This window comes from Berghia stephanieae, chromosome 5 (genome assembly GCF_034508935.2).
Source record: "Berghia stephanieae isolate SIO BIC M18660-M18661 chromosome 5, UCSD_Bste_1.3, whole genome shotgun sequence".
NCBI classification, from domain to species: domain Eukaryota; kingdom Metazoa; phylum Mollusca; class Gastropoda; order Nudibranchia; family Aeolidiidae; genus Berghia; species Berghia stephanieae.
Window position 1 is genome coordinate 26032562 of NC_088364.1, and position 144179 is coordinate 26176740.

General features: G+C 36.6%; 4 protein-coding genes and 1 long non-coding RNA gene across 10 annotated transcripts in view; 3 read left to right on the forward strand and 2 right to left on the reverse strand.

Annotated features, from left to right (window-relative positions):
• Positions 1–9701: 9701 nt before the first annotated feature.
• Positions 9702–49006, forward strand: LOC144972668 (caspase-3-like). Of its 5 annotated transcripts, none has more exons than XM_078914152.1 (7): positions 9702–9725; positions 15408–15481; positions 21927–22013; positions 23079–23314; positions 29685–29872; positions 33697–33826; positions 46630–49006. In XM_078914152.1, exons 3-7 carry the CDS (start codon positions 21931–21933, stop codon positions 46842–46844), a joined length of 852 nt encoding a protein of 283 aa, XP_078770278.1. In that variant the 5' UTR covers positions 9702–9725; positions 15408–15481; positions 21927–21930; the 3' UTR covers positions 46845–49006. The 5 variants fall into 5 exon arrangements, with proteins under 5 accessions (XP_078770278.1, XP_078770279.1, XP_078770282.1 ...); XM_078914155.1 differs by lacking the exons at positions 9702–9725; positions 15408–15481 and adding exons at positions 15718–15773; positions 15933–16018; XM_078914153.1 differs by lacking the exon at positions 9702–9725 and having other exon boundaries at positions 15295–15481.
• A 5194-nt stretch (positions 49007–54200) lies between these two features.
• LOC144972671 (uncharacterized) lies at positions 54201–61499 on the forward strand. The gene is made up of 2 exons (XR_013645403.1): positions 54201–54336; positions 61257–61499. It is a non-coding gene; the product is annotated as an uncharacterized LOC144972671 (long non-coding RNA).
• On the reverse strand, positions 60525–114718 carry LOC144972669 (protein transport protein Sec31A-like). 2 transcript variants are annotated; one of them, XM_078914158.1, is made up of 27 exons: positions 114557–114718; positions 103112–103236; positions 101331–101420; positions 100888–101074; positions 99356–99451; positions 97460–97597; positions 94010–94152; positions 92894–93005; positions 91604–91756; positions 90964–91095; positions 90474–90698; positions 89965–90039; positions 89410–89505; positions 87509–87571; positions 84413–84521; positions 83890–84065; positions 83145–83271; positions 82282–82430; positions 76953–77123; positions 76313–76670; positions 75649–75814; positions 74168–74378; positions 72691–72813; positions 70190–70300; positions 67158–67283; positions 63582–63653; positions 60525–62711 (listed from the first exon to the last, which is right to left on the reverse strand). In XM_078914158.1, exons 2-27 carry the CDS (start codon positions 103222–103224, stop codon positions 62523–62525), a joined length of 3711 nt encoding a protein of 1236 aa, XP_078770284.1. In that variant the 5' UTR covers positions 103225–103236; positions 114557–114718; the 3' UTR covers positions 60525–62522. The 2 variants fall into 2 exon arrangements, with proteins under 2 accessions (XP_078770284.1, XP_078770285.1); XM_078914159.1 differs by lacking the exon at positions 70190–70300.
• On the forward strand, positions 78289–81628 carry LOC144972670 (uncharacterized). Its single transcript, XM_078914160.1, has 2 exons — positions 78289–78412; positions 79618–81628. The coding sequence occupies exon 2, from the start codon at positions 79624–79626 to the stop codon at positions 81508–81510; it is 1887 nt and encodes a 628-aa protein (XP_078770286.1). The 5' UTR covers positions 78289–78412; positions 79618–79623; the 3' UTR covers positions 81511–81628.
• Positions 114719–126970: 12252 nt separating the features above from the next.
• The window catches only part of LOC144972672 (uncharacterized), a 23075-nt gene continuing 5866 nt past the window's right edge, over positions 126971–144179 (reverse strand). Inside the window, exons 3-8 of the mRNA XM_078914161.1 lie at positions 143046–143069; positions 139333–139486; positions 134463–134549; positions 133323–133415; positions 131351–131518; positions 126971–127475 (exon numbers count right to left, since the gene is read on the reverse strand). Of these exons, the coding sequence (XP_078770287.1) occupies positions 127311–127475; positions 131351–131518; positions 133323–133415; positions 134463–134549; positions 139333–139486; positions 143046–143069 (691 nt within the window). The 3' untranslated portion in view covers positions 126971–127310. The remainder of the gene's footprint in view (positions 127476–131350; positions 131519–133322; positions 133416–134462; positions 134550–139332; positions 139487–143045; positions 143070–144179) is intronic.

Here is a 144179-nt window from a genome sequence, read left to right on the forward strand (position 1 = left end):
TTTTTATATTCCTTATGAGTAGTGGTGTCCTGAGGAAATTCAATTAACACCCTTGACATCACCACTGATTTAAATTTTGTTAGTCATGTTCTTTAATTTGATTAAGGGATAATGAAGGTTAATGGGATGGAGAAGGATAAGTAAACAATGAGAGCATAAGAGTCAATACATATAAATACATAATAGAACTATCGCGTATTAGCGATAGCACATTTGTAAATGTGATTCGTGTAATGTAATTCATTCATTTGGGAGGATAGATACATATACAATAATATATACAAATATAGATAAAGAGAGTGAATGAAATATGTTCTTATAATAACATGAATTATCAAATTCGGTTAATAACATGAGTTCTCGATTTGTTATCTTATAGGGTGTGTCAATAGGATTCGTCAGTGCCAGGGTGTGACTGGTGATTTTCTCGAGACCAATCATATTCTGCGTACATCATCGCGGCTGGCGTCAGGTAATCTTGTGTAATCCTAAGATACTTTTATTATGGCCTTTTGATCACGAGCGGTCGATTTATTCGCCATATGGTTCTCCCACCAATCAGCTGGATGTTAATTTATGCAGTGTCATACTTGGGCGGTCACGTACTCATAGCAGATGGCCTTTGCTGAGGTAATACAATCACAAAAGAATGGGACGACACTGTGAGAAAGTATGTATTGAGTTATTTAAAATCCTGGGAAAGTTAGTAAGGATTTGAAATAGACCACTATACACATCAATAATATCACAAACAAAAGCAATATGAGCCTTGGTTTCCTTCGAAGAAATTTAAAGATTAAACCAACAAACCTAAAACCATTAGCTTACAAGTCATTAGTTCGACCACAGATTGAATACGCATGAACTGTTTGGGATCCACACACACACAAAACAGCCTCTTGACGAGCCGCTCATTTTGTTACGGGAAATTACGAAAAATCAAGTGTGAGTAGCATAATAAATCAACTTGAATGGAAGTCACTCCAAAACTAGGAGGAAAGCAACACGATGACCATGATGTATAAGATAAAGAACAACCTGGTTATAATTTCAAACCCTGACCTCCAAACATCGACACGAACATTAAAATTGACAATTTCACTCTGACACCCACCATCAAAGACCTCATAAAATTCTCACTTTACCCCAGAACTATCACAGATTGCAACAATTTACCGCAGGGAAGTTGCATCTGCACCCGCTTTAGATTTATTTACAGAGCTTTTAGATAACTGCTTAATTTTCAACTTAATGTTATTGTTCATGTCAAAATCTCCATGAGTGAAGGATGGACATTAAAGGAAGATTTCAATTCAGATTCAGACATCGCCTGGGCCACCAGGCCCGTAGGGTGAGCGACGCGACTGCCAGCGAAGCGCATAATTATTCGTAAACCCTGGAACAGTCTCTTTCGAAAATCAGAACTGGTCGCATTGCCTTATAAGCAGCATGAACACAAAATGAAGCCAAAATAATCAACCGGTTACACGGGCTAAAAATAATATATTTTTAAAACGCCGAATACGATTCAATAGTCTGATGTCACGCCGCCTGGCAACGGCGGCCATCTTGGTTCTAAACAAAGAAACTCATTTTTTATTTTTCATGCTGGCTAGAACTTTTCATATGTCTTGTGATCAGAATGGGTAAAAGTCAAAACATGATCAAATGTATGTGGTTTTTTTTCTTCTGGATACGCTTTATACTCGCCGGAGACATATTTCATACGGGCGTCCGCCATTGTTCCGATAGTTTAGAGCCAGTGTTACTAAGTTACAATGCGTCATTAGGAAGGAAGTGACGTCACGACTGTTGAAGAGTATTGTCAACAAATATTTCATGGATAACGCCCATTTGTTTTTAATATAGCTCATATAGGCGGATTTGCGTCTCCCTATTTTACACTGTTAGAGGAATTTCTCAATGTGGTTCTATATCAACTTCGATTAATAGTGGTCTAAAGTTACTTTGTGTCAAATTTGGTGCTTTCATTTTCAATTTGCACAATTTTACCTTAATTCCCCTAAAGAGGCCCCAATCTCGACTTTTCCTGAGAAAGTCACTATTTTTAGGGTCAACAAGAGATGAAGTGAGTAGAAAAGTACCAGAAGTTGAGAATATTGGCTATTAAGCTTAACTGCTGGCCAGGTAACTTCGCGATGGTTGTGTGTTGGTCCCGCGGTCTCCAGTAGTCGGCGAGAGAGAGCTCTAGGAATTACCTGAGTTTGAAACGAATATTTTTGTGTTCGTGGATAGCTCATACGGTAGAGTCACGCTCTCATGGCCAGGCGGAGTTGTCGTTCCAATAAGGTCGCAGGTTCAAACCCCATCACCGCCGCGAAAAAAAATGTTTATTCTCTATTGTCTTCTGGCACTTTTCTACTCACTTCATCTCTTGTTGTTACCAACATAAGTTCCACAACAATAGCATGGCTACCAACCTTAAGCGGCATTGCTCCCCCTCACCTCCGTAGAGAAGAAGCAACACAAAAACAACATGAGCGCCTTGACAACATCTCATACACAACACCGCTCAAACAAGTCACGGAAATGGCACCGAAAACCTCACGCCTTAAATCAAGGAAACCTTTTTATGGTTCAAAATTAGAAAATGTCGATATCGCCGAGACCTGCAGAAAGGAATGGACTGACTGCCCGCCAAAGGGTAGCGCAATAATCAACGACCCCTCTATCCCACTGCCGGGATTCCACGAGCTGACAAGAAAGCAGTGGGTCCATGCAAACAGAATCAGATCCCGACACGGCAGGACAGCGACAAACCTGTACCGCTGGGGCTACCGAGATTCGCCCAAGTGCACAGCATGTGGTGGTGCCAAACAAGATATGGACCACTTGGTCCTGCACTGCCCGTCCACAGCCGTGCCAGGGGGCTATGATACCGTCCATCAAGGAGGACAAAAATACCTGGACTGGAGTGAAACGGTTCACTTGGAGGTGTAACCATAAGAAACCACTAACTACTATCAACATAAGTGCTTGTTCCACTCACTTTTCTCTATTTTTAGGATCACGACTTCTTGAACTCTGAACCAAGAATACCAGTTTAGACTATATCGTGCCAAATTCAGGAAATTATTACCAATGTGTCTTGCAATGTGCATATTATTCGATGAAATTAAAAAAATAGCAAAATAAATAAATAATCAGTCAATTATTTTTCTCCAAAGGTCTATTTCCAAAACGAAGTGCTTATTCGCCTACTGCGAATGAAATATCTCACCTTCAATTAACTTCTGTAAATTTTGCATTTTTGTTCCAAAGTTCATCATTATTATTTGGCATATTAATACATAACTTTATGGCATGGAAACCGGAAAGATTGTCGACCAAGTAGGTAGGCCAAGTCTGTGTGTAGGCCTACTACTTACCTCCATCAATTTTCATGAGACTTTTAGAGCTGGAACAAAAAAATTCGTACGATATCGAATTCTCCGCCGATTCCCTCGATTAAAATAGCAGACGACAGAAACATTGTTGGGGCAACGGGTGACCCGGATGTTGAGGCAGCAGCCTCTTATGTTTCTCACACTACTATGTTATGACGATCGACCCAATCAGCAAAGTCCGGTCCGCACTCGTGCACCGTCGCGAACCCGCCCGGTAGCATCGTCACAACACACCGTTCGACTAGATGCTCTGCCGTCTCAGGTTCTTGCCCACAGCGGGTACATGTTGGACAGTCAGAAAGACCCCACCGATGAAGCGCACTGGCCGTGAGGCAGCTCCTCGACCGAAGCCGATTCGCCGTCACCCAGTGTCTCCTCTTACTCGTATCAAAGCCTGGCAACTTCTCACCAAGCTTAGAGGAGGTAACGTCCCCGCCCCCACGAGGGATTGAATTCGTCCAAACCGACTTCCATCTCGTATGTGCAGCTCTAGACGTAGTCAGGGATTCTGCGTACAAGGGTTGCCGGGACTTATTTTGGCTGGAAACGGGGACGCCGTCCATTATGCGCATCAGAGGGGTATCCCCATTCCCTCTCTCTTTGATCTTACTCAGCCAGTTTCCCGTAATCGTCTCCCTCCGGACATCGGGGGGCTGGATCGCTGCCATTATCGGGCCCCATTCTCTAGGAGTTGTTGCTAGCGTTCCTGACACTATGTGCATCGACTTGCGAAGTTTTACATCCACCTTCTGAACGTTTCTGCTTCTACCCCACTCTGGAGCGCAATACTCCGCGGTGGAATAGCATAGTGCCAAGGCGGACGTTCTCAGGAGCGCTTGGCTAGCACCCCAAGTCGACACGCCAGCTTCCTCAGAAGACTGCACCGCTTCTCTATCTTCCGGGCAGCCCCTTCGAGATGCACCCGATAGGTAAGGCTGCGATCCAACGTCACCCCTAAATATTTTGGATGCGGCTCATATGGGAGTGGCTGGTCCCCGACTAGGACATTCAGTTGCGGATGTGCCAAGCACTGCATAGGTGAAATGCAGCTTGTCGAAGTAGGATTTGAGTCTGGTGACGTCCTCGCTGAGTACGCTCTCGAGACGGGTCCACACTTTACTCCGAGTAACGAGTGCCCAGTCGTCCGCGTATCCCAGCCTCAGTGAGGAAGTGTTCGGCATATCGCTAATGTAAACGTTAAACAACATTGGCGCAAGTACCGACCCCTGAGGGGCCCCATTATTCAATTTCCTTACTTTGCTCGTGGCGTCTCCCAGCGCGACGTGGAATTGCCTTTCCCATAAGATCGAAGAGAACAACTTCAAGGTCTTTTTGCACCTTATTTTTGCTAGTTTGAGCATCAACCCTTCGCACCAGACCGTATCGTACGCCGCTGATAGGTCTATAAAGACAGCACCTGTTTGCTGTTTTCTCTCGAACCCGTGCTCAATATGCTCTGTAAGGGCAATGATCTGTTCCGTGGTGCACCTCCCTTCCCTGAAGCCCGCCTGCTCGGGTGGCAGGGCAGCGTCTAGGACCAGCCCCCATAGGTTTAATAGAATACTCTCCAACAATTTGTAAAGACAGCTCAGTAGAGATATGGGTCTGTAACTGTCGGCCTCCTTCGCCGGTTTCCCGGGCTTCAGGATGGCAATGATCTTCGCATGCTTCCACACTTGTGGGAGCTTTCCTTTTGCAAGGACGTCGGACATTGCCTCTGCCAGCCAGGCCCGTGCCCTGGGGCCCAGATGCGTCACCATATCGGGATATACACCATCTATCCCTGCTGCTTTGCCGTTCATCACATCGCTAATGGCTGTACCCACTTCTCGGGAACTGAACGGGGCCGTCCAGTCCGACTCCTCCGCAGGTAACGAGTCCAAAATCGTACGGTACGCCTTGCGGACACCGCGCTCAAAAGCCTGATTAGGGACCCGTTTGTTACGGTTCTTAATGTTCTTGGCAATTGTGTCTGCCTCACACTCCGGTGCAGCCTTCGCGTAATTCCGGTCCGGGTCCAATTTCTTTATCAGACGCCAAGCGTGGCGGCTGGAGTGTGTAAAGTCGAGACTTTCCACGGTCTCCTGCCACCGTTGCTTCCTTCCCTCTGCCAGAGACTGAAGTAGTCTATCGGCTACGTCCAGGGGCGGTTGCTGGCTGTTTATTTAAGGCGGCATGAATCGAAAACATTCTCTCACCGTAGTCAGGTGTAAAATGAGTACCTGACCGGAAACAGTGTTGGAGGAAAATGTTATCTCGCCCAAAAGACATCATGTCTCGTCTTCATGTTGCTATTGGCTTAGGAACCCTTTTTAAGTGTCTTGAGCTCACTCAGTGGATATTGCGCAATATCAATGTTCTAGTGGGTTTATTTTTTAGAATGTTTGTATATTGTGTGTAAAAGGGGGGGGGGGGGGGGGCATGTATGGTTTGAATTTTAAAGAGATGTACTCACGTAATTGGCATTTACGATGGACATATAATAATGTAAAAGAGGTCTATTTGTCGACCTTCCTCTAGAGAAAAAAAATTGTAAATCACTCGATCATTGAAGTCTATGGATCCTTTCATAGTTGTATTGGTATTGCACGTCTGTGCATTGAGATTTGTGAATATCATTTTTTAAAAAAGAACAACATGACAACAGCAATTAGACTGCCATATAAAATTTCTTCCTTTGAATATCAACGGTGATAACAGTCATTAATAGACGGATAGAAAACCCAACCTCAATACACTACTTATCTACTCCAAAGACAATAACATAGGTAACTACACGTTGGACTGCTCTGTTTGTCGGTGTCGGGTTAATGGACTGGGATTCTTATTTATAGAATCATGGGGCTCTACTCGGTGAATGATTTGTGAAATATTCGTATTGATGATTAAAATCTATTTGAGAAAAACGAATAGCAATAAAGCCTATATTTATTGACATTTTCTTCATCCGTATGTTTTGATTACAACAAACCTGTTCTTCCAATGATAAAACTGATATGGTTTTGATTTCTCCCAAGTCAGACCCCAAGGTGTGCAAAACTAAATTTGCCGGCCTGACCCAGTTATTTTAGCAGTAAAGAGTATCCGTTGTTTGTGGGGGGGGAGGTGGATAACCTTAGTTTTAAAACAGAAGAAAACAGTCTTTTATATAAAATACTTGGGCGGCCTGTTGACTTTTTGGCTCATGGTAGCCCCCATACCCCACCCTCAGCTCATTGTCGCACGTCATCTCGCATCGCGTGGGGCAACAAGAAAAAGAGAGCCGTCTGTGATGATGCACAACCTTCGTATAGTATGTAACTATCACGGCTCGAGGAGAGATGCGCGAGTGTTAACGAAAAGCAGCATATGCAAAAACTGAGACGAAAAGCAGTATCTGCTAAATTTGAAAAATATAGGGCGGCACAAACAACTTCGCTCAATAGACCGACCGCCAGTGGCTACGTCCTGGGACTGGGTCTGCTGGTACTCTTTGTACAGCTTTTCCGACACTGCTGTCCAGCAAGGGGTGTATAATTTCCGTTTGCCCCGTGAAATAGAACGCTGAGCGCTCTTAACCAGTAGCCTGCTAAATCTGGTTATATTCTTGGACTTGGGAGTAATGGCAGGGCAAACCTGCTCGATATAGGAACTGAATTCCTCCCAGTCAGCCTTTCTGAAGTTCCATCTGCAAAGTGGGAGAGACTGCACCCTCGGTATTGTCACCCCGCTGTGACAAGAACCGGCCTGTGCTGGCGATGCGGAAAGTCCCCGAGGACTGTTCGCTTCACCTGCAACCAGCGATATCTATATTATTATGTAGTCCTAGCCTGCAGCGGTTCACTGTTCGCAACGAGGGTGAGGTCTGGAGTATACTCCTTCTTATGGCGGGTACCACCGAAGGTACCCTTGGCTGTAGGATCGTACACTATGTGTAGATCATTACAGTCCATCCATGAGCGGAGTTGTCTTCCTGCCTCGTTGCAGTCTCGGTAGCTCCATTCGTGATGGTGGCTATTAAAGTCTCCCAGACAGATGGAAGGATGGCTGACCACCGGTACCGGTGGCGTAGTCCAAGTCGATCTCGGTGGTTTGTAGATATTATGCAAACACAGTCCACCTACTTCCACGGAAATTCGGTTCACCCCATTGCCGTCCGTTACGCTCTCTATGACCCTTACCTTCGTTGGCTCTTTAGCGTAAACGCTAACCCCTCCTTTGAGCTTCGAAGTGTCCTCGCGTTGGACCACCGTATAGCCTGGGATCCAGAATCGGGAAGATTGTGCGCCTGAGTAAAGGTGGGTGTCCTGTAACAGGAGGATGTCTACGCTATGGGCGGCCAGTAGCTTTGATGAAAGCTCATTTTTCGCCATATTCTGGCTCTCGATATTCAGGGACAATAGAGCAGTATAATTAGGTGCCCCAAACGTAAACAATAACAAGTTGCTAGTGATTTTCGTGAGGGACCGGAAACATTTACTCCCAATTTTGTAGTTTGAGTTTTAGGCAATACACTTTCAGTATTGAAAATATGTTTACATAAAATCTAACAGTTGCAGAAGTAATAATATAAGACTAAATTATTCTGAAAATCAGGCTCCGAATAATTCTCGTTTTATTCACACCAGCGCAATAATTTGCTCTGGTCTAAAAATAGATAGACTGTAACTTTTGATAAATTGTACCTTTTGTTCCATAAAATATCCATATCTAGACATTATTTGGTGCATGATCAAGTATTTATGAATATGTGTTTCTTTTGCCACCTAACAGCCAAATTTTAAACGTTATTTTTTTTCTATGATTTATATTGGAACTTGAGCTGTCAAGACAGGAACATGTGGTTTGCCATGTGTTTCTAGACCTTTGTTTACGTTTGGGGCACCTAATTATATTGCTCTATACGTGCATCAGGTCGCTATCCCCGGCCGACATCGCATTTTCCGATCGGCAGGCCGCGAATCGATTGTGTAGAGGGACGCTTGCTTTTTTCTCGGAACGTGCCGACGACCCTGGCGACACGAACGCGGTATTATTTGGCTAGGCGGCAGACGGCTTCGCCATTGACTGAACTGATTTGGAACCTTCATGAACATAGTAGTGTGGCACCCGGGATAACGGCTGCTATTCGGGCACCGGGTTGGATCAAATTTAGTCACACACCGGGGCGAGCAGCTCATGTGGCTCGTTGGCTCGATACCCGGGATGGTCTCGTGACGGTCAACCGGGATTTACACCTTTGCCCTCCCGTGTGGCTCAAGCCCCCTCACCAGCTGCAAGGTAAAGATCCACGAGGGGAGATGTTGAGGCCATAGTGGTTTCGCGAAAGACGAAAAATGGCGAAAATCAAGAGCTCCGCGTCTGCTTTCATTTTGATTCAACGACAGCGTCCATAACGATGGTCAGCTTCCGGAATATTTCCGGGAAGGAACTGTGTTTCCAGTCCACCAGTAGACTGAATACACAGTCGTGTTTTCAGTCCACCGGAAGAGATTATAATTTTACGGGCTAAACTGTTTGACTGACCGCGAGAAGGCGAGGTGGCCGGCTGATTTAGCATAGCGTAACTAACAGGGGTGGGGTGGGTTGGGCGTTGAAGCTCCTTTCTAGGCATAATATTTTCTTTCTTTCTTTTTTTTTTCATTTATTTATTTTTATTTTTTTTGGTACTCCCTTGGCAAATAAACGTTTAATTTTCAACTTCAACACGTTGACACCATTCCTAGTGACTTGAAATGTTTGTACGACATTTAACATGCATGTTTAACATTTAACAGGCAAGCTCGAGGCCAGTGATCGATGTGAAAAGTGGCCAAATAGAACCTTCCTTGGGCAAACAATACCAAAACTATGATCTCCTTGGAAAAAATCATCGGTTTTGATAATCACAAAAAATTCTAACTGACTAGGAAAAATAGATATAAATGTTAAATTTTAATTAATTACAGAAACATTATTCTGTGTGGCCAATTTTGGCCAAATCGGTCAGGCCAATGGCTATCTAACAGCCACGGTAAGAATCTCGGGCTCCCGATTTCGAGCAACTCTCAAGACTTCCCCAGAGTAAATAAAACGCTGTAAATGATATTATTAAGCCGTCAAATTGCCATAAATTTTATGCCTGTCCATTTTTGATGATGCCTAACCTATAATAGGCTCAGTATCAATGTGGTCAATATTGAGGTAAGTATCGACGATATTTGGTCCTTTTTAAATATTTTTATTTCCGGTGGACTGAATACACAGCTGTGTATTCAGTCTACTGGTGGACTGAAAACACAATTTCTTCCGGGAAGTATCTCTTTGCACTTTGCACAACCTTTCACGTTCAGTGAATTCAGTATTCAGTCGAGTTTGAAACGATCAAATCGAGCGGGTTTTCGATCGAGTCCTCTAAAATCGAGTCGGTTTCGGGCGGGTTTCGAGTCAGTGACGTCATCGAGCAGTGATTCGTTTGAAAAAAAAAAAACACGAGTAACTCGTTTGCCACAGGAAACTTCACATACCCCTCCCTCTCTTATGTCTGTGGCTGGCTTGACTGCAGTCTGCAGCTGGTTATGATGGGGGCTGCCAGATGGCCAAGTTCAAAATTGGTTACTAAGAAACGCTTTTCTATTATTATTCATTTTTAAAAAAATCTTTTATTTAAAAAAAATGAAAAGATAAGTTTATCCAACTGTAGTCGATTGTTTTGTTAATCAAAACAAATGAGTTTTTCAAGGGAGTCAGAATGCTTGTGGTGTTTGGCTATTTGGGGTCTATTTGACTACTTGGGCAAGAAGAAATCTGGCTGTCTGGCAGCCTTGATTATGATCGTTCGTCGCATCACACACACACACACACACACACACACACACACACACACGCCATCAAACAGTTGTTGATAGTGAAGGGTTGAGACCTCCCCCCCCCCCCCCTCCCACCACCATCATCCCGCTGTCACCTTAACATTTCATATTTATGTCGCGCCAAAAGTTGTCGGCCGCCCCCACCTCCCATAATTTGTCACTGGTCGTCATCGCCTCTTGTGTGTGCGGGAAAGGTCGTGCCTTTCATTTCATTATTTGAAAAATAAATGAACAAGGATGGTGTGTTTTTTATTAGGTAGGTAGATAATAATAATATTTAGCAGGTTCCACACCCAGACACCCACGGATTGCCCGGACACGATGATAACGATGCCGACGACAATGGATGACGATGATGATGATGATGATGATGATTCTCGTGTTTCTGTTTAAAAAATGAAATACTTTAGCAGGTTCCACCCCCACCCCCCACACGGATAGACCGGACCCGAAGATGATGATTGTGGTTTTGCTGGCTGTTACGGCTGTGATGAGGATGATGATAATGATGATGATGATGATGATGATGATGACGATGGCGCAGATGGTGATTATTTGTTCGGTCGCTCAGTGGTACGGTGTCTCTTGTCACAAAATCAAGCCTTGTCAATGGCCGGATGAGTGACAGTGATTGTTAAAAATTGTGATCCAGACGTTAAGTCCGTGTGTCAGGCACTTGACTCAGGTGTGAATGTATTCTTATCTTATAAGCAATGACGGGTATTGTAAAGAGCTTTAATACAAAAAGACTCCAAACAGCGATCGGTACCTACTGTACGAAATGGATGTATGGTCGATATGGCGTGCCGGAGGAATAAATTAAATTAAATATTGTGAAGTTCATTGAGCATGGTAAATCCTTGGAAATGCGCTTTGAACTAATACACCTGCTAGACAACTCCGATTCCAATATAAACGACTGATTAATATTCCCATATATAAACTATAGTTAGCTGAAAATCTTTCTTTGTCGGGACTCCAAAAGTATGGAACGAATTAGACAAAGAAATCAAAGGGTCTTTTAGGAGCACTGATTGATTTTAGATTGATTATTACATTGAAATGTGTTGATATTTATTTTATCCATTATTATTAGGGTGGTGGTGGTGGTGGTGGTGATGATGATGATCCCGCTGATATGATGGTGATGATAAAAAAATTAAACATAATTCCCTTTATTCATCCCATAGGGGAGATTCGTCTTTCGGGTCTATTCTAAGGGAAGACTGGAATAACCCAAGCGATAGCCGCAGTGCAGCGCCGCAAATTTAGTTAGGGCAAGGTGACTTGCTCAAGACCACTCAGCGGCGGGTGATCGAACTCGGTACCTTTCGGGTGCCAACCAAAGACCGTACCGCTGCCCCTGATGATGATGATGATGATGATGATGATGATGATGATGATGATGATGGGAACTAACAAAGAATACACAGGCATCTAAAATTGAAACATTCCATATTCAAAGCTAATGTTTTACTTTAAAAAATTGAGCTTTACAATATCCACTAAATGTGATCAAAGCGCTTTGTAAAGGGGTCCCCGGTCAACAGCAACATTTAATATGAAGGACGGGACATGCCGCCTGTTAGGCGATATTACAATTTTTCAGACAAAGACAACGCTGTTAACGGCCAGGTACTCATTTTACACCTGAGTACGGTGAGAGAATGTGAGTAAAGAGCCTTGTCCAAAGACTCAACTATGCACCGAGCGCGAGGCTTGAACCCAGGACTTTCCGATCCCAAAGCGGGTGTCATACCACTAGACCATTATAATGCACGAGATCCATGGTCGACTAGAGTACTACCTATAGTTACGTCATGACTAGACCACATAGCCGCACTACTGTAGGAGTGTTCATTGATAGAGGGATGCGTGTGTGTCATAGAAATAGCCTTAGTGTGTGTGTGTGTGTGTGTGTTGTGTATGTGTGTGTGTGTGTGTGATAGTCAAACTTTAGTAGGTTTAATGAAGTCTTGTCACACACGCGTGATACACCGATTTTCCCTGCCACTGCCACCCAGACACACTAACATCTGACAAGGAGTGAGGGCTGTGGAAGAACCACAGACTACCGTGTGCAAACATTGGCGATTGGTATCGGATGGCAAACTGTGATCGTTTGAATTTGAAATGATTCGAAACACTCGTTACCCCTCCGCTCGCTCGAATCCTGATCGTCTCAAGCTCGTCTCACGTGTCAAGATCGTCTCAAGCTCACAACCCGCCTGATCGTTTTACGATCGAGTGATCGTTTTACTAACTCGCTCTTCCGGCATTGAGATCGAGCACTGACTCGTGGCTTGGCGCTCGGTCGTCGATCGAGTAAAAGCGATCAAATAACCCAACACTAGTATTCAGTAGTGCTGGGTCGAGTTTGAAACGATCAAATCGAGCGGGTTTTCGATCGAGTCATCTAAAATCGAGCGGGTTTCGGGCGGGTTTCGAGTCAGTGACGTCATCGAGCAGTGATTCGTTTGAAAAAAAAAACACGAGCAACTCGTTTTGCCACAGGAAACTTCACATACCCCTCCCTCTCTTATGTCTGTGGCTGGCTTGACTGCAGCTGGTTATGATAGGGGCTGCCAGATGGCCAAGTTCAAAATTGGTTACTAAGAAACGCTTTTCTATTATTATTCATTTTTTTAAAAAATCTTTTATTTTAAAAAAATGAAAAGATAAGTTTATCCAACTGTAGTCGATTGTTTTGTTAATCAAAACCAATGAGTTTTTCAAGGGAGTCAGAATGCTTGTGGTGTTTGGCTATTTGGGGTCTATTTGACTACTTGGGCAAGAAGAAATCTGGCTGTCTGGCAGCCTTGATTATGATCGTTCGTCGCATCACACACACATACACACACACACACACACACACACACACACACACGCCATCAAACAGTTGTCGATGGTGAAGGGTTGAGACCCCCCCCCCCCCCTCCCACCACCATCATCCCGCTGTCACCTCAACATTTCATATTTATGTCGCGCCAAAAGTTGTCGGCCGCCCATAATTTGTCACTGGTCGTCATCGCCTCTTGTGTGTGCGGGAAAGGTCGTGCCTTTCATTTCATTATTTAAAAAATAAATGAACAAGAATGGTGTGTTTTTATTAGGTAGGTAGATAATAATAATATTTAGCAGGTTCCACACCCAGACACACACGGATTGCCCGGACACGATGATAACGATGCCGACGACAATGGATGACGATGATGATGATGATTATCGTGTTTCTGTTTAAAAAATGAAATACTTAGCAGGTTCCACCCCCACCCCCAACACGGATAGACCGGACCCGAAGATGATGATTGTGGTTTTGCTGGCTGTTACGGCTGTGATGAGGATGATGATAATGATGATGATGATGACGATGGCGCAGATGGTGATTATTTGTTCGGTCGCTCAGTGGTACGGTGTCTCTTGTCAGAAAATCAAGCCTTGTCAATGGCCGGATGAGTGACAGTGATTGTTGAAAATTGTGATCCAGACGTTAAGTCCGTGTGTAAGGCACTTGACTCAGGTGTGAATGTATTCTTATCTTATAAGCAATGACGGGTATTGTAAAGAGCTTTAATACAAAAAGACTCCAAACAGCGAACGGTACCTTCTGTACGAAATGGATGTATGGTCGATATGGCGTGCCGGAGGAATAAATTAAATTAAATATTGTGAAGTTCATTGAGCATGGTAAATCCTGGAAATGCGCTTTGAACTAATACACCTGCTAGACAACTCCGATTCCAATATAAACGACTGATTAATATTTCCATATATAAACTATAGTTAGCTGAAAAGCTTTCTTTGTCGGGACTCCAAAAGTATGGAACGAATTAGACAAAGAAATCAAAGGGTCTTTTAGGAGCACTGATTGATTTTAGATTGATTATTACATTGAAATGTGTTGATTATTATTTTATCCATTATTATTAGGGTGGTGGTGGTGGTGGTGGTGATGATGATGATCCCGCTGATATGATGGTGATGATAAAAAAATTAAACATAATTCCCTTTATTCATCCATAGGGGAGATTCGTCTTTCGGGTCTATTCTAAGGGAAGACTGGAATAACCCAAGCGATAGCCGCAGTGCAGCGCCGCAAATTTAGTTAGGGCAAAGTGACTTGCTCAAGACCACTCAGCGGCGGGTGATCGAACTCGGTACCTTTCGGGTGCCAACCAAAGACCGTACCGCTGCCCCTGATGATGATGATGATGATGATGATGATGATGATGATGATGATGATGGGAACTAACAAAGAATACACAGGCATCTAAAATTGAAACATTCCATATTCAAAGCTAATGTTTTACTTTAAAAAATTGAGCTTTACAATATCCACTAAATGTGATAAAAGCGCTTTGTAAAGGGGTCCCCGGTCAACAGCAACATTTAATATGTAGGACGGGACATGCCGCCTGTTAGGCGATATTACAATTTTTCAGACAAAGACAACGCTGTTAACGGCCAGGTACTCATTTTACACCTGAGTACGGTGAGAGAATGTGAGTAAAGAGCCTTGTCCAAAGACTCAACTATGCACCGAGCGCGAGGCTCGAACCCAGGACTTTCCGATCCCAAAGCGGGTGTCATACCACTAGACCATTATAATGCAAGAGACCCATGGTCGACTAGAGTACTACCTATAGTTACGTCATGACTAGACCACATAGCCGCACTACTGTAGGAGTGTTCATTGATAGAGGGATGCGTGTGTGTCATAGAAATAGCCTTAGTGTGTGTGTGTGTGTGTGTGTGTGTGTGTGTGTGATAGTCAAACTTTAGTAGGTTTAATGAAGTCTTGTCACACACGCGTGATACACCTATACGAATTTCCCTGCCACCCAGACACACTAACATCTGATAAGGAGTGAGGGCTGTGGAAGAACCACAGACTACCGTGTGCAAACATTGGCGATTGGTATCGGATGGCAAACTGTGATCGTTTGAATTTGAAATGATTCGAAACACTCGTTACCCCTCCGCTCGCTCGAATCCTGATCGTCTCAAGCTCGTCTCACGTGTCAAGATCGTCTCAAGCTCACAACCCGCTTGATCGTTTTGCGATCGAGTGATCGTTTTACTGACTCGCTCTTCCGGCATTGAGATCGAGCACTGACTCGTGGCTTGGCGCTCGGTCGTCGATCGAGTAAAAGCGATCAAATAACCCAACACTAGTATTCAGTGAATCAGAGTTTCCTACTAGCCGATCGCACGAAGATTCAAGACTTAACTAAAGTTTAATTTACGGTAGGTATTATGATTAAGCTCTCACATCGCACGCCATACTATAAGAGGGAAAAATAATGTGAACAACAATTTTGTTTGGAGTTTTATTTATTTTTATTCAATCGAATGGACCCCCGACTCTGACTTTGGCAAATCGGCCACGGCCACGGTCACCGAGCCATGGCAATTTGCGACAAACGACAATTGCCACGGACCGGGAAGTAGATTTATATAATATATTGTACAAAATTAATATTATTGCTCTGAAGGGAGGCCTTCCGAAAGCTGCTACATCCCCAGTATTCTTGTTCTAGTAGGAGGTTTGAGACGAGGAAAACTTTTTAAAAATAATGAATAATGTTCTCGTGGGGTTTGGGAGGGGGGAGACTTTAAATTAAAAAAAAAAAAAAGTTTCCCCCCTCCCAAACCCCCTACTAGAACATTATAAAAAATAAGAATACTGGGAATGTAGGAGCTTTCGGAAGGCCTCCGGCTCTGAATAATTGCTGTTTGTTATATCAATTTTATTGTCATCTTGATTTTGGTCTCAATGATAAGGTACGAGATCGACTATCGTTGATTAGACTAGGTACTTTGTGATTGTGTCGTGTCCATTTTCAACACCAAATCTTGTTTCTCTAATTTCCCGAGTCCTGACACAGGTGTCCAGATGGCTAAGTGGTAGTTGACGGTTCATCAACTGCCAAGGTGTCAAATTGGAACTCTTCAGCTACTCGTGGTGATTTCAGTTGACCCTTGATTTGCGGGCATACGATTCTCGAATCTCGTCACTTTCCTCCAATAATACATTCCTTGTCAATTGTTGTGGAAAGGATCGAGTCGGCACTCGTTGGCATTTGTTCTTAATTTTTATAAGTCTTTTCACAGTTACCAACACTTACCTTTTTTCCCATTTTTACGTAACCATTCACTACATTATATAACATTAGTTCATGCCTCTTCTCCACAGAGTTCAGTTTATCATATTATTTTCAAGAAAATCATCCTTCCTGTTATATCGAAACTATTAACAAGGCCTTTGTGTACATTCTATCTCTATACCATAGTATCCACCATCATCCTCAAGATTATTTAGCCAGTAAATCATGACATATGAAGAGCCTCTATCACGGCAACAATCAACAGGTTATGAGCCCAGGATGCCAAGATACAGACTCATTTTTAATGGTGATGAACGAATATTCGAACTATGGCAAGTTAGATTTCTAGGACACCTCCAAATTCTAAACCTTGACACTGTTCTAGACAAAGACAATACTGAAGTACCAGACCCCCAGAAGAATTCTGAAGCCCAAGCCCAAGCTGGGCAGCCCCCAGCCAGAAAGGTGTTGACCCGCCACGATCTGCCTGCTTCAGAGGGTGCCTGGAGCTTAGAGCTTGCAAGCTTGACAAGTGGATCGTTAAACTGTGTACCAGGCAAGCAAATGAAAAAGAAAACGAAGTCCCCAGCTCTTCGATTAGCAAGCCGGAATGTAAGAACTATGCACTCAGGACTGACAGATGACCTTCAGGCCGTGGACGATGCTTGAAAAACAGCAGTAATTGATCGTGAACTTAACAGACTGAACATCGACATAGTAGCCTTGCAGGAAACGCGACTCCCAGAGAGTGGATCCCTGAAGGAGGAACACTTTACATTATTCTGGCAAGGAAAAGGCACAGAAGACATGAGGGAGCACGGTGTTGGATTTGCAGTATGCCATACATTGCTTCCTATGATCGAACCGCCAACAGACGGCACCGAGAGAATTTTAAAGCTGCGCATGTCATCCATGCAGGGCTCGGTGAACCTTGTTTGCGTCTACATCCCAACACTGCAAGCTTCAGTTGAAGTAAAGGACCAATTCTATGAGTCATTAGACGCCATTGTCAACAATATCCCAGAAGTGGAGCACATCTACCTTCTTTGCGACTTTAACGCGCAAGTTGGTGCTGACAAAGAATCATGGCCAAGCACTTTGGGGCACCACGGCATAGGAAAGATGAATGAGAATTGTCAGAGGCTTCTTGAACTCTGCTGCTATGCGTGACGAACACCTACTTTCAGAACAAGGCATGTCACAAGGTGTCATGGAGACATCCAAGGTCAAAACACTGGCATCAGCTGGACATGATCATCACTAAGTGCGATTCTTTAAACAATGTTTGCAACACCAGGTCCTATCAAAGCGCTGATTGCGACACCGATCACTCCTTTGTTGCCACAAGGGTGAAACTGACACCAAAGAAACTTCATCACTCAAAGAGAAAGGGCCAGCCCAGGATCAACATCAGCAAGACAGCTTATTGGGAAAAGAATATAGAGTTCAACGAGCAACTTGAGAAGACTCTCAACACAGCTCATAGAAAAGCAGAATGAAATGCACAGGACAGCTGGAACTCTCTTAGAAACGCCATTTACAGCACTGCAGTTCTGACATACGGCAAAAGGAGCGCAAGATAATGATTGGTTTGAAGCAGTGATGATACTTTTCCGCGGTTTTCTTTCCTTTCCTCGGTTTTCCTCCTCAGATCCTCGATCCGCGGATATTTCCTTCATTTCCTCCTTTTACTGTTTTTTTAATATAATAAATCTTTAAAAAATACCTCCTTTTTTTAAAAAAAAAAATATATATATATAAATTTCCTCCTTTTACTGGACTCCGGGCGTTTTAAAATTGTACTCAAAAGAAGTCATCCTGCCTACTTTCCTGTGGTGCAAGAATGTTCTTGGTGAGTTTTCCGTTTTTCCGAGACTTTTCCTCCTTTTTGACTTTTTGTGAGTATCATCACTGTTGAAGCCAGTATTACTGAGATGGAGCAGTCATTGATGCCAAGCGCAGCGCACTTGTCAGCTATAAACATGAACCAAGTCCGAGGAACCCACAGGCGTTGCGAGCTGCACGCAGCAAAGCACAACAAACAGCACAACATTGCGCCAACGACTACTGGCTTCAGTTGTTGGACAACATCCAGCAAGCGTCTGACAGTGGCAACATAAGGCCCATGTATGAGGGCATCAAACAGGCGACAGGCAAATCTACAAAGAAAACTGCGCCTATTAAATCAAAGACAGGGAAGCCATCACAGACAAGGACAAGCAGATGGGAAAATGGGTAGAGCACTACTTGGAACTCTACGCCAGAGAAAACTCTGTCACCCAAAAAGCGTTAGACGCAAATGAAGAACTGCCAGTACTGGAAGAACTAGACGCAGAACCAATTATGGAGGAGCTAAGCAAAGCAATTGATGCTCTGGCCTGTGGCAGAGCACCCGGTGACGACAACATTCCACCCGAAATCATCAAATGTGTAAAGTCAGCCCCCTTGGAACCACTACATAAACTCCTGTGTCTTTGCTGGAGAGAAGGCAAGGTACCCCAGGATATGCGTGACGCCAAGATTATCACCCTCTAAAAAAAAACAAGGGAGACCATAGTGACTGTAATAACTATAGGGGAATCTCTCTACTGAGCATTGTGGGTAAAGTCTTTGCGCGCGTTGTCCTCGCTCGACTGCAAGTCCTCGCTGAAAGTATCTACCTAGAGTCGCAGTGTGGCTTCAGTGGACATGATCTTCTCAGTACATCAGCTTCAGGAGAATTGCAGAGAACAGCAGAGCCCCTCTACATTGCATTTATTGACCTGACAAAGGCATTTGACCTTGTTAGCAGGAAGGGCCTTTTCCAGCTGCTAAAGAAGATTGGCTGTCCTCCTCAGCAGCTTAGCATCATTGCCTCCTTCCACAACGACATGAAGGGCACCATCAGCTACGACGGTGGAGCCTCTGAACTCTTCCCCATGCGCAGCGGCGTGAAACAAGGCTGTATCCTCGCACCGACTTTGTTTGGTATATTTTTCTCCTTACTGCTGAAGTTTGCATTCAAACAGTCCCCAGAAGGAATCCACTTACACATCAGAAGTGATGGGAAGCTGTTCAATCTGGCACGGCTGAGAGCAAAGACCAAGGTCCGCACAGTCCTCCTAAGGGAAATGCCATTTGCAGATGATGCAGCTCTATGCGCGCATACCGAGGAAGACCTTCAGCGGCTGATGGACAGGTTTTCCCACGCATGCAGGGAATTCGGGCTGACAATCAGCATCAAGAAAACAAATGTAATGTGTCAGGATGTCCACTCTATACCATCAATTTACATTGACAACGGGGAGCTAGAAGTCACTGATCACTTCACATACCTGGGCACAACCATCACCAGCAACCTCTCACTTGATGCAGAATTAGACAAGCGCATCGCCAAAGCTGCCACTGTCGTGGCACAACTGAGCAAGAGAGAATGTGGACCAACAACCAACTCACTTTGAACACCAAACTCAAGAGTATACCAGGCATGTGTACTCAGTAGCCTACTGTATGGCAGTGAATCCTGGACAACATATGCCAGACAGGAGAACTGCCTGGAAAACTTCCACATTAGCTGTCTACGACGAATTCTCAGCATCAGGTGGCAGGACAGACTCACTAACAATGCAGTGCGAGAAAGAGCGAACTCCCTCAGTATGGATCTCATGCTCTGCCAGCGACGTTTGCGATGGCTTGGTCACGTACACAGGATGGATGATGGACGCATACCCAAAGACATCATGTACGGTGAACTAGCTTCTGGACGGCGATCAACTGGCCGTCCATATCTGAACTTCTATGATGTCTGCAAACGAGACATGAAATTGACAGGCATCGACTCAAACACATGGGAGTCACTTGCTGACGACTGCAGCAGCTGGAGATATGCAGTGATGGAGGGAGTAAGAGGGGTGAGGAGAGGAGAAAGAAGTTTGAGGAGAGGAGAGCAAGGAGGAAAGAGAGGCAGCAGATCCAAATACCAAACACACAGTCAAACTACGTGCAACAACTGTGGTATAGACTGCCATGCAAGGATTGGTCTGCTGAGTCACACCCGTCGTTGCTCAACAAGACTGATGAGACTAAAGCCATACAGGGCGCAAACCATCGTCTCTTGAGACAGAAAGATGCCTTATATATATATAATATATATTATATATATATATTATATATATATATTATATATATATATATATATATATATATATATATATATATATGTGTATATATTAATATATATAATATATATATATTATATATATATATATATATATTATATATATATATTATATATATATAATCTGTAAATGTATTTTGATACATACATATTCTTTTTAAATTTGTTTGATAATAAACATGATTTGAGATTATTAATATATCCGTGGCAAAAGTTTTCCTCAACGCCCAATCACATACATTCAATTTCACCTTGTTCAGTCTTGGTTAAAATTGTTTGAGTCCCGTTATATATGCGTGGCAAAAATTTCCCAAATCCACAACACAATCACCATGCATGTTCTTTTTGACACCGTGTTCAGTCTCGTGAAAGATTGGGTGAGCATGTCCGTTTTTTGTTCGTTCGGAACGATGGCCAATTACAGTGACACAGACTACTCAGTGGTTTCTTCTTACTAGCTCGTTGATAGTTGAAGGAGAAGGGGAGAGACAAATGGTCTGGATTTTTCTCTGTGTCGGTACCTGTTGCCTTCTCCTCTCTCTTCTCTCTTCTCTCTCTCTCTCTCTCTCTCTCTCTCTCTCTCTCTCTCTCTCTCTCTCTTATTCTCGTGTATTAAGTCTCCCTCTCAACTCGTGGATGAGACAAATGGGTCGGATTTTTTTTTCTCTGTTGTCGGTACCTGTTGCCTTTTTAATCTCTCTCTCTCTCTCTCTCTCTCTCTCTCTCTCTCTCTCTCTCTCTCTCTCTCTCTCTCTCTCTCTCTCTCTCTCTCTCTCTCTCTCTCTCTCTCTTTTCCCTCTTTCCCTTTGCCTTTCTTTTTATTTCTCTTTTCTTCTATTTTAAAATATAGAATTCATAAGGTTCACCACCACCACACCATCATCCCTAGCACCACTACTACTACAAATAACACCACATCATCCCTACCTCCACTACCACTACAACCAGCACAACATCATCCCTACCACCACTACCACTACAACTACCACCACATCATCATTCCTACCACAGCTACTACAACCACCACCACACAGTCATCCATATGACCACTACTACTACTACAACTACCTTAACATCATCATCCTTACTACAACCACACCAAATGTTGTAATTACACTTTTCAACTTTTAAAATTCCACCAAGTCGTGTTAGAAATTGCTGCGAGACAAATTTTGGATCCCATCTCAGTGAATTTTAGTGAAATTCAAATTTATAGATTATGGTCGCATGGATGGGTCATTTTCTTCACGATGAAAAATGTCCTCCTTTTTTGTGACCAGTCATTCTCACCCCTGATTATATATATATTACACACACAATTAGGCAAAGTTAGGATTTGGCATTTATTTTGTATATTTATATATATATATATATATATATATATATATATATATATATATATATATATATATATATATATATATATAAGGTATATGATGGCAACCAAGAGTGGAAATGGTATTCAGCCAGATGAGGATTCAAACAACCCAAGCGTTCTGCCAAGACTAGAAGTAGGGTAGGTTATTTCTTCTTCTTCTTCTTCTTCTTCTTCTTCTTCTTCTTCTTCTTCTTCTTCTTCTTCTTCTTCTTCTTCTTCTTCTTCTTCTTCTTCTTCTTCTTTTCTTCTTCTTTTTCTTCTTTCTTTTTCTTCTTTTTTCTTCTTCTTCTTCTTCTTCTTTCTTCTTCTTTCTTCTTCTTCTTCTTCTTCTTCATTCTTCTTCTTCATCTTCTTCTTCATCTTCTTCTTCATCTCTTCTTCTTCATTCTTTCTTCTTCTTCTTCTATCTTCTTCTTCTATCTTTTCATTCTTCATCTTCATCTTTCATCTTCATCTTCATTCATCATATCATCTATCATCATCATCATCATTCATATCATATTATCATATTATTATTATTATTATTATTATTATTATTATATTATTATTATTATATTATTATTATTATTATTATTATTATTATTATTATTATTATTATTATATTATTATTATTATTATTATTATATTATTATTTATTATTATTTATTATTATTACTTCATCTTTTTCTTCTTCTTCTATTATTATTGTTATTATTATTGTTATTATTATTGTTATTATTATTATTATTAAATTATTATTATTATTATTATTAATTATTAATTATTAATTATTGTTATTATTGTTATTATTATTGTTATTGTTATTATTGTTATTATTACAGTTGACTCGCAATCATTTTTTTGAATAATAATATTTAAAATGGCAAAATCACTTTATTCTTAATAGTTTCAAAGGATTCATAAATGAATTGGTGCATCATAAAAAAAGCAAACGCTGTTGATTACAGTTACAATAAATTCAGTACTTGATAAAAGGTGAAGATTCATTAAGTGCATGTGTAGAGGAATCATTTGAAACATTAAAGCATGAACTTTTAAGAATTTTATATTATCACTCGATGCAAAAACGCCTTTCACTTTGAGTTTCTTTGATTTTTGTTAATTACATTTAGTTTTGTCCTTGCATTTATCTCCTAAAAAGTTTACAAACACATTTGACAGCAGGTACTTTAATTTTAAATTTGAGCTATTTTTCACTCACAGATCAGGTGAATCTTCTGGAGTACCATTGCCAGAGTCCAGTGTGAAAAGATACCCAAATGGTGGTGGAATAGCAATCATCATTGACAATAGAGAGTTTGATTCATCGTTCAAAAATCGAAAGGGGTCTGCCGCTGATTCTGATAAATTATACTCCATGTTTAACACTTTAGGTTTTGAGGAAATTCGTTATGAAAGAAACAAGAGTTGTGCAGAAATTGAAAGATTCTTGGAAGAAGGTAGGTTTTCGTTGAGTCTCAATCAATGGTAATTGGTCTTATTTAACAAATCTATATTATTTGGGTCCTTGAAATCAGCAACTTCTCTATTAGGGAAACCAGGCAAATTGAGACAAAATCTCAGGGAGTGGAATTTTCCCCCATTCGGGACAGGCCTTGACTAATCAAGACAAATCACCACCTTGGGACTGCAAAAGTTTGTTAACTTTAAGCTATGTTGACATATCAAAATTCAAGGAAAATGTGTGGGACATAGAAAATGGTGGGTGGTTGGATAGTCATTATCAGTCATGATTTTGAGATTTGTTTTTCCCCGCTTCAAAGCTAGACTCATTCCTTTTAACATTATACTTCCAGTTCTGCTTCATTGATGTGAAACCCATCCTCCATTCTCAACGATGCAGCATCCTCCACAATCTCCCCAGAAATCTGTACTCGCATCACATCAGACTTTGCTTTCATCTCCTTCATCTGCGATCCACCTTCTGGCAACAGGCTCATGACAAGACACCTTGTTCAGGATTTCTCTGGCAAGATTGTCATCATGCTGTGACACTACTTTGTCCCAACTCGTGTCCTTTGTCAGTCTTTTTACAAAACTGCACTCTACTCTCATCAACCTCCCACTGGGTAGTGACTGATCACCTTCCCTAACACTAAAAACCTCTCTTTTTGTGATTTTGTCATCGAATATGAACACTGAATCTCTCTTCCGTTTTTGCTTCGAGCCATGAGTAAACAATTGTAACCCTAACACACGAACATCATTTAAAGAAACTGGGTCTTTTGTCCTGAGGCCATACTTTGCCAAATGAGCCTTAACATTACCCACTTGAACGAATTTCTTGTTGACCCATATGTCATTGATGTAATGATCTGTTGCCTGTCAAATGGTACTGTTAATCCAAGCACTTTCGAAAGTATCTTTGTCATCACTTTTGGAGAAATGTTAAGACCAAATCCTCATGCCCTTATATCTCACAGCTTGAAATCGTTGTAATGAATTCACTATATGCACCTGCAAACAAACTTTTTTCAGATCTAACAAACTAGCACTGTCTTCCATTCTCCACTTACTTTTCTTGCCCTGACATATTGCAGTATCCGTCACTGGATGGCTACTCACATACTCATATTAACCTCACGATAATCCAACACTGGTCTGATTTTCTTTCGTATTAGGCTGCTTTGCTGCTATCACTGGTATAACACCATTCACCTAGCCATGAGCATCAGTTTGATGGGGCACCATCCATCCGTCCTCAGTCCACTTGTCTATTTCTTCCTCCCATTTCATACTGTGCACATGTGTTACTGAGAATTAGTTCTCCATCCTTCCTTTTCCACTTCCCAAAACCAAATCTGGCTGTGAAATCATGTTCTTCAATTTCCAATTGATTTCCATGTCGGTAATTGTTATCATTGGCCATGGCACAGTTACCAACATTAAAACTTGCAGTGTTGTTTCCATCAATGGAGAGACCTCCGAGACAATAAATACAATCCAAGCCCATTATAAGATCAAGGCCACAAACCAAATCAACAACCACCAAACATTGTAATCAAATGTGCTGACCATCTACTTCTACATTTGCATTTACGTCATCTGAACGAGTGATCTGCCCATTTAACGTACAGATCATCCTTTAAGTTTCTCGTGGCACCAATCCGGTCATTAGACTGAACTTTTCTGATATTACTGACTGCTGACAACCAGTATCCAACAATGCCCTTCCAGCCACTCCACCAACTTTAACATCAATGAACACCTCCTTATTGTTTATGATAGAGGAAAATCTAGTGTTAACAATGTCCCTCGCCACCTATTTCTCTGCTTATAATTCCTCTTCATGTGACCGATTTTGCTGCACGCATTACATTTCACAGTTGTAGCTGAATTCTCCCTCCTGTTGTTTGGGCACTGTTTTGCTGTGTAACCAACTCCCTTGCAAAAATACCATGTGAATTTTGAGACTACTGGTTGAATTACCGTACCCACATCTGTAATAGATGTCCGCATTGATAATATCATCCACGCCCAATCAACCAACCCTGGCAATCCCATGTCTTCCACCGCTGCTGCTGCCATCTTCAATTAGGCTGCAACATCAAAAGAGGCTCTGGTTCCCTTTACCTCATAATACCTACTAACCGTTTCAGATTAGCCATGTACACATTGACTGTTTCACTGACTTCTAAAACTGCTTCGGAGCTTGTCGTAGTCCGTGTATTGTTTGTCACCAAACACCTGAAAGAGTTATCCCTTTAACTGTTCATATTATGTTTGTCATCATCCGATAACTGCTTATACACACTGAGGGCTGTCCCTGTTAAGAACAATGGGACAATTGTACTTAGTTCAGTTGCCTTCTGCAATGTTGCAACCAGTTCTAATTTTTCTAGCCACTCACTATTGTCTACTAATATTGGTACTGTCATAACTTCTCATAATGTACAGTGGAACCTCCCGATAACGACATGCCATGGGACCAAGTTTTTATGTCGTTATCCGGAGGTGTCGTTATTTAGAGGTTTCCAAGATGGCGGACAAAGTGGGCGTGGTAAGGCCCACGGGACCAGTTTTTATTAACATTGACAAAACAAACAAAACATTGTAGTGTATTCCTCTTAGAGGGTTCTTGTGGGTGTGTCTGGATGAGACTTTTAGGTGATCTGAACTGAGTACACTGATAGTGTGCTCCTGGAATCTACATCTGTTCCCTATTTAAACCATTCCCCTCTGTCTTACTTTTTCTTATGTCATTTCAATTGTAATTGTAAATCTAGAATGTTTTTTACTATCCAATTTTCTTCCTTTTTACTGGCGCTGATATGACATAGATGTGTCACAAGCGCTGTAAAACCCTTTAAAACAAACAAAAACAGGTAATTCGGACGCTGCGAGTTAGATAAAATTCCTCCTCCTCCTCCTCCCACAAAAACACTACTACTACTACTACTTCTACTACTACTTACTATACTACTACTATTATTATTATTATTATTATTATTACTACTACTACTACTACTACTACTACTACTACTACTACTACTACTACTACTACTACTACTACTACTACTACTACGACTACTACTATCACCACATAATATCACATTTTCCAAGTGGGTGGTTGGATGGGAGCATCACCCTTGAATCATATACCTATGATGTTCGCATGGGTGTACGATCCGATAGTGATGTCGTTTCTTCTTCTCTTTACTAGCCTATCCTGCTTCTTTGGTTTGTGATTGTATTTTTGACAGGGGATATTTTTTTTTCTGTAAATCTTCTGCCTGTTTGTTCTTGGTTATTTATAATTTAGCTTATGATATCTTTAGGTTATGATTTTGATTTACATTTGTACTATTTTTGTTAGATTGCTTATTTTTTTGTTTCAGCGGTCTCTCATATAACCTCAATTGTGTTGGAAGAGACATAAAGCAACAAACAAACAAACATTTTCCAAGATTTTGTGTTTACTTGCTTATACTAACATTTATACCTTGGTTTTTATTAATGCATATCAGCCAAGATTCGTCAAAAAAAGCTGCGTTCTCATTGGTTTCAAAAGCTGCGTTCTCATTGGTTCAAGCAGGAATCGTTTTTATAAACTTCGAGTACTCATACTCTGTATTTTTAGTATCAGATATCTATGAAAACTGCCGAAAATCGCCAAAATTATGTCGTTATTTGGAGGTTTTATCAAAAGTGCGTCATTATTTGGAGGTTGTTTTTACTGATCTTAAATAGAAAAAAAATCGGGACCAGGGGTTAATGTCATTATCAGGAGGTTGTCGCTATTCGGAGGTGTCGTAATCGGGAGGTTCCACTGTATTTAAGACGCACAGCCATCTTGAACAAATAAACAACTATACCTGTTACTGCTGGAAAAGCTTGTAAGATTCAACAACATATAGATGTAAACAAACTAACAATTTATTTCTCCTTCACATCGCCATCAACAGACTCCTCTTTCACTCTCCCTTTGCTCCCCTTCACACTATACCTTTTCTCACCAGTCCATTCACATGAAGCAAAATGTATGTTTTGCATCTATTGCAAGACAAACTGAATTCATTCTATCAACTTAAATGAAAAATGTATGCAATTATCTGCAAAAAGAAATTCATGTTGAATGTAAATTGAATTGCAAAACTTAATATATTTGCAAAGCTTAATTTATGGTTCTGGGAAGTTTATCTCATTATAATCCAACACGGCCATTAAGGTCATCTGAAGACTCTCTTAATCGCCCCAAGAACTAGATTATCCCTGAGTAATATGTCTTTTTCTGTAAGTGGCCCCATCTTGTGGAATGCGATCTTCCCAGATGTAAAACTAATTAGGGATTGTCAGCCTTTCAAAAAACACCTTAAGACAGAACTTTTTTCCAGAGCTTACGATTAGTTTCGCTCACAGAATACGCCTTAAATCTAATTTTAATTATATTTTAATCCAGTTTTGACTTTTAAGTTCAGACTGACAATTTCCACTGTATAACTGAATTATTTTTTGTTTTGTTTTTTAATTTATCAATTCAAATATATTTTGTTGTAATATTCGTGTAAGTATGTGTGTGTATGTTCGTGTATGAATGTAAATGTATCTGTGATTGAGTTTGTGTGCATGTGTATGTGTTTGTTTTCATATGTATTCTCAAAATTGTCAAAGAATGAATGTTTGAATGACAATTAATATTGTAAAGCACCGCTGAGCACTTATGTGGAAGAAGTTCGCCGACTGGGAAATTCACCGCGACCCTCCACCCCCCGAGAAATAATGCCTGGTAAACATTTATCCTTACACCCCTCATGTTGGAATAGTCCATATTCAAAAGACAAAATGTGAATGTACGTATAGCTTCAGTTTGAAGGAAACAAATGAGAAATCTTTAAGAGCACATCAAAATGACATGTTGACTTTTTGACTATAACGGCAACCCTACACTAACGTTCCCCTAGTTTGTACAGTTGAATGTGAAGGCCCTGGTCACAAAATCAATGAGGTATTCACTTTGTGACCATCCATATCCATTTTATTTTCATTATCAGAGTATATTATCATCAGAAAAATATTTCTAAAATATTTAAGACATTTCAAAAGTATAGACTTTCGGGTAAATTCACCGGTACTATTGGGTAAATTCGCCGCACATCACTATTATCATATAATAATTATCCAAAGACGATCTTTTGTGTGCGATAGATGCCGTGCGTAAGCACTGAAATCTAAATAGGTTAAGAAAAGTAAATAATAAATATGTAAGTGGGTATAATAAGCAGAAACCAGTCAACTCGGGTATGGATGGGCAGCAGGCTATGGTCTTGTGACTGGCATTGTAATGTGTCCCCAGGAAGGTACTTTACATACATCATCACACTCGATTTAAGTGCCAATAAATATGTGTTAATATGCAGTATTGGTTAATATAGAGAGATTTGAGGGCAAAAAGAATTTAAGAAATGGAAATTGTTCCTTAAATTCTCTTGTAGGGAGAAAAACTAAGTACAAAATCTTGCAGCGAAGTTACCCGACGTGCAGCGAATGTACCCAACAACAGTGGCAGTTTAAAAAGGAGTCTTGTGAATAAAATACAATATAAATCTATGTTAACAAAAATATAATTAATTGGCCACGTATTGTCAGTGTTTGGGTTGCCCAATTGGCAAATTATCCTCTCACGGCAGGCCAGAAGTGAGACATTGAAAAAAACGGTGAAATTACCGGCTTTTACCCTAAATGACTTAGTATTATTATTATTATTTGACAGATTTTTTTATTTTTGCAAAGACGAACCATCTTGCAATGCAAATTCATGAGGCCAGCATGGCTCAGCGGTACATGGGAATTGGAATACTCCCTGCGCTATGTAGCCTATAGCAATTCACCTCGCCCTAGCTCATTTTGTAACGCTTCACTGCGGCTGATGCCTAAATTATTCCAGTCTTCCCTTGGAATAGACCCTAAAGACAAATTTCCCCTGTGGAATGAATAAAGGGAATTTTGATCATAGTAATAATTATGATTATAATAATAACAATTATATTTTTTAGAAATACTTTTTGTCCCTAAAAATACTTTTTGTCCCTTTTGTCCCAGCATGGATATATATTTTAAACAAACTTTGATTAAAGTTTAAGTAAATCAAATTTTAAGGGAATTGTTTTTCTTGCAATAACCTGCTGAATCTGTGAAATATGCTCTTATTGAAGAAAATGAATGTAATGGTAATTGCTTGAGGTGCTCAAAATTGAAGTTTCATAATTCTATCATTTCTGCTTTGTGTTTAGTTTTGGTTCAGCCCAACTTATTGAGATGGTATGTAGCAAATGTCAGTGATTTTGCAATATTTATTGATGACTGTTTCAGAGAGATGTAAAGATTACAGTGGTATTAAACGTTTTGTGTGCGTCATTCTTTCCTATGGCCAAAAGGGTTATATCTATGGAGCGACAGGGAATAAAGATGACAGAATGGAAATTGATAACATCATCAAGCCTTTCAAGGGAGACAACTGTCGCTCGCTCATATATATCCCAAAGCTATTCATTTTTCAGGTGAGGTTTAATATAATAATATTAATAAGATGAAACAGAATGATAATAATGATGTGGATGGTGGTGGAAAGGGTGATAAAATGATGATGATAATAATAATAATAATTATAATAATAATAATAATAGAATAACAATAATAATAATAGTGATAATAACAATACAGTCCAAGCCTGTTGGGACGACTGGGTTCCCGATGAATCGTCCCAATTAAGCTGGCGGCGACCATGATAGTGAGCAATTTTTCAGATTTACCATAGTCCGCTCTGCTTTTATCCAATCTTGTGGCTTGCAATACAACTTCTGATGAAAGATGTTTTGGTTGCATTTAACTTTTTGTTTTTGTTTTGTTTTGTTCTGTTTTTTGTTTCTTTCGTTTCTTTTTTGTTCTTTTTGTTTGTTTCATTTCTTCTTTGTTTTTTGTTGTGTTTAATTTCTTCTTTGTTTTTTGTTTGTTTCATTTCTTCTTTGTTTGTTTCATTTTTTCTTTGTTTTTTGTTTGTTTCGTTTCTTCTTTGTTTCTTCTTTTTTTTTTTTTCATGTTTAAAGCCATAGTACTCAGAAAGGCTTGTTTGACATCTATTTTGGACTACTTCAGCGGCCATTTGACTGCTAATCTGATTCACAAACCTTGTCAGAGGGTTCAGAGTTCTTTCTTGGACAAATTGTCACAACAGCTTTAATATTTCACGTTTTTCTGATGGAGTCATTGGTGGGGGTGTCTTCTTCTTTACTTTCATACTCTTCCATTTTCTGTGGTTTTTTGGGGTTATTTTGCTCTGAGCATGTTCAATTAATTCTTCATTGGTGAAGGCACCAGAGCACTGTAGTTTGTTGTCGTAATCCACTTGTGAAATCAACTCATCCTCCATCATCTTACTTGAAAGCAGAATGTCGTGAAAAACTTTACTTTTCTCTGCATTTCTTGCGGTGAGTTTTATACCAACTGCCTTCATCATTGTTTAAATCTTGTCATAATCACTTTGCATGTCAGTTATTGCAACAACGTTTATCAGACAGTGACATTTCACCTCTTAATGGAAAACAAATGACACCTTAATCTACCTCTTACAATGAAAGACAAATCTTTCTGCACATTACAATTAATGAATATGCTACTCATAATGGTTGCATAAGTAAGAAAGGGATTAAGAATGCTTTGTCTTCCCATTCCTCTCATTGAACAAACACTCATTACTCATTGCACCATTAGTCATTTTGCCTGCGATTCAAGTATTCTGGCCATTGACCCATGACGATGAATGTGACAATGGCTGTAAATTCGATTGTTCACATCTGTGACGACTATGATGAATGGTTCGACCACATGCAATAGACACTAGCAGGGGATACATGTAAATTCTATTGTTCACACCTCTGTGATGAATGATACGACCACACACCCGGTTGACTGTCCTGCATTTATTAACCATCACTTTAAATGATCGAAGACAACAACAAAAACTCATTCGGATGCAAGAAAAAAAAATGGTCAAGTTTCGAAGTCTGGAGCTGCCAGACTATTTGTTGCAAGTCTGAAATTATACCATAATCAAACCCATCTATTGAAATTTGTGAACACAATTTTTCATGAAAATAAGTTGAAGTATTCCAGTTTTATTATCCATTGAATTCACGTTAGGACCTCATTGGAGGCCAACAATTTTAGATATAAATTGAATGTCATTATTTCTTGAGTATGTATGTGTGGGAAGATGTCTTGTCTTGTTGAAAAACGAATAACAGTTCGAGATAAAGGGAGACAAAGTCTGGAATGAGTTTTTCTTCTTACAATGTTACACATTTAACTTTTATGAGTGAGCTGTTAATGAAATGTAATCTTGTTTTTCCCTACCAACTTATTCAACCAGACACCATCTCTTTTTTTTTTTGGATAAAATCTATTCGGTGAATTCTCTGATTTTGTTTGACAGTAGACGACATTGTTTTGTGAGTTTCTAATAAAAGCTAAGAGCAAGAAGCAAGTTTGGAAACTTTCGTTATCATGATTTTTGAACGACTTTGGCATTACTGGCATAGTTTCTTAACTAATAAAGGATTTTTAATTAAACCTTAACTTGAGGTTTTGTTATTGTTGCTTGTAAATTTTTTATTGTTTCTGATTTCTGCTTTGTATTGAATCAGCATCATACTTTTGTACTCGCACCCTATATTCCACCTTTTTTATCATTCCCTCCACTCCCACTATCCTTCACTTTCTCCCCCCTCCCCCATATCTCCCCAATATCTTCTATCTTTACTTCCATTATCACTCTCTCCTCTTCCTGATCTCACTCTCTCTCTCTCTCTCTCTCTCTCTCTCTCTCTCTCTCTCTCTCTCTCTCTCTCTCTCTCTCTCTCTCTCTTTCTCTCTCTTTCTCTCTTTTGTTATAAGATTATTTGATTCATCTGGTGATACAATAAGGATTGTTGACTTGGGAAACAAGGAATTGTTCAAAAATTATTTAGACGTTTATCATATTACTCTGCATTGGAATGACAATGTTTCATAATTTATCTAATTTTCTTGTCTAATCTATAAGCTGTGATATATGAGAAGCTCTAGCATATCTTATTCAGCAAAAGTTTATCATTTATCATCATCTCTTGGACTAGTGAGTTTACGTCATATTGTTGGCATTTAAAATTGATTTGTGGAATGGACTTATGCCAACTTGTTAGGAGTGATATATCTTTTGACCGAAGCAATAAAATTTGATAATACAATACATTATATTACTCACCAACAATGTAATATGCTATTTTTTAATTAGATTTTAAATGATGGAAGCAATAATATTTGATACTACATTACATTGATTAGATTTGAAATTTGACTATGTCAATGATTTTTATTCCTTTTTGTGCTGCTATATGGTCTTGTGGTATGACACTTTCCTTAGGATCGGAAGGTGCTCTGAGTGGTGTATAGTTGAGTTCTAGGAAAAGGCTCTTTACTCACATTCTCTCACCATAGCCTGGTGTCTGGGTGGGGATCCTGACCTCCCATAGCGGGCAGGGAGGTACATACTGTGCCTTCTATCCCCTTATATCTGTTATCCAACATGCTTTCTGTCTTTGTCTCGGAATGAGATTACTTGGTTTTGTCCTGGCACTGGCCGGAATCCTAGCTGGGAGGGAAGCAGTCAAATACATAGTTATTGTTTTGGGAGATGATATTTTTTTCCTTGTAAATCATCTCTCTGTTATGTATTATTATTTTTATTTTGAATGTATAATGTAAGCATTTGAGTGTGTTCCTCTTTGTTGGATTTTGTGCTTGTGTCTGGATGAGACTTGTAGGTGATTTCAAACTAAGTACATTGGTGGTTTGCTCTTGGAATCTACATCTGATCCCTATTTGTTCTCAATTCCCCTTTGTCTTACTTTTTCTTGGGTGCTTTAATTGTAATTCTAGAACTTTTTACTATCCCATTTTCTTCCTTTTTACTGGCGCTGATATAACCTAAATGTGTTGCAAGCGCCGTAAAACCCTTAAAAACAAAAACAATAGCCTGGTGTAAAATGAGTACCCAGCTGTTAACAGCCTTTCTCTGTCAGAAAATATTGTAATATAGTCTAATAGGCTTCATGTATCTTTCTACATGTTACGTGTTGCTGTGATCCTTTGTAAAGCACTTTGAGCATGTTTAGTGGATATTGCGCTATATAAAACGAGTTTTTTTGTTTTGTTTTTGTGACAAATTGCCATTATCATCCATATACATCGAATTTTTAAGAAATTATTTTATCAAAATTCTTTTGTTTTCTCTCTCTTCTCAGTGACAAAATATATTATTCAAATGAACTGTTTTTTTACTCCCTAGACCTGCCCTCCGATGTCTAAATTACAAAAGGATGGGGCCACTTATCAGGCTGAAGCTGAAGAAGCAGTAGATGATGGTCAGGTGATTCCTTTTGAGTCAGATGTTCTCTTGGTGCAATCCTGTATCCCTGGTACGACATGTTTAGAATAATGACTTATGGAGAAAATAATCCCTTTAAATAATAATTCAGCAATATCATGGCCTCATATCTCCCAGAAGGAATCTAGATAATCCATCAAATTAACAAAAGTTTTCAACCAGAATCAGGGGTCCCAATAGCTCAGTTGATAAAGCACTTGCTTCACATGAAAAGGGAAAGGGACCAAACTTAGGTGAAGTCAAAATTCTTTTTTTCTAACCCCCTCTCCATCCTACCCAATAGTGATTAAGTAGCTGGGTCTGTTAGATTACTTTGCAATAGACTAACTTCCTATCTAAAAGTTAGCGAGCAATTGCTAGTCCATTGAGTGCTGTTGAAATGGGATTTAAAATGGCTCCATAGGTCTTATGGCTCTGAACGACCACAGTTAGTTATTTTCAAAACAGAATCAATCATTTTGTCTTGAGTGATAGGAACCATTAATTCTGTCCAGGGGAAAAAAAATTAGTTTGCCTCAGTTACATAGAAATTACTTATCTAAGGAGGTAATCATGACTCTTTAGTTGAATAGGATGTCGTCATTAGTCGCATAATTCTTTAATAGATAAAAGTTCATAAGCCCCCTCATACTATTCAGGCTCTTTCCCCTTCATGTTTGAAATAGAGCATAAATTTCATTTTCATTAATTTTCATTCCTAGCAATCATTATAGGAATTCACTTTGAATCATTCTCTTTAATCATTTCCACTTCTTGTCGTTTAGTTTGTATATTTTTTTAAACTGTCCAATCGACCTCTTCCTTGGAAGCCCCTTTTTGACTCATGCTACTCCCACTAATATGAAATAGATAGAACATGAGCTATACTTTAAATACCGATGACATAGTATGCAAAAAGGAAAATCTAGCTCATGGGCATTGGCAGTGTCGAGAATGACGAGGAGAGTATTTCATTTTCAGTAACACTGTAATCTCAATCATTTAAGTTAGACAAAGTAGATGTGAATACAACAGGACTAAATTTAGTGTAGTTCCCAACAAAATCGCATTATTTATGCTAGAAAATAAAAGTCTCTTTGCTTAATGTGTATATATTCAATGAGATTTTGGGTATCTCATAACAAACGATATTTGCTTTCCCCGATCCTCACTCTTACCTCCACCTCCCACACCATGTACATTACATTGGTAAGAATTTTTTATGTTTTGGAATTGGAAAAGATTGGGGGAGGAATGTTCGTTATGTTGTTTTTAAAAAAATTCAGTCTTGTGTACTTTTTTTTTTGCACAAAGTAATTACCAGTTATCCTGTGTGTGTGGGCTCTTCATACACAATGTGTTCTTTACATGTTTTAAAATTTTTTACCTTGAACTATTTATTTATCAACCTGCTACATCAGTTTCATTCATGGGTGCCATTTTTCTGGGGTACAGGTTTTCCGGTACTCCGAGTCTTGTCCCACCTCTTCATAACGGGTCTGGGGTGAACGACCAATTGCACTGCAATTTTTTCACAGTAAGCTTTTTTACAAACAAGAACTCCATAATTCTCAACTGCTTGTACTGCAATGGATTAAACCTCCTCTGATTTGAGGATAAAGAGGCGGGGCACTCGTGTTATTCAAAGTTCAGACCTGCCAGACATCATGGAATTTCCGGGATTGTCCCGGATTCAACCCAAAATCCTGGCATCCCGGAATTGGTCAGATTCAGCGTGGGTGCGCAACTGGATGCGCGGGTTGACGGAGGCAGGAAAACAATAACAAACCCACATGGTTGTCATTACCTCCACCATCTTCATTACAGGCCACAGTGGTTTACCAGCGGATCACTTAGTTGAGATGCTAGGTCAAGAGGTCACTAATCTCCTTCTCTTTACCTGCGCTCTGGTATGGCACGTGCCTGCAGTCAGTGAAGCGAGTAGTCTAATTGGTCTGATAAATAATGGCATAGCCAAGCGCCAATTATATTAAATGTAAACCTATACCACTCATGTTAAAGATTGAAATCCCCCTCACACGGTGGACTAAATGTCATAGATATCATCAGTATATTTCTTTCTCAGGAAGACAGCAAAGTAGACTCACATTTTCACTACATTTATCATTTAAATCAAATGTTTCTGGAATCCCTACAACAACAATCAGACGTTGCAGTTTATTATTATTCAAGCTAGTACATAGTACAAACCGTCTACTTTCTGTTGCACTAATGTTAATTCAGTTCAACAAATATGTAACAAGTGTAGGGGTGGGGTATCAAATTTCACTGGGAATATCTAGCAGTCTATGAGATGTCTAGGCTATCGTGGGTGATGAATTTGGACCAGTTACACAATGTAAACAATGTCGTAATCATTTCCTGGACTCCCCACTGACCATGGAACACTTTACTACACCAATTCTACAGTTTTATCATTAAAAGTTCCCACGAATATGGTAAAGGAGTGAAGAAGTCATACTTATTGTAGTACAGGAACGTGTATATATATATATATATATATAATATATATATATATATATATATATATATTGTTTTGGTTTGAGGACAAGGGTACCAGAAATGGAATATTCACATTATCAATGCTGATGGAAAGATGTATTGAAGTAAATAAAGATCTGTATATGTGTTTCATCGACTATTCAAAAGCCTTTGATAAAGTACAACAAGAAAAACTATTCAAAATTCTATCATCCTTGGACATTGATGGTAAAGATTTAAGAATATTACGGAATTTGTACTGGGAACAAGAAGCAGCAATGCGTGTTGACAACGAACTAAGCAGTTTTACACCTATTAGAAGAGGAGTTAGGCAGGGGTGTGTTTTGTCTCCAGATTTATTCAACCTCTATAGTGAAATGATATTAAGAGATATCGAACATAAGAAGGGGGTGTGTATTGGAGGAAAGAATGTAACAAATCTGAGGTATGCAGATGATACGGTTCTACTGGCAGAATCTGAACATGAACTACAAGAATTACTGGATGTTGTAGTCAGGAGTAGTGAAAATATGGGACTGGAACTGAATATATCTAAAACAGAATGTATGACGGTATCTAAAAATAATAACCCACCAGCCTGTGTAATAACAAGCAGAGGACAAACAATACAACAAGTTGAATGTTTCAAATATTTAGGCTTCAATGTAACATCCAATGGAAAATCAGATTGTGAAATAAAGAAAAGAATAGGTATGGCGAAGAATGCATTCAACCAGCTGCATACAATTATGAAAAACAGGAATATTAGCATGAAAACAAAAATCAAAGTCCTGGATTGCTATGTACTGTCTGTGCTGCTATATGGTTGTGAGAGCTGGACCATAAACAAGACCATGGTTAAAAGACTGGAGGCAGTGGAAATGTGGTTTTACAGAAGAATGATGAGGTGTCATGGATGGAAAGGAAAAGAAATGAAGAAATTTTAGAAATGGCAAACAGAAAAAGATCACTGATAACAAAAATCATCAAACGCCAAATGGAATTTTTAGGACACATTATCCGCCACCCTGGTTTGGAAATACTCGCCTTGACTGGAAAGATGAATGGAAAAAGAATAAGAGGAAGACAAAGAATAACGTATTTGAAAGGGATAAGAACTTGGACAGATGAAGCTGAGAAAGGTGGCGCTGCTTTAATAGAATTGGCAAGAGATAGATCAGCTTGGTGGAAGATGACCTCCGACGTCTGCTTCAGATATGGAACTACATGAGATGAGATATATATATATATATATATATATATATATATATATATATATATATATATATATATATATATATATATATATATACATACATAAACACACACACACTCTCTCTCTCTCTCTCTCTCCTCTCTCTCTCTCTCTCTCTCTCTCTCTCTCTCTCCTCTCTCTCTCTCTCTCTCTCTCTCTCTCTGCAAGTAGCCCTACAATAAGAGTTCTTAAAGACACATCTGTTACTGATTTAAGAAATATGAAATGAATGGGTTTGTTTCATTCATGTCTCTGTTGATTGGTGTGGGATGGTTTTATTCACCAGCTGCACTACTTGTACATTGTGACTATTGAGAATAATGTATGAATTCTGATAATTCCTAGGAGGTGCCACTATTATTTTCTCTATCTTGGCTATGTTTGAGTACTCCCCCCCCACTTCTTATTTTCCCCAGTCAAACTTGCCTTTGTGGAATACTATCTGTACTAACTGTTGATGTTATATCGTTGTTGTCAGTGATATGGTAGTGTGAATGTGATGCATTTCTCTTAGACTGTTGTTTACGTTTGTATGTGTGTATATGCAGGATGTAGGTGTGTATGTATGCATGTGTGTGTATGTATGTGTGTGTGTGTGAGAGAGAGAGAGAGAGAGAGAGAAAGAAAGAAAGAAAGAGAGAGAGAGAGAGGAATGCCCTTTTCTGCCATATTCATTGCTTGTATTATCAACTACGCCACTGTGAGGGAGACCATTACGGGAAACTGGCTGAGTAAGATCAAAGAGAGAGGGAATGGGGATACCCCTCTCATGCGCATAATGGACGGTGCCCCCGTTTCGAGCCGAAATAAATCCCGGCAACCCTTGTACGCAGAATCCCTGACTACGGACAGAGCTGCACATACGAGATGGAAGTCGGTTTGGACGAATTCAATCCCTCGTGGGGCGGGGACCTACACTCCTCTAAGCTTGGTGAGAAGTTGCCAGGCTTTGATACCAGTAAGAGGAGACACTGGGTAGCTGCGAATCGGCTTCGGTCGAGGAGCTGCCTAACGGCAAGTGCGTTACATCGGTGGGGTCTAACTTCCTGTCCAATATGTCCACGCTGTGGACAAGAACCCGAGACGGCAGAGCATCTAGTCGAAAGGTGTGTTGTGACGATGCTACCAGGCTGGTTCACGACAGTGCACGAATGCGGACCGGACTTTGCTGATTGGGTCGATCGTCATAACAATAGTGTGAACCATAAGAAGCTGCTGCCACTGTGATGGTGTTGTTGATGGTGTAATGATGATGGTTTTGTTTCTATTTGGAATAGTGAAGTAAAACCTACACACACAATATATTGCTTTATATGTTCTTTAGGGATGTGTTAAATTGTTTAATCCACTTATCTCCATATCTTTAAATACAATACAAAATACAAATGAAGAGAACATACCTTATGTCCAGCCCATTACATTTATGACCATTAAAAACGTAGTTAAAATGTGTTGAATCAGAAAACGAATGTTTTACTGTATGTAATAATATTAAGACTGGACAAAGCATTAATTAGTTTCGGAATCCAACGTCTGATTTTAAAGATTTGAATTTTTTATTGTCCGCACAACAACAAAAATATTTTAAAATAGTAGGGATTTTAAATTGCTTATAAAACCTATAAGAATAATCACGATAAAACGAAAAAAGAACCGACATAACTTGTGAAAGTAGTACTGTCTGTTCCATAAGTTAATATTATTGTAATGTAAGTGGTCATCTAGATATGGTGTTTTATTACATCACGAAAATGCAATACTTTGCGTCTTAACCCTCAAAAAGGGGAATCCCCGTCCAGGTAGCCAATTTTACAGCATACAGCTGCTGTTGTCAGTCACTTGCTGGGTTCCAGCAGTATAACTAAGTGATCCGATTTTATGAAGAAATAAACAGCAGTGAGGCACGTAATAGTGAATCTAGTTTTTGTTTTGAACATTTCTATTATTATTCTTTGTAGATGGACCCATATTAAAAGAAACTGTACAAACAAAAAAGGCATGACCAGTCACTAACAATGCAGTGTAGTGTGTAGACAGTAACACAGTACGGTGAACATGACTGACACTCTGTGGGGTCGCAATGTCGGAACCCATGAGTCGTTCGCAACTCTGCCTCACGTATTCATTTAATCAGTCAATTTAATTTTTATTAAGCTTGCGTAAAACATACAAATAAAAAAGACATGACCAGTCACTAACAATGTAGTGTAGTGTGTAGACAGTAACACGGTACGGTGAACATGAATGACACTGGGATCGGAATGTCGGAACCCAGTAGTCGTTCGCAACTCAGCCTCGCATACTCATTTAATCAGTCAATTTAATTTTCATTTAGCTTGCCTATTCTTCAAGTTTATGTTATATTCACCTTTTCTATTGAAAAAGGGTAATCCAAACAGACCATAAAAACGATTATATAATAAGCCGACTTCAACTTCCATCACTTACGACACGAACTTTTTTTGGGTGTTTTTTAACAAAATCGTTTGACTCAAACTAAAGCTTCGGCATTGGATAAGGAGCGAGGTCCCTGCTGCAATCTTGCTTAGTTTATACAGAGACCGAGTTGCCACCTTGGCTGTTCTTGATAAATAGTAGTAAATAGCACAACCTTGTGCAATATGAGAGAGAGATTTTGAAAAAAAAAACAAAAAAAAACGAATATCTCTCTCTCTCTCTCTCTCTCTCTCTCTCCTCTCTCTTCTCTCTCTCTCTCTCTCCTCTTCTCTCTCTCTCTCTTCTCTCTCTCTCTCCCTCCTCTCCTCTCTCTCTCTTTCCTCTCTTCCTCTCTCTCTTCTCTCTTCCCCCTTTCCTTTCCATTTCTCTCTCTCCACTCTCTCATCTCTCTCCCTCTCACTTCTCTCTCTCTCTCTCTCTCTCTCTTCTCTCTCTCTCTCTCTCTCTCTCTCTCTCTCTCTCTCTCTCTCTCTCTCCCTCTCTCTCTCTCCCCTCTCTCTCTCTCTCTCTCATCTGTCACACTGTTTGACAATCTTCTTCACCTGGCTCACTTGTACTTGTAATATCGGGTGTAAGGTAAAATTTTGAACAATTATTATTATTATTATTATTATAATTATTTATAAAGTGCAGAAACTTTGCAAGTAAACGGAAAAAATAGAGATTAATTCTATTCGAACAGTGGAACACAAAGGCAGAATTTGCGAACAACCGGTCCAGACATAAGTGTCATGGCCTTATTTATAAAATGCAGAAACTTTGCAAATAAACGGATAAAATAGAGATTAATTCGATTCGAAAAGTGGAACACAAAAGCAGAATTTGCGAATGCCCAGTCCAGACATAAGCGTCATGGTCTTATTTATAAAGTGCAGAAATTTTGCAAATAAACGGATAGACTAGATATTAATTCGATTCGAAAAGTGGAACACAAAAGCAGAATTTGCGAATACCCGGTCCAGGCATAAGCGTCATGGTCTTGATTAAATGAAACAATGCAATTTTAAAAAATATGGTCATTGAGTAATTAAGCTAAATATGCGGAGTTCAAATAGATAACTTGATCTGTGAAATTTGTGATAATTAGCTGTTTTTATTCTCCATCATTTAGATTATGTGATTAAGTTTATAATTGAAATACAAACTTTATCTCACTAATCAATGTTTTGCAATAAATTAGGGGAGTGTGAGTGAACCTGAGCAAAGAAAATTATTTGAGAGAGTGATATTTATCATGCTTTTCAGTTTGTAGTTGAATTCTAGAATGGATTCTTTATAGTTCTCATTGATTGTATGTCAGTATGTCAGTCTTTAGGACACCGATTACCCGGCCACAATTTACAATGTGACGGTCACAAGCCCATTAAACGCAGAGTGGGGTATTGTTGTTTGCAAGTAATGCTATGGTTTTAATAGGATATCTGTCTCCTATTAAAATAGAAATTCATTTCTTCTTCGGATTTTGGGATATTTAATTTTCATGGATTGTGATCGTGATTTTCAAGACTATTAATGTAAGTAAATGCCCAAATAGATATTTTTATTCATTTATTCATTTTATTTTTTTTTAGTTTTGTTTTGTTTTGAAGCATTTATTATAAGAAATATTGTACATATACACCAAAGACTATATATCCTTTCAACTACTTATTATATAATAATAATAATAATAATAATAATAATAATAATAATAATAATAATAGTAATAATGATATAAGTAATAATAATAGTAATAATGATAAGTGCATTGAGTAAATCCCAATCATGTTGCCCAAATAAACTGGCGCTAGAATCCCGACTACTGTCTAAATGAATGTTGTTTGTACGATACATACTAACTACACGTTCAATATCGGGGGCAGAAAATTGGTTTTATTAAATTAAAACAGTAGTCCCACATTGTTCTTTGATGTTATTTGTGGTTGCATTTGCTTTGAAACTTACACATTGTATTGTGTTACATTGTTTACAAAATATTTCTGGTACTCGTATGCATGTGTAGTCAACGGACCACCGGTCAATCGTGTTCTTTATTATTTTATTATTGATTTTGGCTTGGCATCTTACAAATGTGAATTTGACAGGTTGTTATGGATGGTAATTATGACATTAAGTGATATTTAAACATTTTTACGGCGTTTTAAATGTCTTTCTTGCATTCATTGCCGAGCACCTCCACTTTTCTGTTACTATTTTAACGATCAGCTGATTTTCTCTTGCCTCCCCTTTAATTTCACTGACTTTTTTCAGAACGAGGCGTGGGAGTGACTAATTGAGATGATAGTCCCGGATTATCAATATCGGGGGAAAATAATATTTATTATTAAAAATGCGAATTTTTAAAATTTACGAATGTACGAGTGATTTCCATATCGTACCATTTATATAACGCACATCACCAACATTGACACACATTGTTCGCCTACGCCAAGGCAAGACATGACGAGTCCATTTATGCCAGGGGATGATAGGATGTCTGTGACATCACCTGGTTGTTATGATAAAGTAAAGACATTTTTTTTAGACAACAAATGTTTTTGTCCTACACTATTCGTTTTTTAAATAACATTTGAAATAAATTATGGAAAATATTTAGGAATTCAGTAATTGTCTCATGGTATCCTATACCACCCTCTCTCAATAAAAGGACTCGCCCCATTTCTAAGAATTGGGCTTATACTTTTATGGGCATATTATTATTATTTTGTACTTTGCAGTCTCTTCTGAAATTTCTCCCTACATTATTTTAACTGAAATTATTTCATTCTTCAAAATGACATAGATAATCTGATCAAAACTGCAGATGACTTTGTTGAAAAAGCCGAAAAGTCATCCTCAACAATGTAACATGATCTTTTGGTCAGGAGCAATGCACTTAGGGGAGGCTGAAAATGTAGAAATGAGGATGTTCTTGCTTCAGAAATAGCAAGGAAAGAAAAATAGTTAGTCTAGAAGCCTAGTCTGCCATTGTATATAGAATCTAAAAACTGATTTTGTAAATAGTGTTTGTATGTGTATAATGTAGTGAAGGTAGGTCCAATATATTTCTTGATATGAGTAACCAAAATTGTTGAGCTACTTGGCATAGTCAGTCTCAAGCCATGATGTCCTGAATTGTTCTTGCTTTGGAATTTCCCCAAATGGTAAGATTGATAGTATTATAAGTAAATGTCTGGAAATGTATTACTTTGTGTCATTTTGAAATGTCCGATCGCGATAAATTGAGGTAGGATTTTTGCTTGGGCTGGTTGGATTTTTAATGTCTCTGATACATTGACACCCTGTATTATCTCAAGATTTTTAAAATTTGGCATGATAATGGTATGACTATGTAATCTTGTGGTATGAGACTTGTCTTTGGACTGGAAGTTCCAGGGTTTGGGTCTGGCTCTGAAAGACTTTTTACTCACATTATTTAACTGTACTCGGGTGTAAAATGAGTACCTGGCAGTTAATGGCCTTGTCTCTTTCTGAAAAATTGTAATGTCGCCTAACAGGCATCATGTCTCATCCTACATGATAAGTGTTGCTGTTAGCTAAGGACTCCTTTTTAAGCATTTTGAGCACTTATAGTGGATATTGGGCTATTTTAAGTATCATTGCCAAAAACATCAGTAACAGCTATGGTTCTCACCCATTCCATTCAGTCCTAGTCCCTTCTTCTGTAACATTCTGACTACACCATTTGTCTTCATTTATTTTTGTTTATGCCAAATAGGATCTAAAGTTCATTAAACTTGATAGAGTAATAAATAGTATGTGACCCGCTGTCTCAAAGTGATATTATTATGTCAGGGTGAACCGGGGCTGTCAATTGAATGTACCCACATAAATATGAAAATTGGGGTTTAGGTTAATTTCTATCCATTATGGTGGCAAATAAATACCTAATTTCTTAGATTGCAAAAACTTCACAGTCATATCTCATCATCTTACTTCTAAATTCATTTTTCGGGATCTGAATAATCTAGACTTAATACCATTTAGAGATTTTGGGTCACATATTTAATGTCAACACCCAAGGTTCATTGACTGTAGGCATTTTTTTCAAGAAGCTTGTGATGCCTTTAAAATTATTTTTTTTTTTAAATCACAACTTTGCTGTATTGATGCCATTTGCACATAATTATTTTTAATCGGAAGTGTGAATTTCACATAATACCACACTGAGTAGCTATGGGGGGGGGGGGGGGGGGGGGGGGGAGTACCTTGAGAAAAACTAGTGTCCTATCCAAAGAGTGGTAAGCAATTGCTATCATAAGTTTAATGCTCTGAAGGACTACTACATTAACTCCTTTTGGTTTCCAAATGTATCTATGACCCTCTAAAAAACTTTCTTCACAGTGTGGCTAGAAAGCAGAAATTAGTACAGATTGATGTGGAATAAACTGCCACAGTGCATTAACAAAAACTGGACACATTCAATGCTCAATTACACTAAAACCTGCAAAGAACTGCTGTAAACTGCCAGCTGCACACCTTTTGCATCAATTTCATGTTACAATTGTGTTTTCAATTTGCTTAGTGAACTATGGACCATGCCAGTTGCTTCATTTTTGTTAAAGTGAAAGTCGTTTTATTTATGCTTTTGTATTTTTGGTTACGGTATGTAAAACTAAATACTTAGTAAATTCAATGTCAGAATGGTATTATGATTATCACTGTTATTTTCATGGTTTTTATGTTACATATTGTTGGGTATCATCATCATCATAATTGCCTTTTTCACCCAGGGTCAGGGTATAGGCCACAGACAAACAGTTTCCATCCTTCTCTATCCTGAGCTAACTTTTTTTTTATCTCGTTCCGTGTATAATACGACTATTTTTTTTTTTTTAATGACTATTTTGTGGCTTAACTAGAAAGTATCAATCAAAAATACCTGGCTCAAATTTTGATTACTTTTTGCTGGTATACTCTATATTTCATGCTTATGTTTTTGTTTACTTTGCTTAAAATTCAAAGTTAAACTTATGTCGTTATTTGTTTGTATACAATCTTTTAATTTCAATTTTGAAGTATGATATAAATTTTAAAATATTCAGACCATTCCTTTCCTTTAGTGTTGTTTGGTTTATCAAATTTTCAATTTTATATTTGCCTCTTGTAATATTGATTTTAGGTGTTTTTATTACTTGAAGGTTAAGTATTTCATATTTCAGTTTGAGCTAACAATATTTGTTTATAATTTTTTATTGATTAAATTGCGAAGGTAAAACTTAGCTGGGTGGTCTCTTATATAGTTGAAAACATATCTTAAGTTGACCACTTATAATAATAATAATAATAATAATAATAATAATAATAATACTTTATTGTCCAAATAGGCAATTATTGTTAGGTTACAGCTCTTGTAATAGGCGAAAAAAGGAATTAAAATAGTGGTAATAATGATGATGATAATACTGATAGTAATTATTATAATAATAATAAAATAATAATAATAGTAATAATAATTATAATTATCATAATAATAATCATCAATAAAGTAATATATAATAATAATAATAATAATAATAATAATAATAATAATATCACATTTTAAAAACAAATCACCTCTCTGGATATCAAATTTTAACATGGGAACAAACAGTAATGTGACATTCCCAGTCGTCTAGAAGAAAGATTCCACTGCTTGGACCCATATTAACCCTGAGGTTAAGTCTGTATGAGTGAGTGCTAAGCTGCTGGAGGCTTTGGACTATGAAAGTGTGCAACAAAAATAAATATAACAGCTTATAAAAGGAACAAGATATACATTCTACTGAATTTTTAAAGTCCAAAACCCTGTTGTATTCATTTTTGTTCGATTTTTTTTGTTTGTTTAAAGTCTGTATAAAACTAAGATAAATGACAAGATTTTTCCAAATGTTATAAGGTAAAAAATAACTTGTGGTACTGGAATTGTACCATATAGATGACAACCAAAAAAATTTTTAAAAAGAGAATTGGGTGCTAATGTCATTTAAAAAAATAAAATGTTATTAATTTCCACGGTGTTGTTTTAGATAGGCGGTGTCACTGTCACACAGTTGGGAACAGCTATTGCTGTGGAGAAAGTTTAATGCCTGTCTGGGCTGGACAGGTTAGGTCTTTTGACCTGCCATGGTGGGGACAAGAGGTCCATCTTGTTGTGTTTTCTATCTCCCTATATCTGTTTTCCAACAGGCCTTCTGTCTTTGTCTAGGAATGAGAATACTTGGGATTGTCCTGGCCCTGGCTGGATACCCTAGCTGGGAGAGAAACAGTCAAATGTATAGATAGCGTTTTGGTAGAACATTTTTGTCTTGTAAATCATCTCGCTGTTATGCACTGCATTATGTCATGTTTGAACCAATTCCCCTTTGGTGCACGTTTTCTTGGATGCTTTAATTGTAATTCTGGAACTTTTCACTATCCCATTTTCTTCCTTTTTACTGACGCTGATGTGACTTTGGTGGTGCAAGCACCGTGAAACTTTTAAATACAAAGTCTTTTTCATTTCCATTAATATTCTATTTGAACATGAGTTTTGGGATTCTACAACACTATTTTTACTTATAAACATTTTGATTTTAATTTGGGCCTTACTTTTTGGAAAGCCATGAGTTTCAATTCTAATTTGGCGTGTGATCCCACTGTAAATTTTATTTTATTCACAGGTGATCTTGTGTGGTCCAAACAAGGAATGGAAAATACACCGTCCTGGTTCATTGACATCTTGACACAAAGTATTAGCGAGGGCAATCATGATATTTTATCTGCTTTGACTGTGGTGATCAGGAAGCTTGCTGAAAAGATTTACAGGGACAACATTCAGGCTGATCTACCCTATATTTCATCAATGCTAAGGAACGATTTATTCTTTAAAAATTGAGTGTTCTAGCTCAACAAACAACCAAATGGATTGTTACTGAATACAGGTTGACTGTTTTTGTGTTGAGTGAGGGTCTTAACCTCCCATAGTGGACAGGGGGGGTACATACTGAGTCTTCTATCCCCTTATATCTGTTTTCCAACGTGCTTTCTGTCTTTGTCTTGGAATGAGTTTACTTGGTTTTGTCCTAGCTGCGAGGGAAACAGTCAATGCATAGTTATTGTTTTGGGAGATGATATTTTTTTCCCTTGTAAATCATCCCTCTGTTATGTATTATTATATTTGTTATTTTGAATGCATAATGTAAGCATTTGAGTGTATTCTTCTTTGTTGGATTTTGTGCTTGTGTCCGGATGAGACTTATACTTATAGGTGATCTCAAACCTACATTGGTGGTATGCTCTTGGAATCTACATCTGATCCCTAATTGGTTCCCCTGGGTGGGGTTCCTGACCTCCCATAGTGGGCAGGGAGGTACATACTGTGTCTTCTATCCCCTTATATCTGTTTTCCAACATGCTCTCTGTCTTTGTCTTGGAATGAGATTACTTAGTTTTCCCTTGGCCCTAGTCCTAGCTGGGAGGGAAACAGTCAACTGCATAGTTATTGTTTTGGGAGATGATATTATTTTCCTTGTAAATCATCTCTCTGTTATGCACTGTATTATGTTTTGTATACTTATTTTATTGATTTGTAAACATTTGAGTGTATTCCTCTCAGTGGGGAGCTGTGCTTGTGTCAGGATGAGACTTGTAGCTGATCTCAAACTAAGAACTTTGATAGTGTGCTCTTTGAATCTACATGTTTCCTATTTGAACCAGTTCCCCTTTGTCTTCCCGTTTCTTGGGTGCTTTAATTGTAATTCTAGAACTTTTTGCTATCCCATTTTCTTCCTTTTTACTGGCATTGATATAACCTAAATGTGTTGCAAGCGCCGTAAAAACCTTAAAAAACAACAACAAAAAACTATTTGTTCCCAGTTCCCCTATGTCTTACTTTTTCTTAGGTACTTTAATTGTAATTCTAGAACTTTTTACTATTCCATTTTCTTCCTTCTAAATGTGTTGCAAGTGCCGTCAAACACTTAAAAACAAAACAAAGAAAACTTTTTGTGACAGAGGACAGCTGTTCAAAAGTCTTTAGTGGTGGGACACAACTTGTCATCAGTGATTTATATGGCTACTGGTAGGATCCCATTCTCCCACCCCCATTCCCCATATCTGTTATTTGTATTAGGTTGTTCGATTTAAATTTCTGAACAATGAAAGACATACTGGCACATCATATATATATATAACAAATGAAAATTCAGGATATCAGCTTCAGATTTATTCTTTTTAAAAAAAAAAGTCCCCATTCACGTCTACGCACATTTGCCAAGTTGTCACATCCATTTGGTAGAGAAATCAGAGGACTTTGCTCATGGTTTCCTCTGAGATGTTTTTTAAATCATGCAAATAAAAGAAATGTCACTTGGAGCAAGATTGGGACTATAAGGGTTCTGTGGTAAAACTTTCAAGTGTGTTCTGGGTTTTTACACTTGTGTGTGGGCATGCGTTGTCGTGTTGAAGAATGGACACATTGTAAGGCCTATTCTTTTATTTGTATATATGTGCATTAACATTTTTCAATGTCTATACTAATCTGAAGTGATTTTAGACAACTTTTGGTGAAAATACTGTGTGAGCCAGAGATACCAAAACTCCGGTTTCACAGTTTCAAAAATCCGATCTTGAGCAAAACTTACTGGGTTATAGGCAACTTCCGTCAAATTCCTTATTCCAATAATTTACAGCCCTTCCTGTCCAGAGTAAAGGGCTAAAAGGTCATTTTATCACGTGGTGAGCGAATTTCGGGCCAAAAACAAAAACATCAACTATCGGTACACAGAAAGGCTAATGGTAAACAACTCAGTGGAAAATCATTAGCCTACGCCAATGGATAAAAAAGTAACTCCGATTATAAATGTGTATACTTTATTTTGATCTTTTGATCGCAAGTATAATAATAATATCTTCAATTTTATTTTACTTAAGTTTTTAAAAGATATTTTTTTCTTTATAATCCATTGATTAATCATATACCTAATTATTTATTTTTATTGCTCATGCTTTTTTATTTGAACAATTAATTTTAACAAAATAAAATAATCTTAATATTCAGTTCATGAGTAACTGCTTGAATGATTATTAAATGAAATTAAATAGTAATTTTTTGCTTTGGTGTATTCGAACATTCTGCACACCCCCCCCCCCCCCCTCGACAATCAACACGTCTGGGTGGAGTCTCTTGACCTCCCATGGGCAGGGGGTCACTTGCTGTGCATTCAATCCCCCTATATTTTGTCCAACTTGCTTTCCTGGGTGGGGTTCCTGACCTCCCATAGTGGGCAGGGAGGTACTTACAATGTCTTTTATCTCCCTATATCCGTTTTCCGTCTTTGTCTTCTGTTCTTTGACGTTACAAATTTTATTTTTACTAATATTTAAAAAAAAAAAAATATTAGCACTTATAGAGCAAAATCGTACTGTCGGAAATCCAACAATAGTCGGAAGATTTACAGGCCTGTTTTAGGTGATCTCAAAGTACTTTGATGTGCTCTTGGAATCTACATCTGTTTCCTCCATTGTGGCTTTTGCTCTTGAGCACGTTGCCGGTCATCTGTCTCCACGAATCACGATCCTCTGCAGTTGCAGTGCTCATGAAATCTGTTTCCTAGTCCTAGTTGAACCAATTCCCGTTTGTCTTTCCTTTTCTTGGGTGCTCTAATTGTCAATTCTGGAACGTTTCACGATCCCATTTCCTTCCTTTTTACTGGCGCTGATATGACCTTAATGTGTTGCAAGCGCCGTAAAACCCTTAAAAACAAATGCAAAAATTTCTTTCTGTTTTTGTCTTCGAATGGGATTACTTCGCTTTTGACCTGTCCCTTGCTGGAATCCTTGGCGGAGAGGGAAACAGTCAAATGTATAGTGTTAATTTTGGGAAGTGATATTTTTTCCTTGTAAAACATCTCTCTCTTATGTTGTGATCGTTATATTTTTGTTTTGAACATATTATTTTGTAAACATTTGAGTGTGCTCCTCTTTGGATGAGACTTTTGGGTGGCCTCAAACTGAGCAAATTGGTGGTATTCTCTTGGAATCTACATCTGTTCCCTATTTGTAACAAATCTCCAGATAATCGCAACACCTTGAGATCGGCATAAATGTTGCGATTAACTGAAGTTGAATTTCCTGTCCTCTGTTGCAAGATTTTACACATATATAACCACTTCTTTTACTTTTAAACATTTTTCTTGGTCCACCGTAGACTAAGCAATTTGATTGAAACAAAAACCATATGGCAGCCCTGTATAGATTTTAACAAGCAAAAGCAGCTTTGGTGCAAGGCGACATCTTATTCAGATTGGAATAACTTCCACACTTTTAGCATTCGTAAGCGTCAAAGAGATTAACGTGATGAGAGACAATAAGCTCTCACCAAACCCATTGGTCACAATTCACAGTTGCCAATCCCAAAACAAAGGATATCACTCAGTCTATCCTTACGCGGGTGGTTGGATGGGAGCATCACCCTTGAATCATATACCTATGATGTTCGCATGGGTGTACGATCCGATAGTGATGTTTCTTCTTCTCTTTACTAGCCTATCCTGCTTCTTTGGTTTGTGATTGTATTTTTGACAGGGGATATTTTTTTTCTGTAAATCTTCTGCCTGTTTGTTCTTGGTTATTTATAATTTAGCTTATGATATCTTTAGGTTATGATTTTGATTTACATTTGTACTATTTTTGTTAGATTGCTTGTTTTTTTGTTTCAGCGGTCTCTCATATAACCTCAATTGTGTTGGAAGAGACCTAAAGCAACAAACAAACAAACAAAAATCAGTCTATCCTTACAACTGCCATGGTCTTCCTTTTGTCTAAACTATGCCCACCCTCTTCGGCTCCTAATTGTCACAGATGACCTCACAAACCCATACTGCAAAGCCCCGCCCTCTTTTGTCTCTAAAATGTGTTCACACAACTGTAGCATTAAACCACGCCCTATTTCAATTCTACAACCTGTCATTGTCATGATTTCACACATGATGAAATTTGATCATGAGATTTTGTTTGATTTCTTGAATTTGCCACTTTTTGAGGTCAAAAATTTGTTGTGATTAACCCAAGTTTGTTGCAATTAACTAGTGACATTGATATAGAATTGATTCTATTTCCTGGGAAATGTTGCGATGAACAGAGTTGCGATTATCTGGAGTGGGCTGTAGTTGCTTTAATTGTAATTCTAGAATTTTTTGACTATCCTATTTTCTTTCCTTTTACGTTGCAAGGGCCGTAAAACCATTGAAAACAACATTCAACACTTACTCTTGTTTGTACCTCTGTAAAATGGTTTCCATCTCCTAAAATGTAATGTAAATACTTTGGTGATAGGTCTCCTGAAATTCGGATCCACTTAATGGAATGATATACACTTCAGTCTAAGATTTTCGAGCTCTATAAATAGACATTTTCAAAAAACGTCCAAAAACATCTTCTCTCAACTATATGCAATTGTGTATGAGACTCTCATTGAGAGGTACCAGACAAAACAAAAATGAAAAATATGTCCTCTAATGTGATGCAAGCAAGGGTTGACAGCCTAAAAGGCATACCCTTGTGAAGAATATAGGAAATAAAATTGGCCCAACCATCCAGAACCTAGGTGTAATGGTAGCATGTCTGACCGGTAACCAGGTCTGAGGTCCAATCCCCTTTCGAGGTAGACTGATTTTTTGGTATTTTTTTGTTGTATTTTTCTCTCTTGCTTTGTTTGTTTGTTTGTTTTTAAGGGTTTTACGGCGCTTGCAACACATTTAGGTTATATCAGCTCCAGTAAAAAGGAAGAAAATGGGATAGTAAAAAGTTCTAGAATTACAATTAAAGCACCCAAGAGAAAGGAAGACAAAGGGGAATTGGGAACAAATAGGGATCAGATGCAGATTCCAAGAGCAAACCATCAATGTACTTAGTTTGAGATCACCTATGTCTCATCCGGACACAAGCACAAAATCCAACAAAGAGGAATACACTCAAATGCTTACATTATACATTAAAAATAACAAACATAATAATACATAACAGAGAGATGATTTACAGGGAAAAAAATATCATCTCCCAAAACAATAACTATGCATTGTCTGGCACCTTTCATACACAATTGTTCAGATCTTTATCTTACACCAGTGCCTGCCAAGTGAGTCTGCCTTGTCGTGGCGGGGGAGCTTATGTGCTTGCTACGATCCCATGGAGCTATTTTGGCGGGGACTTCGTGTGCCCTGGCAGGTCTAACCAAGCTCAATAATTTCTCAATCTATTTTCAAAAATAAAAATGGAGCTAATCAAATGGCTTAGTCCTAGTCCTCTCGTGTTCATTGTTTGTGTTGTGTGATGCAAGCGAGGGTTTACCACGTAAAAAGCGAACTCTTGTGAGAAATATAGGAATTAAAATTGCCCCAACTATCAGGAACCTTTGTGGTGTACTGGTACTGGTAGCATGACCGACTGAGGTAATCAGGAGGTCGAGGTAGACTGATTTTTGGGGGATGTTTTTTTTTTTTTTGGCCGTCACCTTTATACGTAATTGTTCAGATCTTTATCTTGCACCGTTGCCTGCTCTCTTATTTCTCCCTAATTTTTAGAATCCAATGAGTACTGTATTATGTAAACATTTGAGTGTATTCCTCTAGTGGGAACCTGTGCTTGTATCTGGGTGAGACTTTGTGATCTCAAACTAAGTACATCGATAGATTGCTCTTAGCTGGCCCCCCGGAAATATGCAAAAAAAATATCCCAAATTATGCGGGGGAAATTGCAAATTATGCGGGGGGGAAAAGCAAATTATGCAAGGGAAATTACAAATTATGCAAAACAAAAAAAAAGTAATACATCGCTGTCTAAATTTTTCCATTGCTTTATTTACATTTAACCAATTCAAAATTAAAGAACTACAACATTCAAAACTTAATTTTTTGTTGTAGCACAGACAAGCTAGATGTCGCAGAGGCGTTGTGCTAAGACTCCTGCGCCTGTCTGACAATATCAGATTGTAAACAGAAAAGCTGCGCTCAGCATCAGCGCTGTTGATCGTTGTACTTGGCATAAGCAGCCAAAGCAGGCACTTCATCAGAAATGGACTGCCAAAAATGCGGCACGTCAACAGAAGAGGTGACGGAGTTCTTCACCGTGAGGGGCCCAAGCTGCCGGGTGTACCTCTTGATCTCCTCGGGTACAGTTTTCAGCTTTGTGAGGCTCTCAAGTTGATCCCAAGGTGGAGACAGGAGCAGCTTATCAGGGTAGATCTCAAGAAGACAAATCAATAGGGCTGGGCGGGTACCCGCGAGTACCCGCGGGTAATAAAGTTAAACCGGGTACTCGGGTAAAAGGGGCGGGTAACGGGTACCCGATCATTTTTGGCGGTTTTAATATTTTTGAACAAAAATTGGAAATAATACAATTTTATTTACATATTTACATTTACATGACATTTTTTCAAAAGATTTTCCTACTTTATTTTTCAATTACAATGATTTTTTTGTTTTATTTGTTAACACACATTTGATTCAATTTTGGAATCAAAAGGTTAAGACCATAATTTATTAGTTCTTATCTTTTAAAGGAATCTCAGGTACTTTTATTTTATTTATTATTATTATTTTTTTTTCATTGTAGTTAATTATCTTTCTTACTTCAGTTTCGCTTCATTTGTTGTAATAAATAATAAATTAATAAAAAAAAAAATAAAAAATAATAAAAAAGCCCCCCCCCCCCCCCCCCCCCCCCCCCCCCCCACAAAAAAAAATTTGGGGACAAAAGTCACTCCTGCCACGGGTACCCGCGGGTACCCGGGTAATCAGACCACTACCCGGGTATTACCCGGGTAATGATTTGGGCGGGTAATCCCAGCACTACAAATCAAATCGTACACTTGGAATCAGGGTTGCCAGATTAATTTCAGGCATTCTGCCAACTGGATTTAATAAATCTGCCAAATACCACAAAAATCTGCCAAACCGTACTATTTATAGTACCCCCTTTAAAAACTCATCAGTTTTGTTAAACAAAAAATTCTCAAGGCCGATGTCATAATTTTTTTTTCATTTCCCAAGTTTAAAAAAATCACTAATACATTAAAATTGTCATGGAAAACGTGGAGTAGACCTATACATTTATCCCTAGGCCTCGGAAAATAAAATCTGCCAAACTGCCAAACCTATTTTTCTCTGCCAGACGACTTCAAATTCTGCCAAAAAAAAAGAACATTTGGCAGAAAATCTGCCAAATTGGCAACCCTGCTTGGAATTTGAATAGCCTCCATTTAAAGTATTTGGGAACATCGTCGGACTTTTTCAGTTTCATTTTTCTTCATACAATGGTCATAAATTCACGCTGAAAACCATATTATGCATAATTATGCGGTAAAAGGTGAATTATGCGGCCGCATTGCGGTAAGTGGCAAATTATGCGGCCGAATCGGTCGCGTTTTCCTGGGGGGCCAGTCTTAGAATCTACTCCCCTATTTAAACCAGTTTTACTTTCCCTTGGGTGCTTTTAACTGTAATTTTATAATTTTTTGAATAGCCCATTTTATTATATTTTGACTGTGACCATAAATTAAAATGATCTGAAATGTGACATTTTATTTTTACCTCTAAATAATATTAACAAAACAAATTATTATTATTATTGAGACAATTCCTTTTATTATCCTTTAATTATCATCGTTATCTTCAGTTATACCAGATATATAATAATTGGAACGGAGTTTGGATAAGCTGTTAAATATTTTTTAAAATTAATTTGACTCTTACAAACGTTGAGAACAAAAGAGTGAAAGTTAGTCCAATCTGATCAATATATGTTTTTTTGTTTTTATTTGTTTTTAAGGGTTTTACGGCGCTTGCAACACATTTAGGTTATATCAGCGCCAGTAAAAAGGAAGAAAATGCGATAGTAAAAAGTTCTAGAATTACAATTAAAGCACCCAAGAAAAAGTAAGACAAAGGGGAATTGAGAACAAATAGGGCTCAGATGTAGATTCCAAGAGCATACCACCAATGTACTTAGTTTGAAATCACCTACAAGTCTCATCCAGACACAAGCACAAAATCCAACAAAGAGGAACACACTCAAATGCTTACATTATACATTCAAAATAAAAATAATAATACATAACAGAGAGATGATTTACAAGGAAAAAAATATCATCTCCCAAAACAATAACTATGCATTTGACTGTTTCCCTCCCAGCTAGGATTCCGGCCAGTGCCAGGACAAAACCAAGTAATCTCATTCCGAGACAAAGACAGAAAGCATGTTGGATAACAGATAAAGGGGGATAGAAGACACAGTTTGTACCTCCCTGCCCGCTATGGGAGGTCAGAATCCCCACCCAGTGATGAATATATCGAATTGCATCAATGCTGCTGTTGCTTGGCCAAATACAGGGCTGCCATATGGTTTTTGTTTCAATCAAATTGCTCAATTTGGTGGACTATGAAGTGTTTACAACTAGTTTAAGTTTACCATATATGGTGTGAAACTGATCAATGGTCAAATCAAAATTGCTACAAAAACTTACAAGCAGCGGTGAGAACAGTGTCCCAACAGTCTTTGTGAAATCGACCAAAGATATCGCAGCCATGGCAGTCCCAGCCTGTGTAAACTCAGAGGGAAAATGTTGCTATAGTGGACAGGAAACTCAACTTTAGTTATTCGCAACATTTTTGCTGATCCCAAGGCGTTGCGATTATTCGGAGAGGATTGTTGGAAGATTTACTTAATTTACAGGCCTGATAAATAAATATACATATATATATATAGCTGCCAACCCACCAAGCTTATTAAGAGGGAGTTTTGGTCAGAAAAAATCAGGGAGATACATAAATAATTTAATTACAATCGATATCAGCCATGTAGAGCTACAGTGCAACTCCGATGTAACGACATCCGTTATAGCGACATTCCCTGTATAACGACGTGGTACTCAGGTCCCATTTTATTTTACTATATATCATTAGTAATAAAAACCTCTCTATAGCGACGTACATTTCAGCAAAACCTCTGTATAACGACATTTCTGGTCTGACAAACCTTGAAGGTGTTTGTCTACAATGAAATTGTTCGTAACTATCACAAGTGGTATCCTCATTCTATGTATGTTGTCTACTCGTAATGAGCCCAGAGCTAGTTCTTATTGTAGCCAATGAAAACGCTTCTTTTTCAGCCAATCAATAGTCACATTTGTACAACACCAGAGCCAATCAGAAGGCTTGCCTTTCACCCAATGAATGCCTGTGACAGGTCAACACTGGACTGTTTATAAATTCTTTGTCCACTCTCCATTCATTGCCGGTCCCAAGCCCGGATAAACTACAGAGGGAAAATGAAAAAGTATACATTCACTACACAAGACCCAAAACACCTGATATACACAAATAGGAAACCTCTCTGTAACGACATCCCTCTATAACGACACGTTTTCACGGTCCCAACGATGTCGTTATATATCGAGGTTGCACTGTATTTAACTTCACTAAAAAGAACGGATTCAGTATCGGCCTTTCCGATTATAAATCTACAATACCAAATGACTTAAACCCACTTCCGTTTACAAAATGGAGGACCGGAACTTTAAGTACGTACCGAAAGAATCGAAAAGACCCGCATGGTAGGCTAACATGGGGCCTGGGCCTGGGCCTACAGACAGGCTACTGCACGATAATGCGGGAGATCGGTTTGACGGGCAGGAGCGCGGGAGACAAACTAAAAATACGGGAGTCTCCCGCAATTTTCGGTAGGATTGGCAGCTATGTATAGCCCACTCCGGATAATCGTAACTTTCGGTTAATCGCAACATTTCCCAAGAAACAGAATTAACTCTGTATAAAAGTTTCCGGTTAATTGCAACAAATTTTCGCCCTCAAAAAGTGGTAAATTTAAGAAATCAAACAAAATATCACGATTTCATCATAGAAGAAATTGTGACAGTTGAAAAGTCGAGAGTAACCGGGATTCAATGCTACAGTAGTGTGTCACCACACTATTAGAGATAAAAGAGGGCGGGGCTTTTCAGTATGGGTTTGTGATGTTATCTGTGACCATTTAATAGGAGGCGAGGGGCTGGGCAATGTTTTCACAACACGTAGACAATTGACAGTTGTAAAGAGAGACTGAGCGTTATCCTTTGTTTTGGGATTGACAATGGTGTATTGTGAGCAATGAGTTTGGTGAGAGCTTATTGTCTCTCACCATGTCTAATCTCTTTGACTCTTACAAATGTTGAGAACAAAAGAGTGAAAGTTAATCCAATCTGAATAAGATGCCGACTTGCATCAAAGCTACTTTTGCTTGACAAAATCTATATAGAGCTGCCATATGGTTTTTATTTCAATTATAATGCTGTCTGTGGTGGATTAAGAACAATGTTTACAACAACTAGTTTCAGTTTACCATATTTGTGTAAAATGTTGCAACGTCAGTTAATTGCAACATTTTCGCTGATCCCAAGGTGTTGCGATTATCTGGAGTGGACTGTATTATATAAATGTAGAACAAATAATAATACAGTGCATTTCAGAGATGATTTACAAGACAAAAAATTTAAACTCCCAAAACTCGCTATACATTTGACTGTTTCCCTCCCAGCCAGGGCCAGGATAAAACCAAGTAATCTTATTCCAAGACAAAGACAGAAAGCATGTTGGAAAACAGATACAAGGGGATAGAAGACACAATAAGTGCCTCCTTGCCCACTATGGGAAGTCAGGAACCCCAACCAGGAAATGTCTGATGTAAACGGAAATCAAAATTGGGGGATAATAATCTTGCCCAAAGAAGAAAAAAAAGGTTTCTGAAACTGCATGAACTTAGGATCTCCCGGGTCACATTCGGCTACCATGCCAGCAGAAAAAGTACTTAATATCAGCAAAGTTCTTTATTTTACTGAAATATAAAGGGAGGGAGGAATAAGTTCTAATAAGTGTGTTCTGTTGTAATGAAGAGGGGTGAAAATCAAACAAGGCTTTTTAATAAATTTTTTATTTTCATGCTACTTTGTTGTAAAATTATCACATTTATATTGGCACACAGGATCATACAATTCTCTCTCTCTCACACACACACAACTTCGAACAAACCATTCACAGAGCTTCATATAGACTATGGTGAAACTCATGATAAGTCATAGAGCAATCGTGGTCTACAGCCACTCATCTGACACTGAAACTGTTACACCAAGAACAAATAGCTTTGCAGAATTTTAAACTCGTGCAACATTTTTTTTAAAAAGTCCTTTAGCGCTAGTAAAAGGAAAAAAATTAACATTTGCACTCATGAGAGACGAAGACAAAGGGTTCAGATTGCAGGAAAGGTCCAAGAGGAATCCATCCAAAAGTCTTGTGTCCTGCACAAGCACCACAATACGACAGAGGGAGCAGCACACTCAGATGGTTAAAATGCATATAAGTCAATAAATAAATAAATATATATATATATATATCGAATCGTGTTTGATACAAATATGGTACGAAAAGTGCTCGACATGTAGTAATGGAGCGAATTATTATTTAAAATATTTACCACAATGTTTGGGCAGTCTACATCGATGTTTCAGGCTTAATTTGCCATCTTCAGGACTGAGTTGTTTTGTTGACTGTTGTTGTTTCTTGAAGTGGTTCCGGTTTGAAGTTAATTAAGAGGAATTTGCGCCGATGGGGACACTTTCCGTAGATCTCATTTTTCATGTTGAGTGTGGCTTCATGAGGTTGTTTGATTATGGTATATTTTTCTTCCAGGCATAAGCTACATTGTTTTGATCAAAACAATGTAGCTTATGCCTGGAAGAAAATATATACCATAATCAAACAACCTCATGAAGCCACACTCAACATGAAAAATGAGATCTACGGAAAGTGTCCCCATCGGCGCAAATTCCTCTTAATTAACTTCAAACCGGAACCACTTCAAGAAACAACAACAGTCAACAAAACAACTCAGTCCTGAAGATGGCAAATTAAGCCTGAAACATCGATGTAGACTGCCCCAAACATTGTGGTAAATATTTTAAATAATATATATATATATCTATATATAATATGTGAGAAATTGTTCACAAAGAAACGAAATTCCTCAGAAATATATAAATCCATCTGACTGTTTCCCTCTCAGCTAAACCCCCCAAGCAGGCCTGAGGCAAATGAAAGTCTTATTCCAGAACAATACCATGTAGCTAGATGAAAAGGACAATAATAAAGACATGGAGGGGCAAGCAAAGGAGTATCTGATGTAGAAACCATTGGTTAACGAAGGCCAAAATTCCCACGCAATTTCACCCACTGCCAACAAGAATAATAAAGTAAACAACTAAAATTAAATGGTGGCGATTGGACTTTTCGTTTTATGCTATAGGAACTTGGTTAAACTCCGACTCCATGGGCGTTTCAAGAGCAACGGTGTCAGATCAGTAGAGTAAGACTAATCATCACATTACAGTGGGCATTAAACAAATTAATTACAAAGTTTACCATTTGAAATCATACATGTTTTTCAAAGGAGAGGAAAAAACAAAAGATTAATAATCATTTCTCCTTCCTCTAAACAAAATATACAAATGGAAGATTTATTAAATTTAGGAAGAAAAAAGTTATACACTATCCTCACTCAAAAAGAGTATTCATCGTTTGTAATTATAATATACAATACTAGACTGGTCCTTCAGAGTCATTAAGTCTATAGATGGGAAGTCTATCCCTGGTTTTATACAGTAGAACTCGGAAATAGCGAGTTCGACGGGTCCACTCCTGATTACTCGCTATATCCGAGTTCTCGCTATTCCCCGAGTTGCCAGGAAAGGTTATAATATTGCTGGTTATTCCCCTCAGTGTGTAATTCGAGTAAAAGCCGTCGCCCCTATTTCAATTTCTTCACAGAAGTGGCAGAATGCTTGGTTTTTTGTTATTGTTGTTTATTGTTTTTATTTTCAAGTAAAATCATGACTAGAAAAAAAACAAGAACATAGAAGCGTGTGCGCGCGAGTGTTTGTATGCACTCGGCATGTTTGATGAGGTAAGCAAGCGCATCACTCAATCACTGACCCATTGAAATAATGGTTCCACACTCCCCTCTCTGGCTGATCGTGTCGTTCGTTAACGATGCTACTCCCTGACCGATGCTGTGAAGTGAGGCATGTTGACATGTGTTTACCTCGCGCGTCGCGTGGCACCACATTAGGTGAATAATTGACCCCCACCCCCAATACACACACACGCACACAAACCCAACCCCCCCCCAAATTTGTTTCGCCTATTATGTACTACTACAGACTAGGGCTACTATGTAATATTACTCGTAACGAAAAATAAGAAAAGAAAAGAGGCTAGGCTAAAAATATTTAAATTGCCATTGTCTCTTGTTTTGCTTTACTTCGTTCGCAGTCCTGGGCTGGGGCAGGAAATGCTCGTTATTTCCGAGTTGACCTCTTTTTCATACTCGCCACTTTCATGCTAATTTTCATGACTCAAATAAGGGGAAAAAACGGGGATTTAGATTTTACTCGCTATTTCCGAGTTCTCGCTATTTCCGAGTACGTTACTTTCATGTTCTACTGTAGCATGAAAAGGACAATAGCAATTGCTTGTTTGTTTTTGTTAATGTTTTAAAGGGTTTTATGACGCTCGCAACACATTAGGTCATTTCAATACCAGTAAAAAGAAAGAAAATGGGACAGTAAAAAGTTATAGAATTACAATTAAGGCACCCAAGAAATGTGAGACAAAGGGGAATTAGTTTAAAAAGGAGACAAATGTAGATTTCAAGGGCACAATATCAGTCAGGCCTGTAAATGGTTGGTGAAAAAATTGTCAGAACTTTTTGAATACGCGAAAATAGTCCAACAGGACAAAAATATGGATTAATTAATAAACACAACACAGATATACCACGTCAATTGACTAGTCAAATCCTGTCATTTTCCCCAACTCATTTGTAATACAAAATTAGCAGGTCCTTATTTTATGGTACCAAAAATAAATAATCCCAATTATTTGAGAGTACACACATTTCTGGGCCCCAAGTCTGAGTTAGTTGTAAAATGAAAGGAAGGATGTGTAACTTGTGCTTGACACGAGAAACTCTTTATCTTCGCTCCTGTTTGTTTGTGTTAAAGTTTTAAGCTGATTCTTTCGTTTATTTGGATTAATTCTTATATAAGAAGAAGAAGAGAAGGAGGAGGTGCAGTCGTGTGAGAAGGAAGAAAAAAAAATTTAAACAATCATGGTTGTGAGGAAAGAAAACTTCCGATGAGAACAGTCAATCACCATTCGAAGAAAAATATTTATTTTGCACTAATTTTTTTCCGGTTGTCTTTTAGACTGAAACAAAGAAAGCATTGGAAGGAAACGAGACAGCCAGAGAAATGCATATGGGTCAGTAGCAAAATAGAGAGAAACGCCCGACACATGCTATGCGTGCTAGTTATTTACTGACTACACATGTGTTCGACGACTCACGACCCTCTTGTCTGTTTGTTTTCTTGTTTTTTTTAAGTCGGCGTTCAAAATGGAATAAAAACTGATTTTTTTCGAAGCACGAAATAAAACTCTTTTAAATTATTTTTTGTTGGTTCTGTTTTTTGACATTACGGATTTTAAATAAAGCAAAAACATAATTTCATATCCAATCTCAAATTGTAACAATTATAAGTTAATCATTCTTAATTATTTCCTTTACCATTCTCCAGTCAAACTTCAACAAACGATCTCTTTTAATATTGCACCATTTATATTTATTGAGTGCTTATACTTATATTATTATAAACTTTTCAATTCAAAACTTTTATATTATTTTGAACTTCTCAATTCAAAACTTAAGAAATGTTCCCCCCTCCCCAACCCAAAGAAATAAAATATTCCAAATAAATAATGATGTTTTTATGTTGACTAAAAGTATGTGGAAGGGATGGAGTACACCATCATAAAATCCACAAATTGATACAGTGATCCATATTATACAACCATTACAATAACTCTTCACTTTCATTATCATTATTAACAATGAACTATACCTTCTAAAGGAATTATTACAAAGCAATGAGAATATGATGGTTACATTCAACAAACTGTAGCTCATATTAACTTAGAAAAACAAGTCAATATGCTTTGATTCCCCCCACCCTTATATTATTCTTGAATAAAATTTAAACAATTTAAATTCTCCATCTCAGTTTTGGTCAAAGAGTGATGGGCGTACGTCATCACAACCTTGTTTCAGTTGACTTCCAGTGTTCTCCAACCAAGGCTTTGTTTATAGTCATTGAAAGATTTGGAGGGAGAAACTGATGCAAAATAAAAACATGAAAGGCTGTATATGATTTATTGCCAAATAAAGCAGATTGAATAAGTAATACACATGAAAAAAATCATCAGCAAAAATACGTTGTCCTAAAAAAAAAGCTGATATTTAACATTTTTTTAAAATATTTGGGGGGGGGGGGGGGGTGGGGTGGTATTTTTTTCAAATGCTTTATCAGGAATTGTATCATATGCAACTACTTTTAAGATTTTTATCTTCAAACGGATAAATGATTTGTGATCCGGTGGAGAAAATCAGTAACATAATCTAGAGGTAGCAGTCATCATTATTGCACATACACCTGCATTTGCAAAGCTGCTTGGAGCAAGACCTTGATGGCAGGCATGAAGTTTGAGATCTCTGAGAAGTTTCCTTGAGCAACCATGCCTGTATAGACACCAATGCTTGCATTATAGTCATACTGTTGTACGGATTGGATGATTTGATGGAGACCTGTCAGAACCGACTGGGACAACTATGGACAGACAAAACAATATTTACATAAGGATTTTCAAAAAAATTATTTAAAGTCTTTTCTTTGAGACCTAATTTAAATCTAGCTACCAGATCAATACAGTGTGGAAAGGGGCCAGAATTAAATATTGGCTAAAATTGATATTGAACCAGATCAATTGTAAAGTTATTCAAAAGTGCTCTAACCACTGATCTTATAAACAAAAAAAGAATAAAACTAACAGATTCAAAATAGAACAAAATACCAGAGAAATATTTCTCTGCCATCTACCTGGTTTTTAAGTAATGTAGTTATGTTTTTATTTTTGTGGCTGAAGAAGGGCTTTGGAGTCCAAAATTATCCATCTTTGGTATTTTGTTCTTTTTTGAATCTGTTCTATTCATTTTTGTTAATTTACACTTTACAGTCAACAGCTTCTAGCAGCTTAGAATCCTTTAACCATTGATCTTCAAGCATCTCAGATATCTGGTCCTGCATGTTAAATTCAAAATACAATTCACTCTTACAACGAATTTATTCTTAATTTCCTAGAATTCAAGCTTTCCTCACATCCAAGATATGATCAATTTGAATACAATGCAGTCCAATAGTTACGTCTTGACCCATAAAAATATCCATCATAAATGAAAATTAATATTTGTAAGTAGTGACAACTATATTGCACTTTTTTTTATTGATTGTATATACTAACTACATAATATAGTGATGAATTATGAAAAAAAGCAAAAAAAAATTTTTTTTAAAATATAAATTAAGAGTTGTTGTAGTTTAATAAATTGACAAGTGAGGTCGACAATACATAACCAATTCAGACTGGAATTAAGACATCCATAAATCAAAGAGAAAAAGAGAAAAAAAAGGCAAACTCACAGCATTTGCTCTCAGTTTGTCATAAAGAATGTCAAGTTTCCTGGAGACATCTTCTAGTTTACGCTTCATTTGCTGAAAAAATATTGAAGTAAGAGTTGATTATTTACATGAAAAGAATGGCAAAATTGTGATGTGGTATTAGGGATGGTGATGTGACGGTCGTAATAGTGGTCTTAGGAATGGTGATATGGTAGTGGTTGCAGTAGTAGAGGTAGGCATGGTGATGTCGTGGTATTAGTATTAGGGATGGTGATGTGGTGGTGGTTGTAGTGGTAGTAGAGGTGGTAGGGATGGGTGATGTGGTGGTGGTTATAGTCATGGCGGTATGGATGGTGATATGGTAGTGGTTGCAGTAGTAGAAGTAGGCATGGTGATGTGGTGGTATTAGGGATGGTGATGTGGTGGTGGTTGTAGTAGTAGTAGAGGTGGTAGGGATGGGTGATGTGGTGGTGGTTATAGTCATGGCGGTATGGATGGTGATATGGTAGTGGTTGCAGTAGTAGAGGTAGGCATGGTGATGTGGTGGTATTAGGGATGGTGATGTGGTGGTGGTTGTAGTAGTAGTAGTGGTGGTAGAGATGGTGATGTGGTGGTGGTTATAGTCATGGCGGTATGGATGGTGATGTGGTAGTGGTTAATGTAGAAGTGGTGGTGGTAGGGATAGTGATGTGGTGGTGGTTGTACTAATGGCGGCAGGGATTGTGATTGTTGTAGAAGTAGTAGGAATGGTGATGTGGTGGTTGTAGTAGTGGTGATAGGGATGGTGGTAGTTGTAATAATGGTGGTAGGGATGATGAGGTGGTGGTTGTTGTCGTGGTGGTCGTTGGGATGGTAATGTTGTAGTTGTAGTGGTGATAGGGATTGTGATGTGGTGGTGGTTATAGTAGTGGTGGGAGAGATGGTGATGTGATGGTGGTGATTATTGTAACAGGGTGTCCAGGTATCAGAGACATTAAAAAATCCTATCAGCTCAAGCAAAAATCCTACCACAATTTATCACAATCGGACTTTACAAAATGACACGAAGTAGTAAATTTCCAGACATTTACTTATAATATTATAAATCTTACCATTTGAGGGAATTCCAAAGCAAATACAATTCAGGACATCACGGCTCGAGACTGACTATGCCAAGTAGCTCAACAATTTTGATTACTCATATCGAGAACTATATTGGGCCTATCTTCACTACACTATATACATACTCACACTAAAATATTCTATTGTATTTACACAATCAGTTTTTAGATAATACTAACTTATATACACAATAGCAGACTCAGGTTCTAATCTAACTACTTTTCTTTCCTTGCTATTTCTGAAGCAAGAATATCCTTATTACTACATTTTCAGCCACCGCTATGTGCATTATTTTCTTTTTCTGGTGGCCTCTTTTTCCAGAACATCCGAGCCTTTCTTTGCTGTATGATTTCAGCAGGTCAGAGATATCACACCTCAGAAACTTTCTCTCCAGTAATGAATTGGCAAGTAAAGGGACTTGCTACCAATTACTCTTCAACAAGGTTTTCTATTGTGATCATCTTGTTGACCAAAAATCAGCTTTCCACATGTGCATTGCAATGAGACAATATTAATATAAGATTTATTTTCTTTAAATCTGGACATTGGCATTTTTATTAAAGTACCTATCAATCCTTTGATTGGTGTATGGTAGAGCTGTAGCAAGAATTGCTCACTTTTATGGGAATGTCTCTCGATCTGGTTTGCTGTCATGGCACAAGAAGTCTTGTATCGTGACCTAGATGCCTCGTGTTACGTGTGCATGTGTGTACCGCAATCTACTTGCCAGACAGTACCCCCCCCCCCCCAAAAAAAAAACAAACAACGAAGCCGTGTTTGAGAAAAAAACAATCGAAAAAAAACAACTTAATCTTTAATCTTTCAAAGGTGAATTTCAATCTTACTTTGATCTAACCGTTTTTATCAAAAGACAGCAACGGCAATGCAATTATAGTTTGATTGAAGCCCGAGTCACGATATTCGTATTGCTCTCATGGTGGAAACAACTTATTTTGAATTAAAAATAATATAAAGGGAAACTATTATTTGAAAACAAATCAATGTTACTGTTAATTGTACCAACACGCACCATCCGGCAAACTGTGACATTTCTACCTCACTTGCCAATCATTAAAAAAAATAGAGTTAAACACATTAAAAATGTACCCCTATAAAGGTGTAATTTGATCTTACTTTGATCCAACACCAGATCACTGTTTTCATCATAAGACAAGTGACTGCAATGCAATTATAGATAATTGAAGTCCAGGTCGCGAACTTCTTACTGCTCTCTTGGTAAAAACTGTTTATTCTCCACAAAAAGAATATAGATGAAACAAAGAAATCAGCGTCACCATTAAGAGGTTAAAAAACACCTGCATGACAAGCACCAGCGTCCTCATGACACTCCCATGTACGTCATTGTTTGTTTCATCTTTACATGCCGACTCCCTTCATCCCTTATCCCTGCAATAATGCAGACTAATACAACATGTGCCGCTAAACCGAACAGACTCATAGATAGAGGCATCAATAACTGTTGAGTGTTTCGTGTTATAGGAATGGCTAGTATGATGGAGTTTTACTCACAATTGTTTTAAACTTCAGGCAAAGCGAGCATTTTCAATATTGACAGGCTTATAGGTACTGATATTTGCTCTGATCTGATATTTGCAACTGCGCAACCTGCATCAATTTTAATGAACAAATTTTGATTTATCCGACCGACAGATCAGTTTTCTGACAGAAAACTGACTTGCCTGGACACCCTGTGTAAGGAAGGTAATGAAAATGATGTGGTAGTAGTTGTAGTGATTGTAGTAGGGGTGGTAGTGACGGTGACGATGAATTGGTGGTGGTGGTGGTGGTAGTGGTAGTAGTGATAATGATGTGCTGGAATTGGTGGTGGTAGTGACAATGACGATATGTTGGTGGCTGTTTTAGAAGTGGTGATGATGATGATGTAATGGTGGTGGTGGTGTTTGTAGTAGTGGAGGTAATGACGAAAATGAAGAATTAGTGGTGGTTGTAGTTGTGGTAAGTATGACATGGTGGTGGTCGTGGCTATAGTATTGGTGGCATTGATAATGGTGTGGTAGTGGTTATTGTATTCGTGTTGGCAGTGATGATGGTGTTGTGGTTGTAGTAGTGATGGTAGCCACGATGATGTGGTGGTAGCTGTACTGGTGTTAGTATCAATGATGATGATGTGGTTGGAGTAGTGGCGATATCGCAAAATTCAAGGAGTTTTCTCCTTAAATGAAAATCAAGGAATTTTCAAGGACATTTTCTCAGAAACATCAAAATCAAAGTTTTCAAGGGGTCCTTGAATTTAAAGAGGCCACGGGAACTTCAATAAAAAAACAGGATAAAGAATGAGTTTTGGACACAGAGTCCCCACCAAGAAACAATAAAAAATATACAAAGATCCTCATTTTATTATGCTTTGGGACCGATTGACTACAGTTCTGATTTTAAGTTAATAATAAGTGAATAAATCTTTCCCTTTTACAGACACTCCTCATGTCCATTTCTTTTATAAAGTAAAATACTTACAGCATTAGGGGCAACCTGAGAGCAGCTCTTGACGAGCTTATCCAGAATATCTTGTAACACCCGGTGTTCAGCTGGAACAGGGCCCTTTTCAATTGGTTTGGGGGGCTCCATTGGGGCCTGTTTGGGCTGGACATAGATAAAAACAAAATAATGATCATAATGACAAAAACAAAAATAATCTACATACTTAGATCCAATGACTCCAATCAAGGATTTTTCAAAGGTCATGAAAGAAAAATTCAAACAAGGTTTGAAATAGCACAGATACTTTTAAAGGTGTATGTCGGCATATTTTGCACCATTGAAATTGCATTTTAGATTCTATAATATTTTCATTTACAAATAATTTTGCAACAAAGTTAACAGAAGGTGCCTTCTAAATTTGATGACAGCAAATCAAAAAGTCTAATGTGAACACACTTTACGAGACAGTGTATACAGCATGGTACCTGAGCAACGTGAGAACTCCAAGGACTCCAGCATTGTGTACTAAACTATTTACTAACTCCAAGGACTCCAGCATTGTGTACTAAACTATTTACTACGCAAAATTGTAATGGGCACATCCCTTGTTAAAAAAAAAAATTATTAAATTTTTTAAAATTAAAAATAAATAATAAATAAATAAATAATAATAAATCATACAGTGCAGCACGGAAATCTTGAACAAATTAGAACTGGGCCTGTTAGTTGGAGATGTCTGTGTTGGGTATTTGACAAAGAATAAGAAGAAGAATGTGAAGGAGGAGTGTGTGAAGTCCCATTATAATGAGGTGTAGCATTAAGTGCGTCTTGTTTCATTCATGAACAGGTGAAATAATGTTCCCCTTTATGTGTACTATGATAAGAGAAAGCCAGCACGTCCCATTGTTGATTACACACTCAGCATGCGACGTCTTTAACCTACTAATCTGGTACCTAATCTCCCCAGTTATCTCTCTGACGCCTTCTTCCCCACCCCTAATTACTTCTTTGATTTTAATACAATAACAGTAACAGCCTCATATCATTATTGCCTCACTAGTCCCCACTGGTACTGGTACACATAAGACACTGGTCGACCAGCTTCACACACACACACACACACACACTCATACTCCACACATGCACATTTAACACATTAACTAATACATTAAAGGCCACATTGAGAGCAATGGCAGTTTTTGTTTCCATTCAATACAAACATAAGGCATAAGAATTTTATCAACAAATACGAAAGTTATGGCCCATTTTGATAGACTTCTGTGTTAGCTTCGACAGTGTTCGAGATTTTCGCATTGGCAGTTCAATGAAAATAGAGGGATTAAAATGGGTAATTTACAACTGTTCAAGATTAATAATAATTATAATAAATAATAATAATAATAATAATAATAATAATAATAATAATAATAATAATAATAATAATAATAATGATACATTCATTTTATTTGGAAAAGCAAATTGATTTGGCAATATGTTTCTTCAAAATCAGAAAACACAATGTGTGACAACAACCATTCAGTATGTTTAGAATATTTTGTGAATTCAATAATAATAAAGATAAAATATGGTTAAAGCATGTCCGCCCATCCGCGTGCCCGCACACACACACAGAGCGAGAGAGAGAGAGAGAGAGAGAGAGAGAGAGAGAGAGAGAGAGAGAGAGAGGAGGGAGAGAGAGAGAGGGGAGGGAGAGAGAGAGAGCGAGTGTGTGTGTGTGTGTGTGTGTGTGTGTGTGTGTGTGTGTGCATCTAAAATCTCATCAATGAGACACTCAAGGGGAGGATTTCAATTTTTTATTTTGATGGATTATCTAAATTCCACAAAAATAATCTACTAATTATGAATGGGGACAACTAAAACCAATAAATCATATCATTACCAAATACGCAACTTTCTTTCACGTGTTAGGATTTTAAAATCTTCCACTCTGGACGACTAAACAGCTAAAAATTCCTACGCACAACAATCAATTTCAATATATAAGTCATAGTAATATTGTGACAAGGAATTTCAAAGCATATTGATGTAAGGTTTATTAAAAGCTTTTATGTGCATTGTAATTGAATACAACATAAGGGTATAAATGGATTATCTTTTGATAGCAATATGGGATAAAGCAAAACCTTTCTATATCGCCCATCTGTTCTACAAACCTTGGAAAACTATTATGTGAACATGATAATTTGTAACTCTATGCAAGTTAGTGATAAAACTATTAGTTATACTGCCCATACTGCCATGCTTTTCTGCCCCTAAAATTGTGGTGTATTGGGATTTTACTGTATATACTTTTCAAGAGAAAGTTGTCTGGGAGAGTGTATTGTATTCATGGCGTGTGATCTGTCTTGAATTAAAAGCATTAAAAGCTGCACTGGTAAAATGGCATGCCCTTATACTGCCTGACTAAATAAAGTGTGGTGACATGGGAAAACTATGCACATGTATTAAGAAAATAAAATTGAGATTATTGTTTATTATTGATATACAACGCTTCCTATTCAAAGATTCTATCTAATTTGATTTCAGAAAAATCACTAATTTTTTCACAGAGAAAAAACCAGACTAAGAGAAAATAAGTTTTAACAATTTTGTTTGTTTTTTTTTCATGTGTGTTTAATTTGGTGTTAATCAAAAAAAATAAATAATCAAAATAAATATATTAGCAGTTGAAACCTTCTTTTGACATTTAGCAATTTAAAGCTGAAATACAAAAGATGTAGAAATCTCAATTTCCATGAAACTTCCAAAATCAACCATTCACATAATTTAACTTAATTGTTTCAGTGAAGAATTCAATTTTGTAACATTGTTGGTACAAAAAAAAACAAAAAAAAAAGATCTTAACCTACAATTGTTCTGAATTATTTTGGAAAATGAGGGTGAAATATATGAAAAAGTGAACATGGTAAAAACCATGGAAATACACTACCATGTGATGCATATTTATTCTTTTAAAAATCTTATTTTCATTTCTACAAATGCCATTTGAGTTGGCTTTATACACTCTCCAAGCTCAGCCTGGTTGGCATCCTGAACATACATCTTACCTGTTGAGGCTGCTGTGCATTTTGAGAACCCATTCGATGGGCAGGGGATACAGTATTAGGGTTGTTGAATCCCTGGTAGTTAATCATGCCAGTATAGGAAGACGTGGGTGGCTGCATCAACAATCACATCATATGTTTAGGAGTTAAGTGATAAAAAATCATTGTTAGTAAAGAAGGAGAACAAAGCATATCAGGGTTATTCAGTTCAACCTCAAAACATTATCCTTATCTTAAATTCGTTAAAAAGATTTCTGAAGCTCAACAAACAGTATTATTTTTTGGAGGTTTTTCCATTTTTTTTTTTATGTAGGGGGGGGAATTAATAACCATGCAAATGTAACATCCACAAATGCAATAACTTTTTTAAAAAATTAAAATCTCAGAATTGCTATTAGTTTAATGTTATTTGAGCAAATAGAGATCAAAACATGCAATGCTTTAATATAATCCAATAAATTTGCAATCCAATTCTAGTAAATAAAAAAAAAAACTCAACTTATCTAACTACATAAAATGACTATCTAATATAAAATGGTGCTTTAAAACAGCAGAGGAATACACACAAAGCTGAAGAACTTTTGCTTAATTATGAAAAATATGCAACAATACAAATTTTAGAAAGTAGATATATAATTGTTATCGATATGAAAATATTAGTAACTCAGTACTGAATAAATTGAATCTAACGAACCCGCATATTTTGAAACCAAATCTTAGACTGTAGTTTCCTTTTAAACGATTTCATCAAGTCCTAAAGTTTTAACATTTTTTAGTTGTATCTTGATCATTTGGACTCAAAGGTCAACGAATCCAAAACAGAAATTACAGTGGTTAGCAAGAAACAGGCGGAATGGAAAAGTGTAAGAAAACTCTGAAACTTGATTAATGAGAATGAAGACATCAAAAAGAAAAATCCTAGCTCAAACTACATTCATAGAACTACACAACGTTTGGAACAGGACAAACATCATTAATGAAAATAAAAGAATAAGCCTTTACGAAGCGCTAGTGCTGCCAATCCTTATGTACAACTGTGGTACGTGGGGTCTTACAAAAAAGAATTTGAACACCCTGGACTCTCTTCATCGCAAACAATTGAGACGAGTTATTGGGGTACATTGGCCAGACAAGATCAGTAATGAGGATGTATATGACAGATGCAGAGTACAACCAGTCAGTACGCATATAAAGAAACAAAGATGGAAACTGTTCGGACACATGCTCCGGCGAGATGAAAATATTCCAGCACAAACCTCAATGGAACATTTACTTCAAACAAGGAGCCAAATACAGAGGGCGTACACCAACTTCACTTCCAACAACATTGAATCAAGATCTCAAAAAATTTCACATACATTTAGAAACAACAACCAAAGAACTGATTTCAACAACACAAGGAAACATCCAACTGCCCCAGCGCCTTAACATGCATGATGACATTCTAAAGCTAAGAACACTGGCACTAGACAGAGATTTGTGGAAGCAGATTACTAACTGGATAATAGAAGAAACAGACTGACAAACTTGAAGTGACGCACACATTCACAGCAAGCGTCCATAGAGACGGCGCAGCCAAATTTATCATTATTATTATATTATATATATATTATTATCTTAATCATCCCAAGTCTTTCATGGATTTAACTGGAAATCTTACACTCTTTAACAAATTTGACTACTACTTTTTACTTGTGTTACTATTTAGTTGGCAAATCAGACAATGGAGTGCCAAAGAAAAATTTTAAGAGGATCCTCAATAAGGGGAAACAATGCACCAACATCAATTCTGACACAATGATGCGAAAATATCAAAATGCCATTAAAACATTGAGGAGGAAAGGAAGAGGAAGAAGAATTGCAAAAAGAAGGGAACAAGACATAGAGAGCTGGCCGGCAGACTGGCAGGGGGATTGAGTGTGTCCCACAGAAAGATCAAGAAGCATGTCCCATCGAAGGATCAGCTATCTAAGAGAGAGAGAATCAGACTATATTATGAATATTTCTATTCAATAAAACTTTTGATCAAATGGTTGAGTTGTCTTATAAAAATACTCTAAATCAATCAGCCCAAAGTAAGAAAAAAAAAATAAAGTTATTGGTGATTCTGTTATTAATTTCAAGGCAGTGAAAAAAAAATTAAAATATATCAGGAAACTACTGTTTCAAGCACTGAAAAGGATGTAACTATTATTTTTCAAACAATTTAATGACAGTCATGATATTAATTTAATGACTGCTTGGTGATTATTTCTTTTATGCATCAGTCTGCTGAGTAAAACAAATTCAAATATAAATTGCATATATTTTTTTCCACATAATTACTAATCTCTGTTTAAAAATCCAGTATTGAGCACCTCATATTATGCTGTTAATATAAATTCTTTTAATAAAGCATGTTAGAGATATTTAAATAAATAAAACAGGGGTGTAATTCAAGGGTTTTACAAAAATTCATATCGATAAACAATGCTTTTCTTCCGTTATTTTGTTCACTCTCATACCTGAGGGGCTGGTTGATGTTCTGCTGGATTGTAAAGGCCTGGATATGAAGGGGCTCCAGGTGGCCCGTGATCTGGCCCAGCAGGTTGTTGGGGCGTCAGCACATTAGACGGCAATCCATTATACTGTGGATATAAGGCAGATATTTTCAGTTCCATTTTTTTAAAATTCAGAAGTGAATGACATCACTTCAGTAAATTAATTATGCCTGATATATATCTGTTAATTTTAATTTGATGGCAGGCTAAAAGAATTGTACATTCCAAGCTGGTATTGGGGACACCACTTAATTGGGACATTCGCTTTATTGGGAAGATTCCTTGGGAAATGAATTTTTTCTAAATAAAAAGTCATGCACTTTCCAATACTCAGCCGCTTAATTGGGATGGATCACAGCTTAATGGGACAAAATTTGACATGACAGTGAACGTCCCCATAAAAGAGCTTTTTCGCTGTCTTCTAATTCAAAACGATGGTTCATAAAATTCAAATTAGTCTAACCAGGTGGGTGGTATCATTGCTCATCAGAAAGGTGTGAATAATAGAATTTACCTGTATCCTATGTTAGTGTCTATTGCAACAGCCACTCAGGTGTGTGGTCAAACTGTCATGGTCATCACAGACATGTGAACAATAGAATTTACCTGTATCCCTTGGCAGTGTCGTCGACTACCACCGCCACGTTTATGGTCATGGGTCAATGGCCATGATGCTAGGTTTGCAAGTGGATTATGACAACAAACTACAGTGCTCTGGTGCCTTCACCAATGAGAGTTAATTGAACATTCACAGATTTAAAAAAAAACCCCACAAAATTGGAGAGCATGAAAGTAGTGATAAAGAGGACACCCGACCAATGACTTCATCAGAAAAGCATGGAATGGTGAAGCTGTTACGATGATTTGTCCAAGAAAAAACTCCTCTGACAACGTTTATGGATCAGATTAGCAGTCAAATGTCCACTGAGTAACCCAAAATAGATGCCAAATAAGTCTCCCTGGATACTATGGCTTTATGGCTTAAAATGTGAAAAAAAAAAAAAGAAGAAAGAAATGAAGAAGACACGAGAGAGAGAGAAGAAAAAAAAGAGAAAAGAAAATCTTTTACAATTTTCAGTTTCATGGCTGCCACTTAATTGGGATGCCGCTTAATTGGAATGATTAGTCAGGAACTGAGCTGTCCCAATAAACCAGCTTGGACTATATTTCAATCTGTCAATTTGCGCTGAAATTGTAATTAATTAATACATTTAATGAAAACAATAACCTAAATTATATTTCAAAGGAAGAAAAAAAGAAAAGACATCAGGATGCACTCCACTATGATTCTTCAGACAGCATACAAGTTTTAAAAAATTCAATACATACATTTAAAAAATAATGAACAAAAGGATTTAACTTAAACCCTCATTTCTTCTTAAAAATTAACCTAAACAAAATTGCAAGTGACTTTTAATTTTGCGAATTCTCATTTACTCACCACATTAGCCTCTGGCTTGGGTTTCGGTTTTTCTTTCACAATAGGTGGGTCATTCCAAGCACTCTCAGCAGGTTTGTCCTGATATGAATGCATTGTGCTGGAAGCATCCAGAGGGCTAACAGCTGGGGTATTGGTGGGGAGGACACCCGATGGGTTGTACAGGTTAGGCGTGGGCTGAAGTTGTGTGGGTGTCTGATAACTGCTTACTGGCCTAGAGGGATGGAAATTTTCAACAGTTTAGTTTTTATTTCACCTATCAAATAGTTTTTGCTGATTGTATTATGTTGTTTTCTTCTGTGATGTCCAATTAAGACAAACATAAGCAAATCCTAAGTAAAAAGGATCAGACAATGGGGAAGAGTTCAGTAGAGATCACAAATAAATCCAAGATCAATATATCCTCGAAGCAAGCTAGTCTAAAATCACTTACGGTTCTCAAACTGCTACAAGATCTCTGCCAAAAGAGCAAACCTATTTTTTTAAATACATTAAAATTCAAAATCTAATAATCACATGATGCATTATTAAGAAATGATTTACAAGCAAAAAAGCATGTCTCATGAAAAGATAAATCCGTGTTTCCCTCTCTACAAAATATTTCAGAGAGGGCCCAGACAAAGCTGAATGATCTCATTACAGAAGGACACAAAGTCTAATGTAAAGGACAAATGATATAAGGGGGAATAGAAGATATGGCATGGCTGTGAAACAATAATGAAGCATACAACGGGTAACGGATGAAAACTTCAACTGCCATGGGAGGAATTCCACCCTAGTGAACGCAAGATTTAGATCAGCGACATGTAATAATCAACAATCCGTCAAAAGCTATTAATGACAATTTAAATTAGATATTATTATCATGCTACTAATAATATTTTTGCTAACCCAACAATTATTGGGTATCTGGATCTATTTGGCCTTGAGGAAAATATTTTGCTACAGAATGGCATCATACTTGCCAACTGCATGCGTCTTCATTTTTTTCATATTTTGACCTAGAATAAAGGGAAAAAAAGTCTTTTTTTTCCCTCAAGAAACAAAAAGCAATGGATACTTCACCAATATATGCCATAGCTTAAGAGATGGATGAAGTTAGAAAGCCCACCCGCAAGTTGGCATTAATGCAATTAATTTTATAATTCATGATATATCCTGCTTTTCAAAATGCACCATTCTTAACCTCTTAAAAGTAATATATTGCAAGAAAACCAAACTTTTCAAATAGATGATGCCATTTAGTTTGTTTTTTTTTAAAATTCTTATATCATTGTAAATTTTCTCATATTTGCATACTTTTCACAAAATTGCTCATTATTAAAAGAAGCAATTTTACACTGAATGGAAAATCTAAAGCAACTTATTCAGAGCAAAAATTGCTGTCCATCTCCATTCCAAAGCCAAAAACAAACTTCTGATTCATGGGCCGGATGACACACAAGCATTATTTTTATCTTTTTTCCATCATCACAATTACTTACGTGTACACATTGGGCTGACTAGTTGGGGTGTAGATTCCTGGTTGTGGAGTCATCGATGGCACCTGAGGCTGGTTGATGCCTGATGGCTGATAGTATGACTGTGGCTGATTCACTGGATAAGGATTGCTGTCTTGACCAGGGTACTGAGGGTATTTGTGAGACAAACCTGTGTATAAAAATTTTAAAAAGGAAAATGTTATATTTACAGAGTGTATAAGTGGTAAAAATTTTCAAATCGTGAAATGTGGTGGAATACCCTTGCTAAGCAGTTTGAGGCATTATAACAGATACATCAAGTCTCTGACATCATAAAAGAAATATGACATTATGAGACTTAAAGCAGTGAAAATTTGTTATAGAATGGGACTGAACTAATGAACAGGCAGCTAAGTAAATTGATGGTACACTGGTAAGTCACTGGCCTTTAGAGTATAATGATGGGAACTAGACACAAGGAATTTTAATTTAATTTTTCTTTTTCTGTCAACCATTTGAGATCGAAGACTCAACTTGATTTAGGCTAACTGCAGATTTATAAATGGAAATAAAGCAGTTTAATCAACAGTCAGGGTTCCATTTTCTTTAAAAGAAATTCAGTCTTCTCATTAAGGTTACTTAAATTTAAAAAAAGAAAAAAGAGTTAGTTTGGAAGGAGGCAACTAACCCCGATGGGCACTGGTATTCAATGCAGAGCCTGAATGAGTAGTTGGAGTTGGTCCAGGGGAATAACCGTACTGGTTTGGATTGTAGTAGTTGCTAGTGGATGTCGTTGATGTGTTAAAGTTGATACCGGACGCCTGGGTCTGGTAACCACCAGTAAAGGAACCTCCAGCACCACCACCACTAATACTACTGCCCACACTCCTGAATGGTTGTCTCTGTTGTGGTTGTTGAGGTTGTGTTTGTGGACGTGCTCCATCCGGTAAAATGTTGATGATTTGGAAAGGCGATGGATTACCAGCCAAGGGGGAATTAACTCCAAGAGCTTTGTTAACTCTGTCTTGTAAAATGGCCAATTTCATCTAGAGGTAATGTAGAGATGACAATTATTTTTTTATGAGTAAATCTATTCACAATGAAATGTGTCAAATCAAATCAATAAGAAAATTTTCTTAAAAGAATAAATTGTTTCTCTTTTTTCAACATCAGCAAACCAAGATGATTAAATGGATGAGATTTGTGAAAAAAATAATTTGTTCTAATTAAGCTCATCAATATCTTTTGATTGCCTTCTTCATCTGTATGAGTGACAGACATAATGAAATATTGAAAAAAGAATTTTAATGTAATAGCTAGGCTCTTACATCAGAAGTATTTCCCAAGTAGGAGAGAGCAGTGGAGAGATTTCCCTGTGCAGCTAGCAGTCCTGCATATTGGTTCAACTTGTCTGCAAGGGAACCTGTGGAAATGTCTGGTGTTGATCCTCTGGAGGTCTCTACAGCTTTGCGGAGGACCATCACTTTCTCAACAAGATCCTGAAAAGTTAAAAGGTGATATCCATATATTGCAATACCAAATACAATTATAACCTATTTTTCCCTCATCCATGTGTGCCAATAGCAGGATTTTGGAACTGACCAGTTCATCAATTGTAAAACCTTATAATGCTTACTACTAATATTTGTTAAGGAGCGTAATTCGACACCCTACACTCAGGTGTATATTGTCACCAGATATTTCGACACCCGAAAAACTTGGAAGACATCAGTTGAAAGTGATTGGTCATTACTCTTACAAAGACATTGGTAAAACAATCTGTCAACTCTGAACTTTATTCATCCCATAGGAGAATTTTGTCTCTAGGGTCTATTCCAAGGGAAGACTGGAATAACCCAGTCGTCAGCCACAGTGCAGCGTCGCAAATTGAGCTTGGGCGAGGTGACTTGCTCAAAGCCACACAAAGCAGCGGCAGGCGATCAAACTCAAGGTTTTTGGGTACAAAACAAAGACCATACCACTGAGCCACGCTGCCCTCTTATAGTCTCTCTCCAAATTAAGGACACATAACTAAGTGAAAATTACTACAAGATAAGAAGAGAAAGATGAAACAGCGAAGGTAGATTCATTATTGACATACACTTTGGCAATCATATTCTGAAGTTAAGGGGGTACGCGCTGGTCGAGAGGACGGTTTTACTATGAATTCCACTAAAATTATCGAAAATGAGATTAGGGCACTTTCAGGTAATTCAACCTTTCTTTAACACACTGAAAACATTCAAAAGGCTAAATTTTTACAAAAAAGTGCTTTAAATAATTTTTTTGTGACGCAACTATCGTCTAAACGCAAAGTTTTTCCATCATTTTCGTCAGAATCAACGTTCGATAGTCCTTAGTAACCCGCACTGAACCCCGGCTTATTTGGTATTAGCAGAAATGTCAGGGAAAGGGCATTTCCGTTCTTTCACATTCTTTCGCGTATGTGTCACAGGTCGGCGGGGAAATCGAGAAATTCCAAGCCTATTTTCCTTTCTTTGATTGGCTGAAGAGACGTCTAGGAGTTATTTTTAGTAATTACCGTCATGGAAAATTTTAGCTCACATTCCAAGACCAATCGTAACCCGGTTTTCAGTCACGTGACATAACAACGGGTACATTTCCGGAGCATTCGACTACGTTTACTTACGCTTCGATTCGAACTGATTTTTGGTCGTTTCATGACAAACTTCACTCCATTTACTTATTTGCAAAGTTTTATCATCATTTTCCAAAGAACCAAAAATTGGTAGATAATCATTTCGACGCCTGGATACCGCTTTAGCCAGTAAGTATGTCTATTTATTTATTACTAGTGAAATCAGATTGACCGGTTACAGTCTCAAAGTGTGCATTCCATTCTAAAATGTAAACATTGACGATAGTAAAAGAGAATGCTGCTCGTAAATAATTCTAAAGGCTAATTTTTGTTTTTATTTTATTTTTAATACGATTATTAAGAACCATACTGTTTTCTTTGATTTACATTAGACTAGTGAAGATCATTGAGCTTAAATAAGGAGATAACTAAACGCCGATCTATAGTAGATCTTAGACAGACAGATAGACGTCGAAAGCTAACTTAGACTTGGATTACCATTGACGTCAGTGAGTTAGAACTTAGAGATTATCTAGATTGTGCTTATTTTTTTTTTATAACCATCATTCTACAAGAGTCTGTGTGTGTGTGTGTGTGGGGGGGGGGGGTGCTCCAATGCTCTGAGGTATGGTTCTCGTCTCTTGACCTAAAGGCGTTTCTTTCTTTCTGATCTATAGTTTCTGCCTTTTCACCTTTCAGTGTAGGGCCACTTTAAAGTGAAATTACTCTAGACCAAGGCATTAGCCAAGCAGGTGGTCAGCCCACTGTGACTTTTAGTTACCTTATTGTGGTAGGAATTCATTTTGCCCAGAAAGCGGCCTTTCTGCCTGCTCTTTTAATTTCTTTAATGTTTTTTTTACTTTGATCCAAAGCAATACCAGATCTGTGCTTAACTATGATTGGTAGCCAGAATTCTTATGTGTGGGTATCTTTTGTGCTTTTAAGGCAAAACTTTGGGCTGATTCCAACACTGCTTAGCAGTAGGGGGTGCAATAAAAATGTTATAATAAAATTGTTTTTTTAAAACCCCTTTATTCATCCCATAGTGGAAATTATTCTCCAGGGTCTATTCCAAGGGTAGATTGGAATAACCAAGGCGTCAACCGCAGTGCTGCGCTGCAAATTGAGCTAGGGCGAGATGGCTTGCTCAAGTCCACACAGCACAGAGGCTGGTGATCGAACTCGGTACCTTTCCGGTACGAAGCAAAGACCGTAACGCTGAGCTAAGCTAACCCCCGATTTATTTATTTTATATATATATATATATATATATATATATATATATATATATATATATATATATATATATATATATATATATTTTTTTTTTTTTTTTTTTTTTTTTTTTTTTAAATTATTTATTATGGTATATTTATATTTATTTATTTTCACAGATTGTCATGCCTAGAGCCAAGGTTTCCACCTTCAATGCTTCCATTAGCAGCATGAAAAGGAAGTCACGGAAAGATGTTTTGAAGAAGGCAAGGGATGCGAAGAAGCAGAAATTTTTTAATGAACCAGAGCCAGCATCCACATCTTCTGTGACATCTTCGCCCCACGCAGCGACTTCACCTTTATTTCCATCATCTTTTTCTTCGCCGCAACCAACAGCTTCAGCTTCTGCTTCTTCATCATCAGCTCGTAAGTTGGATTTCTTTGCCTCTACGTCTGAGCCTTCATCTTCGTCTTCATTGGAATGTTCGACCATCGTGCAGCTGATTGTATTCCAGGATCTTGTTGATTGTCTTCTCTGCCCTTTTTGTTTCCAGTCTACGTTGGAGGTTTCACGTGATTCTTCTGTTGGTCTTGCCATTCTTCTACATTTGTCTTGTAAATCATGTTCAAAAGTTATATCGTCCTTTTATACATCTCGTAAAAAAGATAAATATTTTGAAGTTAATCGTCGTGGAGTCGCTTCATCCTTGGCTAATGGAAGTGGACAGGCTGGCTTAGCCTCATTTTGCGGCATGATGGATATGCCTGTACTACATCATAAGACCTTTCTTCGCCACCAGAAGGCCATCCACCGCCAGTTCGCCAGCTATTCGTCTCGTCTCCGTTCTGAAGCTGTTGATGTTGTTCGTCGAGCGTATCCTGAGCAGGCAGGGCAACCAATTGTTGATGTTGATGTTTCGTATGATGGTAGTTGGCACACGAGGGGACATAAATCAATGTTAGGGATAGGATGTGTGATAGAGAACAGAACAGGACTTGTAGTGGACCATGAGGTTCTTTCTAAGTATTGCCATAAGTGTGTGACAGTAGGAGACAAGCTGAAGGGGGATAGTGATAGGTATGCAGAATTCTTGAGTGGCCATAAGGAGGAGTGTGATAGGAACCATGAAGGATCATCAGGTAGTATGGAACAGGTAGCGGCTGTGAATATGTGGAGTAGATCTGTAGAGCGGAATGGACTTAGATATAGAACAATGATTAGTGACGGGGACAGCAACACCATCAAGCAGCTAAACAATTCGGGACCGTATGAGGGGATGACAATTGAGAAGAGGGAGTGTGTAAATCATGTAGCGAAGAGACTAGGAACAGCATTGCGGAAGACTGTGGACAACAAGAAGAAGGTAAAGGTAACGTTAGGAGGGAATGGAAAAGGAAAATTGACAAAGGCAAAGATCGCCAGACTTCAGAAATATTACACGCGGGCCATTAGATCAAACAGTACTGTGGACGACATGCGACGCGCAATTTGGGCTTCTTTTTATCACTGCACCTCAACCAATAAACAGCCACGCCATGAGTACTGCCCAGAAGGAATTGATTCTTGGTGCTTCTACATGAAAGCCAAGGCTAATGGTCTGCCAGCACCTGACCACGACAGACATATGACCACATTTATTCTACCGACTGTAGCAGAACACATCCATGACGTTTATGTTAGATTGACTGATGATGATTTGTTGGGGAGATGTTTATTTGGAATGACTCAGAATGTAAATGAAAGCATCCATGCTTTGATTTGGTCTAGGTGTCCAAAACATGTGTTTGTAGGGAGACAGCGTTTGGAAATTTCATGTGGGATTGGAGTAGGAGAATTCAACAAGGGAGCAAAGGCATCGCAGGATTTCATTTCGGCAATAGGACTTAGTGTGGGACGACATTTTGTGGAGCATGGGACTAAAAGGGACAATGTTAGGATAAAGAATGCAGACAGAGCAGGTGAATTTGTCTTTAAAAGGAAAAGGGAGATGAGGAGGTTAGCACAGACAAGGGAGGAAGAACGTTTACATCAACTGGAAGGCGGTGAGCAGTATGCTGCAGGCGGCTTCTGATTGCGGAGTCCCAGACGACACGTGACATTGGATGGATTACCTCAAACGGATAAGTACCATTTTTATAAATTCATAACTAATTGTATCTTTTTTCCACAGGAGAATGATTCTTGGGTTTAAAACACACACAGTTTAGGGGTTCATGACACTATATTTTGTATAATCTACGAGAAGGTTCGTTTTTTTCCCATTTTCTCAAAATGTCATTTTCTTAGGGGTGGGATAGCAGGGAACAAGATTTCTCAAAAACTGTCTATTCAATTTCTTTTTCCTTTCACACACTTGTGTGTTTATAGTGTGGCTACATTATGTCAGAGGCTTTTGGCAATATAAGCATTATATTTTAGATATGGGGGTCCAAAGAGGGTAAAAACTGCGAAAAAGGAAAAATTTTCACAGTTTTACGGATTGAAGACTTCCGGATGCTATAAAATCTTTACTAGGATAAGAATAGAAAAATCCCTCTGACATAATGTAGAGCAGTATTAAAGACACCTACATAGCAAGTTTCAGTGAAATTGAATAGACACTTTTTGAGAAAAGTTGTTCCCAAAATCTGAAGTTTTCGGGGCGGGGTACCCCTAAAATGCCACCTCATACACACCGATAGTGGAAATTATTCCAAAAAGTCTTTAGAAATATGCTTGGACACACATAATACTGCAGAAAAAGCATTGAAAAGATCATTTTTGATAAAACTTAATAAAATTGTCCTTATTGTGACAGTACCCCCTTAATAGTTCATCAAAATACATTGAAAGGTATAACTACCTGCAAGGATAATGGAGTGCTGCTTCCATCTGAGTTGTTTACCCAGTTATCCACAAACTTATCTACATTGCCAGAGCAGATGTAACATAGACTGGCATATAAGGACAACTCTCCTTGTCTCTCAGTTTCCAATCTCTGAGCCAAAGTGTCTTTATGGAGAGATAATATGGCAAAATTCAATTCAATTACATGTACTTAACCTAAAAGAATAATCCTAACTGTAATAGATAATCTCTTGTCATGCGCTGTTGTTTTAAAAATTATTTGCGGGAGGGGGGGGGGGGGGGGTCATAGCTAAGTAACACTGGATAGGACATATCATGAGGCACCATCACTGTTGAAGCATCAAAGTTCTTAATTTGCTCTTAGTGAAAAAGTCACTTTCTTTTCTTTACATTCTTCTTTTTCTTTATACAACAGTATGAAACAAAACAAAACTTTTTCCACACTAAAGCTCTATTTCCAAGAGAGAAAAAAAAAATAATTTCGATTATTTCTTGACCCTAAACAGCACCCCCCCCCCCCCCCCCCCACACACACACACACACACAAACACACCCCTCTCCCAATCTTAAATCTATTATTGGCTGTTGAATAACAAATTTCCAGCAGTTTGGGGTCAACAAAGCAAAGTATTCCAGTCTATTTTAGACATTGGTCCGTCATACATTTTATCATGGCAGTGGACTGACTGTTTTTGAAGGAGACGATAAAGTTGATTATATGTCACTCATATAATTAAAATTGATGTGAATTAAAAACCCATAAAAATTTGAGGCTAATTACATTGAAAAATTCACTTCTACACAAAACCAAATTGTAAGTAATTCCCATTTATACAAATGATATATATAAAAACTCACCACAAAGAGATGCAAACTCCTCAGGCAAGGCATAGGTTAAAATAACTGCCAGAGCCTCCTTCCAGTTGTCAAGGTCACATGACTCCACTATGTGGCCCCAGTCATGGGTCACTACACTGGAGATAAGCTGGTTAACAAAAAAAAGAAGACATAGGAAAAAATGAAACAATAAGAGATGTAATTCAGAAAATCATGACAACTTCCGCAGTGTGATAAATGGTAGCAATAATGTGTGCTTGCAGGGTAAAAAGCTAATGTTAACATGTGCATATAATATGTGATAAAATGTAAGTAAGCATTCTGCTTGACAACAGATTTCCATGTATGAGGTGTTGTTACTGGAGAGAATATGATGATATACAATCGTATAGAATGAGCATCTCAAATTATATTCAAAATCTATGTTATTTGTACTTTATTATCATCAAATGTCACATTAATTAACGACCATATTAACTCTTAATCTAGAAATGCAATAACGTAAACATTTTATTGAAAAATGCTTGTGGGGGTTGTGTTGAGGTTGACAACTATTAATTATCCATTAAAGGGTATTGGTTTGTGGTCTTTTATTACTTATTTTTACGGTTTCAATCAGCCTATATATAAAATAACAGAAAGAAATATATATCTATATATATATATATATATATATATATATAAAAGCCTCAGTCGAATAAATCACTTAGCAATCTTATGAGAACTGAGAGGGAGTATTGAGAAGCATCTCTGAAAAGGTACTCACCCTTCCCAGAGTAGACTTGTTCTTTTGGAAGTATTTCTTCTGAGTCCGGATAAGTAGCTCAGGCCCCCCTGCAATGGCTAGCAGTATAGCCTCAGCCATCTTGTCCTCACATATACACATTTCTACAGCTGCCTCAAAGTTACCCGTCAGCAATGCCTGGGCCATCAGACCATCAACTGGATAAGGAATAGGGACCAATTATATTGTCTGGGCAATACTCTCTCTCTCTCTCTCTCTCTCTCTCTCTCTCTCTCTCTCTCTCTCTCTCTCTCTCTCTCTCTCTCTCTCTCTCTCTCTCTCTCAATAATAATAATTTTTAAAAATAATAAATAAAAACAATTTTAAAAAAACAAAAACATGCAATGCAGCAAGATAATTAAGTTAAAATGTTATTCAGAAATAAAACTTAAAATAATTTATTTTTTTTTAAAAGGAAATTTTCAAACATCATTTGCTAAAAATGATTCTTAATGAAGAGTTAGGTCCCAGCTGGGGCTATAATGTAATATATATTTTTACCAACCATTGTCTTTGGGGATAACAAGAGGAGTCTCTGTGCCAGACTGTTTCTGGGCAATGTCGTCAAAAGCAGCAGAGCCATCAGACAGATCATCTATACTGTCCACTGGTGTCTGGAAAACATATGTAAGATACTGATTATCCAAAAGCTAATCATTATCCCATTCAAAACAGTTTGAAACATAGCAGTATTAGTCTTTCTCAGCATAGGCCCATGGAGCAGAGGTTTATCCATTACCACAGGGTTAAATGAACAATAATAATTGCCTACTGCTCTTTGGATAGGATGCTAGTCTATTGATAAGTACTTTCAATCAGATCCAGCAGACCCAGCTACCAATCACTGATCACAAGGTCACAAAAAAAAAAAAAATCCCAACCATTCCCAGGATCGATCAAGGCCCCTTTTGCTTGAGACATGAGTGCTATACCAATGGAGCTAACTGGTCAACTGATATAAATAGGAAAAGGCATCAAAAATATTTTTTTAATGGAAGGTTTTAGGGAAATGTGAAAGCCAGACCTTCCTACTTGTAAAATTAAAAATTCGTAATATTTAGGAGACTAAAATTGTAGTCGCTATATAGTTAACTTTAAAAACCAAAAATTTACCATCACAAGGATTAAATAACACTCAAAATCATTACAAATATGTAGTCTGGCATCAACTTTTGTTTTCTATAAGTTTTAATGACTTAGAGATGCTCATGAAGTTCTGAAAGTGGAGCCAAAATGTTGTAATTCTATGAATTTTTCGTAATGGTTAGAGGTCTGATAAATTGATGGTCTAGATGCATACTCTTCTAAAATGATGTGAAAATTCAATCCAAAAATTGAAAGGAAAAAAAAGAGAAAAAATATAATTTCAGGATGCCATGAGCCTATGTGTCATTTATCTCAGAATTCGATCAACAGATAAATATAAGAAATATATGTCACTGGTTTTTATTTGTTGTGTAGTTTAAGGAAATGTGGAGACAAAACTTGATAGAAATCAACAGCAAAAGTTTATGCATCTTAATCAAACAATTCATCAAATATAGAAAATGGTATCCATTTTAAATGTGGTTTTATTTTTTTTTTACAAATAATTTCTCCATCTCATTATAAATGCAGGCCTAACCATTTACAGGAGAGCAGTAACGGCAAGATCAGGCCTGTAAACCGTCTTTCCCAAAATTGTCTGAAAATGTATTTTAACCATCGGAGAATTCAGCAAGAAATTGATAATAGTATGACATGTCGAACATTCTGTTAGATGTATCAATCTAATATGCTTTTAAAAAAATATTGTTAGTACTCACAAATCAAGTAACCTGTCTGAGCATAAAGGGAGGGGACAGTTCTCTTACTTCTGCTTTTTTAGTAATCAAAACTTACAGTAAGAGATTGAAGCCAACAAAGAAGGCACAATTAAGCAAAATGAGCATTGCCTCAGTATTGAGACACTTACTCTTTGTTTAATTGAAGCATGAAAAGAAGAAAATAAAATCTCCAGTCTTTACTCTTGGTGGGTTATGGGGAAGGGGTAGATATTCCCTGTCAAAATATTGGGGAACAAACGTAGAATATGAGATTAGCTATATTAATTTCATTACAGAGAAAATTGCCCAGATTAGACTGTTCTCTTGCTTGAAAACATAAAAAGAATTTAAACTTTCTGAATTCCTTTCGCTCTTTTAAAGGACTGATTTCCCTTAATTACATTCCTTTTGGAATTTGGAGACACGCGAATCCCTTCTTTGTACTGTAATTCAGATCTGGCTTTGCAGTATAGACAGTAATAAAACCTAGTACTACTAGTAAGTATCTTTAACTAACCCTAATACTAATAGGAAAAAAAACAACCTTATAACCTTTATTAGGACCAAACTATAACTAGAACACGAATAGAAAAGAAAACTCTCTGATCTCTAGCAACCACAAAGAAATAAAATGAAAAAATAAATAAATAAATAAATAAACCAAGGATGACTGATCTGCACTACCTTTCAACATACTTCATTGACAATGGTGGCAGAGAACCAAAATAATGGTCATATTAGGAAATTTTAAACTTTTACCAATCAAGATTTAAGATTTGTTCTACAAACGCTACTACAATTTGACAAATTGAATAAATATATTTAACAAATGACATCTGACAAAAGATCCACGATTAAAATAATATAAAAGGAATCTACCTCGAGGAATGTGCGAAAGGTTTCCCAAGGTCGCTTTCGCGATCTACAAATGTTTTGGGCATGTTGCAGAATAGTTAAGTTTTTGTATTTCTTCTTTGTCTTAAGGAGAAAGCGGTTCATTGATCTTTTTTCTTGCTGACAACGTAAAGGAATTCAGACGGCAGCAAAACAAAACTCAACCAAAGACATTCGTTTGGGTTCCGAATTAAATATTCCCTTTTACATAAAAAATTTTGCCAAAAAAATCTTGCCGGCAATGTTCAGACGAATAATCATAATTTACAAAGGAATAATGAAGTCAACAAATGTGTGTCGGAGAAATTTCAAAGACTTATAGCAAATTGTGTTAAACTGGTGTGTGAAGACAAGAAGATAAAGCACACCGTGATTGTGTATTGGGACAACTGCGAGTGTGGTGAAGTGAGAGGTAACATATGACCATCGCGAAACGGTAGAACCCCTTTGATGCGAAATGGTGGAACCCCCTTGATTGCCACACACACACACAGAGAGAGAGAGAGAGAGAGAGAGAGAGAGAGAGAGAGAGAGAGAGAGAGAGAGAGAGAGAGAGAGAGAGAGAGAGAGAGAGAGAGAGAGAGAGAGAGAGACACACACACACACACACACACACATCGGTACATAACGTAATCCACGGTTTTACGTTTCACATAATTCTAAATTTTTATTTAGGCTTATTTTTTTTCATACTGGAGCTAATTTCTTTAAATTTATTCTTGTCTAATATTATGTCCTCTGAAGTCGAGAATAATGGATTGTCTGATTTCAGGCCTGCAAGATATATCATCGGGTTATAATAAACAGAGAAAAGAAAGAAAGAATGGAAGAATGGATGGAAGAAAGAAAGAAAGAAAGAAAGAAAGAGAGGAATAAGGGAAAAAAGTCATAACCAGACATACCTTAGAACCTACATTAGGCGAAGCTTGGCCACTTGCAGCCAGTCTTTCTGCTTTCATTATATTCTGAATGGATATAAAGTAAATCAACAATCTTAAAAGTTTACATTTATACAAAGACAATCAGATAAAAACTTATTCAAATCATAACATTCCATTTTTAAATCAAGAGGAGCCTGAGTTTTATACGTTTTGTAACAAATTTAACCCAAAAAAAAAGCCTAAAATATCAGAGCCACTCTCAACCTTTTCAATCATTATAGCTCTACTTGCACTGGTAAATGTAAAACATTAAGAACAAAAATTCCTCTTTTACATTATAACATTTTATTTTCTATTTTACTTAAAGAGTATTTTTGGTCATAATATAATGGTTGGAAACCATAATTTCAAACAACAAACACACACATACACACACACACAAAAGATTGGAGGCACAATATATGCAAACAAGGACAAAAGTATAGACCCCAATGAACTGAGTATTCTATGAAAAGAAAATGAAAGCTTTCTTATATAATATTGATCAGCAAACCTTTTGTCCAATTTGTAAAATTTTGGATCAAAGCTGGTTTGAGAAAAATATTTTTAAAAGGATGAAACACCTTCACCGCTTAATCAAATCAAAGGCTAGCAAAAATGAAACTACAAATATGCTCATCTATATTGCACTTCTTCACACAAGTTCAATACGCTCACTATACTTCATATCAATAGCTGCCAACCCACCAAGCTTATTAAGAGGGAGTTTTGGTCAGAAAATCAGGGAGATTCAGAAAAATCAGGGAGATACATAAATGTATAAATCTACATTTCAAAAGAAAAAAAGACAAGCAATCTCCATCCATGAATGTCTCTGGCATAAACTCATAAACTAAACATACTTGATATCAAGATACACTATGACTTGAAACAGTTTTAGAATGACCAACAATTGAGTTTAAAAGTTTTAAAAAATGATTTAAGTAGTTTTTACAAAGCTATTTGCATACTGCACGATAATTCGGGAGATCGGTGTGACCGGCGGGAGCGCGGGAGACGAACTAAAAATGCGGGAGTCTCCCGCAATTTCCGGTAGGATTGGCAGCTATGCATATCATTTTATTCATTTACTTTGTAGGCCTTGAGGAACCTAATTTCCACTTCATACAAGACCCAAAAGCTAATGTTAAGCATTCCTATATGTTGCCTCACTCCTACAATACCCGTGACCATCTTAAGCAAAGGACTTCTGCACACCTTAGTTAATTTAAAACTTTAGCCATCGTAGTCAACCATTTGGTCACTGACCATACCCTAAGTCAAGTGGGTGTCTAAACTTACCAAAGGGCAAAAGACCAGAAACAGATGTAAGCGATTATAGTCAACCAGAGAAAAAAAAACATGCCCAACACCATTGTATCTTGACATCAAACAAAATACTGTACAACCATTTGCATACCTGCCTGCTTGAAAATTTCAAAATCAGTAACCATCACAAAATTCATCAGTAATAAATGGTAAAATTTCAAAAATACTAAACCAAACAAAAAAATGTTACATACAATCTTTTATACATAAAATAAACTTTGTTGTTGATGGCCACCATTACAAGTTAGGAATCGACTTCACTATCATGGGCATGTAACTGACCAGTAGCCTTTATATTTAATGGAATTTTTCCCCTCCTGAAAACTGTGGTAATTTAAGAAAAAAATTTTTATCTCCAACGCTGCAACCAAATTTCTATAAAATCAAAATCTGTAATATTTCTTCCACTTTATTAGTCTGCAATTGTCATCAAATTTCCGTAACAATTATGGGTGATCCGTAAAAGTGGGCAAGTATGCATTTGTGCACTTGAACTGCTTAGTCCTAAATGTCAATGCCACAATATCAAACCTGATGATAAACACAGCCCTTACCCCTGTATTAAGCAATGACATTTTCTGTGCCAACTCTTGTGCATCCACCCCTCTGCTGCATGAGGCTGACACCTCGGTACCTGTGTGCTCCACCACCTATAAACCAAAGTATGATAAGAACCAACACATAAATTGACATTTCATAATCAAAACCCATCAATGCCTTTTCTTTTGCATTTAAAATTAAAAAGACTTTCCCCACCCCCGTCAGCCAATATAAACAAGAAAAAAAATAAAAAGAAAAGAAAACATAAACAACACTTCAGTAAGTCATTTTTTTAAAAAGATCATAAGAGCAAGAAAGTTTTCAAAGCAAACTCTTAACACACATCTGAGAACTTTACAATCTATAGTCTTTTTTAAAAATTAAATAAAACAGAACAACAAAATAATGTGAAGAGACGGATATTTATAAAAATTCTGAACATTTAGCTAGACAAAGATTAAAATACACGTAATGTGACTAAATATCTAATATGAAAAAAATAAAAGAAAGAACAAGCCACAAAGCAATTTCCCACCACCAGAAATCACACAAAAATAAACAATGATCACCTTTCTTGCCAACTCATTCTGATCATAACCAAGCAGTTGCAGAAATTGTGTCCTGGGTTCCTTTTCAAAGTTTACCTGAAAGTAAACATGCATAATAATACACATGATTGTACACTTACACATCTTTAGAAAGAAAAAGAAAAATCATAGAGTCTTCTAGTAAATTCATCTAGAACAAAACCAGAATCTTTTCTTTGTTCATACAGTAGTTAATTTTAAATACTTTTGAAAACTTCCTGACTTTATGAAATTTTAATCATTACATATATTGAAGCAGGAGATGGTAACTTAACAAAACAATAAATTTGTTAAACAATTATTACTTTCCATAAATTTAGATTCCAAAACTGAAGTTCCATGAAATGAATAACCAGTATTTTACACAAGTAATTATTTTGAAAAGCTGAACTCTTAAACAGTTGGAAATTTTTAAAAAAAAAGAAAAAATGGTTTGCGATCAACTTTTTATCTAAGTTGTATTCAAATATTACATAACCATTGTTGCCTACCCTCATAAAATTCCAAATGCTCTCTTGCATGGGATCTGAACAGTTGGCAGCTTTCATGGCACAAAATTCTGGAAACTGTCTATTTCCCAGAGCTTGTTCCAAATGACTGGATCTGACCACCAATTCTGTTTCAGTCACAACCTGGCTGATTGTGACAGTTCTGGCAACAGGTTGCTGGGGATTTGTAGGTTTCTCCAGACCAAAAGTCACCAACTTTCCTCCAAACTGAATTGGTGTGAAATATGTCATGAAAATTTGAGAATAAATCCAATATTTTTTATTCCAAACTTTGTCAAAAAAATAATTAAAAAAAAAATTTAATCCAAAAAATAAAACAGAAACTCAATAATAGAGTATAAGTTATAAGACAACTGCTTTATTATTATTCAGCATCTACTAAAGAGCATCAACCAAACAGTGAAAACTAAATTTGTTAAAGTCATTATGAAAGAAATTTAATATTAACCTATGTTAAGTTGTAGGCACTTACAGCAAAAGTTGCCCCAACAGGTTTCCGTATCCATTTAGGAGGCTTCTGCAGAGGTAAAACTTTCTCCTGTTCCTGTGGAACATGGACTGCAGGTCCTCCACTCATTTGAGCTCCTCCAAATGACTCTGCTACCTGAAATTGTGAAGTCATAATTAAATGGTTTAAGGCGGGTAATGTCTTTATTTAGAAAAATGTCATCACCAAAGACAGTAATGATTTGAAATGATTTGCTATGTGCAAAGGAGCTTAATAGTGCTCTAAGCATTATAAAGGAACTTAACGCCAAGGAATCAACGTACGTTTAAAACTGATTTTAATTCTAACAGTAACAAAAACATTGACCAATCTTAAAAATAATGAAGAGTTTGTGCCCTCAATGTTCTTTTACCTCCTCAAGTGCAGAAAAAGTGACTTAAATGAAATAACAAATTGTTGCAATAAGGAAAATTAACCAGTATTGTACGGTTAATATGTTATTTGAGAAGGAGAAGTCTCCGCAAAGATATATAATGATGGGTCTTTGCATTAATTCTTAATATGATCAAATAGAACAGAAATTCCACTCCAAGAACTTCATTCCAATGACAGCTGTACCTCCAATAAATTGATAAAAACTGCTGCATCTATCATCATTACTCACCTTGTTGCTGGGTTGTATTGGGTGACCACCACCCATGAGAGAATAAAGAGTAATATGACCATCAAAGGAAGCACTGGAGATGACTGATGGGTTTCTGGGACACCACTGAACGTCAAAACACCACTGGTTGTTGGTGGACAGGTCATAAACCACCTGAAATAAACATACACACTATCATTTTTGTTGAAGCCGAAAGGTAAATATTGCCAATTCAGATCAGGATATGAAGCCATTGTTTCAATCAGCAGGGATATGAAAGTAGAATGCCAGTGAAATAAGATTTGAATTAAAAGCCCAAAAACATTTTTTAAAATCAGAATTTAATATTTTTCTGAAGCTGAAAGAATACAAAAGATTAAAACTTTCTTTTCTTCTTTTCCTTCTTAATTTAAAGATTCCGATTGGTCTTTCTATTACATTCAAGAAATAGGAATATAAATCCTTAGAATTATTTTTGTATTACTCTTGAATCATTAAACTGATATGAGTTTAGTAATTGAAAGTCTTTGTAATGAAATCCAATGGAATCAATCAATAAATAACATTTGAACACTCCCAGAATAGTCCTATTAATTTTGTAAGAAACACTCAACACTTATGGGAAAATAAGACGTTTGTCCCCCCCCCCCCCCCCCCCCCCCCCCCAAAAAAAACAAAAAAAAATAGTACAAAAAAAAATAAAAATCTCTGGTACAGAGCTATATGTCTCAAGTTAGTATTTGTATCGGGTTGAGCACAAATTTTCCTCGTTCTTACGCTGAATAATAACAGGGGTCCAGTTACATTCAGCACTTCTTTAAAAAAAGATTTGAGGAAGTTTTCATAAATTATTTAGATATTTTGAGATTTTACAATTTTTATTTATCTATTTATTTAATTTTTGTCTTTTGCTCTAAGGGCAAACCATACAATTAAATGTAACCAAAGGGTATGAAATTTCAAACTTTCAACCTTCTTATCCAATGGTATATCCATTAAAATCATGCATGATAAAGGTCATACACGTCTGCCATGTAGATCCTGGCTACTTCTACAAAAATACAGCAGAACTACGAAATTTGAATAGAGCTACACAAGTAACTTAAATTCAATAAAATTTGTTGAAAATTAAACTTTGATGCCAGAAGACATATTTAGAGGGTTTTATAGTTATTCAAGCTTGATGCCAAGCAAGAAAGAGTAACTACTTTTTTATCTTTCCATGAAAACAGCAATTTTCCAAGTAGCTAGATTTGGAGAGAAGAAAATTGTAGATTTTGAATGTATTGGTACAAGTGGTATTATGCTCACCTCTCCATTAGGGGCATTTGAGTTGGGGTTCCAGCACAAGATGCGACTGTCTTTGCCACAGCTCAACAGCAAGTCTGGGTCTCGCTGACACCAAGCCATGGACAGGATGCCCCTTAAAATTATAAGAATGTAGAAAAAAACATAGGTGAAGTCTATTAGTGACATGCTCTTTTCCAACATTTTCCTTTGTAGAAGTTTAACAGATCTTATGACGCTTTGAGGTCATTTTACCACCAGTAGAAAGGAAGATTGTAGATCTGAACATAAAGTATCAAATTAAAGCAAGATATAGGGAGCTACTTGGAAAAGGAATAGAATTAGATTCTAAGAGTAATCCACAAGTACCTCGAGCTCCACCCAGACATAATCACAGGATCTCTATCATCATTATGTTGAAGTGAATCAGACAAAACTGAATTCAAAGCCTAATATTAAAGAAAAGCATTAAACATAGGTGAAGAAACGCAAATTTTATTACTTTGATTATTATGACTTAACATCAATGTATGGCTGGCTCATTCTGACAAAATAGAAGATCGACGTGGCCAGGTCATAGATGTGAAGATCCTCACACCAACCACGTTACTACAAACCATGTGATTTGAGTTGATTGCTCAGTAAGAACCATTAATCACTGGACAATTATGTCAATGCTAATCCCCATATGACAAATTAGGGAGCAGGCACTGGTGTAAGATAAAGATATGAAAAAATGTGTATAAAACAGAGCCAGACAAAGCAGAAAGAAAAATACAAAGGAAAAATAATCCCCCAAAAAATCGAGACAGGCTAATTTTTGGGGATTTTTTTTCTCCTTTCTGTTTTGTCTGGCACTTTTGTTACAAATTTTTTCAGATCATTATCTGATTACTTGCACCCCGTACATAGACAATGTAGAATTATTGTAGCTAAAGACAAAATGAAATCAAATTCTAAGTTCATCGCAAATTTATATTTTACAAAAACATATGTTGTGGCAATCCAAAGCTTTTGCAATATTCTGATGTTGCTATACTATACTATAGTCAATAGAATAAAAATGTCTGGTAACCAGCAGATCTGCTGGGTTTTTTTAATAAACAAAAATTAAGTTCTATCTCCAACACGCAATCTTACTTTTGATGGCTCTCCAGGACTTTGAGGGGTGATGTGGCATATCTGAGATCCCATAGCTGGATGACAGGGGTGTGATCATCCTCTGAGGACAGGCACAGCTGTGTGGCTACTTCTGGATGCCAAGCTACTAGCTTTGCCTTTATCTATAATTTTAAAACAACAAGAACAAATTATGACAAAGCTTTCATATTCCGCATTTGAAACATGAAAAATTATGTTTGAAATTTTGATATTGTTAAACGAAAACATATTTATAAATTTGCGCATAGATATACTGAATGCCACAGCTCATTAAAAAAGGGACATAAATGACACAAAGATGGAATGAGTCTTCATAATCTATTTAAAATGTATATTTAACCTGTTTTAGCATTGAAAAATAAAAAAGTATGCTTTGTCTTTCCTCCCTTTTAGGAAATAACTTTTCTCATACTTGACATGTCATATCAATAACACTTTTCAATCACATTATTTTTTTTAATACACTCTATTCCGGTGAAAACAAAAATGCAGACACTACAGATATTATTTCTGCTGGTAACATTTCAATACATTACTAAAAATAACCATAATTCAAAAGAATGAAGTTAATTTAAGTATGGCAATTTGTCAAAAAGTAGGAAAATATAAAAACTGGTCAAACTCAAACAAAATCATAACATAAAATATCATAGTTTCATATTATATTACTACTTCTAGTGTACATCTATTCATAATAGTACTATAAGTCAATTTTTAATGAATTGTCCTTTCCTTAAAACAATTTTTTTTTTAAATACCTTCTTTTGGTCTAAAGGCCTAAAAGAATTTTTAAAAATTGTTTTATCTTTGTTGCTGTAGCCCAGTGGTTACTCAAGTATCGTTAATAAATTAAAACTGTAAACCATTCACTGTAAAAGCAAAGGTAAAAAAGTGTAAACTAAGTTGAGCACCCAGTATAATTCGAAAATTAAACGAACTCACCTGTGATGTTTAATTGAAACTCTGACAAGTCCAATTCCGAATGGGGAACAAATGAAGAATCACGCCGTGACTGTCAGGCTTTAACGCGTCAGAACAGACATACGGAACAAATGGAACGGGATGGGACACATACATACAAGTATAATCTATAACACTATTATATTATAGTCTAATGAGTTTAATTAACACTCCCTCGGGAGATTTTATGGGAACTGTTTTAGTTTTCTCCCCCGCGGGGGTAGAAAGTTCCCTATTCAACTCTTCAACTTTATCTGGCTCCATTGTTTATTAGAATTTTTTGTTTTTTAATTTTTTTTTTTTAAACATTTTCCCTCAAAAGTTTAAATCATTAAGCACCACTTTCACAGTGTTAATAATATACCTTTGTATGAATTAACACTCCCTCGGGAGATGTTATGGGAACTGTTTAAGTTTTCTCCCCCGCGGGGGTAGAAAGTTCCCTATTCAACTCTTCAACTTTATCTGGCTCCATTGTTTATTAGAAACATTTTCCCTCAAAAGTTTAAATCATTAAGCACCACTTTCACAGTGTTAATAATATGCTCCAATGGGAATTGGTATGTCACAGGTCTAATAACAGATTAAAAATCCAATAAGGATAAGGAAAAATTAACACAATAGTTTGCATTAAATAGACAAAACAAGACACGTCCAGCCTTCTTGACAGTCGAACGTGAACTGACAGTCACGGCGTGATTCTTCATTTGTAACCCAATTCGGAATTGGGGTACGAGGTAGAGTTGTAACAGATAAATATCATCTCTCTATAACCAGATGGCGTTTATAAAGTTAACATGAAGATTGATAGAAGAATGGCTGAGAGAGATATATGGATAAGGGAAAGACAGAAAGAGAGAGAGGGGCAAAGAAAGAGTGAAAACAGGGAGATTGAAAAAGAAAGTGAGGGGAGAGAGAGAGAGAGAGAGAGAGAGAGAGAGAGAGAGAGAGAGAGAGAGAGAGAGAGAGAGAGAGAGAGAGAGAGAGAGAGAGAGAGAGAGAGAAAGAAAAAGAGAGAGAGAGAGAGAAAGAAAAAGAGAGAGAGAGAGAGAAAGAAAGAAAAAAAGAGAGAGAGAGAGAGAAAGAGAGATAAAAAGAGAGAGAGAAAGAGAGAGAGAGAGAGAGAGAGAGAGAGAGAGAGAGAGAGAGAGAGAGAGAGAGAGAGAGAGAGAGAGAGAGCAGTTTAATTGATGGAGCTTTTTTTCCTAATTAGGAGCAAGTTATAATAATTTTCTTTTTAAACGGACCTATAACTGTACTGCCACTCTTGACCTACTTACAAATAAAATCTAGACTCATTTACCCCCTCCCCCACCCCCCTTCCTTTTCGACCATCAATTGCCTTGTCTCACTTTTTATATCTGGTGCCAATTTGTTTTGGCTGACGCCATAAAAATGGAAATGTCACCAAAATTCAAGCAACTGAGTACAGGTGATTTTTTTCACGGTTTCACCAATAGACCTGAGCTTTTACCTGAGGAAAATGTTTGACACGGCAAAATCAGCGGAAAATTTCTGAGAAAATCCCAAAATCCTGGAATTCCACGGAAGATTATCATCACTACATCATAAAATACCCCACAAAAAGAATGCCTCATTCTAAAATGCTAGGAAATACTGAATTTCCTCAAATTGCCTCATAAAAGGACATGGCAGAACTTCATCAAATATGTGCAGAAACTTGGGAACAGTGTTGCCTGCAGGAAATGTCAGGCAGCTCCAGAGATCAGAGATCACATCATCCTCCACTGTCCAGTTACTAAACTTGCAGGTGGATTTGAAACAGTTCTTAAGGCGGAGGAAGACTTCCGAAGCTGGGTTGACGAAATTAATTTGGAGGTGTAGCCATACGCGACTACTACTACAACTACTAATTTTTTCCTGTAACAAGCTATAAGAGAGAAAACTTGTGCTCTGATATCCCTCATCAGAAAGACAAAGGTCGTTTTCTCAGATTGTGTTATATCTCTATCTCTCTCTCTTATTTTCTCTAGGAAATCTTCCTTTCATTCTCTCTTCCAGCCCCTTGTTATTTTCTCTCTCTTCCTTTCCTGTCCTCCTTCTTTCTCCCTTATTTCTTCTTCTAAAGATAGGTATTGTGTCCTCTCTCTTCCCCCCTCTCCCTCTTCCTTCCGTTCTTTCTTCTCTGTATGTGAGAAATAACTATATATGCAACAAAGTTACATACATAAATGATACAAACAGAAATATATTTTGAGTCCTAATCACACTCTCTAACCTTAAAATAATATACATGCATGCACACACATACCAATTAACCATTTCCCCCCCCCCCCCCCCCCCCCCCCATGCAATTAAGTTACAGTAAAGTTACACACAATGAAGTAATGAGATTTGCACATCACTGATCCATAACGGACAACAAAACTGGGGGGAAAATAGCTCTTGATGCTGCTTAAGTAGGGAATAAAACTTTTTTTTTTTAAGCACAGTATTTCATCCACTCACCCTGGACATGCTGTCACTGATTTTGATGATGGGCTCATTCTTTCTTAGATCCCACACAACACACCTAGAAGCAAATGTTGACCCAAGAATATGTTGGACTTGTCTATTCCAGGCAACACAGGCAAGCTCTTCAGGGGGCTGTAATCATAGTTTAAATTCATTGACCAATTATTTACTGAAAACTAAAAGATAATACTATTCCTTTTTAAGTCTTATGTACTTTAATAAAACCCATTTATATCCATAACAATCTTATTATGTAGATTTGATCAAAATTGGATCTAATGCAATTACGTATTAAAAGAATAGGGGTAATTAACACAAGATTACCCCCCCCCCCCCCCCCCCACCCCCAAAAAAAAAAAACACAAAAAAAAACAGATCTAATTTATGACATGATAAATATATCAAATTATCAATCAAATCTGAGAGAAACCTATTTCTTCAATCAATGCAACCAGCTCAATAAGGAGAGAAAACATAGACAGTGATACAATGTTAGGCAAACCAAAAAAAAAATAAAAAACCCACAAAAAAGAAAAAATCGACCTCCAGACTTTCTGACAGATTTTTATCTGACACCCAAGACCTGTTCGACATTTTAATTTCCATATCAGACACCTTCTTGACACAATTGTCAAATGCTGAAAGTGAAGCTTTCATTGTTTCATTTATATCGTCCTTATTTTCAATGCTTTCCATTTAAAATTACAGCAATAAAATATGTTTTTGTTTTAAGGGTAAAAGAGGAACTAAGAGGAACACACTCAAATGTTTACATAGCATATATACTTAAACAAAAATAATACAATGCCCAATAGAGAGATGATTTACAAGACAAAAAAAAAAAAACTCCCAAAACTCTAACTATACATTTGACTGTTTCCCTCCCAGCCAGGACAAACCCAATGTTAATCTCATTCCTAGACAAAGACAGAAGGCCTGTTGGAAAACAGATATAGAGGGATAGAAGGCACAGCAAGTGCCTTACAGAAATAAAATAAAAATATTACAAACACCCTGAGATCTAGTCAAAATACACTTTTTAAAAGGAATTATGGAAAGGCAAATAAATGCCAAGTATGACATAAGTAAATATTGATATTATATCAATTCAAAATTTATCATTACCACTAAATGCTGTTGAAAATATTTTGAAAGGAAACTTTTGAGATGTATCATCCATCAATTAAACCAACAGAACTGTGGAATGATTTTTAAGTCGACAATAACCAGTGGATCTTCAATATACAAAGTATGCATTTTCCTTCTTTTAATGGTTGCGTACCATAATTATTTTTCAAGGATGTCATGTCTCTTGGTATGTCCAAAAAAAAAAAAATAAGAAAAAAAAGCAAGCTTTAGTTTCTGTATCATCTTGATGAGATATGGCTCCCTAATGCCCAATGACTCTTTCACATTTCGGTTAGTTTCTTTTGCCGTCCAGAGAATGGGGAGAATTTTCCAGTAGCATTTCATTTCAAATGCATTGAATTTATTTTCAATTTTTGTGATTATCTATGATTCAAATCCATATAATGCTGTTGAATATAAGCATATCTTTAATATCTTAATTTTCAGTTGGATGCTTTCACTTTTCCATAATGTTATCATTTTGTCAATTTTGTTTGGGCAAGTGCTATCTTCCTTTTGATATGACTGGTCGATTTTCCGTTAAGCATTGTATCAATTTCTGGCATTATTTCCTTTGGGTCGAAATGGAAAATCGATCCAAAGGTAATACTGAATGCTTACGGTCCAAATCTAAAATCCCCTTGATTTCTTCATCCTCTGATAAAATGCAAAGAAGAATTCTGAGTGTTTTGGAGATCTATTTTAGAGGTAAATCACTGACTACAAACTCCACCTGTGACGAGTCAGTAAATTTAAACTTACTTGTGATTTTTGTCCAGGAGTCATGGGACTTTCTGCCTTCAACAAATCCCAGATGTAGATCTCAGAGTCACCAGCCCCTGACGCCAGAAGGTTGGACTGTGTAAGGAGAAAAAGTAAAATTGAGGTACAAGTATGGAGAGAAAAGTTGCAAGGTCTCAGACAACCATAGACTCATATGGAGAATAATAACATATAAATAAAATATACTTGTGAAAACATCTCATAGATGCAGTAACAGCATTGACGATTGTCATGCTCTGGGGTATTACAAACGGCCTGTGTTGGCTTATCTGCTGATGTGCCAAATTACCAAAGGGTTACGCAACCATTAGAAAACATCTCATAGATGCAGTAACAGCATTTGACAACTGTTTGAAAGCAGACCCTGAGTTCATTGACCATAGTGTGAATGCAATCAAATATGAGAGCTACCCTGCGAGTAAACACTCCAGCTTCCAGCATTCCTAATGCCTCTACTCACTTTTCTAGGCTTATTCTAGACAACCCCACCCATTGAAAAGAAAAAAAAAAAGAAAAACTGACCTGTTTTATACTGGTTGTGGAAAGAAAGTATGCAAAAATTGCAAATTAGCATGTGCCCCACCTGGGTCACACAGAATGAGAAACATTGAATCAACAAAACGAAACCCGTCCTCAACCAACTCACCAAAACAAAATAAAACACACACAAAAATAACAAAAAAATTTTTAAAAAGAGTTCACTGTTTGTTGTGATCTAGACATTTTGACATTTCAAAAGTAGCTAGTTTTCAATGCTTCTCTGTGTAGATTCATACCAACATATAAGGAAAATACCCTGTCATTTAAAGGAGGAACAAAAAAAAACAAAAAAATTGCTCGACTATTTTCTCCAGTTTACATATTAAGGTTCTGAGACTACATTTGAAATGTGCTCATTTTGTGGGAAATAATTTACTTTAAGTAAATCAAACGTCATCGAAATGTCCATGTAAAGATAAGAGGGAAGCTTCATTTACTGGAATAACTTTTGGTTTCACTTCTCTTTAGTTTCTCTCACCAGTCTTTTGATAGATTAATCTCAAATACTGGTAATGACAAGGCCCCCATAAAGCAATGATGAAGTGAGAATTATAATATTTCTGCTGAATGGGGAAATAACCTTAAGTACAACAATAAAGAGTGGTTGACTGTGTCTGAAAAAAATTGTCGTCAGGAATTACCCAAGACAGATTAATCATTGAGACAACAGACCAAATCAATTTACCATATTCAGAGGATCTTTTAAAAAAATAAAAAATGAGAGGCTACCCCTGTTGGCCATCATTTCTCAACCAGACTCGTGGGTCTAGACTACCAAACAATTCTCCCATTTTCTGCCTTAATCTTTGACATACTTTTGAATTTGCTGTGGTATTTGAAAAAAAAAAGAAGCAAATTTGTGCCAAAATTTGGAGTCTTGCGATGGCGAGGAGAAGTATACATTAAATTCAAAATTCTTCAAGGAAAAGAAAAAAAAACACACAAGAAGACCTGAAAAAATATACAATTACCTGAAATGGGTTGAGGTCTAAAGCTTTGACTGCTCCTACGTGTCTGTCCAGCTGTGTGGTCAGACAATCCTTATTGCCCGCCAGGACCTGGTCAGTATTGTAAATGTGAATCTTGCCATTTTCTGCACCTGCAACCAGTACTCCATTTGTTGTATTCTTCAAGGAACCCCATAACAGTTTGTGATACCTGATTGATCAATATATACAAAAATAAAAATAGAAAATGTATTGAGCATCATCAACGCAATCCTTTTTTAATATAGATTTTTCTTTAAATTTCTTTCACTATTGCAGCATCTGAGGTGCAAAAGGCTCTCTCAAAATTTTCTAGACCTCTCACGATTTTTGGGTTTAAATTATTTTCAAATCCTTTAAACAAAACAAACCATGAATTAAAACATAATGTGAACAAAGAAAAAAATACGAGTAAATTATTTACTAACCTAACATCAGAAGAGACACTGGCAACAACAGGCATATCTAGAGTTGCTTCATCCAAGTTCAAAGCAAAAACTTCCAGAGCTGATGAGGTGCTGTAATGATAATAATAATAATAATAATAATAATAATAATAATAATAATAATAATAATAATAATAATAATAATAATAATAATAATAATAATAATAATAATAATAATAAGATTAATAATAATCTTTATTGTCCAAATAGGCAATTATTGTTAGGTTACAGCTCTTGTAATAAGAGAAAAAAGTAATTAAAATAGTAGAAATAAAGATCCTTGCCTTTTGTACTGATCTGTAGGCTTGTGCAATGTTAGTATAACACAAATCAAGAGTTTTGTGGCGTCGAGTGTGTACATTGACGTGTTGGTGAAATGCTGGGTTGATTGACGGACATTGGTTGAAATCCCCAAGGATGATGATTGGGGCATTTGGGTGTTTTCTAAGATAGGCGAATGCCTGATTTTCTATTATCTCTGAGGCAATATTTGTGTTTGCGTCGGGTGTAATATAAATTGCGAGAACAAGTAAAACGGGGAATTCCCTTGGTAGGTAATGGGACCTGAGGGACAAAGCCAGTAATTCAATGTCTTTGTTACAAATTGTATTCACTATGTGACAGTTGTTATTGTTGCACCAGTTGTTATTGATGAACAAACACACTCCCCCACCATATGAAAAAGATCCCTTCAATTTAATATTTCATAATTTATATCCTTTCCCTAAAGAAAAAAAAAAAAAAACAAGATAAAAGTAATTGGAGAAATTGGAGAAAGCTCTAGACAGTATAATAATGAGCTTGACTATGTTTTCGTTTTGTTAAAGCTCACTCAGTTGGTAGACTAGCAATTATTTAACACTACAGAAAATTCTGGCTCAGTGAGACTAATAATCCTGTTGGACCTTAATTTTTTCTTTAAAATATTTTTTCTAAGTTTATATTGTTTGGTTTTTTTTCTTGCCAAAAAATTCATGTGAGCTGAGAACTAATTAGTTGAGGCTGCCCAAATATTGTAATTTTTTAAATGGTTGACGTCTTTGCATTTATCTTAAAGGCAGCTACCAAAAATTTGGTCAAAATTGAGTCCTTGATTCTTCTTAAAGTATTATTGGAAGTCCATTTAACATGACTAACACCATGTCCATAGTTAAATGCAAGGTTGCCATTTCAGGAGGCAAAAATTTACTGAACTTTTAAGCAAATGCATTGATCACTATCTGAGCAATAAATTACAGCAAAAAGACATTATGTACTGACTTTTTCCATTTAGAAGGTGATTGAAAAATATACTGAGGTGTTTTAACATACTGAATTCCGTAAATATACTGAATATTAGCAACCTTGTAAATGCCTTTTCATTTTAATTGCCAAACCAATACACATACAGGTGTAAGGATTTTCTTTTTTCAAATAAAGGTAAAGTCAGTTTTGATTTTTTCTTTTGAATCAGGGAAAAAAAAGTGTCTAGAATAAGCCTAGAAAAGTGAGTAGAGGCATTGGGAATAATGGAAGCTGGAATGTTTACTCACAGGGTAGCTCTCATATTTGATTGCATTCACACTACGGTCAATGGAATCTGAATCTGCTTTCAAACAATTGTTGCATGAGTCGGATAGCATACACTGAAACCAACTCGATATAACATTTTCTAGAACCATTCAAAGAAATCAATTGTGTTTGGCGGATACAATTTGCCAGTGAAAATAACAAGGCATCCGTCATGCACAAAATATCTTTAGATACATTAACATTCCACTCACCTAAATGTGGCATCCAATTGTTGAGCAGCTGTGCCCGTTGCCATATAGATTGGATAATCTGCTTCTGGCGACCATGCAAAGTTAGCCGTCCGATCTATTTCTTTAACCCTCATTTTGATTACAACCTGTTTTGCACACAAACACAAATTAAAAAGAAAAATCAATGCAATCAACTGAATTGTAATAGAGTGCTATTGCTTACTGTTTAAATGATGATAACAACCACAATGTCTGAATGACATGATCTCGTCTACCAAAAAAGAAAACCCTGACAAAGTTTGAATATATATTGAGAGAACCAGAATTTTGAGGTTGTTGTCTCCAAGCAACAACTGCATTTATTTTCATTATTCTTTCCAAAAGGATGGATGAAAGTCTAGGGAATAATAACTTTTAAATTTTATAGCAGACAATATTCTGAAAACGGTTGTGTGACATTAAAATTGTTTTGGTATGTCAGGAGAGCACAATTTAAAAACTGATTGTTTTTGTTTTTAAGTGTTTTACGGCGCTTGCAACACATTTAGGTTATATCAGCGCCAGTAAAAAGGAAGAAAATGGGATAGAAAAAAGTTCTAGAATTACAATTAAAGCACCCAAGAGAAAGTAAGACAAAGGGAAATGGGAACAAATAGGGATTAGATGTAAATTCCAAGAGCATACCACCGATGTACCTAGGCTTGAGATCACCTATAAGTCTCATCCCGATACAAGCACAAGATCCAACAAAGAGGAATACACTCAAATGCTTACATTACACATTCAAAATAACACATTTAATAATACATAACAGAGAGATGATCTACAAGGGAAAAAAAATATCATCTCCCAAAACAATAACTATGCATTTGACTGTTTCCCTCCCAGCTAGGACTCTAACCAGGGCCAGGACAAAACCAAGTAATCTCATTCCAAGACAAAGACAACTGAAAGCATGTTGGAAAACAGGTACAGGGGGATAGAAGACACAGCAAGTACCTCCCTGCCCACTACGGGAGGTAGGAACCCCACCCAGTTAAAAAACTGACTTCACCATTTAAAACATCAAACGACAACAGTAGTCAAGGAACAAAGTCTGAATTGCAAGTAAGTTTATCGGGGGGAAAAAAAGATAAATTTTTAGAAAGTGATCACATATGAAATCCATGTTGTCCTAATTGATGGACATATTTCTGCAGGCCATTCACTCAAGAATTAATATTTGAGATTTTTAAAAATATAAAAATGTCAATCAAAAGCCTCTATCTTTGTATGTGCCTTTATGAACATATTGACAATAAATACATATTGATTAAAATCCATCCATAAACAAAAAATCTATGGAACTTTTTCTGAGACCCGTCACTCAAAAGTTAAAAAAAAATTGGGTCACAGCCACTAGGCTATTTATTTTTATCAGCTCCCTGACTGCTGGAGGGCCAAATGGACGTTTAACAAAGTACCTATCTCTAGTTGCAGTAATACTGCGAATAATGAAAATGAGTGCCATCAACTATTATTAGAGGAAATCACTATTCGCAGTACTAGAGAGGCGCGCCTTCTGCGTACCAACTTCGTGAAAAGTCCAATTCGCCTTGAGTATGCATTCACGTAAAAGAGAATTATTTTTTAAAAACCTACCTCTATTTCAAAAACTTGCATCTTTCAACTTTTTAAGAAACATTTTGATTTTTCAGAACTTTAGTTCGTTAAAAAATACCGGCCAATCTGACCCGTTGAGTCGACTCAAAACTAAATTTAGTTGTTTACATGGTTTAAAGGAAATGCTGTAAATAAGCATTCATGGATTTCCTGTGTTGTTTTTACAGTGTTTGTGACCGTTTTGAGAAATTTGTCATCTGCTACAAATAAATAGACAGGTAGGGGGTAGATATTTTCGTTGGAGCAGAAAAAAAGGGAGTATTATTTCTTGTACTTTTAGAGAGGACTAGGGTCAACAACAGTCAAGTTGATTGAATAAAAGGAAAAGGGCCTTTTTTATCCACCGCCATCGCCACCATGTGAGAGTGGAGGGGTGGGGATGCATGAAGACGAAAGAGAGACATGTCGCTTGGTGACGTAGAGCATGTCCTTGATGAATTTCAAAAGTTATGTTTGAAATTATTTAGTAATTTTTTCATGATTCATTCTTCGCGAAATCGTTGGTGTCGAGTAATCAAGCCATGTCGCCGCCGCTTAAAGACCGGTTTTTTAAAAAGTTTATTTAGAAAAAGATTACGGAAGAAGTGTCACTAGATAATATGCAATTTGGTGCATAAGTGCAGCAAAAATTGGTGTGCAAAATTAGTTCATAGCGGATGTGAGACTCTGTGTGTGTGTGTGTGTCTGTGTGTGAGAGAGAGAGAGAAAGAGAGAGTGTTTGTGTCTCTCTCTCTCTCTTTTTTTTGGGAGTGCCTACGTACACAGTATCGGGGCATCTAGCCTCAGGATCTACATACACGTTAACTGGTTTACCGTTGGAACACAGCAATGGATGGTCCTCGTGTGTGTCTGTGTGTGTGTGTTATTTTATTTTTAAATCAAAACAATTTTAACCATTAATGGCGAGATTCCATCTTACCTACCCAAACTCCAGATCTTAGTCTTAATGTTATAATTAAAAGACAAGCTTTGCGATTATAGTTTAATTGAGGCCCGAGTTGAAAAATACTCTTATTGCTCTCTTGGTGGAAACGATTTATTCTACAGAAGCAATCTGGAGAAGAAAAAAAATCAGTGTCATTGTAAGAGGTTAAAATTTCATGAAGTACGCACCATGAAACACCGGAGGGAGAGGGCAAACCCAGTAGCAATGCAACCTTTTAGAGGCGAAATTCGATCTGTGACCTAACACCAAATCTTCTTTCATCAAAAGACAAGTAACGGCAAAACAATTATAGACAATTGAAGTCCGAGTTGCGATAGTCTGACTGCTCTCTTGGTGGAAACACTGTATTCTCCATTAACAATGATAAAGGTAAAAGCAAACTATTATCTGAAAGCAAAAAATTAGCTTCGCTGTTAAGGAGTTAAGAACACCTGCGAGCATCCTTGACATGCTGTACGTCACGAAGGTCACCAAGCGACACGTCTCCCTTTCGTCTTCATACCAACTTCGTGAAAAGTCCAATTCGCCTTGAGCATGCATTCACATTAAAGAGAAATATATCTTTGTAAAACCTACCTCTGTTTCAAAAACTTGCATCTTTCAACTTTCTAAGAAACATTTAGATTTTTTAGAACTTTAGTTCGTTAAAAAATACTGGCCAATCTGACCCTTGAGGTCGACTCAAAACGAAATTCCATTGTTTACACTGTTTAAAGGAAATGCCGTAAATAAGCATTCATGGACTTCCTGTGTTGTTTTTACAGTGTTTGTGACCATTTTGAGAAATTTGTCATCTGCTACAAATAAATAGACGGGTGGGGGGTAGATATTTTCGTTGGAGCAGAAAAAAAGTATATTATTTCTTGTACTTTTAGAGAGGACTAGGGTCCACAACAGTCAAGTTGATTGAATAAAAGGAAAAGGGCCTTTTTTATCCACCGCCGCCGCCATCACCACTGCGAAGGGGGGAGGGGGGTGCAGGAAGGCGAAATGGAGACGTGTCGCTTGGTGACCTTGGTGACGTAGAGCATGTCAAGGATGCTCGCCGGTGTCCTTAACCCCTTAACAGCGAAGCAAATTTTTTGGTTTCAGATATCAGTTTGCTTTTATCTTTATTATTGTTAACGGAGAATACAGCGTTTCCAGCAAGAGAGCAGTCAGAGTATCACAACTCGGACTTCAATTATCTATAATCGTTAAGAAGATTTGGTGTTAGGTCAAAGATCGAATTTCGTCTCTAAAAGGTTGCATTGCTACTGGGTTTGCTCGCTCCACCACCCCTCCCATTTCTTCTTTGTTTTGTTTTTTTGGGATTGCCTACGTACACGGTAACAAGGCATCTAGCCTCAGGATCTACGTACACGTAAACTGGTTTACCGTTGCAACACAAGCAATAGATGGTCCTCGTTGTCGTGACCGCGCGCGTGTGTGTGTGTGTTATTTTTTTTTATAATCAAAACAATTTTAACCATTAATGGCGAGATTCCATCTTACACTCCCTAAACTCCAGATCTTAGTCTTAATGTTATCATTAAAAGACAAGCTTTGCGATTTATAGTTTAATTGAAGCCCGAGTCGAAATATACTCTTACTACTGCTCTCTTGGTGGAAACGATTTATTCTGCATAAGCAATCTGGAGGAGAAAAAAATCTGTGTCACTGTAAAAGGTTAAAATTTCACGAAGTACGCACCCTGACCACCGCTGTAACATTCTTTGATCTACGTCATCAGGCAACCCATTGTTTCTTTCATCTTTTCCCATTCCCCCTTACTATCCCCCCATCCCCCCGCCCATCTCTCTCTCTCTCTCTCTCTCTCTCTCTCTCTCTCTCTCTCTCTCTCTCTCTCTCTCTCTCTCTCTCTCTCTCTCTCTCTCTCTTGTCATAGTGTTATCCTTTCCCCTTCCCATCTCATTGTAAAATGAAAACGTTCTGCTATTTGCAGATACATGTATGATTGTTTTGTTTTTTCTCTCTCACTAGGCTAGGATTAAAAACCAAGACATCAGGTAATGGGTGTCTAATGCCAAAGTATAGATAATCTCTTTGGCCAATTTAGTCACGCATGTGGCAGCCCAGCTATTTATTATGTTCTGCCTACAATACACAATAAGTGGGATTTTGGGGGTGGGTACGAAAGAAATCAAGTAACCGTGCACAAGAGCTGTATAGGGAATTGGTTTCTGGGGGTCTTGCAAATACCAAATATTTTATGGAAAGCTCTTTCGAACTCCAAGACGCCTGGTTTGTTTTGCTACCTTGGAACAAACGAAACAGAGATGTCTTGATGTGTGACCTAGTTGTCTGATTTTGTGACCTGGATGTAAGGTTTTGTGACCTAGATGTATCCTTTTGTGTGTGCAAGCCATGCGGGTAAGTACAGTGATAGCTTGCCAGTTGAAGAAAAAAAAAGAAGCAGCGTATCCGCATTTGAAAAAAAATTTTAAAAACCTGAAAAAACAAAACAACTTAACCTTTTAAAGGCGAATATCAATCTTACTTGGACCAAAAATAAAATCTTACCGTTTTCATCAAAAGACAAAAAACAAATTACAATTTAAAAATTTGAGCTTTTATATAGGGCAATATCCACCCAACGTGCTCAAAGCGCTTTTTATCAATATTCTTACTGCTCTTATGGTGGAAACGTTTTTTTTTTTCTGTGTTAAAAAATAATATAAATGAAGACTATTATTTGAAAACAAAAAAATCAGTGTCACTGGCAAAGGGTTAATTGCAGTACTCCCGCATCCTGTGAGACTCCTACGGCACTTGCTAATCATAAAAAAGGAAATAGCAATCAACAATACTAAGTTGAAAAAAAAAAGAGGAAAAAAAAAGGAGGGGGGGAGAGAGCAAACCCAGTTGCAATGCAACCTTTTAGCGGCGAAATTCGATCTTTGACCTAACACCAAATCTTCTTTCATCAAAAGACAAGTAACGGCAAAACGATTATAGACAATTGAAGTCAGAGTTGCGATAGTCTGACTGCTCTCTTGAGGGATAACTTCGTCAATCCACATCAAAACTTTACATCTTTATATCTTACAAAATATTCCATTTGTGGAAGTTAATTTTGTTTTAAATTATTCAATTAATTGGCGTTTTCATGTCCATGCATTCATTTTATAATTTACAATTCTCTTCCTTTTTTTCCGATTGATTTTTCACTGTTGATTTTGACGTTTTTCATCCTTTGACGGATGTCTGTCCAATTTAGGGGAACGGGGAGCGGAAGTTTTTAAAATCACCTATTTTCGACCATTTTAAACACTAATACACCACCTCAAACATTTATCAGTCCATATCTCTGCTTTTATGAGGTCTATTTTCATTTTGAAAAGTTCAAAGTGAACAACTAAATGACGCCGATTCAGTGGTGTATTTGGTTTATCTACATGTGAATAAATATTTAATTGTCGACTTTTCCAAAATTCCAATAGGTCATTCATTTGCATGTCGTGATCTATTTTTCCTTGATTTCAGCTGTTCCAGCTCTAAACTATACCTTTCTCTCTCAATAAATAATTATTTTTCTGTTTGCAATGTATTACAGAGATGTTGAATTACGACATGTAAAAATTTCAAAGTTGTATCTGAAGCCGTTTCTGAATTATACTTTATTATCCATTGGGTGTTTTGGTCACATATTTTCCTATTAGGCTTCTATAGAGATTTTTCACCACATAAAAGGTCATAACTTTTTAACTAGTTGAGACAGAGCGATAATTTTTTCACTTTAGTAAATGTTTCACTCCCCTTTATTTTTCTACGCTAAATTAATACCGATATCACTATTTTGAAAAATTCTTGCAAGTGCCTAAACACAGTAAAGGGTCAAAAATAAAGTTCCAACAAACGAGTTTCACCTTACAGTGAGCCTATCGGCGGCCACTGGACTGGAGTTATCAAAGTGCCTAGTGGTGGCGGATAAAAAAGGCCTTTTTTCTTTCATTCAATCAACTTGACTGCTGTTGGATCCTAGAGAGGTGAGCCGGTGTTACCAATACTTAGCTTCTATACCAGGACAAATCATTCGTTTGGACAGAAAAATAAATAAAAAACTTACCGCTTACCGTCAAAAGCAGTTTAGATTTGAAGATACACTTGTTTTCTATCAAAAAACATTCGGTACTAGACAATCCTTGATGAATTTCAAAAATTGTGTTTGAAATTATATCCTAAATATTTTCATGATTCATTCCTCGCTAAATCGTGTGTTTTACGTCTGTCCAATGGTTGGTGCCTGCCGCGCAAAACAAAGGTTTTTTAAAAAGTTTATTGAGAAAAAGATACGGAAAAAAGTGTCCCTAGATAGGTATGCAATTTGGTGCATAAGAGCAGTAAAAATTGGTGCGCAAAATTAGTTTGTAGAGGATGCGTGTGTGTGGTGTGTGTGTGCGTGTGAGTATGTGTGTGTGTGTCTCTTTCTTTCTTTCTTTTTTTTTTTTGGAGTGCCTATGTACACGGTAACGGGGCATCTAGCCTCAGTATCTATGTACACGTAAACCGGTTTACCGTTGCAACATTCTGTCAGTGATGGTCCTCGCTGTCATGACCGCGCGCGCTCGTGTGTGTGTGTGTGTGTGAGTTGTTTTTTTTTAATCAAAACAATTTTAACCATTAACGGCGAGATTCCATCTTACACTCCCCAAACTCCAGATCTTAGTCTTAATGTTATCATTAAAAGACAAGCTTTGCGATTTATAGTTTAATTGAAGCCCGAGTCGAAATATACTCTTACTACCGTTCTCTTGGTGGAAACGATTTATTCTGCATAAGCAATCTGGAGAAAAAAAATCAGTGTCACTGTAAATGGTTAAAATTTCACGAAGTACGACCGTGAACACCGCTGTAACAATCCTTTGATCTACATCATCAGGCAACCCATTGTTTCTTTCATCTTTTCCCATTCCCCCTTACTATCCCCCCATCCCCCCGCCCACCTCTCTCTCTCTCTCTTGTCATAGTGTTATCCCTTCCCCTTCCCATCTCAATGTAAAATGAAAACGTTCTGCTGTTTGCAGATACATGTATGATTGTTTTGTTTTTTCTCTCAATAGGCTAGGATTAAAAACCAAGACATCAGGTAATGGGTGTCTAATGCCAAAGTATAGATTCTCTCTTTGGCCAATTTAGTCACGCATGTGGCAGCCCAGCTATTTATTATGTTCTGCCTATAACACACAATAAGTGGGATTTTGGGGGTGGGTACGAAAGAAATCAAGGTCATAAGTAACCGTGCACAAGAGCTGTATAGGGAATTGGTTTCTGTGGGTCTTGCAAATACCAAATATTTTATGGAAAGCTCTTTCGAACTCCAAGACGTCTGGTTTGTTTTGCTATCTTGGAACAAACGAAACAGAGATGTCTTGATGTGTGACCTAGTTGTCTGATTTTGTGACCTGGATGTAAGGTTTTGTGACCTAGATGTATCCTTTTGTGTGTGCAAGCCATGCGGGTAAGTACAGCGATAGCTTGCCAGTTGAGGAAAAAAAAGGAAGAAGCAGCATATCCGCATTCGAAAAACAAAACAAAAAAACCTGAAAAAACAAAACAACTTAACCTTTTAAAGGCGAATATCAATCTTACTTGGACCAAAAATAAAATCTTACCGTTTTCATCAAAAGACAAAAAACAAATTACAATTTAAAAATTTGAGCTGTTATATAGGGCAATATCCACCCAACGTGCTCAAAGCGCTTTTTATCAATATTCTTACTGCTCTTATGGTGGAAACGGTTTTTTTTTCTGTGTTAAAAAATAATATAAATGAAGACTATTATTTGAAAACAAAAAAAATCAGTGTCACTGGCAAAGGGTTAATTGCAGTACTCCTGCATCCTGTGAGACTCCTACGGCACTTGCTAATCATAAAAAAGGAAATAGCAATCAACAATACTGAGTTGAAAAAATAAGAAGAAAAAAAAAAAGGGGGGGGGAAGAGAGCAAACCCAGTAGCAATGCAACCTTTAGCATCGAAATTCGATCTTTGACCTAACACCAAATCTTCTATCATCAAAAGACAAGTAACGGCAAAACGATTATATAGACAATTGAAGTCCGAGTTGCGATAGTCTGACTGCTCTCTTGGTGGAAACGCTGTATTCCCCGTTAACAATAATAAAGATAAAAGCAAACTATTATCTAAAAGCAAAAAATTTGCTTCGCTGTTAAGGGGTTAAGAACACCTGCAACTGCCAGTATCCTTGAGATGCTCTACGTCACCAAGGTCACCAAGCGACACGTCTCCCTTTCATCGGCATGCACCCCCCCCCCTCCCCCTCCACTCTTTCAAGGTGGTGGTGGCGGCTGATAAAAAAGGCCTTTTTCCTTTCATTCAATCAACTTGACTGCTGGTGGACCCTAGGCCTCTCTACAAGTACAAGAAATAATACTCACTTTTTCTCTGCTCCAATGAAAATATCTACCCCCTACCGGTCTAATTATTTGTAGCAGACGACAAATTTCTCAAAACGGTCACGTGACACTGTAAAAACAACACAGGAAGTCCATAAAAGCTTATTTACGGCATTTCCTTTGAACCGTGTAAACAACAAAATTTCGTTTTCATTCGACTCCAACGGGTCAGATTGGCCGGTATTTTTTATTTTTAACGAACTAAAGTTCTGAAAAATCAAAATGTTTCTTAGAAAGTTGAAAGATGCTAGTTTTTGAAACAGAGGTAGGTTTTTTAAAAAAATCTTTATATTTTACGTGAATGCATGCTCAAGGCGAGTTGGACGTGCAGCGGAGGTTGGTAGGCCAAAGGCCCACCTCTCTCGTCCTCTCTAAGTACAAGAAATAATACTCACTTTTTTTCTGCTCCAACGAAAATATCTACCCCCCACCGCGGTCTAATTTCTCAAAACGGTCACGTGACACGGTAAAAACAACACAGGAAGTCCATGAATGCTTATTTACGGCATTTCCACTGTGTAAGTGTAAACAACAAAATTTCATTTTCATTCGACTCACAACGGCAGCGGGTCCGGGTCAGATTGGCCGGTATTTTTTAACGAACTAAAGTTCTGAAAAATCAAAATGTTTCTTAGAAAGTTGAAAGATGCTAGTTTTTGATACAGAGGTAGGTTTTTTTTTTTAAATATTTATCTTTTACGTGAATATGTGCTCAAGGCGAATTGGACAGTCAGCGGAGGTTGGTAAGCCAAAGGCCCACCTCTCTAACTCTAGGGAGTTTAATAGAAATTCTAAATGTACCTCACACACTTGAAACCAATGTCATATGAAAGAGCTGGCAACACAGATTACAAAACAGTTTGAATTTTGTTTCTATCTTGATTAGAAATGTAGTTACGGCAGTTCAAAGTCTGAAATTTCAGACCGATTTTTACCCCAAAATTACCATTGCAAAGTTGTGACCGAAAGCGCGTGATGTTAATAAAAAATGGTTAAAACAGTCAATATGGAGTTCTTATCATATATTGTATACCAAAATGTTCGTCTTATCGAGGACAATGCATTTACATTAATAAAGAGGAAGATAAACATTTCAAATTAACACATTATTACATAATATGACGCAAATGTTACATAATCAAAAACTCGGCTAGACGTAAGAAAGAATTTGCTCTATCACTTTTGGATTTATCCCCAATATCTCACTGAAACAATTGCAAATAATTACCCTCTTTTAATTAATACATAGAGAATAAAAAAGGGTTTGAGAGTATTTAAATGAAAAGATATAAACATGTTGTGTAATGACATAATGAGTTTATTTTTACCTATGGCAATTTAATTGCATATAAATCAAATAAAATGGTAGATTGAAAAAGTTCAAATAAATTGAAACAGATTCCCTATTATAATTAGAAGGAAAGTTCTGGCTTTTAATACTTTAAAAAATTCTACTGAACCACTTTGGGTTTATTGCTATTACATCATTTAATGAAATAGAATTTTATCCCCCCCCCCCCCCTTCTCTCTCAATATATGGGGTGTCAAAACTGACAGAACTTCTTACCATAATAATTATTAAGGCTAAGGCCTTTAAAATATGGATACACATGATAAACATATCTAAACATATGGGAAAGAAACTTGATGACTTGATGGCAGAGTAAAATAAAATTAAATTAATAATGCAATTGGTATTTTTAAAATATCGAAATTATTAATATCGAATTTCACAAAGAGAAGAAATATACAAACTTTTAAAACAAAAACTTTAAAATGCCTATAAATAAAGTTGGAAAGTATGTATTCAAAATAAAAACATAGGAAATAATAGTACTGAAAATATTATGGACTAAATTTAACATAATACATAACTAAATTTAAAATATCGATATGGATATCGATATCGCCCGGCAGCCATGATGAGAAGATAATGTAAACAAGGCATTTCGGCGCAGAGTTAAAAGGTGTCTGCGCATCGATATAGAGCCCTGAAATTTGGCATGAATAAAGTTTAGATGTTATCTAAAAACAAGCGTTTAAATTTTTAAAACACACGCGGTAAATAAAAAAATAAATGCATTTGAAAATTGCCGAATTTTAACTTCATATAACTTCTGGAAATATTAATGGATTTTTCCTTAATTGGCACCATTTAAAAGGAAATTGAAAGACGAAAATAATTATACCAAAATATCTGCGATATTCCTCTTTATAACGAAGTTATGCATCTTTAATTGAACCCCCTAAAACGCGAACGGCAATTTCCAGTCACAACTTTCTTATGGGCGAGTTGGGTCAAAATTTGACTGCCACTGCTGCTGCTCACTAAACTGCCTACTAACTCTAACTGATTGTCAAATTGATGGTAAAAGTAAAAGTAAAGAGAGATGGAGATAACCGGCTTGTGGTTTTGGAGTGTTAATGATCCGACTTACCACAGCAAACGTTTAGAAATTATGAAATGATCCTTCAACAATCTTTTATCGCGAAAACTGTACAGTTATAGCAAAATTTTATCAACGTTATTTATTAGATCCAGTTATTCACGACGTGGCAGACGCCACACTGACCGATCACAAAAGCTGACTTGGACTTCCGGTTCTAAGGAAAATACAAGGGCCAAAGTTGCCACATTCCTGCCAGTTACACAATGACACGCGGCCTAAAGAAGCCAAGTTTCTTGTCAATTTTAAAGACCTAAGACTAACTTGACCTCGTTGATAGCATATTATTATTATTGTTATTATTATTATTATTATATTATTATTATTATTATTATTATTATTATTATTATATTATTATTATTATTATTATTATTATTATTATTATTAGTAGTAGTAGTAGTAGTAGTAGTAGTAGTAGTAGCAGTAGTAGTAGTAGTATGATTATTATCATTATTATTATTATTATTATGATCGTTATCATTATTATTATCATATTCATCATTATCATTATTGCTATTATTATTTCTATTACTATTATTAGTTTTATTATTATTCTATTATTATCATTATTATTATATATTATTATTATTATTATTATTTATTATTATTATTATTATTATTATTATTATTATATTATTATTATATTATTATTATTATTATTATTATTATTATTATTATTATTATTATTATTATTATTATTATTATTATTAGGATCATTATCAAAAAAGAGTATTGTTCAAGGTGGCCACAGCAATAATGACCTTTTAATCAATATAATTTATTATTACCGGTTTTTCATTATCACCATCAGTATGATCATTATTCATTTATCTATTTATTTATTTATTTGTGTATTTATTTATTTATTTTAATCTATAGTCAACCACTGCTAGTCTGAGTCACCCTCTCCTATGCACTCTTAAAATCCTCCACCTTACTCCTCCTCTCTTCATATCCCTCCTTTCACTCATTCACTCTTCCTTCCTCTATTCACCCATCCCCATCCTTCTATCCATCTCTCCATCTACCTACAGTATCTAGATCCAACTTGCTCACTCGTCCATCGCACTCAGTGCCCTCTCCCTCTCACCGTCCCATTCCCACTTGACCATCTCCAACTCTACCAGTTTTAATTTCTTCATTCGGGTTGCATAAGCCCTATCTATTTGTGTTTATTTCTTTCTCCAATCCTGCGGATATACGATTCCATCATCATTCATTCGATAAGTTTCATTTTCATATTTACTTCCTTTCCCTTCTCACCTCTTTCATTTTCTTCTAATAAAAAGATCCCCCCCCCCCCCCACCACCAATTTTTTTTTTCTCCCGATATTAAGTCTCTCCGAATTACGTTAAAATTACAAATATTCTTTCTTACCCTTTCCTCCGCCTTCATCTCTACCTTAATACATACCTACCTACACACTAACTCCTTCTACCAGTCTTAGACCGACCACTCACGGAAACTTACATCCTCTCTCCTTTTCTCTCTCTCTATCTATCTATCCATCTCTCTCTCTATTTCCCTCTCTCTCTCTCTCTCTCTCTCTCTATTTCCCTCTCTCTCTCCTTCTATCTACCTATCTCTCTTCCTCTCATTTTGTTCATTTATATATATTTGGTATAATAGGCTATACTAACCACCCAATCAATCGCCCTCTCACCCCCATCCCCATTTTAAAGACCTTTTTGCAGTTACTTTTACTATATATACACATACACAGACATACGCACACAGACACACATACACAAACATATACATATCCTCTCCATTCCCCCCTCTCTCTCTCATTCTTTCTCCCCCCCCCCCCCCTCCTCTCTCTCTCTCCTTATCTCGCGCCACTTCTTGCATCCACACTCGACGCCCTTTCCTCACATTAACTTTATTTCCACATTTCACAAAATGTGATATTTTGTAAATTTGCATATGTGTTTGGGTTTACTGTCTCCTGACGAAGGCCAAGGGCCGAAACGTTGTTTGTTTTGTGTTGTTCCCTTATATATGCGGCTATGTGGTCTAGTGGTATGACACTCGTTTTCGGATCGGAAGGTCCTGGGTTCGAGCCTCGCTCGACGCATAGTTGAGTCCTTGGAAAAGACTCTTTACTCACATTCTCTCACCGTACTCAGGTGTAAAATGAGTACCTGGTCGTTGACAGCGTTGTCTTTGTCCGAAAAATTGTAATATCGCCTAACAGGCGTCATGTCTCGTCCTACATGTTAAATGTTGCTGTTACCAGGGACCCCTTGTAAAGCGCTTTGAGCACGTTAAGTGGATATTGCGCTATATAAAAGCTCCAAAAAAAAAAAATATATATATATGAGTCACATCTACTCACTTTATTTTTTTTTATCTCCAGAGCATAGAAAGAATGCATCTCTTTAAACGAGGCATAATTTATCAGAACGAAGGACCAAAATCAGACCTCAGCAGCAACCATAATATGTGTAAAAGTGCTTAACATGGAGCCTCACACCAGCAGTATCAATGAACAAGTAGGATGAGACAGACGCTTACAAGCGCTATTCCTTTTTTTTTTCCAACGAAGTCGGCGCTTTTACCTCGACCATGTACTCTGTTAACTCCCGAGTATGGTGATAAAAATTAATTAATATGGAGTCTTTTTCAAGGGCTCAACTTTGCGCCAATCAAGGCAGTACTAGAACCAGAGATCTCCAGTCATATCTCAAGACAACAAAGCCGCTCATGTGTAAAAATAAACTTGTAAAAATGAAGTGCGACTATGCTGTTTTGTGCTATGACACTCGCTTTCGGATTGGAAGGTAATGGGTACGAGCGAGCCTCGATCGGCGCATAGTTGAGTCCTTGTAAAAGGCTATTTACTCAGATTATTCTCTCACTGTACTCAGGTGTAAAATGAGTATCTGACCGTTAACAGCGTTGTCTCTGTCAGAAAAAAAACAACAACAAATTGTAATATCCACCATCAGGCGTCATGTCTCGTTCTACTTGTTCCGTGTTGCTGTTGGTCAGGGACCTGTTGTAAAGTGCTTTGAGCAAGTTTAGTGGATATTGCGCTATAAATAATGTCAAGCTTTTTTTTTTTGTTGTTTTTTTTAATGTGTAAAACAAAAAAGTAAACAGATACAGCTGGGCATTGCTGTTAAGCTCATGTCCACACATCTAGCGGTGAGCTACGCTGGAGCGAAGTGGCAATAATGTTGCATTGAATCGAAGCTGTGGCCAGTGGCCACATCACACGCGAATACTAAGTACTTAGATCCATATTGATCGCTGTGAGCAGTGGTAGAGATCTTGAACCCCAAGCGGTGTGTCGTGACGTCAGCAGTGATCTATGTCTCTTTCGCCGTGCCCTGATGCAAGACAGGAGTGTTCATCCTATCGTTCAAACAAAACAAAAAATAATGCAATAATAAAACGGTTTTAAACCTACTCGTAGGCTAGTTGCACACTTTCACTCTTCATCATTTTAAAAAATTGGAGAACATATTATCATAATGGAATCAAACAAAACATTTGAATTTATTTCTGGGACTCAGGGAAGTGCACACCAATGGGAAGTGAACTTGGGACTATTGGTGGTCTTCAAATTTTGTTCAAATGTTGTTTCTATAATAGTAGTTGTCCATGTAAACTAAGGGACACAATCGGCTACAAAAGCTTTCCCAACTGAATACATCCGGCAACTACCTTGTTAACTCGCTGAAGGAGCACTTACCATGCAAAGAGTTGAACTCGATAATTCCCGTAGAACTTAATCGCAACTGTAGTAGATTTGTGCTGCAGACGGCGTGCACATCACAGGGAAGTAAATTGGAATCTTGTCAATAATCAAGTGTCTGGTTACATAATTGTTTTGATTGTGAACAAATGCCTATATATATATATATATATATATATATATATATATATATATATATATATATATATATATATATATATAATATATATATATTATATATATATATATATATATATATATATAAAATGAGGTCACTCAGAATTTGTTTTTTTTCCCCCGACACAATTGTTTCTATGTCCTCCATTTCATCAGTCCGCAATTGGATTCAGTAGTCTGATGTCACGCGCCCGGCAACGGCGGCCATCTTGGTTCTAAACAAAGAAAATCATTACTTTTTATTCTTCATGCTGGCTAGAACTTTTCATTCCCTTTTCATATGCCTTGTGATCAGAATGTGTAAAAGTCAAAACATGATCAAATTGATGGGGGTTTTTTCCTCTGGATACGCGTTTAAGCTCGCCGGAGAAATATTTCATACGGCGTCCGCCATATTTCCGATAGTTTAGAGCCAGTGTTACTAAGTTACCATGCGTCATTAGGAAGGAAGTGACGTTATGACTGTTGAAGACTAGTATCCGTAGTGTGCTTTTTCTTTTAGTTCGATGTTGTTTATCTATTTTCGTCCTCACTTCCGCTAATTGTGTCATTTGTTGGTCATTTCTGTCCTTGTCTTGAAATGACATAATTGGGTTTTGTCTAATGCACTTTTATATTTTTTTGTATTGACTATAATATTTTATTTAAAAATCTAGTGTTTTCTTCTTAACGGTTTCTTGTTACCCCATAGGCAATATATAGATATCTAGTAAAATATAAAAAAAACTATCCCTATTCGTACTATTTCAAGAACTATTTCTTTATTTTACTAATATTATGGGGTAACAAAATTACCCCCGACGTATGAATTGGGACAGTTTTTTTATTTTACTATATATTGTCATGAGGTAACAGGGTCCCGTTAAGAAGAATACACTCAAATTTTTACTCAATACAAAAAATATAAAAGTGAATTGGACAAAACCAAATAATCTCATTTCAAGACAAGGACAGAAAGCAAGTTGGAAACAAACAAAAAAATAACAGATATATATTTAATTCTCACTAAGATTGTTCTGGTACTTCTGTATTCCTTTCTTATAAAATCATCATGTTAAAAATCCAAGGAAAATTGAAGCAAAGTAAAAAATAACAGTTCAAATGACACACATTTTGCCACCCAAAAAAGATATATAATAAAAGCAACCCAAAAAACGTCAATAAGTCGTCTCCGGGGACTCGCGGGTCCAAATTGGGTCAGTTAGGGTGAAAAATAATTTCTTTTGGAAGTGACTGCATTTGATCAATTTATTCATTCCTTGTTTCATTTCAACCCATATTTTTGCTGAATGAATAGTTTAAAACAATAAAAAAAAAGGGAACTCAAAACTCCTACCCAACGTTATTGGTCTGATAAATATCGCGTCACCATAAACATTTTTTGGGACTTGATCAATTTGAAAAGTTCTAGAACTTTGAAATTTGGAACTAAAATAGCTTATATGTTGCTACAAATAGGTGGCTCCTTTGATTTTGTTCTATTGGAGAGTTTTGGGGTAAACATTTTTTTCCCTTTAAATATTGTAAAAAAAAAAAAAAGCTTTTGAGAGTGAATATTTAGAAAATTAAGTAGCCAGCTATTTACAACTATGCATAAACTTTACAAAACAACTTTTTAAAATCAATAGAATTATAAAGGTGGAGTCCAAACTTGTTTTTTTCAGAGCACCATTTCCTGCAACTAAGAATTCAATTATTTTTTTTACCAAAAATATTTTTTTACAAGATACCTGATGTGTAAACATCATAAGTTTTATCAAATAGTCCCAATTAAGGAATTTTGTATTTTTAGTATCGAGCCCCCTTAATTAAAAAACAACCAAAATTATATTTTTAAAAATATCCTAAGGGTATGGCACATAAAGAATATTTAAAATAACTTTAAACAAAGATATATCAGAGAATTATAATGCAATGGAGTAAAATGGTAACTGGTCAAGAGACCAGACAATATTATTTAATCTTACTTAAGATGCTTCTGACACTGACATGCTACACAGAGAGTCCCTATGGAAAATACTCTGCCATTATGGTATACAGACGAAGATGGTCAATTTAATAAAAGCAATATACAGTAACTACCAATGCCAAGTGATCTGTGGAAACAATTTAACAGAAAGCTTCAATGTAACAACTGATGTAAAACAAGACTGCATACTCTCCTCACTCCTGTTTATCCTGGTTCTAGACTGGCTCATGAAAAATACAATCGATGGAAAGAAGAGAGGCATTTGCTGAACAGTGAAATCCTCTCTGGAAGATACGGACTATGCAGATGATATCGCATTAGTATCCAGCATACACAGAGGCGCCTCAGAAAAACTAAACATACTACTACTACACACGAACGCCTCGAAAGTTAGACTGAAAGTAAATTTTGATAAGCCTGTGTACACGAGGTTGTATCTAAAACATGATAGTGAAATAAAGATAGTTGAGAAAGTAATTGACAAGGTAACATAGTTCTCTCATCTTAAATCCAAAATAACAAACGATAGTAATGCAAAACATGGTATCAAGCACTGAATCCAAAGGAGAAAGCAGGCTTTCGGCATGAGAATGACTAAACTGAAAACATACTAAAGCAATGTCTTAAGTGTACTGTTTAATGGAAGTGAAAGCTGGAAAATAACATCATCAATAATACAAAAGCTAGAAACCACTCAAAACAAGTGTCTAAAAAGAATTTTCAACATATTTTGGCCTACAAAAATAAAAACAGTGGATCTATTAAAAACAGCTGACTGTACTGACGTGGAAAGTCAAATAAAATTAAGAAGATATGCGTTGGCTGGGTCATGTGGCCAGAATGGAAAAAGAGTCACTTCCCAAGACAGTCCTGTACTGGACAGCAGATGGGAAGAGAAAGAGGGGTAGACCCAAAGAAACCTGGTGAAGGACCATGGATAAAGGAATCAGGCCTGTCCTGGAATACAGCCATCGCAGAATCAGCCGGCTGCATAAAATGGAGATGTTTGGTGGATGCCCTATGTGCCTCAAGGCCCGAAGAGGATTAAGTAAGTCAATAGATACCTACTTCATCCTTGTCTGGGAATTTGTTTTGTTTGTTTTTAAGGGTTTTATGCCACTTGCAACACATTAAGGTCATATCAGCACCAGTAAAAAGGAAGAAAATGTGATAGTAAAAAGTTCTAGAATTACAATTAAAGCACAGAAGAAAAGGTAAGACAAAGGGGAATTGGATCAAATAGGAAACCGATGTAGATTCCAAGAGCACACTGTCAAAGTCCTTCGTTTAAGATCACCTAAAAGCCTCAATCAGATATAAGCACAGGTCCTAACTAAGAGGGATACATTCAAGTGTTTACAAATTATATATAACATGTAAACACAACAATACAGTGCATAACAGAGAGATGATTTACAAGGAGAAAAGTATCATCTCCCAAAACTCCAACTATACATTTGACTGTTTCCCTCCCAGCCAGGGTATCCGGCCAGGGCCTGGACACAACCAAGCAATCTCATTCCAAGACAAAGACAGAAAGCATGTTGGAAAACAGATATAGAGGGATAGGAGACACAGTAAGTGCCTCCCTGCTCACTATAGGAGGTAAGGAACCCCACCCAATTGTCTAGGAATGAAGAAAAGGCAGATAATTAACAATCTGTAATATGCAGATGACACAACTCTTTTTGCTGAATTCGAAAGTGATTTACAATAGGCTCTCATCAACAATGTGGCTAAGAGTAGTGAAACAATGAGTTGAGCTGCAATTTTTGCAAAAAAAAAATAAATAAATAAAAAAAATAAAAATAGAATTTTACATTGAAAATTACAAATTTATGAATATAGAAAATTTTTGTGAAATATTTGCATAGATTTTACATTCTGTTTAACATGGGAAATATACAATTTTTATGCTAAAAAGGCTTTTTCACCCTCTCCCCTCCCACCCAATTACAATCACATTCCAGAAACATTGAAATTTAAAAAACAAACATAAAAATAAAACATGACAAAACAAAGCGAAATGAGAAATAAAAAAATCAGTATTACCAGCATTTTACTTATATGCAGTAAAAACCTGTTAAACCGAAATTCAAGGGACTTGGTATTCTATTTTGGTTAAGACATATCTTAAAAATTTATTGGGATGCACAACTCATCCCCAACTCAAAATCATAGTCGATACATTAGGTTGTCTGCCATACCTCCGCACCAGTTTGTCGTTTTACTGGTTTTGTTGGGGTTTTTTCATTAAAAAAAACAACTTTCTTTCTCTCTTTTATTCATCTATTTTCGTTTGGTTGATTTAATTTGATTATTGTATTTTATTTACCAGCAATATATTTATTATAAAATATGGTAACACATGAAATGGATTACAGTATTTTTTTTTTAAATTTTAAATTAGAACCTATTAGAAATAAAGTTCTTGATGATTATGAGGTGAAGAAAAATCAGAGAGCGTCAAAGGCTCAAAATAGAGTGACATGTCAAGCAACAAGATAACAGGTTCTGTAATAGTGAATGGATCCTTGCAACGTACACACCCTTCAAACACATACATCCTATTTCATCTTGTTGTCACACACAGTACATCGGATGAAATCAGTATCATCTACAATAGATTCAACTTCAAATTCAACTTAGTCACTCTGTGATTAAGTAGTGTAGAGTATGTGAGTGTGTGTATGCATGCATGCGTGCTTGTCTGTGTAAGTCAGGGGTATTTATGTGTCCATGTGTGTGTGTGCATACAAACGAGAATAGACACGAAAGAGACATTCTATGAGTTAGAGCAATGATGTTGTAACTGTAACTCATAAAGATGCCTTTGGGGTTGCAAGATTCCAACGTCATCTTGATTGAGTTACAACATTCCTGATCTCACCCAGTGCATTGTGCTCTCACCATCAAGTACAGACCATGCCGTCTTTAAGCATTGTCATTAAGCATGTGCAGCTAATTGTCTCTTACTCTTACCGAATTTTGCTATTTAAACTACACGCATTAAAGTACTGTAACTCCGGCTTCAGGCACACTTTGTTAAAAGACCATATCTGATTCTGATAATTAATCATTGTTATCCAGTCCCTTTAAACAAACGAGTCATTATAGCTTTCTGTGTGCGAAAGAGAGATGGAAAGAAAGCAAGTGAGAGAAAGAGAGAAAGTCAGATACATAGGCACATACAAATACTCTCAGACACATATACACACACACACTTATGCACTTACAGGCTACACAGATGCATACAAGAAACAAAGAAGGGAAAGTGTTACGTACCACTATGCCTAAACAATGGCTGCAATCAAAGCTCAATTACTGAACTTTTTTGTACCAAAATAAGACAGACGCTCCTCAACTCCAACATTCTCTGCTATGATAAATTACTTTGTGTTTTTCAAATTCAGTGTTTTTATTCCATTTTTAACATATGAATTACCATAATAAAAATAGAATTAAAGAGAAAAAAAAAGAAACTAAACAAAACAAAAACAAACACTGCAAAGTCTGGTAACGATGGAGCAACATTACATGGTGTGCTACCTTGACTAACCAACAATGGGAGATGACTTGAAATTTAATTCATGGAAATCTTTGGATTATGTCTACTTCGAACTCAAGTATCATTTGGCATTAAGAATGCCTAAGCCACCTTCTGATGACTGCGCTTAAAGGCGGCATGGACTGTAGTAAGAATGGACTGGTGCATTCAGGGGTAAGGTGGCTGGGAGGGAGGAATAGAGAGGCAGACAGAGTTGAATACATCATTGTGAAGTGGTTTGGGTAGGGGTGGCAAAGTGGAAAGGGTATGAATAAAAGAGAGTGCATTGGGTAATGGTTGGGAGAGAGGTGAGTAGGGGAGTAGAGGGGCGGACGGAGATGAATAAGGAATTGTGTAATGGTGTGGGAGGGGATTGGTTGGTGGCAAAGTCGAGAGGCTGTGGTTTCAACCAAAGGTGTGTGACAGGCAAGTGCCTAGCCTCTAATTTGTATGATGAGGGCTGGTGAATGAATTCAATAGAATGCGTTAGGTAACAGCTCTTTGTTAGAGTTACAGACGATGTAATTAATGGAAATTTTGTTTGGTTTCTTCTGCCAATTCCTTTTCAGTTTAAATAGTTTGATCATAGTGGTAACAAAAACAAAGAGCAAAATGTGACAGTTTGACTTCTTTTCGGTTTAGAGGTTTGGGGTTTACCCAGTTTTTTACTGTACTCTGAATCATTTATTATAAACTTGCATTTTATGAAACTTCCTCTATGGCTATTTTGAGTCTCATTTTCCTCCCTAATTTTTCCTCGTATCTGCTCCATCCATATAACAAAATAATTTTCAACACCCTAATGAGTTTATTAGGTTTAAGTAAATATGAATTGGAATGGATTCCCCCCCCCCCCCCCCCTTCCAAAAGATCTAGTTCAATTTCAATGGATGCGGATTAAGCTACAATTTACATTGAATATTTTTTGTTGAATGTTACAATAGTTACAATTATAATGATGTTTGTTATTGTCATTTAATGACAGAGCAATCCAGTCAGGTCTGTTGGGAACTTCCAATGTTGATTAAATTTAAAAAAAATTAAAATCCTAGACCCCGGACGTAATTTGAGAAATTAAAAATTACTATTGAAACATAAAAAATCACATTTTGAGATGAATTCAAACTTATGACAAATAATTGTTAACAGTATTATTTCATGACAAATTATTTGGACATATTTAGAAAGTACTTTAAAAATTTCAAAAGATTCCTTTAATACAGTGCAACCTCTTTATAACATCATTGGTATTGGAAAAGAATGTCGTTCTAGCGAGTTATTATATAGTTAGGGTTGTATGGTGGTAAAGTACTCTACAATAGCAGTTTCAGACAGAGTAGGCTACCTGAAAAATAATAGTGCCATATTTCTTCTTGAAACGACAGAGCCGGCTATAGCTTGAAAACTCTTCATCCCTAGCTTGTCTACAATTATCTTTGTCTGGTCTATAGTGATAAGCCATGACGTCGGTGTGTTGATTGCTTCATTCTGGTTGAATTACGTCAACATCAGCATTCGTCAGAAGTGATGCTTTTTCCCCTGTGGTTCAGTTCAAACCCATGCTATTCGACATTCTCTCTGGTCTTGATCGTGGTCAAGTTCAGGGCTGCCAGATGTCCCTCATGGCCTATTTTGACTTCAAATGTGGCCAAATAGAACCTCAAGACCCATTCCGTAGATGAGGCAAAGCATCATAAAAATTTTAAAAAAAGAATCAACCCCCGAAAACAAACTAGCTGGGTGGAGCTATGAGTTACACAAGTATTCAGTCAGTCAATTGCTTGGTGCTAGCTATAGTCCACGCTTTTCTCTTCAACTCTTGGTAAAAGTAGGAGAGGAGTGGACATTATGAATTCATGAGGTGATCAGAGATTACAATATCGGGTCCATAGCGCAGCATCTTATAACTGTGGCTGTTTCAGTTGGTGTGGCAGTTCACTAGCTGGCCGACCAGATCAGAATCATGTCACAACAATAAGACATAAACAGCATTGTAATGTGTTATTAGCTAACTGTATTTTTGTGATGATCTTTGACATGTTACATCCATTAGCAATCTCTGTATTATTTGAAAACATGAAACAGATAGATCGATGTTTTTATATACACATTTTAAAATCAGATGCTTTATTGAGAGAACAGGTTCTCAAAAATCACCAAAAAAAAATAAAAAATAACCCTTTTAATTGTTTGTCAAACATATGTCAAACATTAGAGAGCAGCCCACATATAACGACATACATTTTAGTAAAAAAGTAAGTTGAGTGTCATCACTATGGCGATAATTGCCAATTTCAAAATGACAGTCAATGCAAAATTTCTAGTCCATTGTAAAAGCTTGCTTTTCAACCAATGATATCCAGTAGCCATAGCCAATGAACATGTTTGAATAGCCAAACAAATGATGATATCCAGTTCCATTTAGCCTATATGCCAGTTAATGTGGACATTTTTTGTAAATGAAACAAAGCTAGACAAAAACCTAGCTTACTCGGTGCTTTGCATTGCACAAATGTTCAGTAACCTGTCGACCACCGTGCCGGCTAGTGAATACTTCACACCAGTGGAACACGTCTCAGTCATATAAGATACATACTGCGCTATCGATCCCCTATTTCTGATTTCTGATCACGCACATGAATACGAAAGCAAATCATGATGTCCACTCCTACCTCAACTATGTTGAAAAGAAAAACGCTGATAATCTTGTTTATATATATATATTTTTAAAATTAATTTTCTTTTTAAAAAAATAATTTTTTCCTAGTCTAGTCGATTTTGTATTACAAGAGTGGTAGTAGTATTTGGCCACATGAGATTTTATTTGGCCACATTTGAAGTTGAAATTGGCCATGAGGTACTCTGACTATCTGGCAGCCCTGAACTTGACCACGATCATCAAGAACTGAGAGAAAATCAAAAAGCATGGGTTTGAACCACAGAGACTCCCCCCCCCCCCCCCCCCCAAAAAAAAAAAACAACAACCAAAAAACAAAAACAAAACAACCTCCCCTTCCCCCCTCCCCCAAAACAAACAAAAACTAAAAAACAACCCGAACCAGTGACTGCCACAGAAAAATGTGGCAGCTGCTGACAGATTCGGATGCAGATGCAGGCTGTGACGATGTAGTTCAAGCCGAGTCAAATGATCAACATAACAACATCGTGGCCTATTATTATAGTTATAGTCCACGGAGCGATAAGTTTTCAAGCAAGCAATGCCTGGCTCTGTCTTTTCCAGATAATCTATTTTGGTTTAAACTGCCACTGAAGTTGGCTGGATAACGATATCAATAGTATGAATCTGAAGTGACAGAGAAAAAAATATACTGGAATAAAATTGGAAAATCATTCTTTAGGTATTGCACCTTGTTTGATATATTCGGATTTATCAAGGTTAAATTGATTCATCATGTTTGGGCTCTCTTTTTTGCTACTGGAATAGCAAACCCTCTTGTATTCCGCACTAGATCCAGATTCTTGAGCATTCAACTTGGATTTAAGACTCTCAATCTGAAATTTTAAAATGCAACACAAAGATCAGCCAAAAAAATACAAAAGGTTTGACATTGTGAGGCTTTATATTATAAGCTATTCCTCTCTGTTATGATTTTCTGCATGTTATCTCAGACCTAGATTCCATCACCGATGTATTCTACGAAGTAGATAATCAACATTCACTCACGTTGTCCAAGTGAACAATCTGGGGGTTAACTCTCTCCTTACCAGCTATTTTTAAAATTTACTTCGAAAATTCACACCCACCCGACACATAGACGTTTCCTAATCAAACAAACAAAGTAACAAGTGCATTCTATACAGAATGTTTTTCAGCAAAATGAGCTTTACAACACAGTGTTTACAGGCCTGTAAATGGTTGGTGAAAAAATTGTCGTAACTTTTTGAACATGCGAAAATAGACACAACAGGACAAAAATATGGACACAACACAGACATGACACGTCAATTGACTAGTCAAATCATGTCACTTTCCCCTACTTATTTATAACGAGGTCCTTATTTTATGGTACCAAAAAAAAAATCCAAATTATTTGAGGGCCCAGGTCTGAGTTAGTTGTAAAATGAAAGGAAGAGAACAATTCCTACCCTTTTGAAGGATGTGTATCTCGTGCATGACACAGGAAGCTGTGTATCTTCGCTCCTGTTTGTGTTAAATGTTTACGCTGATTCTTTTGTTTATTTGGATTAATTCTTATAGAAGACGAAGAAGAAGAAGAAGAAGAAGAAGAAGAAGAAGAAGAAGGAGGAGGAGGAGGAGGAGGAGGAGGAGGAGGAGGAGGAGGAGGAGGAGAGAGAAGAGAAGAAGAGAAGAAGAAGAGAAGAAGAAGAAGAAGAAGAAGAAGAAGAAGAAGAAGAAGAAGAAGAAGAAGAAGAAGAAGAAGAAGAAGAAGAAGAAGAAGAAGAAGAAGAAGAAGAAGAAGAAGAGGTAGTGTGGTCGTGTGAGAGCTTTCGAAGAGGAATATATATTTTGAAGAAAAATAATTATTTCGTATTATTTTTTTCCGTCTCACATCCGGACGGAACCAAAGAAATATAGAGACTGAGAAATAAGAACCGGAGATATGCATGTGTGTTGGTAGCAAAATAGAGAGAAACCTTCCGGTCCGGTTCGACACACTTCTGTGTGTGCATTATTTACTGACTAGGTGTGTGTGTGTGTGAAGACGACTCGCGCGAACTTCGCAACCTCTCTCTCGCTGGCTGTGGGACTGTGGCACAGTAGCCAGGCAGTGAATACATCCACGGCTAGCAGAGCGTGTAGGTGTGGCATGATAATATTATAGCTTTTGTTTTGTTTTGTCTTTGATGCGACAAATAAAAAGGTTTTTTTTTTTTTTTTTTTTTAAAGTCGGCATTTGAAACGGAATAAAATCTATTTTTTTCGAGGAACGAAATGAAAGTCTTTTATTTTCTTTTTTAGTGGTTCTGTTCTTTGACGTTACGAATTTTATTTTTACTATTATCTTTTTTTTTTTTTTTAGCACTTATAGAACAAAATCGTACTGTCGGAAATCCGACAATAGACGGAAGATTTACAGGCCTGTGTTTAGTATCTATAGCTGTAATCAAAACATTTCTTTAAATGTTGTGCTGTACAAGAGAAATCAGAATGAGAAAATTGTCGGTTGCATCGTAACTAATGTGACGATTTTCCTATGGGTGACAGGAAAGGGTTAATGTTCTTGTCAAAGCTGAAACATTGCTTTTTATTTTTCCTCCTTTTTCTTCAGAGGTCTGTAAATTTTAGGTCGTCACATATTCAGACTGTTTGTTTGCCTTTCTGTGATTCTAAGTTGAACATCAAGGTTTATAACCACCAGGAATAGTTCTATATTTACCAATCAGTTCTCTGCTCTCTAAAATATATTTCAAAAACATTTTTGATTACATGTGTAACCCATACATTTTTTCCAATGATCGTTATTTCCTACATAATATTGTCTCTGAATAAATATGAAGTTCATGATTTTCATCAGGTTTGTATAATTACCTAAAGTCATTGTGCACATTTGGTTTTATGGCTTTCTCTTTTGATTGATGTCATTAAGTGAATCCAACTCTAGAAAGATCTGATACCATTGGCTCAAGAGTGCGCAATTCTGATCTCTTTTTTATTTCAAAAGATTTGCAGTAATAATTAAAATTTTAATGCTTTAAGCCTAGTCATTTTGTAAGTTGATATGCTGATATTTTGCATATATTGTTAAGGCTCTCCATTCTTGTAGGTTTATCTGAAAGACTCTCAGCTCAGATGTATTCTCAGGAAATAGATATCTATCTATAACTCATTCACTTTGTTAAAGTTGATAAGTGAGGTTCATCCATTGTTGATGAATGGATCTACGTTGATGTTTAACTTTGGTCAACGGTTTGCTGGAAGAGAATAAAATTCCTTTGACCCTTAAAGTTCCTTTCAAAACTCATCATCATCTCCTTTCTTACTTTCGATGCTATCTGAATCAGGACATAAATTAATGTGTAGAAAGAGTGTTGATGTTATCTTCCTATGTATTTACTGCTTGTGATGCGTATAAGCCCTTATCTAAACACGATTTTTAAATCAATGAGGACCCTGCCTCTGTTGTGTAAGGTGCCAAGTCAAGACTCCATGAAAACACATCAGTTATTTGTTTTAAATCTTCAACAAAAGCATTTGTTATTAATTCCGAATTCCTATCCTGTGTGGCATTCTTATAATGGATAGCTTTAGGGTATCAAAATAACAATTTCTCACTGATGAACATTGTACTTTATGTTTTGTTCTTTATCCACTGAATCTGTTGTCACATTATTCAATTTAGATTCACTATTGCCTTCATTAGCGTTATTCTATGACATTAGAATAAATTTGTAAAATCTGATAAGACTTGACTCGAATTTAATGCCTCTGTATAAACAAGTGGATTAATTCTCTTTGACTACTGTGCGGCTATGTGGTCTAGTGGTATGACACTCGCTTTCGGATCGGAAGGTCCTAGGTTCGAGCCTCGCACTCGGCGCATAGTTGAGTCCTTGGAAAAGGCTCTTTACTCTCTTTCTCTCACTGTACTCAGGTTTAAAATGAGTACCTGGTCGTTAACAGCGCTGTCTTTGTCCGAAAAATTGTAATATCGCCTAACAGGCGTTATGTTCCGTCCTACATGTTAAATGTTGCTGTTGACCAGGGACCCCTTGTAAAGCGCTTTTAGCACATTTAGTGGATATTGCGCTATATAAAAGCTCAATTTACTGTCTTTTTGGTTTCTTAACTTTTTTTGACAATACAGAAATGCCCTTTGGGCTGAACTCCATCAAAGGAACTACCTGTTATGTGTCAAAATAGACCTGTTTTAGCACTACAGTCAACCTGTGGCCTTGCAGCTTGGAAGCCTGAGATAAAAAAGGGGCTACAAATTACTGCATTGTGGGCTGACAAAATCCTTCAACCGAGCGAGGATGAAGAGCCACCTTTGGCATAATGGGAAATGAAAAATTTTAAAAAGGGAGCCCAATTGCATTGTGATGATAGTGTGCTACTTGTAAGTCTGAGTCTGAGACAAAAGAGTGACTTCATATTATTCCCCTGTGGGCTATTAAACTCCATCAATCTAGCACAGAGAAGGAGCCCAATTATGTTGTAAAAAAAAGGGGCAAAGTTTTAGAAAAGCAGCAAAACAAATAGGGCAATAAATAAGGTTCCAACATTTAAACCACCACATAATGTCACTTCCACATAGAGAAACAATATTACAAATTCCAGACTATGAATATAACAGCACAAAGAAAAACAAAACATGTCAAGCCTGGTGAAAAGTTGAACATGAACCGAGGGAGTTGCCAGATTCTTTGTTTAGTCCCACTCTGGAATGGGACAAGGTAGAACATACCTTTTCCTTAAATCGTTTCACATCTCTTCTAAACCTGTTTCTCTCATCTTCTAACGACCGTTCCAGATTTTTACACCTTTTTGTCTCTTCTAGGAGCTTATCACAAGTTTCCTTGTATTTTTTCAAAAAAGCCTCATCTTCTGACATCCTCTTCTTCAATTCTTCATCCTGAAGGAAGAGAATTGCAGATACTTTTTAAAGTTTGACATCAATGTATTTTGAATTTTAAAAAATAAATACGAACATTTATATAGAGCATTTCCACTGATTAACCATGCTCAATGTGTTTCACAAAGTTTCACTTATTCCCCTATAAGGAATCATAGCTCCATTTCATACAGAACCTGTTGTTTGTTGGGCATCTTTTTTATCTTACCTATCTTAAAACATCTGTTGCAGCCAGGTTCTCATTCACAACGTGAAGCAAGTGCTCTACCACCTGAGCTATCCAACCCCTTATTCTATTTTATATTAAATTAGTTTTTTTTTAAAAGAGGCCATGCAACACCTTTGAATTAGACCCACGGCACAGAACGAACAAACATTCAGCTGGAAATCCAAAACTCATTAAACCACCACTGTTAATGACCAATTGATCACTGACTGACCCATCATGCTACCTGTACGAGCTCTTTTCACTGACCATTTTTATTCAACGATATGCCAATTTTATTGGTGTCTTTAATCAAGCACAATTTAAAATCATTTTATGTTACAGATTTGTTTTTGGTGTGAACAATACAAGATAAAATCAAATTTTGTTATGATACCAAACACATAACAAGTAATAAACAAAAATGAATATAACAGCTTCAAAAAAGAACAAAATTTCGTAATTCTAAAAATTATTCAAAGTAGTTGGCTAGTCTGCATAAACATTTCGAGAGGCCATCAATTTTGTCATAGCAACAACATGGCCGCCATGAGTGTAAAGTGTGTATAAATTCATCACTTATTTTTTGTTAAACAATAAATAGACATCAAGAGACGAACCAGATAAGAAAAAAATACATGGATAAATTGATGTTTGTTTTGTTTTCAAGGGTTTTACAGTGCTTGCAACACATTAAGGTCATATCAGCGCCAGTAAAAAGGAAAAAATGGGATAGTAAAAAGTTCTAGAATTACAATTAAAGCACCCAAGAGCAATCAAGAAAAAGGAGAATTGGATCAAATAGGGAACAGATGTAGATTCCAAGAGCACACTATCAGTGTACTAAGTTTGAGATCACTAAATGTCTCATCCAGACACAAGCACAGGTCCCCACACTCAATTGTTTATGAATCATACATATTTAAAAGGAAAAATAATACATTGCATAAGAGAGAGATGGTTTACAAGGAAAAAATATCATCTCCCAAAACTAACTATGCATTTGACTGTTTCCCTCTCAGCCAGGGTATCCGAACAGAGCCAGGACAAAATCAAGTAATCTCATTCCAAGACAAAGACAGAAAGCAAGTTGGAAAACAGATATAGGGGGATAGAAGACACAGTATGTACCTCCCTGCCCACTATGGGAGGTCAGGAACTCCACCCAGGATAAATTGATAAAATCAACGATGTGAAATAAGATCTCTCACAAACAGGGGAGGAATCAATTCTTTTGATAGCAAATGATATACAGTGAAATTCATTCTTTTCTTTTTTTTTTGCCAAACTTCTTTCAGAGCGGGCAATTAGGCAAATTTCATCTTTAAAAGTGGGCATTTAGTTGTTTTTTTAAAGAGAAAAAATTCCGTTTCACCAAATTAGCGGGCATTTAGACAAAACAGGAACTAAGCCGGCAGGCATTTAGGCGATCACCACTGTATTATTATTATTATTACCATAATCATCATGATTATAATTATCATTATCAATATTACTATTATTATTATTATCATCATTATTATTATTATTGATATAATTGTAATTATTATTATCATTCTCATCATCATACAGATTAGAAATATTTTACATAATTGTTACCTCCTTTTCCATCTTATGATCAGAAAGAGAACCTTGATATTCAGTAGATCTTGCATGGACTTCTGCTGTGGAATGTCCACCAGAGGCCATATTCTGTGGAAATATGAGACATTGTACATTGAATTCCACCTATACAGGGTAGCGCTTAGAGATCGGGTGTATTTAAACAATAAAAAATTCCCTAACTTTGGCTTCAAACAGATTTGATTGACATTACCATTCAATGAGGTGTCAGAGTCACATGTAAAAAAAAAAAAACAAACATTTATTATCATTTTTATCATTTGGTATTGGTATCTTTTTAAATTCGTTAATTCATAAATGCTTCCACAGAAAATTCTCCCCATTAATTGCATGTATTAAACAGGTTCTTTGCAATAATCAGACTTTCAAACTAGTTATTGTACGTTATTAATGCAATCACACACATTCTTTGATGTGTTCCTGCAAGAAATATACTGATATAAATATTATTGGTTGTGTAAAGAGTGGCTTGCTTTTAAAGCATGACTAGTCATTGAGATTGAGTCGTTTTATGAGCACCCTGGAGGTAAGTGAAAGAGAAAGAATTTTTACAGAATTATTTCCTGCCATAAGGGAAATAACATAAAAGTTTTGATTTTCCTTGATATCAAATAGTGTTGTTTTTGTCTACAGCCTAAAAAAGCTGCACAAGTAATCCGAAGTGTCAAATTATCTTGTTCTAGAAAACAAAAGCCAAGTGCTTGTGAGTGAAACGTTTGAAAATGTTATATTAAGGTGATTTTTTTCACATTAACATAAGAGTAAAATTCAAAAAGATGTTAAATGCTTGTTAATTGACTAACAAGAAAAATAAACAAATAATGTGTTTATTATTGTTTTTAGGAACTTAATAGCAATTTTTATATTTATACTGTAGAGGTTTAAAGTTTCCAATCATAGTCTGTGTGCAAAATATTTGGAACAACATTCATAAAACTGCTTACCTATTATCAACATGTACCGTTATTATAATTATATCCAATCTTATTAACAGTTTTGCTGGAGTTTGCATCCCTACAAGAATTTTAAAATCATTTACATAGATGAACTGACTCGAATAATAAGTACAAGTTTAGTTTATTCATTTATCCATTCTCTTTCATTTCATTTAATTACCGAATCAGGCGGCAATTCCACATTCATCTCACATATTCCAGCTTGTTGGAGACACATCTTTAATTCTTGCTGAATTTTTTCCTGTCTCTGTTTTGAAAGATCATTACAATGGTTATTATAATATTGGGTGTGGCTTTGGTATACTACAAAAAAATATAGTTTCTTTTTTTCTTGTTTATATACATGAGTGTAGTTGTTTGCTTAAAACTAGATACTCTAAACCTTCAAAACATATTTTTCATGATTTTTTAAAAAATCCAGTGGTGACATGGTTAAATGCTGACTCAGCGTTTTACACATTACGTTATTTTGAGTAGATCTCAAAACATATTCTAGTTTAAGGCCAGACATTTGGCATGATAACTCCTATGGAGGTCCTCTAACGCCTTACAAAAGCCAATTTTGAGTATCTTTATCATCTATAACATATTCAGCCTCAAAGTGTGCCATTATTAGGCTATACTGAGGTCTCCAAATTTAGAGGATAGTTACAGAAAATAAGGTCCTAACTCAAAAACTATAACATCAGCTAATTAAAAAATCTCTTTGTAAAGTCATAAATATACATATATTAAATGTGGCAAAATTACAGCCAATTCTGGTAGTTACCTTTTTAGATCTATTTAGTGAGGCAAGTTAGTCAAAAATGACATTTTGAAAAAAAAATAAATGCAAAAATACATTACAAATGCCTAAACAAAAGACTAGACACATATTTTGTGCATGAATCTACATATTTTATGGAACTTTAAAACAGTGCAAACCTTTTCAAAATATTGATAAGCTAACAACAACTTGTAAAGGATGTAGCCACATATTTTAACCCTTTCGCATTTTGCAAAGATGATACAAAAGCACAAAACTTAAATGCATCATTGGAACCCAACACAGCAAGATGAATGAAAACTGTTACATTGTGAATATTTTGCACATAACTGAATATGGTCCGTTTTGTATTTTTATATCATATTTTAACCCTTTAGCATTTTGCAAAGATGATACAAAAGCACCAAGCTTTTGTCCCCCAAAAAATGTTAAACGGTCTCTTAAATGAAAAAAAAGTTGGTTCAATATGCACCATTTACATCACAAGTAAGCCATATTAAACCAAACCATATCAATCCCTTGGTATCACCACTCTTATGAGTGAATTTTCATTCATTGCCTATAATCAGATAGTCATCCATAATAATAATAAGTTATCTATATAGTGCTCAACTTCCACTTAAGTGCTCAGCGGCGCTTTACAATATTAATTATCATTCAAACATTCATTCGTTGACAATTTTGAGAATACATATGAAGAAACAAACACATACACAAGCACACAAACTCAATCACAGATCTTAAAAACAAAGTGGCACATGGCTCAGTTTGTGTCATCATAATTATGTCATACAAGTAATTATTCCTTTGTTTGTTTTGTTTTGACTCTATTTAATGAATGTTTTTTGTGTTCTAGACGCCATCATGACAGTGTTTTTGTATAATGGTCATATTTGGCTTATTTTGTTCCTTATATTTTTGATAAGTCTTTTTGGATGATTTCCATATTCTTGTACGCCATGATGACACAATGACTTTCGTATAATTGATAGTTATTTTTCTTTCTTTAACCATTCATATTATTTTTCATGTTATTTCATCAAATAAATTTGAAAACAGCATCATTTCAAAGTGTTTTATTTGTGTTTTGGTGCTTTTTGTGTCACATTTCCTCTGTCATGCACGTCGTACAAGACATGTGTGCTAAGCATGTTTCTACGCCTGTAGCTGGGTGACCCTTGCTTCACTTATCTTCTGTTATATATTTAAAAAAACTGTGGGTCTCACTTTACATTTTGGTGGAACTTCACAGCTTTGGGTGCATTTTGAAAAATTGACCTTTTTGTGACATTCATGGGACCACCTTTTGAGAATGAGTCAGATACATTTACATTCATACACGAACATACACACACACACATACTTACACCAATATTACTCACTGACATTGGTATTAGTAACTTATTCTAACGAAAGACAATTGAAATGATTAATTACAACAACAAAAGTTCAGTTATACAGTGGAAATTGTCAGTCTGAACTTAAGACCAAAACTGGAATAAAATAAACTTAAAATTAAAATTAGATTTAAGGCATATTCTGTGAGTGAAACTATTCGTAAGCTCAGGAAAAAAGTTCTGTCTTAAGGTGTTTTTTGAAAAACTGACTATCCCTAATTACAATTACGCATTCCACAAGATGGGGCCGCTTACATAAAAAGACTTATTACTAAGGGATAATCTGGTTCTTGAGATGATTAAGAGAGAGTCTTCAGACGACCTTAGTGGCTGTGTTGGATTATAATGTTGACATAAATCCATGACGTATCCTGGAGCATGATTATTTATACATTTATGAACAATAATACAAATTTTAAAAACAATATTTTCACTAACTGGCAAGCAATGGAGATTATATAGAATTTCTTTTGTAGGGTCATTAGATTTTTTAATCAGTTTTGCGGCTCTGTTTTGAATATTTTGCAAATGTTGTATCATTTTAATTGGCGCACCTAAAAGCAATGAATTACAGTAGTCATCCCTACAAGAGTCATGTGGGGTAAATGTGTAAAGTTTCTTAATGAAGGACAGAAAGTTAGGACCATACTTTGCAATCATTGTATTTAAGCTAATTATACTGACTATGCTCAAAATTACTTGACTTTGTTACAAGATGAGGGTACTGTTTAGTTATTGATGCCAGATTCATGCTGAGAACTTTATTAATAAAGGGAGAAAATTCTTCTAGTAGAGCCACCAATGCAGAAAAAGTCTAACAATGACTTGCAAGTGTGGCAACGTGGTCTTATGGTATGACACTCGCCGTTGGATCGGAAGGTCCTGGCTGCGACTCCCACTGTTTGGGTCTTTTCTAAATAAAATTTAATTACCTATAAATTGGGCGGTTTTAATCATTCTGTATCGTCATTATAGGTTAAAAAACAACATTTATGGTGAAAAATTTTAATTATCTGTGTTGATACCCATTTTGCGACCTAATTTGGGGGTCTGACATCCAAAAATATAAAAATCTTGTGGCAAACGTTCCACAATAACTAATGAAGGAATGACCTTCATATTCTTCCATCTTATCAATATTGTACCATAGTGTGTCACCATATAGATTTTTCGGCTTAAGCTTATAGAATTTTTATTAGAACATTACAAAGTTGAGAAGCAAATTGTTATGACAAAATTGATGTTAAAAATTCAGAATTAGGATTATAATTCAAAATTCACATATCTTATCAAAGAAATCTCTCTATGGCGACATAATACATTATCTCTGTGATAACTGTGGAAATTTTCAGACAATTTCATTGAATAGATTCTGAGAAACGTTTGACACAGTATCCCATACCCTTAGAAAAATGACATTTTCCGAAAATAGCAAAATAGCTTCCCGTTTTTCACCCTTTTCTTACTACCTGTACCATTTTCGACTGTGTTTTTCATGCCTTTATAGTCTACTTTAAGAATTTGGACTTCGATTATATCATTTCTAAGATAATAAAAATATCACTTTCCACCAAATCTCAAAATCAATTTTTCGAAGGATTTTCCTAATAATTAGAAACAAACCAAGGTGCATAATAAAATCCTTTCAAAAGCTCTCTACACACATCTCTCAAGTACTCAGATGTAAAATGGCTGTTAACAGAATTGCCTCTGTCACAAAAAATTGTAAGATCACCTAAGAGGCATTATGTCTCATCTTACATGTTAAGCGCTGCTGTAAGTTAGGGACTCCTTTTATGAGGCTGTAGTTAGGGACTCCTTGTTAAGTGCTTTGAACATGTTTAGTAGATTTTGCGCTGTATAAAACCTCAATATCAAGTTAAGTGGCCCTGGAATATTTAAGGCTACAGAATCACATTGCAACAGAAAAAAAAGGAAATACTAGATAGCCTGAAATAATAGACTCAAATGTTATGAATAAAAATGAGTATTACAGCTGTGAAAGAGAAAAAGATAACAAATAAGAAGCATTTTAGACTCACCTTCCTCAGCCAATAACAAACAAATAAAAAACATAAATAAATAAGGTAAATGAAATACAGAAATATGAGTATGAGAGTAAATTTTACTCGTTTTATTATATTCCACAATTTAAAAAAAAAAATTGTTGGTTGAGGAAGGGTTATGAGCCCAAATAGATCCTTTCTTTGGTATATTATTCTTACTCTCTTCCCCAGTTGTAATATTTATTTTTGATCCATTGTCTTGAAATGGTATTATGTCAGGGTTATTCAGATGCAGAAAATTGAATTTGTATAAAATAAATTTGAGATTCGGTTTCTTCAACATACTCTATTCTAAGTGCAAAAGATTAAAACTTCGCATGAAGTGAGTCACTTTTTTGTTTTATACTTTGTCAGGAATACACTGCCAGTCAGGACTCTTTGAGTTAAATATTAAATCTGCCTGTTAGAACTCTTTGGGATAAATATGAAATATCTTTCATTGTCAGGAAGACACTGCCGGTCAGGACTCTTTGAGTAAAATATGAAATAGTATAAATGACAGGAAGACACTGCCAGTCAGGACTCTTTTGAGTTAAATGTGAAGTCTCTAATTGCAATGAAACCCAAGTCGTTCAAAATTAAATGGTAAATCTTTACTATTACTATAGGCCATTGTATTGCTAAAAGTATACATTGATGATACATTGTTGGGATTATATCATTAACCCTTTAGCAAATGTGTAAATAAAACCTGGCTGTTAATTAACAAGGATAACATCACATGTATTTGACAATTAGTTGAGCTCAATCATAACTCGCCTAAAACTATATAATATATTTCTTGCATCAAAGAATACTTACATAATGTAATTTAAGATTTTGGTTTCTCAGATCAACATTATCTCTCTTGACTTTCACCAACTCCCGGGCAAGCTTGTCAAATAAAGTTTTTGAGATCATATCCAGAGTTGGCAGTGAAATCTTACATTCATCATCTAGTTTTGCAGAGAGCAATCTGCAAAACAGATCAGGTGTTGACTGCTTAGAGGCATTATTATCAGTCATATTTGAAGTGACATTTGAAGAAGATAAGCGAGATTCTGCAGTTTCTGTTTGAGTAGGCACACTACGGTTCATGTTCAGCGATGGAGATATAATGATGTCATTCGTGCTTATGTTCTGAGTTAGGCAGCTGTGGTAAATGCTGCCTGTACCCTGAGAATATAAACTTCCTCTATCTCTCATCCATTGTGAAAACATATTCATATTGTCACTGGAGTAGACAGGAATATAATCTTCCCCAGGAGTAAACACAGATGGGCTGTACCCAGATATTCTCCTATTGTTTTTATATAGAGAATCATAATTAATTATTGGATTTGGTGTTTTCAGATTGAAAACATTTTGGCCATTGTCACATGCAAGTCTCTCTTCAGGTGCGAAGACATCATGTACATCTTGTATGGGAATGCGAAATTCATTTTCAGAACTTTGCTTTTGTGGTTGGTCATCCATTGTTCTATGCTCTTGGTGCAAATGATTTACTGGGGTATTTACAGCTTTAGAAATACTTATGTTATTACAGCGTCGGTCACTTATGTTTTCAGAATTATTGTTTTCGTTTTCCTCCTGCCTTCCATGACTGAATAACACAGTCTATACTATCTAAAAAAAATGTCCTAACATGAAATAATGTTCATGAAACCACTATGTTCTGACACCAGAAATATTAACATTATATTTATGTTATCGTGTTGATTTATCCAAAGACCTGAGTAAAATTATCGCTTATCACATTTGAGATAATAGCAATCATTTTGGTGTAACCAAGTTGACTTACTCTTTTGGCATTAAATTTGCATTAAAATTGAGTTACCTTAAAAATTGTGTTACCGTGGTCTCCATTTATAAACACTCCAGCTACAAGCATGATCAAATTATAAGTATGCTCAGGGCATGAAGCAGAATTTTTACTTTATAAATTTACTCTTTTATGAGCAAGCTCACTGAAAAGAACTTGGCTTATAAGCATGTTCGATATTCACAGCATTATCTAAAAATTACAAAAATAAAAGTAATTAAATAAACAATTTAAAAAAAAGAATTTTATGAATATTTAAAATACAAAACAAAAGATTGACACATAGGGTAAAAAGAAGCAGTCAAATGCTCTGCAATAATGTATGGTTCACACCTCACTTGTGCATCAGTACTTCCCTTGCACGAACCAATTAAAACCTCAGTGATGAAACAATGCACAACCATCATAAAATCTTAAGTGGTAACAATAATAGGCATTCTCTGCAGCTTTGAAATGTACTTGTGGGGGTAGGGATGGGCATATTGTCCACTTGTCGTGATGCTGACACAGTGCTGGAAGCAGGATGAAGGAAGGGAGGGTTCAGACTATCACCAGATGTGGTCATAATTAACTATCGATCAAGAGTCATTCTGATGACCAGTTTGTCTACAGAGGTGATAAGTGTGCTTACGATGTGAATGAAGACAGGGTTCACACCTGAACTTTTTGTCTATGACTTTCTTAATTTCATGCATGCATTTGTTGACAAGTCTATTTTGTGCCATGCTACATACACGGACTATCTCAGATGTTCACAATAAAATCAAAATCCTCAAAGTTTGTCTTACAGAGTTGGAACCAGTTCACAGAACTAGAGAAAGACAAATAGGTGCATTCAATCAAAAGTTAAACAAGTGACAATTACATGCATCTTTACCCCCTGTCAAAATAACTACAGTGTAATGTTGTTCTATATTGCGGCAAAAAGGGTTTATTCACAGACGATGACAAATATGTGTATCCAATCAACAAGCAAATGATTCTTTATCCCTCATCCTACACCTATAATGTAATGCTCTTGCATATTGTGGCAGAAATGATAGGATTTATTCTCCCTAAAAAATATTATTTAACAGAAAAATAACTTTTTAATGGATCTATGGCAGTTTCAAGCCTGCTACCTGGTGCATACCAGTATGTATACATTTGGAAATTAAGAGGAAAAAGTTATTTTTACTGTAATATGAGTATGAGCATTCAACATAGACTTAGCAACAAAATCTTAATCCGCTTAAAAACTCTGCTTGATTTCTGAGGACCTTGCTTATAAATGGAGACCATTGTTCTTGAATCTTTGGCAATTTTGTCGTGGCCCTTTAAAAAATCAAATAAAGAGCAATATTATCTATCTTGTAGGTAACGCAATAAATTGAGCTATGTAAGTATTCTAAATGTCATCTTGTAAACAAGGAAAAAATTATCCTCAATATTCAAGTCCACCATAAAAAAGGGTGTAAAATTAAAATAATAATAAAAACAATAATAATAATGATATTAATAATAATAATAATAATAATAATAATAATAATAATAATATTAATAATAATAATAATAATAGTAATGATAATACAGTGGTCTCCGTTTATAGGCACTCTGGCTACAAGCATGATTTGGCTATAAACTTGTTCAGGGTGTAAAACAGAATGTTTACTAAATGAATTAAAAGCGTGCTCCTCGAAAAACTCTGCTTATAAGCACACTCAATTTTCTAACCATGACTTAAATATTATAAAAAAATAAAATAAATCCGAAATTTCTTTTAATACAAAACATTAATAAACAGGGTTAACAGAAACCACCAAAATGATCTTCAAGTGAGTTTGATTCACACCTAATTGTTCCATCATTACTTCATTTCCCTTGCACAAAAAGATTAACACCTCAGTGATGAAATGGGCAATGCTTGACAAACATAAAATCTTAAGTGACAATAATAGGCAGGTTCAGCAGCTCATTGAAAATCTGGTCAGAGTTAGTGATGGGCACATTTCCATTTGTGGTGTGCTTATGATGTGAGGAATGAAAATAAGATTGGCACCTGTACTCTTTGTCTGTGACTTTCTTGATATCATGCATGAGATTTTTGACAAGTCTATTTTAGGCTACATATCTGCACCATCATCTTCAAATGTTAAACAAATAACGAAAATGACTTAATCTTCAACAGAGTTGGAACCAGTTCGCAGAAATAGAGGATGATATAAACACGAGTCTCCAATCAAAAGTTAAACAAGCAACAAACTCAAGCTTCTTTATCCTTGTTCCACACCTACAGTGTAATGCTGTCGCATATTGTGACAGAAAAGAATGTTTGTTTCACCTAAAAAGAAAAAAAAAGCTAAATTGACTTGTTCATGGGTTAATGGCAGTTCCAAGCCTGCAACCTAGTAATTACCATTATGTAAATATCTGGAAACTTAGAGGAAAAATTTGTTTTTACTGTAATATACCAAGTATGTAACAAACACTTAGCAAAAAAATCCAAATCCGCTTATAAGTATTCTCTGCTTGATTCCTGAGGATTGAGCATATAAACGGAGACAACTGAAATAATAATAATAATAATAATAATAATAATAATAATAATAATAATAATAATAATAATAATAATAATAATAATAATAATAACACAACAATAGCTAGATTATAGCTAGGAAGAGCTTGTTACAATCCAGGATGCAATGTGATCAAAATTTTAAATGATGTTACATACATGCTCATCCTCCAAATGTTAATTCTGAAATAAACCATAAAATATATTAGTGAGAAAATTGGGAAGAGGGTTTTGGGTGCAAGATGTAAAATTTAAGGTTAAATATAAGACAGAGCAGAAAGAAAGATATAAAGGTACAATACAAAAATCATCCAAGAAAATCAGCCCTCCTTGACTGAATAATACAAATCAGACCTCAAATCTTCTGATGGCTGTGGGATGCTATTACACATGCAGACATGTGTGAATTTTAATGTTAATCAGCTGGGTCTGTTAGATCTGTTAGAAAGTACATTGCGATAGACTAGCGTCCTATCCAAAGGGTAGCAAGCAATTGCTATTGTTCGTTTCATGCTCCATGGGCTGTATGGCTCTTAAGGACTACATATAACAATAAGTACAATTCAATTCACAGCATATTAAATATGATGCATAAAGTTGTAGAATTTGCTTTCAAGGGTGTCACACAATGCAGAAAAAATGGAAAGGGGTGACTTGTTTTTATGCTTGAAAACAGAAACAAAAAAAAACAACCCCCCCCCCCCCCGCCCCAAATAAAAAAATAAAAATGAATTAATTAATGAATGATCATTCTACAAAAGACAAAGAATGAACCAGTCTTTCATTGCTAGAGTAGTTCTTTTGAAGTTTACACTTCTTTCTTAATTGTCAATTTCATAGCTTCACATCTAGATAGATTTTCTAGAAACGACAGCAGGGCTTTAACACTCATATGAAATCTCCACCTCCTGGAAAATCGGGGAATCCCGCTAATCTAGAGGATTTTTGGAGGCGACAGAATTTCTCGATTAGCTACACTAGTAAAAATGTGGTCTCTACCGAGTGAAGTAATTTTATCAATGTTATGACTAGCAACCAGATTGTCATATTGAACATTTTGTATTTTTTAAAAATTCTTTCTGAGACAGGGAATTTTTAAAATTTTTTGAAAAACATACAATCAGGAAGGGATTGGGAGTGGACTACCAATCCAGAGTCATATTTTCACAATGTCAAAACTATGACACTTCGGATCTTCTGAACATGGGATCATCCAATGTAAAGGGCAAGTAGCTTAGGAAATACTTAATATAATATTAGAAAATACGTTTTTGTTTCAAATTCCATGCTAAT

Bases quoted from the DNA above. Each gene is read 5' to 3' on its own strand.
- LOC144972670 (XM_078914160.1), top strand. From the start codon at position 79,624: ATGCCTAGAGCCAAGGTTTCCACCTTCAATGCTTCCATTAGCAGCATG.
- LOC144972669 (XM_078914158.1), bottom strand. From the start codon at position 103,224: ATGAGGGTTAAAGAAATAGATCGGACGGCTAACTTTGCATGGTCGCCA. The intron at 99,452-100,887 runs GTAATTGTATAT...CTCCTTACACAG, and splicing joins TAGACCTCAACCCATTTCAG to TCCAACCTTCTGGCGTCAGG. The intron at 76,671-76,952 runs GTAAGAGCCTAG...CATTACCTCTAG, and splicing joins ACTTGGGAAATACTTCTGAT to ATGAAATTGGCCATTTTACA.
- LOC144972668 (XM_078914155.1), top strand. The intron at 22,014-23,078 runs GTAGGTTATTTC...TTTCACTCACAG, and splicing joins CTGCCAAGACTAGAAGTAGG to ATCAGGTGAATCTTCTGGAG. The intron at 23,315-29,684 runs GTAGGTTTTCGT...TGACTGTTTCAG, and splicing joins TGAAAGATTCTTGGAAGAAG to AGAGATGTAAAGATTACAGT.